Source organism: Artibeus jamaicensis, unplaced genomic scaffold, assembly GCF_021234435.1.
Source record: "Artibeus jamaicensis isolate MK-2021 breed Jamaican fruit bat unplaced genomic scaffold, CSHL_Jam_final contig_233, whole genome shotgun sequence".
Taxonomy (NCBI): Eukaryota; Metazoa; Chordata; class Mammalia; order Chiroptera; family Phyllostomidae; genus Artibeus; species Artibeus jamaicensis.
In genome coordinates this window covers 52,216,481-52,353,149 of record NW_026521486.1, presented here as the reverse complement: position 1 = coordinate 52,353,149, position 136,669 = coordinate 52,216,481, and the positions used below count along the sequence as shown (strand labels likewise).

At 52.2% G+C, this 136,669-nt stretch overlaps 10 protein-coding genes across 16 annotated transcripts; 1 reads left to right on the top strand and 9 right to left on the bottom strand.

Annotated features, from left to right (window-relative positions):
* Positions 1-15,763: 15,763 nt before the first annotated feature.
* Positions 15,764-53,391, bottom strand: HOXC4 (homeobox C4). Of its 3 annotated transcripts, none has more exons than XM_053661952.1 (5): positions 53,332-53,391; positions 18,744-18,873; positions 18,471-18,586; positions 17,400-18,325; positions 15,764-16,906 (listed from the first exon to the last, which is right to left on the bottom strand). In XM_053661952.1, the coding sequence occupies exons 4-5, from the start codon at positions 17,836-17,838 to the stop codon at positions 16,551-16,553; spliced, it is 795 nt and encodes a 264-aa protein (XP_053517927.1). In that variant the 5' UTR covers positions 17,839-18,325; positions 18,471-18,586; positions 18,744-18,873; positions 53,332-53,391; the 3' UTR covers positions 15,764-16,550. The 3 variants fall into 3 exon arrangements, with proteins under 3 accessions (XP_053517927.1, XP_053517928.1, XP_053517926.1); XM_053661953.1 differs by having other exon boundaries at positions 17,400-17,844; XM_053661951.1 differs by having other exon boundaries at positions 17,400-18,586.
* On the bottom strand, positions 35,639-37,830 carry HOXC5 (homeobox C5). Its single transcript, XM_037137596.2, has 2 exons — positions 37,377-37,830; positions 35,639-36,682 (listed from the first exon to the last, which is right to left on the bottom strand). The coding sequence occupies exons 1-2, from the start codon at positions 37,828-37,830 to the stop codon at positions 36,468-36,470; spliced, it is 669 nt and encodes a 222-aa protein (XP_036993491.1). The 3' UTR covers positions 35,639-36,467.
* HOXC6 (homeobox C6) lies at positions 40,181-53,417 on the bottom strand. 3 transcript variants are annotated; one of them, XM_037137594.2, is made up of 3 exons: positions 53,332-53,417; positions 42,078-42,303; positions 40,181-41,357 (listed from the first exon to the last, which is right to left on the bottom strand). In XM_037137594.2, the coding sequence occupies exons 2-3, from the start codon at positions 42,229-42,231 to the stop codon at positions 41,050-41,052; spliced, it is 462 nt and encodes a 153-aa protein (XP_036993489.1). In that variant the 5' UTR covers positions 42,232-42,303; positions 53,332-53,417; the 3' UTR covers positions 40,181-41,049. The 3 variants fall into 3 exon arrangements, with proteins under 3 accessions (XP_036993489.1, XP_036993490.1, XP_036993488.1); XM_037137595.2 differs by lacking the exon at positions 53,332-53,417 and adding an exon at positions 51,257-51,508; XM_037137593.2 differs by lacking the exon at positions 53,332-53,417 and having other exon boundaries at positions 42,078-43,029.
* A 4,496-nt stretch (positions 53,418-57,913) lies between these two features.
* Positions 57,914-61,324, bottom strand: HOXC8 (homeobox C8). The gene is made up of 2 exons (XM_037137592.2): positions 60,886-61,324; positions 57,914-59,530 (listed from the first exon to the last, which is right to left on the bottom strand). The coding sequence occupies exons 1-2, from the start codon at positions 61,319-61,321 to the stop codon at positions 59,238-59,240; spliced, it is 729 nt and encodes a 242-aa protein (XP_036993487.1). The 5' UTR covers positions 61,322-61,324; the 3' UTR covers positions 57,914-59,237.
* Positions 61,325-67,300: 5,976 nt separating this feature from the next.
* On the bottom strand, positions 67,301-70,629 carry HOXC9 (homeobox C9). The gene is made up of 2 exons (XM_037137590.2): positions 69,914-70,629; positions 67,301-68,188 (listed from the first exon to the last, which is right to left on the bottom strand). Exons 1-2 carry the CDS (start codon positions 70,449-70,451, stop codon positions 67,944-67,946), a joined length of 783 nt encoding a protein of 260 aa, XP_036993485.1. The 5' UTR covers positions 70,452-70,629; the 3' UTR covers positions 67,301-67,943.
* A 4,077-nt stretch (positions 70,630-74,706) lies between these two features.
* LOC119043536 (basic proline-rich protein-like) lies at positions 74,707-76,838 on the top strand. Its single transcript, XM_053661949.1, has 3 exons — positions 74,707-74,819; positions 75,455-75,561; positions 75,654-76,838. Exons 2-3 carry the CDS (start codon positions 75,556-75,558, stop codon positions 76,518-76,520), a joined length of 873 nt encoding a protein of 290 aa, XP_053517924.1. The 5' UTR covers positions 74,707-74,819; positions 75,455-75,555; the 3' UTR covers positions 76,521-76,838.
* Positions 76,839-80,475: 3,637 nt separating this feature from the next.
* HOXC10 (homeobox C10) lies at positions 80,476-85,561 on the bottom strand. Its single transcript, XM_037137586.2, has 2 exons — positions 84,658-85,561; positions 80,476-81,580 (listed from the first exon to the last, which is right to left on the bottom strand). Exons 1-2 carry the CDS (start codon positions 85,406-85,408, stop codon positions 81,303-81,305), a joined length of 1,029 nt encoding a protein of 342 aa, XP_036993481.1. The 5' UTR covers positions 85,409-85,561; the 3' UTR covers positions 80,476-81,302.
* Positions 85,562-94,384: 8,823 nt separating this feature from the next.
* On the bottom strand, positions 94,385-97,537 carry HOXC11 (homeobox C11). Of its 3 annotated transcripts, none has more exons than XM_037135334.2 (3): positions 96,856-97,537; positions 95,378-95,606; positions 94,385-95,258 (listed from the first exon to the last, which is right to left on the bottom strand). In XM_037135334.2, exons 1-3 carry the CDS (start codon positions 97,535-97,537, stop codon positions 94,967-94,969), a joined length of 1,203 nt encoding a protein of 400 aa, XP_036991229.2. In that variant the 3' UTR covers positions 94,385-94,966. The 3 variants fall into 3 exon arrangements, with proteins under 3 accessions (XP_036991229.2, XP_036991245.2, XP_036991238.2); XM_037135350.2 differs by lacking the exon at positions 96,856-97,537 and adding an exon at positions 95,997-96,358; XM_037135343.2 differs by having other exon boundaries at positions 95,173-95,606.
* A 16,106-nt stretch (positions 97,538-113,643) lies between these two features.
* Positions 113,644-115,218, bottom strand: HOXC12 (homeobox C12). Its single transcript, XM_037135362.2, has 2 exons — positions 114,609-115,218; positions 113,644-113,882 (listed from the first exon to the last, which is right to left on the bottom strand). Exons 1-2 carry the CDS (start codon positions 115,216-115,218, stop codon positions 113,644-113,646), a joined length of 849 nt encoding a protein of 282 aa, XP_036991257.2.
* Positions 115,219-124,544: 9,326 nt separating this feature from the next.
* HOXC13 (homeobox C13) lies at positions 124,545-131,283 on the bottom strand. The gene is made up of 2 exons (XM_037135322.2): positions 130,554-131,283; positions 124,545-124,801 (listed from the first exon to the last, which is right to left on the bottom strand). Exons 1-2 carry the CDS (start codon positions 131,281-131,283, stop codon positions 124,545-124,547), a joined length of 987 nt encoding a protein of 328 aa, XP_036991217.2.
* Positions 131,284-136,669: the final 5,386 nt, after the last annotated feature.

Below are 136,669 nucleotides of genomic sequence, written 5' to 3'. Positions count from 1 at the left end.
AAGCAAGTCTGGGCTAGAGGGTACAAGGGCCAGGTAGAGTCAACATCAAGATGAACTGGAAAAGTTAGAACTGAATTTACTTCTTAGCTCTCTAAAACCATTGGTGGCACAGTTGACATTCTCAGTGGGTCCCATAGCCCATTGGGTGTCTTTTCCTCTTTCCATAGTCCTCCTGTTCTTCTGCTACCCATGCTTTCCACTGTATGCCTTTGGCACTTACACATCCCCAAGGCTATCCAAATTTACCTGTCTTGAGTCCCAGACCAATCTCTACTGGGCCAGATTGCCAAATTAGGAAACCATCAGTGTGTTGAAATGTACTTTCTTCCAGGAAACTGTGTGCTTTTGGTAGGGGTCTTCAGAAGCCATTGTCCAGATGGGAAGAAATACCTATAATGATGACATTTCATACCCATGGAAGGTTGCATGATATTAATCTTTGTGGGAGTGGTTTATGGTTTTTCTTCAACCTCATCATGGAGGCATCCACCCAGCCTGTTTGTGAGTAAGGCCGACTGTGTTGCAAACCTTAAGTTTCCAGGCTGCTTGGAGGGATCCAGAACTCTTTCTGCTTCTTTTATCACTACATCTTGAGAGATAAAATTAAACTTGAAAAAGACCTGATTTTATCCAGGCAAGAAGACTATGCAAGAATTATCAGGGTCTAGCATCTGATTTGAGAACATGTGGTCATTTGAATGACATGTGGTCATTCATTCCATGACTTGACCCCATTTCATGGGTAGTGTCCTGAAGCCCCATAGCTTCCATTTGAAGAGGATTGCTGTATGATAGGTGCATTACGTGAGATCTCCTAGGTCTCACAGCCAGATTTGAAACCTGGCTGTGTGTCTCCCCATTTGCTAGATTTTAACACCCCCAAATCATGCCTCCTGGATTAAGTAAACAACAGATAATCACAGAAATGAAAATTTTTTTCCCGTAATAGTTTTATACCCTCTGGACATACAGAGGGGGGTTCCACAAGGCACAACACTGGCTTCCACAGTGGCCAATCCCAGCGCATGTGCCCTGTCATAGTTTTCATCTCCCTGAAATTCAGTTTTACTGGCAGTGCTTGTGATTTTTCAGCATAACTACCCATCTCTATGAATAGAAATATACCCATAGTTCAGGCATCTGCTTTCTAGGGACGTCTTTGGAGTTCCCACTTCCCCAGAAGAGTCCAGCTTTCTTACAAGAGCCAGTCTGTGTGCACTGAGAAGTATCTAGAGATTAATCTTCAGAGTCCCTCCTCTCCCTGAGCTTCCCCGCTAAGCACTACTTTTCTGGTTCTATCCTTGTTTGATAAAGTATCCCCATGGTGCTTTTGTATTTTAAAATATGTGATCTGGTAGGAATGCACTTGACACCATGTGCTCTAGTGGTGGAACTTAAGCCATTCCAGTAGCCAGGTAATTGGGGAAGGGGAAGCGGAGCCCTCCCAGGGACTTGAAACTGCATCACTGCATAAGGCTGATCCTGCATTTCATCCATTAACTTCAGATGAGAGCTATAAAACTGGATCCCTTTATTCTAGTATTTGGAACTAAGCAGATATCAGGCTGATTTCTGTTTTCACCTGGTGACTGGCATCATACGAACACTCTCCCCATCATCCTGCCCCATCTTGTTTTTCCCTCTCTCCCCTCAGGGGCAGGGTCCTTAAGGGAAACAGCCCTTATGGTTTGTCTGCGGGGGCCCTGTGGAAAAGGTTGAGTTGTCAAATGAGGAGACACCATAGCTAACACCCCCACTTCCCCACCCCCCACCAACTGTGGAATGAAGATGGAGAGTTTTCTGTGCCTGGTTTGGTTCACGGAGACACATAGTCCATCATTTGATTTGCTACAAAGAGTATTCCTTCCCTGCCCCCAGCATCCTCTAGATTTTGCTTCGAGTCTCAGAGCTGGAAGGATCTTAGTGATAACTTAATCAAACTCCTTCATCGTAGAGGATGGGAAACTGAGGCTCAGACAGACACCAGAACCCAGGTGTTCTGATCCTCAAATCAGTATTCTTCCTACCGCCACACTGCACCAGGCTCTCTTTGCATTTCAGCTGGATATTATTGCAATTGCTTCCTCCAAACCCTCGATTCCAAGCTTACTTTTCATGGTAGAGAATACAGGCACCAACCATCATTATAATGCAGGCCCTGCAGCTTGGGGGTGGCTACTTTTCGGCATATGCCTCAACATACCCGCACCATACTCCATACTCCCACTGCAGCCCATCTGTGATTTCTGTGAAATTAGAAGGCCTCTCTCTTTCCTTGTTTCTGGACCACATTACATGTCAGCTCACCTCAGTCCACGCCCTAGAGTTGACCAAGGCCAGAGGTCACAGGACAAAGAGTAAAAGGGTAAGAGCACCTCTGACTTCCTACCCTCAGCCTCGGATGAAGAAAGAGGAGCTTGTCTTGAATAGGTTTTCTTTAATATGTTGCCATGCCTTCCTCATGCTTCAAAGGAAAAAAACCCCACCTCTCTTGTTGTCCCATTTTGAGAACTGAATGCAAAGGAAGGGGGTTGAGTTTAGCACAAGGAATGCTGATTATACGTAAGAAAGATCATGCAGCCAGGAGAGTTGTCGGACACCTGTATTTTCTGAATACACCTGGTGAGTTCTCCACCCCCCTCAGCACAAGATGGTCAGGTTAACCTCACAGCTTTCATTCTGGTCCAGAGATTCTGGTTATAAATGTCCTTTTCCAAGTGTTTGGTGGTCTGTCTAACCCTAGGTTCCTCAGGCAGTGTTCGCTCAGTTTCCCCTTGGGCCTTGACTCTGGAAAACATTTAAAAATTCCATGTTGGTCCTAAACATGAAATTATTCCTTAGGGGTAAGGAAGTTGGTCCTAAACAACTTCCTTACCCCTAAGAAACATACAAAATCAAACCAATTCAGAAAAAATATCCATCAGATCACCTATCACTTTGATATGGCTTCAGTAACATTAGACTCCAGAGTCCAGAGTCTGGTATAGGCTGAAGTGCATCCCCTAAAAAGTCATGTGTTGCAGTTCTAGCCCCAGTACTGCAGAATGTGACAGGACCTTTAAAGAGGGTAATTAAGGTTAAATGAGGTCACATGGGTAGATCCTAATTCCATATGACTGGTGTTCTTATCAGAAGAGGACATTAGGACACAGACAGACTCAGTGGAAAGACCATGTGAAGAAAACTATCTGCTGGCCAAGAAGAGAGGACTTAGAAGAAATTGACCCTACAAACACCTTGATCTTGAACTCTTAGCCTCCAGAACTGTGAAAAAATAAATTTTAAGTACCTAGCCTGCGGCAGCCCTAGAAAACTAACATGGTATCTAAATATGTCTTGGCCATTCACTTGCTGGGTGACCTTGGACAAGTCATTTAAAACTCTCCAAGCTTCGGTCTCCACATGAGTTCTAAGGTCCCTTCAGTACCTAACATTCTGTGATTCTATATGAAAGGAAAGCCCTGCTTACATTGCACAACTTTTACTTTATTTCCAATGATGTTGGCTGTAAGTGGACACAGTCCTAGATACACATGTTCATGCACCCACCTACTCGGCCTTGGCCCACCCCACTGTCCCTCTAAGTGTGTAGTCACTTACATAAGCCTCTCCCCACTCGAAATGACAGTGTAGATCCAGCATGCAATGCAAACACATTCGAGTCCCCTGACTCTTAGATGCTGTTGCTTCACTGCATCTCACAAAAATTGGTTGAAATGAGAACATTTTAGTCAATTGACTGATTTGGTGAACACAGTGCCAAATAGCCCCACTGGTTTATCTCTACTTAATTGATGGATCTTGTTTTTAAACTGTCAGATTCTGTCCATATATTTCTGACTCAGAATTACTCTGTGACCATGAAAGTCCCAGTCAATTCCATCACTGTTATTCTTTGAATTGATTGGTAAGTTCACTCAAAAGAATCAACCCAGACAATTGACACAGTTTTACTCAGGCCCAGGGAATGCACTCTCAAGTCATGTCTATAAGATGCCAAAACACCCAATTGGATCAATCAATTCAATAAAAAATCAGTCTAATCTATAGCCATACTACTGTGTAGGTGAAGCAATGTTCCTTTGTCAGCCCGAGGTAACTCAAAATCTGTACAGGGCCAGCGTCTTTCCCCCTCCTCACTGAACTCACTTGTTAAGACAAGGAAATGTGTGTTTATATGAACACATACACACATACATACCATGCTACACTACTCTTAGTCTTGTCTTTTGGAGAGAGAGAAGACTCGGGGATAGAAAACTTGTGCTGGCAGGGTCAGTGAGAAGACCTTGAGATGGCTTACCTCAGGTGTACATTTGCACAAACATGGCTCGAATTGAAGCTTTGGCCAACAATTGCCCATTCGATTGGATGACAGAGGAGTAAACTGGAATGGGGCTTGGTCATATTAACCATTCATTAGTAAAAATGGCCCAATGTGTATTCATATGCCTCTGGACTTTTTGTGTTTTTGTCCCAGGACCTGCATGTTTGTGTCCCTGTCTGGGGGTCACATTGTGTCACATATGTCTGGGGGTTTGGGTTTGTCCCTGTTTTCCCTCATGCCTGAATTTGCTGATAGGTACTTGCACATTTGCATCTGTCTCTGAGTGTTTGCATGTGTTTGTACAATACATGACCTTTGTATGAGCAGGTAGATTTTCCTGTGCCTCTATGCATCTCTCCTTTGGGTTTCTGTAGGAGATTGCTATTATGTGTATTTGCGTGCACTTAGAGATCAGTAACTCCAATGAGACTTCAGATATCTCTCAGATGCCTGGCAAGCCAAGGGTGAAATCCGATGCTGGAGCATGGTTGGGCAGTCTCTCTGCTTAGATCTCCTCTGGCTCAAAAACTATTTTCTCCCAATGTGAGGTCTGCAGTGTCTCCCAAGGACCCCTTCATCTGCCTCCACTGCATCTAGTCCTCCAGGGTCCCCTCTCAGCCCATTTTTAATGTACCTAATGTGTAGAGGGGAGTCTCTGGAACTGGACTGGAAAGTAAAAAGAGGAAACTTCATCTTTTCCTTTCCATTCTCCTCATTTTCCCTATTGACATTCATCATTCCTAAGCCTGAGGCACAGGGGAGTTATCTACTTCACAGTTTTTGAAATTTTTTACACTTTAAAAGCTAAAAAAATTGCTAATTTTTAGGTAGATATGATGATTATGTTGTGGTTATGTTTTAAAAATGTTTTTATCTTATAGCGCTATTCATTGAACTATTCACAGAAGAAATTATATGATGTCTGAGATTTGCTTTAGAATATTTGAAGTAGGGTCAGGTTCAATTTAAATGAAATTAGATTGGCTGTGAGTAGATCATTGTTAAAATGGGTGTGATGGGTATATGAGTGTTTGATTATATTATACTCTCTACTATTTTGTTTGACTTTTTCCTAGTAGAAAAGGATTGTGTTCACTCAGGCATATCCTGCTATTTCCCCACTACACTCCGCATCTAGAGATATAGCTGAGATTGTAACAATTTCCCCCCATTATGTGGATGAGGAAGTATTGGTTCTATGGCAGTGATTTAAGGCAACTGGGAGTGGTAAGCTCTGACTAGAACTCAGGCAGCCTGACTTCCCACAGAGGGTTCTTCTCATTGCATTGTTCATAAACATGAGCTTCATACAGCCATAAAATATAGAATTTGTGAGTAAATACCTATCTGATTAATGAAAGAACTGAGACTCCAGTTGCTCATACATTTGCTTGGGGCCTATCCAAGTATATGGATACCCAAGGGTTCCATATTTGCATCTACAGAGACACATACACACCTCAGTTCAACAGCTATGCATTCTTTGGTTGTACCCTTGTAGATCATTTATTTTGAAAAAGTATGTTAGACATGACATACAGAAAAAAGGGGGATCGGATTGTTGCTTTTAAGTGCGCCTATTCCGTGTGCTCACATGATGAGCTGTTGGTGAAAATGTACCAAGAGAGAACCTGGAAGGAACAGATGTCCCCTGACAATAGACAGATCAAGCCCTTGATCACAGACACTTGGAGAGTTTGGTAAGGAAGGAAAAACATTGGCAGGCTAGTACCTTGTATCTTTCCTTAATACCGTAACTTTGCACATAGGGATGCAAGGTATTTTTTCCACTCATACGTAAGTATGTTCAGATAAAAAACAATCTGTGTGCTTCCATAAATAGTTTGTGGATGGCACTCATCCACCTCCCATACGCATGTTATGCGGCCACGTCTGTAGAGAGAGGGTTTTTGAGCAGGTAAGCATAGGGCTAGGATTCAGAGGACAAGAGGTCTATTCTACTATCTACCACTTGCTGAGGACGTCATCTTCAGCAAGTCACATCATCCCTCTTTGGTTCAGTTTTTCCTTCTGAAAAACCAGATAGATATAAATAGCTAAGCAGTCCATATCAAATAATGCTAAGTATATAAAAGCTATTTTATCTATAAATCTCTATTTTATTCTACACATTCAAACTAACAACATGAACCTAAACACACATAGTCTATCTATGTATTTAGTTATCTAACTATCTGTAGCTATCTGATCTATCTATGGGGTAGAAAAATCGAGTAACTTGCCTAAGATAATACAATTTGAATATAGCATAGACTAGTGAAACGATGATGAGTTTTTAGACTTAAAAGCACCACTAAAGGGCTAAAAAGGTGCTGGTTATCTCAGTTGGTTAGATTAGTGGTTCTTAAAGTGTGCCCCAAGGACCCCTGGGGGGTCCCAGAGACCCTCTCAAAAGTTCTATGAGGTCATTCCTCTCCCAACTACATATCTCCATGGGGCTTTATACTTCAACCAGCACAACATATGGCAACAAACTGAATGCAGAAACAGATATGAGAATCCAATCATCGTCTTTAAGCTGGCCATTAAAGAGATTTACCTACATGTAAAACAATGACATTTTTTAAATGAACTTGTTTTGGAAAATATAGTTATTTTTCACAAAAAGTTATGTTAACATGTACTAGAGTTATTATTAAATAATACCTAAATAATAATAGATTTGTTATTATTATTTAGAATATTTTTAAAGGTTTCAGTTTTAATTTCTAAGAAGGTAAACGTTGACAGGAATAAGCCATATAAAAAAAGCTCTTTGAGATTCTAGTAATTTTTAAGAGGGTAAAGGGGTCCTGAGACAAAAAAGTTTGAGAACCACTGCATTAGAGCCTGTTGTTAATGAAGACAACAACTCTCGGAGGCAAAACAAGCCAGGCAGCAAAACCTAGGTTGCTCTAGGCTTTTTGCCCTCAAGCTGGCACAACCCTACACTCTCACTAGGGCTCCCTGCCTATCTCAGTCTCATCCTAACAAGCCAGTGCCCAGGGCCATCATGAGCAAAGAACTGGAGGGTTCAGAGCACCCAGTCTGCTGTCAGGCTGTGCCAGTGGGGTGTATCACTAGTCTTCTGGGCCTCACATAGCTTCCCCTTTTATAAAATGGGGATATAACAGCTTCCTTACAGTGTTATTGTGAGGCTTAAAAGAGATAATGAATTTAGCACAGTGTCTGGTACATAATAAGCACTTAAGAAAATGTCTATTATTGTTAATAATAATAATAGATAACACTTACCAAAAGTTTACTGTATGCCAAATAGTCATATAAGTGCTTTTCATACATTAAGCCACTTAATTCCTACGGTACCACTTTAAGGCTGTTAATCCCTGGACATAACTCCCAGTAGTTGCTGCTGCTATTGTGATGATGTTAGTTGCTTCCTAGGTCCTGGTCTGTGAGCAGAATAGTGTAGATTGGAGGGTCAGGTAAATGTTTGTAGTTTTGATTTAACTTTAACATAGAAACAAAAATATGAAGTGAGAAATCTGATCTTCTACAACCTCTGACTCTCACCTGCTTTTTCTATAGCCACTCCGGGATTAAGGAGACAAGTTGCAGGATCAAGAATGAGTCCTTAGGCCGCACTGTCTTCAGCAAAGGTCAGGCCTTCGAGAGCAGTGTATGGAAAAGAGGGAATAGCAAAAGCCTCTATCACTAGTGACATCAGTGATAAATCAATGAACTTACTTCATAGGTGCTCTAGTTGGAATGTCATTCTCTGTCGCTCATCACCTACACACACACACACACACACACACACACACACACACACCTTTAGCAAAGTCACCTACTCATGCATATATGAACAAAAGAAATGAATATGTTGAGCTCTTTGCATGTATGTGCCATTTGTGTTTTGAGGATTTGCCACTAGGTAAACATGTGTGCAGAGAGAAAATACTTTGTAATTTAGAGAAATTATAGGCTGGAGGGAGTGACTCTTCCCAGTCTTCGCCTCCACCCTGATTAATTACCAAAGATGCTACAACACATATAAGCTCCCATCTCTTGTATCTTTCTTAGATCAGGTTCCCCCAAAGAACACCATGGTTGGTCTAGGTCTACTCCACCAGTGGGATGGGGAAAGGGAGGGGGTAGTTCATTTTCTCATTACCATAAAAACTGAGTGGCAGAGTCACAGGAAACACAAATCTGGGGGTCTTGTTCGATCATCAGTCTTCAAGTAGAGATGGGGGGGGAGCAGGATCTCAGCAGAGTTGGAAGGAAGGGAGGGAGGAGGACTTAATCTTTCCAGCAGTTTTTAACTGTGAGCACTAGGACAAAGACCTTGGGATATTCCAGTCTGGTGCTCTGGAAACGTTCTGGCTAGAGAAAGGTCTACCAACCAGAGTTCAAGAGCCTTGGGTCACCCTGGCTGGTGTAGCTCAGTGGATTGAGTGCGGGCCTGCGAACCACACCATCACGGTTCGATTCCCAGTCAGGGCACATGCCTGGGTTGCAGGCCAGTTCCCAGCAGGGGACCCATGAGAGGCAACCATACATTGATATTCTCTCCCTCTCTCCTTCCCTTCCTCTCTAAAGATAAATAAATAATATCTTTAAGGAAAAGAAAAGAGTCTTGGGTCTAAACTATCTGGACCCAGATACAACTGGATTGACTAAGAGAGGATAAAACAGGCTATTATCTGCTCCGATCAGGTTTACAGCCCTCTTCTTCAGGCTTCAGAGACCACATATTCCTGGATATGAGTGGAGAATGAAGGATGCGAGGAAGTAATTTTTTGTTTCTTTTTTATTTTTTGGAATCCAGAGAAGAGAGGTCCTCCAAAGTGCACTGCCTTGCTCTCCTTAGTTTACGTTATGGAATTCTGGGAGGGACTGAGGGGTATTCTCATTATTTAGAAAATGATGGAGAAGATGATAATGAACGACCATGTAAAGAAGTTAAAAAGGCCATCTACCTTTTATGGTCAGAATTGAAGATATGTTCGAAATATGGAGCCCAAAAGAGTCCAGCAGAGAACTGGGGCATTATCTAAATAATTCAGCACTAAGCCCTCTGACCTCAGGTTTCTTGCTTTTACCTGAATTTAATAAATAATTGTCCCCAAGAGAGAAGATACTGGTCCCTGGCAGGCCAAGACTCAAATCGTGCAGTTCTAGGACCCTCTCTAGCTGGGAGAATGAAATGAAAGTGACTGGAGGTTGGGAAGGGGTCTCAAGGTTTGGACTCAAAGGTCTCTAGGCCCTGGGGTAACAGAACAGACTACAGGACACCGGCCCTCCATTTGGGGACTTCTCTGACTGCTAGAGGTGAAGGGAGGGGAGAAAGGAGTGAAGGAGGGTGTTGGGGGGAGGGTAACACAGGAACAGATGCTTCCAGATCTAAAGAAATAATTTAAGGGGGAAAGCAGGAAGGATCAAACGAAGGAAGAGGAGGGGGGGAGGGGGGGAGAAAGAGAACAAAGGTATAGTGGGGACTGGAGCCTCTTTGGTGGAGAAGACATAAAGGGGAATCCGGGTGAGATGGCTAAACCAACATCTGCCTCAGGCTATAAAACCTGTTCTATTAGATGCTGGCCCAGAGGCCACACTGGAGCTGTCAGCTCAGCCTCCGAGGTGGCCTGGACTGGAAGCTCAGCAAAGAACCTTTGAACCTCAGTCATCCCTCCCAGATTGCCCCCCACCCCACCTTTTGGTTCCTCTTCCTCTGCTTTCTCAGTTGGAAGGGAGTTCCAGAGTAGCACTGGACCTGGAGATTGTCCCAGAGGATTGCTGCAGGATGAGAGGGACTGAGGGGCAAGGAGGTGAGGACGTAGGGAACACAGAAAGCAGTAGGAATGTTGGGCAGAGAACTTCAAACAGCTGAGCAAGGACAGACAGACAGAGCTGGAGGCAGTCACATTCTAAAACAGCTCATAATCATCAGAGAGACTTGAGTCCAAGAAGAAATGTTTCTTGGCTGGGAGGCCCACATCTTCCCTCCTCACCTTGAGTCAGACCGTCAGATTGGGGTGAGGGGAGGGGCTGCAGGAAGACAGCTAAAGGCATGAGCAAATATGCAAGAGGAATATTCCATACTTCCCCCATTTTCTCCTCTCCCAAAGTGGTCTGCCTTTTCTTCCTCCAGCTAGAACTCAATCCCTATTCTGTAACCTTATTTTCTAAAGTCAGTTCCAGCTGAATGGGAAGATTCACATGTACAAAGTTACAAACACGGCGCGATCGCCCAAAGGAAGAGAGCCTTGGGTGAGTCGAGAGCTCCCCAGCAAGAACAAACTAATCGGGAGAAATTTTCCAAGTCACTCATCCAACCCTCTCCAACCTCCCATGGACAGCCCGGCCCCACCCCTGGCCCTCAGATTGGGGAACGGTCCCCTTTTGTAAGAGCCCTGACCCTGACCTGGCTTCCAGAAACAAAGGCCTGGAGAAAAGAGAGGCAGTTCTTCCTGTGGTTTGGATTGGAGGTTGGGAGAGGACCCCTTCTTGGCTTGGAATTCCTCCCAAGGAAGAGACTGTTGGTTTGGTGGCCTGGGATTCTTCAGCCCAGCCAAGTCCCTGTCAGGGGATGCTTTCGCAGCTAACTAGATTGCCCATCTCCACCCCTGCCTCCAAACTCTCCAAAGAGTCCCATTTCCTGCTCCTGTAACTAGGAAAACTATCCTTTCATTTCTAAAGAAAATGAAGTCTTATTTGGTGATGGTAACATTGGGGTATTGGTGAGTCAAAGAGCAATTAGTAGCGAGTCTGCTAAATTTTTTATGAAAAAAATGGAAGGTGGAATAGAAGAAAGAAAAGGGAGACCCCGGGGGTGTAAAGCGGAGTTCACCGGGCAGTGAACCCGCTGGGCGACCACGCAACCTCCGACCCCCTCCCCGCCCCCCGCCCTATTGTCCTGGATCCAAGCCGGGGTCGTGACCCAGCTGAAGGCGACACCGAGCTGAGGCGGACACGGCTTGGAACCCGGAGGAGGAGCTGGGCTGCCGCTGGCCTCTTGCATTTCATCTTTGCCAGGGCTGGTCCCCTTTCCCGATCCTGAAGATCCCCGTGGTTGGGACCCCCCCTCAATTCCCCCCTCCCCAGTGAAGGCAAGCTGCTTTGTGCCACATCCTCTTGAACCCGGTTTCCGGGAAGCCAGAGGCCAGAGAGGAAACTTACGGTTGAACTATTTGGCAGTGCCGCCCTACACACTTCATTTTAGGGTTTCTCCGTTCAGAAGTTCAAATACACTTTGCTCTCACAACCTCTGATGCTGGGAAGGGAGGGTCAAAAAGGAGGAATGAGTAGAGGTGACACTTCTTTGGGTTTGATCCATACCCCACCAAAGCTAGCAAAGCAGACCCCAGAGGACCCTACTCTTCTGGAACCTAGCAATTGCTGATGGGGACTGAAAATTTAAAATCATCCCTTCCCATGATTAAGCTCTGCAACCCTATTCACCCTCAAACACACTCCAAGACCCTACCCACCCATCCTTGTTATCCGGCCTCCTGATTTATCGGCTAGCTGGGCCTGCAGGCATGGGCAGCAGGAGGGTGGAGCTGCAGAGGCCCTCACCCTGCTCGCGTGCATGTGGGCTCCGCTTGGGGATGCACCCCGTGTTCAAAGAAGCTACAGAGCTGACACCAGAGAGAAGAGCAGAAAAATCCCAAGGAATGGAGGAAAAGAGCCAGTTCTGGAAAGGGGCCCCTGGATCTGTAGGGCAGAGAGCAAACCTTTGTTTCTTTTCTGCTCCCCAAATTCAAAAGAGATCTGAGCTCCTCAGGTTGCACAGGTTTTAAGGTGGCTGAGGGACCCCTTCAGGTCTCTGATTCAAACAATGCACCCCACCATTTTTTATTCTCAAGAGGCAGTTAAAACTCAGTACCCGCTGCAGGAGAAAAATTAAAATGAGGCCAGTGATCTGGGGTGCAAGCAAAAGCAGGCCGAGGGGGGTGATCAGTTCTAGTAGAAATATTGGTGCAAGGCAAAGACTTCCTTTTCTACCAAATGCCCCAAATGTTTATTTTGGGCTCCTGCCCATCCAGATAAATCAAGCTAACAGATTAGGAAGTTCATAAAATTGTATTGTTAGGTAATGATATCCAGAGAGGTAATAAATATTCTCTCTGCTCTGATGGCCACTGGAGTTAGGGGATCCTCTATCTCTTTTTCCAAGCTTCAGAACAGTTTCTTAAAAGGGGAACATTTCGATTAGAATTCGCTCTCCAGAGGTGGGGTGCCAGATAGAAGCTGTGGAAACCAAGAGAAGTGGTTTTGCAAGGCATGCTCTCCCAGGATTGGGCAAAAGGCAGAGAAAAGGATGGTGAGATGCCCCAGCCCGCTGCTCCTCCTGGTTACAGTGCCCTCAGCCTCAGGGACTTCCTTGCTGGTCACTATCCTGTAATCTTAGAAAAGCAGACGAACCGTGCCTAGGAGGGGCCACCCTGGCCCCAAGCTCTGGAGAACCACTTAATCGTTTTATGTTCCTCGCCATCTCCCCAAATACACACACACTGTGGACTGTAATCCACAAAGTCCACGCCTGAGAAAAGCAGATGCACAGAGTGCGGGGAAAACTTTGTAGGAAACTTCATACAACCAGCGGTGAGAGGCTCTCAGAAACAAAGTTCCCCGGTCCTTTCTCCCAGGCTCACTTTCCCCGCCGTCTCCCCTTTTTGAGCCAAGTTTCTCCACTCCTCAAATACACCGCGTAGGAGCTCCATTTTCTCCAAGCAGAAACCCTCCGTTCAGGATTGGATTTCCCACCTTCCCTCCCCAAGACTGGAGTTGTGATAAAAATTGAATGGCAAATAGAGATAGAGTTGAAACTGCGGGGCTTCTCACCCCCAGAGCAGATCGAGTGCTAACTACTTACATGTCAAGGGAATTTTTGACTTGTGGGGATCTCCTGGCGCTTGGAGAGAAAGACCTTGGAAGATTGGTGCCGACGTGGTTTCACCCGTCTTCTTTTTACTTGGCGGTTAGAGAGAAAGATACAACGCGCTAGCAGGCATTCATGCGCCTCTCTTCTCCCATTACTCTGGGCAAGAAATCGCCAGCCCCACGAAAGCAGTGGCATCCTATCTGAGACCAGGGGTTGAGCCAGGGCTGGCTTGGGAGGGTCCGAGATGGGGGTGGGGAGAGGTCAGAGGCGCTGCTGCCGAATATAAAGGCATTGGGAGAGAAAAAGCTGTGTCCTCCCCGTGAACCTGGGCTGCGTCCTCCCCGCGCAACGCCCCCCCCCCCAGCCTTTTCCCCACTGCTCAACCCAACTTCAATAAAAGCCCCAGCCCTGGGCTTCCCAGTGAGGCTGTAGCAGTACTGGTGGAGCAGCAGCAGCAGGGGACCAAGTCTGCCAGAACTAAGGGCCCTGGTCCAGGTTGGCCCCCCACACCCTTCTCCCCAGCCCTCCCCAACAGCCTGATCCCATTCCGGGTGGTAAGGTCCAAGGCAAAGGAGAACTTTGAGGAAAAGGAGAGAATGAAGCCCACTGGAGGGAAGGCCAGAGGTGGAAATCTTCAACTCAAGTGTAAAGGGGTTTAGTTTTATTTTATTGGTCAAGAATTATGGATTTCTGATGTTTCACACCAACAGGGATAGAGATACAGGGAGGAGACACATGATTATGTGTACACGTGTGAGAGGAGGAAAGAGAAACCAGAGCCCCAAAAGAGAGGAAATAGAAGAACCGTCCCAATCCTTTAAAGCTGCTTTCCCTTCGGCATGGTCAGGGAGAAGCTTAAGAAATAAAACAGTGATTTTTCGCCTCTTTGCTTTCATCTCTTCCACTTTCAGGAGGATATGGAATAAATTCCCATGAAACCAAAGGAGCAAAGTTAGGAATGGACTATGGATCTTAATTTTATTTTTTCATCCATCTCTTTCCATATTAGCTTCCTTACGGGCTTGGAAAGACACCCAAGTCCACCCCTTAGACCTTCCTTCCCTTTTCCCGAACACAGCTAGACCCTCTCTTCCTGCCCCAAAGTCAACTGCCTCAAAATGACAGCAGCTACAGTCAGATTTGCCCCCTAATTCACTTGATTACATAAAATAACTCTAGATAATTGTTGGCCCTGCTTCCTCACACTGTAGGCAGCATGTCTTGCTGTCTCCAGGGTACCATTGGGGGAGGAGAAAGTAGACCTACAGGACCAAGTGATTCTCCTCAACACACACACACACACACACACACACACACACACACACTCTCTCTCTCTCTCTACCAAGAACCAACCAGCAAGTGGTACAAGAGGAAATAAATCTAGATCATACCAAACTGACTTGCACAACTTGGTCCCCTTGTTGCCTTTCACTCCAGAATTTGGGGAGACAGGAAAGGAGTATCCTTGGCTCCCCTATATACCCCAGATCTCTTCTCCTTCTGTCTTCTACTTTCAATAGATCTCCATCCTAAATTTTGGATAAATTGCCTGAGAAGCTCACCAACTGCCTCTCCCACCTTCTCCCAACAAACAAGCAAAAATTTGAGCAAGTCTTGCTTAGAGCTTACTTAGAGCTTGGTCCTCAGAATCAGAATTATTTGGGAACCTTTGGCTTAAATGAATTGCTCAGGTAATCCAGAACAGTTTTGTTTTTTTCTTTCTTTCTTTTTTTGCTCCAAGGAAATAATTTTAAAACAAAAAGTTTACAGCCAGAGAGCCTTATTTCAGCCTTCCCACAGCCTTGCCGGGACCTAGGAGGTTGCAGGAAAAGGGGTGGTCCCTGCCTCTCCCTGTATCTTTTCTCAACACCTGGCAGGTCCATGTAAAAGTTAGGGGGGGAAATAGAAGTTCTTTATTATCTCCAGCCATCAGGCTTTGAGGCCTATCAATGCAAGGGGGCCTCCCAGGCCTCTGGCCTCTACTTCACCCTTCTTTCCAAGTCTAAACAAACAGAAAAGCCATCCTGACAGGTCACTCTGCTGCTTCAGAATCGCAAGCTCAAATCTTTCTTCTTTTAAGGAGAACATGTATTGAGGGGGCATCTTTCTTAATTCCTCATCCCCAAAGAGCCCTAAAAGATGAAAACTCTTCTCTCTCCTACTATCTAAACTTGCCTTCTTGTCTGCAAATTAAGCAGGCCTACTCTATAGAGAGAAGGGAGAAAGTAGGAGAGGGGAATAGAAAGAAGAAAGAACTGTGCCTAACTATAGAAAAGTAAGACCCCCCCACCAGCTCCACGGTAAGTACCCCCAGGAGAATCTGGCCTCTTTGCAGACTCAGAGAGAAGGGCCAGAAGAAATCAGCCCTAATCTTCCACGTTCCCTCTTGTGAGCAACCCCTGTCCCAACCCCTTTACTGGTTCTTCTAGGGATATTGGAAAGCTATAGTTGAGAGTTAAGATTTGTGTGTTTGCTTAGAGTAAACTTAGGCAACTATAGAGAAGGTGGGATGTTACCAGGCCAGTAAGAGGATGGGGATAAAAAAGAAACCATCAGACATTGACGTAAAACTAATTCACATCCACTGGTTTATTATTGATCACGGGGCATTTCACATCGACACTAAAATTCTTTATTGCAAGTTTTACAATAATCAAGTAAATTCAGTCCAAAAACACAATAACCATGGTGGAGGGTGGGGGGAGGGATTCTACCTATAGACTGCCTCTCTGAACTGAAAGTTCATTTTTATTTTCTTTTGGCTCCTCAAACTGAACAGCTCTGAGAGGCTCTCCAGATGCGTTTAGCCTTGTCTGCTGTCTTCCCCCATCTCCTCCCAGCCTCCCCCACAACAATAATACAAAAGAACTTCATAGCTTTGTTCTCCTTAAAATGACTTCCCTCTCACTAACCTCCCCTGGTGCATTTTCAATGCAAAAGGCCTAAGGAAAGAGGAGGGGATAGGGGGAGGAGGAGAAGGAGGAGAATTGGCTTAAAAATCTCTTTCTTTTTTTCTTTTTCTCATTCCCCCTGAAATCCACCAAACCAGACCATCACACCTTGCAATATATAATTTTTGCAGTTTTTTTCTTAAAAAATAAATAACCCCCCAAAATGGCCTTTAAAAAAAACCCCAGCAGGTACCATGCTAAGACAACATCACATGCTTACAAGGGTCCTTAGTAGCAAGAGGAAGAGAAGGGCAGGGGGCTCGTTTGTTTATCTGTTTTGTCTGTTTGGAATTGACAAGGGATAACGTGGGAAGAAGAGAGAAAAGAACCAAAATATATATATATTAAATTCTATAAATAAGAGTCAATTTGTATGTGAGGGGAGGATGGGGGCACGGGATGGGGGCAGGGTGCGAGTTATGTTTTATAACCTGGTAATGTCCTCTGCCCGCTGCTGCTCCTGCGGCGTGGCGCTCTGGGAGTGGTCTTCAGAAGTGCCCGGGGTGGCTGCCGAGAGGGTGCTGGGCGCAGCGCCGGCCGGGGGCGCTGACCTGACTTTGGTGTTGGGGAGTCGGTGGTCCTTCTTCCATTTCATGCGGCGGTTCTGGAACCAGATTTTGATCTGCCTCTCAGAGAGGCACAGCGAGTGGGCGATCTCGATCCTTCTCCTTCGGGTCAGGTAGCGATTGTAATGAAACTCTTTCTCTAATTCCAGGACTTGCTGCCGGGTGTAGGCTGTCCTCGAGCGCTTGGGTTCCCCTCCGTTATAATTGGGGTTCACTGGGGGGGTTGGGAGGGGAAAAGCAAATAGTGGGGTTCAGAGGCAGCAGGCTCCCCTCCCCCCACCCTCACCCCAACCTCAGCTCTGTGAAACAGGAGGAGGGGGTGGTGGAAATAAAGTCATCAAGCTAAATGGGTTATAAAGAAGTTGAAGGAAGCTGGAGACTTTGTAGTGTAATAAGAGGGGAATCCTCATTGTAACGACACTGAATTATTTATGCGCCCTTAGAAAGCGAGCATAGTTTTCACACATACATAACAGATCGTAGCACATGGCTCGGACTGCCCAGAGTAGCTAAGCCATAAAATTTATGGGGGATGTAATTACCCATTCTCGCTCGTAAATCCAGTTCAATTGTGCTAACCCAGAGTCGCTCCTGGAGAGAGAGGGGGAAGGAGAGAAAGGAGGACGGGGGCCAGAGGGGGCCAGGGAGGGTGGGGAACGCTGGGGAAGAGGGGAGGGAGGGGGAGAGCAAAAAGCAAAGTTGCCTACCCGTGCTAACGTGGATTTTTTTCATCCATGGGTACACTATGGGTTGCTTGCTGGCGGCGCTGGAGGGATGGTCAGGGGCTGGCTGGCTGCAGGCTGGCGGGGCTGGGGACGGGGAGGCGGAGGCGCCTGAGAGAGGCGCCGGCTCGCAGAGCGGCTGTGATTTCTCAGGGTGGTGGTGGCCCGCCTGGGCCGGCCCGTGGGCTCGAGAATTGCCTGGCCCCTGGAGACTGGTGCAGCTATACTGGCGCTCAGGGTAGCTAGGACGCGGAGGCGGTGGTGGGTACAGCTCCTGGTGGTGATGCTGGAATCCCGATTCCCTGGTCCGGCCGTAATATTCCGGACTGTGTTCAGGGATGTAGCTATTTTGCGAATATTCTTCGCATGGAGGAAATTTCGGATCGATGTAGTTAGAGTCCATCAAATACGAGCTCATGATCATTAATTTCTGGAGTGGAAAATAATTTTTCTCGCTTTGTCGTTTTTCTGCTCCATAAAGCCCTCCTACTAGCTAGCGACCCTGTAAAGTTACTTTCACCATGTGACTCTGCCGGCCAATCACACGGAGCAACCCAGTCCCCGGATAAGGAACCGAATCGCTTTATTCAAAATGTATCCAATTTTTTTTGTGTGTGTGTGGTGGTGGTGGTGGTGGTGGTGATGTGGGGTTAGCTGTCAGGGGCTAGGGTGCCCCAGTGCACACCCCACAGACTGACAGCCTTGCCCTGTAAAAGAAGATGGTAAGCCCCCAAATCCCCTCGAAAGCCTGGGCATGGAGGGGCTATCGAGAGGCTGTGATTCAGCCTTCTTGCAGAGTCTCCCCTTGGGCCTCCAATGGGCCCCTTGGGCCTCAGCTCCTTAGCTTCTCCGAAGGTCTCCATTCATGGCGATCCTGTCTCAGTCTGGGTAGGTCACCGGGCAGCGCCCCTCTTTCTCAGGAAGAGGAAGTTGAATGAGGACTGGAGTGGAGGTTGGATGGGGAGGGGCCCAGGCGAAGCCCAGGAGGCTGAAGAGCCTGGAGTGCCCCCCATTCAACGATGCCAGAGTCCGGCCCCCTTCCCCATACACACTCACCCAACCCTCTGGCCATGGGGCCGCCAGGCAGGGTCCCAGCTGGACCAGGCAGGTAGAGGCAGCGGGATGCAAATGATTCTGACGTCATTTCTGGAGGTCTAGGGGTTGAGCCCCCGCTGAAGAGAGACAGGAAGTGGTTGGCAAAAGCAGAGTTCAGAAGCCTCGCCCTCCCCTGAACCCTCCCTGCCCCATTCCAGGAACAGAAGATCTCTTCTATTGCTGGTTGCTTTTTCCACTCTCGTTCTGTCTGGCCTGCTGCTTTCTGACAACTACCTCCAAGGCTGCTTCCTGAGGAGCTGGGGCAAGGAGGGGAGCGATCTGCCAGGAGTCAGTGCCCTGCCATGGTGTCCAGCCGAGGCCTTGGGAGCTCTTCCTTCTCCATTCCCACAGAGGGCAGACCTAGCTAAGAGGGAGGCCTGTGTTGGTAGAGCCTGCTTCAGGCCAGGAATTGTATCCATGTAACACATGTATTTACATGTAAACACATATTCCCAAGGGCCAGCTCCAGGCTGCCTTCCAAAAGCTGAGGGGTGAGCTCACCAAGCTGAGGAGGCTGGGCACACCTCAGAGGGGGGGTGTCTCTGGTCCATTCCTGCCCCCTTCCCTCTCTCTGCCACCCACCCACAAGAATATCTTGGTGGTAGGGTGTCAAGACCATGGAGGGGGGAGAGGGCAAGAAGGACTGTTTTTCACCCCCCCTCAGATAGGGGTGGCCTCGTCATGCCACCATTTCCAAGTAACTGATCCCGTAACTCCGAGCTGGGGGGTGCGGGTTGCAGAAGGGAGAGCCCAGGGAGGGAGCCCGGTCCCCTTGTTGTACTTGATAACAATTATAGTTTAAAATCATAGCTTGCCGGGGCTCGGCTATATTTTACTTGATAACAATAAAAGTGACACATAAAGTTAACTGTTTATGTTTTATTTATTAGACTAAATCTGCCAGCGGTGGTAGGAGCGCTTGCCTCGTCGCTCCAGCTTTTATAGGGCTGTAAAACGTCATAAATCAGTCTCGCGGAATCGCCCGCGCTCTTTGTGTCGGCGGCGGCGCAGGGCTGGCGGCCGCTGGCTGCCTGCTCCCTCCTTTCCACGAAAAGTCGTAATGTGATTTTTTTCCCCTCTGATTTTATTATTATGATCGCCGCCGTGATTAGTCAATCTACCTTTAATTCGCCGCCCTACACTGCCTCCTCCCAGCCCAGCCTGGTTGACACTTGAATAAGTACCTTTTAAAACGGCATAACAACTATTTGAGGGTTTAATTAGAACATCTGCAATTAAGGGAATGAGGAGGGGAAAGAGAAAAAATAAAGCCCTTGTGAGAGGGAGACTGAAGGCAGGAGATTCTCAACCAGTCTCTCACCACCTTTGGGTTTCAAGAGAGAGGGTCCCCACCTCCAATTAAGAGCTCACCCTGAGGGCAGGAATGGGAGAGATGCTGGGTCACAGCTGATGCCCCAAGGGGCTGATTCTCTGCCTGGGCCACTGCCTGCCTTCTCTCTTCCCATGCTCAGGTCCCCCCGCCCTTACCCCTGGTACCGGGGAGTGGTCCATGGATGCTGTCTCCCCAAGAGGACAGTGCCTTGCCCCCTGCCATCGGGCAGGTGAGGGCACAGGAACTCCCAGAAGGTGTCCTGTCTCTTGGAGGAGATTCCCAAATTCCCACAGTTAGTTGAGAACCCCTGCTCACTCCTGTCCTGGACCCTCTTCCTGTGAGGATGGCTGATTTGGCTGGACAAGGAACTTGAGACATTGAGGAGGGAGAGGCTGCTGCTTGGTTGATAGTGGTTTGGAGTGTGAGGGTTTCATTTTTTGTCATTATTGGTGGTGGGGTGAGGGCAGGAAGAGGGTATAAAGGGAAACCAGCACTGAATACTGACCTACATAAAAAGTCTGAACCGCTGCCCCAGACTGCCCCAAGAGCGAGAGCCAGAGCTCTGGGAATCTCAGGTCGGGCAGGGGTGGGGTAGGCTGGCTGAAGGAAGAGAAAACTTTCCAGCCCCACCCCCACCCTCCCTTCCAGACCAGCGGCTGGATCAGGCTGCCCTACCCCATCAGGCTTCCTGTCTATCGGGCTGGCCCAGATAGTCTTTTCCCCACCTGAGGAGGTGAGATCTTGGCCTGGGTACCCTCCTCCCAGCCCTCACACTCACCTTCCACCTGCCCTGCCTCCAGCTCAATGCCCATTTCTTCAATCTCTTCACACCCTTGGACTTGTTAAGGAGTTCTTCCCAGGGCATCGCCCATCCTACACGCTTGCTGCCCAGGATTCTGAGCTCCTGCAGGTGGCTCGAGGAAACTTACTTCAGGCCAGTATGTGGAAGTAGATACAGAGAGTTCAGGTCCCTCCAACTAAATGACAAGTCTGTCTTTGGTTATTACAGCTAACAAATATATATGCATACATACTGTTAATATTTATTAATATATTAAATGCCTCCTTTTGCAGCCACAAATATGTAGGGTTCTCCGTCCATTTTTGTACAGCTAATTCAACATGCACATCCATACAGTGAAATCTAGGAGATTCCCCCAAATATGTCCATGCTCATCTACATCATTTACTAAACAAACAAACAAACAAACAAACAAACCTCTCTTTGGGCTCCTATAGCTTAACAGCAAGGAAGTCACCTATCACATGGGGAAAATAACAAGCCAGACTGCACCACATGCATATACACAAACATTTTCACTTACTACCAAAACAGAAATCAAACCCTTCCTGAAGGCTCCTGTGCTTAGCATTGGCTTCACAGGGAGGGGGGCACTAACGCGGCTCTGTGATGAAGCCTCCTGTCTGGTCCTGCCTCCTTTTGTGCTTTGCCCTCCTGCCTTGCCAACCCAGGGATCTCTCCATACCATCTCTGCCCTCCATCCCTCTCTGTCCCGATTTTATTTTTTTATTTTTTTTCTGACCGCTTTTTGCCAGCAACCAAACACTCTCCAAATGCCCCTGACCCCAGACCCCATCTCCTTTCTAAATCTCGAATCGGTTTCTCTTTCGGAAACATGTTTCAGTACAAAGCGCTTCCCTTCTGACACCGCTGAAGAAAAATATGTGTCCATTGTGTTCGAGGCCTTATTGTGCCGGGATTACCATACTGACCGTTGGATAACCCATATTCCTCCCCTCCCCAGTAACAAGCTGCCGGCTGAGAGACCTTAGCGGCTCCTCAGATTCTGTGCTGCATTAAAATCCATCTCTCAGACTCTGAATTTTCCTAGGGAGAAAAATCAGTGGGAGAACCGACACAGGATTTGGAAGGCAAAGAGAAGGAAAATGAGAGTCATTCCTTTCCCTGTTCTCAGAAGTGCAGTTTTTTTTGTTTTTTGGTGGTTTTTTTTAAATTTTTGGTGTATGTATGTGGTTTTTGTTATTTTAGAGATTAAAAATTACAACATGTCTCCTTCCTCTTCCTGAAATGAATTGACTTTTGGATGGTATGCAATCAAATAATTCATTTCAGTTTTTCTCCAAGCAACTTGAAAACTCCAAACTAAAGCAAGACCCTTATCCCATTTTTCCTCTGTGTGTGTGTGTGTGTGTGTGTGTGTGTGTGTTGTTCCTTTCTAATGCCAGCAGGCCGGGTTAATGTATGCAAAAGAATATGCAAATGCTTAATTGATTTTTTCTTAAATCTCTTGTCAGTAAAAGTAATGAATTGGTCTAAAATGATTTTAATAATCGGGACGTGTCACCAGAAAACACTCAACCTTTTTTTTCCCTCCTGGAATCGCTTATAGTCTCAAGAAAAAAAGCAATCATGGAATGTTAATTTGCCCCCCTTTAAAATATTAAAGATAAATTTCCCTTGTTTGTTCGAAGGCCATAGGCAGGGTCTTCTCCTGGATCCCCCCCGCCTCGCCTTGCTTTCCTTGGAATTCAATTTTCCTCAAATCTCGTTTAAAGTGGCTTTTTAAAAAGTGGCCGCATTTTAATATTGGTTAGACAGAGTGACCTGCATTTCACCTCGGGTGTTTGACTTGTTCCAATAGGTCACTGCCATGGGGTTATTGATGGGGAAACTCCATTGAAATTTGTCTCTTCGCAAATGGCCTTTAGATCTTCCAGCGAGTTCAATAACTAGTTATAATGTGGAAGGGGAAAAATGAAGGCCCTGGGCTAACGAATTTGATGTTTCATTTTTATGCTGGAGAGATTGTTAGTTAGAGGTTGGGTTCCCCACCCCCTTCCTTGCTCATCCTGGCCTCACTGACCCCACTCCTGTCCAAGGCTCCTGTCCAAGTTTCACCCCTATAAAACCTGGGCTGGAGTGTCCCTTCCTCCCTTTGATGCAAGACTTAATTCTTATTATGAATATGGTTGTTGTTCAAAATTCTGACTTAAGGGTGCAGGAAGCTTGCGCTACTGGAGATGGTACCTGAACTTTCCTGTTGAGGGAATAAGAATTTTTACTTTTAAAGGAGCCTAAATGAAGTTTTGAAAGATTCAAGAGTTAGGCTGCTGGCTTTAGGGTGGTTTATGGAGGGCTCCCCAGCCTGGTGCTCTCAGAATTAAGGTGCCGAAAAGAAGCTGCAATCCCCTTGGGGAGGGTGTTGATGAGGGCATCTGCCCTCATCTGCTCTTGGCCTCTGAGCTGCCAGAGACCCAGGGGATCAGGCACCCAGTACCAAAGTAGGCAGAGACCAAGGAAAGTTTAGGATGGAGGGAGAATTCCATGGAGCAGGCAAGGGAATCCTGGGTTCTCCTCCAGGGTCAAAGACAGGATTCATGGGGACTTGGTCTGGTAACTGCCTGCTGAACTTCATAAGAAGAGTGCCCTGCAAAAGCCCCATGCCCAAAGACAGTACGTTTTAATGAATTGGAGAAAGCAGAGGAAATTGTTGGGTGTGGGGCCATAGAGATTTTATAAAGTTCTCTTTTTGCTGGAGTTCTCAAGGAGTGGGAGAGGAAAGGGCAGAGGAAGAGAAGACTGTCTTTATTTTATTCTCCCCAATCACAGCCAAATTGGGGAAATCTTTGACTTCTCCATTGAAGCCTCTGTGAGAAAAGATTGGGTAGAGATGGTCTCTCAAGGCTGACCCAGTCATTCCAGATCATTACCATTATTAACCTCAGTAATGATAAGAATATCGTTACCTCACAAAACAGCTGCCTATGTGCCTTATTTTCTTCTTCCAGGAACTGTTCCTTTTCTTTCCCTGCCCAAAGGGGTCCAGTTTGCTCAGCCCCAAGTTTTCCTTTTAATATAAAGCCCACCCACCTCCTTTCCCCCTTCCAAGCCTGGGACCATAGGTAGGAGTCTTTCTAAAGGAGAACCTGGGTTTCTGGGCTGGAAGAATCAAGGCCGAGGCCAACATGTAAGTGTCCCAAACCAGGGTGCCACCTCAGACCCAGAGGCAGTGTCTCGGTGCCACCTGCGCTCTCTCACAAAACTTTCCTAGGCAGATCCGTGGCACACTGGGGTAGGGGAGCGGCCCTTCAACCACACGCCACAATCCCATAAAAATAGAAGAGTCTGAGAAGGGGCCATCTGCGACTTTAGGAACCGGCCTGGAAGAGGATACCCAGCCTGCTCTCCCCAGCCAAGCCGGAGTCCATGGCGATCTGTTCTAGACTTGCCCGCAGCCCCTCCACGCTGGTCCCGGGCAGGCGAGTCCCTTCCCCGGATACTCGCCCGCCTCGGCCCGCACCGCGGCCACCTCCTCCGGACCCCGGGCCCCCAGCCTCGGAACTTCGCCCTCTCCCCGTTTTAATTACGTGATTGATTTTCGCTTCGGCCGTACCGGGACGCCTCTGCCTTCGACCGGTTTAAAGCTTTAGGTTCCCCTTTTGTCCTTCCGAGTCCTCCCGGCCCGCTGCGATTCGGAGACTGCCCCTCGGGCTGCCTCGGTCCGGGCCGCGGCTGCCTCGCCCTACACGCCAACGAAATGGCCTCCCGGGCGGGCGGCGCGGCCGGGTCCGAGAGCGTCGTCCCGTTCGCCTTTCCGAGTTATTTTGTGCTCCTCCATCCTCCGATGGAGCAACGCTCAGGATCCGAGTTTCCACTGCGCGCCGGGCCGGGGCGGGCCGCGCGCGGCACCGCGTCCCCTCCGCGCCCGCGGGGGTGCGTTGCGCGGGCTGCGCGGGGTGCGAGGGGGCGCAGCGCCCGGCCCCGGGCTCCGCGAGGAGCTCCCGCCGCAGCCCACGGGACCCGGCCCGGCGCCCGCGGCCCAGGAGCGCCCAGAAGCAAATATGGCCACAACTTTCCACCACTACACGCGAGCGGGACCTCGGGGCTGGCCTCGGAGAGCCCGGACCCGCACCGGGCTGCGCGGTCTGCCGTCGCCGCTCAACCCCAGACCGAGTCCCACGGGCACCAGAGGCGGCCGCCCGCGGCCCGTCCAGGATCTCGCCAGGCAGCCCCCGCACCGGAGGGGCTGACTGAAGGTGAGGCAAAGGGAGGGAGTCAGGGGAGGGATTTTAATTCACGAGTGGTAGGGATTTGAGGTGGGGAGTGGAAGGGGAAGGCTTGAAATAAAGAAAAGGAGCCCCCCCTCCCACTGTGGCTGACTTGCCCTTTCTCGTCTCCGGAAGAAAAAAAACTGTATTTTTTTCCTCCCCAAACCTCTGGTGTTCCTCGTAATCTCACATCTATTTACAACTAATAAACACCTCTCTGGCTATCTTGCACGGCCTGTCCATTCTTTGATCCTTTCCAAGGAGGTAAGCAATGTGTTACTAGGAGCAGTATTTTATATTTTTCCCCTGGGGAGAGGAGGGAGTTGGGCACGTCTTTCTCACTGGGAAAGAAGTTCAGTGAAACTTGAGTTGGTCTCAACCTTCTCCTTGGCCCCGGACCTACAACACCCCAACCTCTGCTCCCCGGGCCTCTGCTCCGCCAGCCCCCTTCCCCCGCAGCAATGTTGCTGGGTAAATAAGAGTCCGCCTGCTTGGCTATTAGGATTCTGGAGACGTTGGCATCTGTAGCAATCATTAGTCAAAGCCGCAGAAGCCAAAGGAGCCAAGGAGTTGGACAGAAAAAATCTTGGAAATGATATACAGGAGCAGCGGAGGCATCAATCCCGCCGATAAGAGCGCGGGGCTGCCGGCAGTGAGGCGGCCACTTAATTGGGCCCTGGGCACCAAGAACAATTGGGGATAGGACACCTATGGGTCGGGCAGTGACTCTGGCACCATTTGGGCACGCTACAAAAATAGTCCAGGACTTGAATGCCCCTTTCCCCAAATGTCAAAGGCCCAGCTGAGGTGGGTGGCACGGTGGGGACCTCTCAGGACTCCGGCAGCTTCTCCACCCTGGGAGTCAAAAGGAGCTGGGCTGAAGGACTCTTCCCTTTCTCCAGTCTCCTTCTCCTTAGCGGCTCTCTTAGGAGGTACTGCAGTTTGGGGAACCTGGGCTGGGATCTCAGACCACAAGGTTAGCCTGATGAGACTAGATTGGGTTTTCAGGGGAGCAGATAACCAAGTTGTACTAGATTTGAAGATAGCCTTAGAGACAGCAACAGAGTCCCTTGCTTTAATAAGCAGAATATGCAAAAGATATTTTTTCCCTATCCCCACTCACCCAATGCCTTTATTCATCTCAGAGGTAGACAGAGAGATGCAGTAAGTTTAAATCCTTTCAGAGGGAGAGCCATGGCCCTACACATGGATATATGCATTATGGAACCATCTCTAAACGTGCTCAAATATTTAAGTTTCCAGCAAAACTGCAAAGACTATAAAGATTTCCAAATATTCTGTCTCAGTATGTAGGGTTTTTTATGAGTTGGGCCCTCGCATAAATCTAGATAAAATTTCCAAACTAGAGATTGAGCAACACCCCCACGGTTCTTTCCAAGTGAGAAAAAAAACCCTCCAAATATTCATCTAGGTGTTTAGAGAGAGAGTGCTTTACCAATACGTCCTAGCATATACATCCAACAGTATAGAAAGATTGGTACTGTGCATGCAGGAACTCGACAGAGGACTGTTGTGTTCACTGTGGATCTATAAATCTAGAGATCTATAAATCTGCATTTAAATGTGGAATAGAGAGAGATGTAAAACATACATCCTGTTATAGAGATATAGAACAATCTATAAATACGTTTTCACGTGTACAGCTAAGGATTGCTCAGCTCCCTATAAAGACACGTGTATTTGTGTGGAGTCCTAGCAATGACAGTGTTTCTCTATTGCTTGTGGGTTTGGGATGTCCCAGCCCAGACTTCTCTGGGAAATAAACAAAGGTACACTAGAGCCTGCGCAAAGGTTAAGAGGACCCAGGAACTCATATAATCTATGGCCTCATTTCCAACATGTGGGGGCCTTTCTCTGGTGGTGGATAGGAGCCCTGATGCCTGGGCCTGAAAACATCCTGATGTCCGGAGCCCGGATTGAGATGGAGGTAGAGGGCTCTTTATTTCTTTTCCGTTCAGCTCTTTTAGCCCCAGGCTCAGGGGACACCCATGGTAAATTGGGGTGTTTTTAGGAGGGGAAGGCTCATTAGCATTACAAAATGGAATCATTTAGGTAGATTATGATTTTGTTTGAAGAGGGCCTGGTTGGAGAGATGCGAGAAGGCCTTGAGCTTCCACACACACCCCTGTACCTGTCTTAATCACATAAAGCCAGTCTCTGGACTACAGAGTTTCTTCTCTTCACCTGGTGCTCGATGGGGTCTTCTCTATGCTTCACTCCCACCCTCTCTATTCAGGACCTCTCTCTTATGCACCTTGTTCCGCCTTGTCAGGAAGGGGTTGGGGGCTCAGGAAAGGGGTCACAGGGAGACAGCAACCCAGAAGAGAGCAGAGCCCCCCAGGAGTTAAGGTATCTGCCATCAGGCTCAGAAGCTGATTGTCTTGAATGTTGCTTCTTCCTTTTTAATTGAGGGTTTGGAGGGACCAAGGTCTGCGTGGATAAAAGAAAATGAAAGGTTGCTCAATTGATTTTTAAATCTGGAACTTTGATGGGGGGAAAATCTCCAATGGGCTCTTTTCTTATTGGAGGTAGAAGATTTTGGGAACCCTGGATTTTCTTTATTTTTCTTCTCCGGTTTACTGGGGAAAGGGAGATTTAGAGGGGCCCCAGGTGGGCTTGGGGAAGTGCAATCCAATCTAGCTGGCCAGATTGGGGGAGAGTGATTTACAAAGCAAAACCTCAGATGCTACTTCCTGAGAAGTCACCAGATCAAAACAGCCTCCTCTAGGCTTTTATGACCCAGCCTCTACTCCCAACAGGAAAAGCACCCTCAATAAAACGTTGGCCCCCACCCCACCCCCATCCTCTATCCAGAGGAGGAGGAGAGGCACAATTTAAAATGAGGGACCTAACCAATTCCTCACTTCTCCCACAAACACACACAGTTTTCTAGCCAGACAGTACTTACTAGACAAGATTTTTCTCCACTGAGCAAATAATCAGCTGTGAGATATTTGGAATTTGAGCGCGGAACAGAGAGTAAAGGGGAATTTAATCAGGTGAGGATCTGGCCTCATAGTCCCTTATTGCCTTCCAACTCCCCAACAACCCAATAGGCCAGCAGGACACTAAAGGTCACTAAGAGCTTGGCTGTCGCCATCTGTGGAGGCTGCTCCAGGTTTTGGTTTTCCAGAGAGGAGGAAGGGAGGAAACAGAACAGTTGCCCAGGGCCTGAGGGAAGGGGTGGGGAAGGCAGGACAAATGGTCTCCAGGCTGGGTGGATGGGAAAAATGGTGCAGAACAAGGACTGGGAAGTTGATTCAAGACTGGTTTACTGTGTGCAGCCTGGGCTTCAGCCGTGTTTCACACTGGGCACATACATACACTTCTGTGTATTTAGCGTTTGGGTGCAGTGTTTGGGGCCAGGGGTTGGAAGGAGTAGGGAGTCTTTCTAGAGCAGAACCCAGCCTACTCTCCCTCTCCAAGAGCTATGGCATGTGCAGCACTGATGGATCCCAGGAAACTGAGCTGACACATTCCACCCAGCTCATATAGGGGTACAGATCATAGCAGAACTTTCTCTGCACTTGTGTCAGGTATGAAGAAGCAGCCTCCTCCCTCAGCTGGCTCCCCGGCATGCCGAGAGCCTTCTGTTCAACCTCTCATTGTAGCTTCTAAGGCCTGTCCATCAGAGGCTGTACAAAGGTGTTGGACTACCTAGTGCAACTTTCCCAAGTCCAAAATTTTATCCCCGCCTCCCATACACAGGGATTTCTCCTGGGTGTCTCTGTTCTCTTTGGCCCTTCAGTGAGCCTTAGGAATGGGAGAGGGAGATGGATTCCAGGGTTCCTCCATAGGACTCGCGGACCAAGAAAAAGATCTCTATCACCCCTGTTCCTCAGTCCAAACTCCTTTAGCTCCTGGGGCCCCACCAAATCCTGTGAAGGAGATAGTATCAGAACAGACACACCATTCTGGATTACAGGGACCCATTAAAAGAGGATGTAATTTTCTTGGCCCTGTAGCAGCCTAGTTTCTTTCTTAAATTGAACCTTTAACCAAAAGAGTCTTAGCTTAGGGTCCCGACTCTCTCCTTTTTGCACCTAAAAGGGTTCCAAGCTCTCCAGGCCCACCAAGGGAGGAGGAGGCTCAGAGTGGTCTCCTCAGCACAAGAAAATCCTGAACTGAAGCCCAGGATGATGATGCTTCAGATCAGAAATGCAGCCCAAAGCAACCACACACAGAGAAGGAGAGTCAAGGAGACAGATAAAGGTTACATGGATACTAGAAGGATTGAAGAGATGAAAATCTCTCTTCCCAGTACCTGTTTAGACAACCAGTTGCCCCTATATTTCTTTAACCAGCTTCATGGAATATGGAAACTACAGTGTGAAAAACCCACACTGGCCCTGGCTGGTGTGGCTCAATAGATTGAGTGCTGGCCTGCAGCACACCAAAGGGTTACTGGTTCGATTCCCAGTCAGGGCACATACGTGGGCTGCAGGCCAGGTCCTCTGTGGGGAGTGTGTGAGAGGCAACCACACATTGATGTTTCTCTCCCTCTCCTTCTCCCCCCCCTTCTCCTCTGTCTAAAAATAACAAATAAATAATCTTTAAAAAGAAAAAGAAAAGAAAAATCCACACTGGAGGTGAAGGTTGGTCTCAGACAAGGCTACCACACCATCTACCAGGGAAAAAGAAGTGTCTGTGCTTTCATTCTAACTTGTGCAAGAGTCAGCAGAGCAGGGTGGCTGAAGGTGATGTGGGACGTGGGGGCTCGGTGGTTTTTGAGAAGAGCAGCGCTCCCTCTGGCTTCTCATTCTGATCCTTCCCACCTGTGGCAAAGTCTCCGGATCAGCCCTACCCAGAAGACAAACAAGCAGGAGGGTGCTGACAAAGCCTAGCTCACACTGGGCCACTCCTGGAGGCTTGATGTTCCCAGTGGAGGGCTTAGAGGTCCTGGCAGCACAGCCCATCAGAACTTCAGCCCCTCGGATGAAGGAGGACAGGAGATCAGAGGGGAGAGGGAGGGGAGGAGAGCTCAACCAGAAAATTAACCCTGGAACAAAGCCCTGGACAGGGGGGCAGTGAAGAGAGAGATACCTGTCTGGACCCATGAGTAGGTCGGCTCAGGGCTCAGCCCAAAACTTTCAGGAACCACAAACACTTCTGTCAACATGCCACTCTCTGTGCCATCAGATGCTTTTGTCAGAAATAGTTTCTCCATCTATGGCTTGTTCTGATCTGACCCTTGTAAACACAAACACTGACATCCACACCATCAGTGGGCTGTGCCCTTTGATAGCTATTGGCCAGGACACAGACTCATCCTGTAGATAAAGCTAATGGCTCCTGGGACATTTCCAGAAACAGAAATCAAAAGAGATCTCTTCTTGCCATCTCACCTGTCCTCAAGAATATCAGAAGAGAATGAAAACTTGTGCAAGGTGAGTGTATAGTGAATAATCACAGCCAGAATTGGAATTCAGGGCTTGAGTTCATATCCACACCCTCTGCCCAGAGAACTGGGCCAAAATGGGAGCAATCCAGAGGACACCCTCACAACTTCAGATCCCTGTACAACTTTGACCGACCTCGAGGTACAACTTTGTTATAACTAGAAGACACAAGCCAAAGACTCTCCACAGCTAGTTCAGAGACAGGGGGAGGGGGCTAGAATATTTTCAGCATCTCTCATCTCTGGGGCATCTGAGATAGGGCTGACCCAGGAGCTATAGGGAGTGGTAGGGAGGGAGCAGAGACAGAGACCCAAGTACTTTGGGGCTGATTGGTTGGGGGGGAACCATGTGATCTTGCTTAGAGCATTTCTGATTGGTTGCTTGACCCTTGTAGGGCTAAAGAACTAGGAACAAAATTTAAAGCTTTCCGGGTTGGCTGAAGCACTTTGGCACCTGATTGACTGCTCATCCCCCTCCCCTCCAGAGGCGCCCCCCCCTCCAGTGTGAGCCGGGGAAAGAGGGTGGGAAAACCAAGAATCTCAGGCCCCGTTTGTTTTCGTCCTACTTCCATTTGTATTTGTCCTACAAAACAGAAAAAAAAATGGCTGAGATAAATATTTGAGAGGAGGGACGATCCATACTGGGTCAGGAAGAGGGGGCGCTATTTTTGAGTCTAAGAAACAGAAAAGGAGACACGGAAGTATAGGCCCCCAAGGATGCTGCGTAAATCTGTAAAACAGAAACACACGCACACGTCGCTCTGCACCCCAGCGGAAGGGAATGGGACTGAGAATTGCCCAGGCGTCGGGGGAGGCTGGAGTTTTGCCTTGGTGTGGGTCTTCGCCCCGACTAAATTCCTGGTTAAAGACAGTTAGACTAGCTCCCTAAAAGCCCTGGGGAGGCCAGAAAGAGGGAAGAGTTGTAGAACAATGGCAATTCCCATCTCCCTACTGCTTGGATGGAAAGTTTTCAGAAATCTTCAAAAGCACATACTGGTGGAGAGGGGAGAGTCCAGAAGGGCTGGTAATGAGGAAAGGAAAACTTGAGAGCTAACTTTCCAAACAGCCTGCTAAGGAGAATCCTCTGGTATCCTAACACTTCCCTGGGAATAAAGGAGTGAAGAGGAGGATGGGGAGACGGATTCTTTCCAAGTTTCTGAGGCAGAGAGGAAGGGCGCAGGAAGGGTTCTCTAGCCAGGCGCTCGCGCTCCTCATGCAGGCGACAGGCTGCTGGGTCCAAGGCTGGGGCTCCAGCTCAGACGCCGGTGTCTTTAGGTCTCTGTCTCCTTCCGCCCTCCCAGAGTCTGCCTGGGCTCTCTGTGCTTGATTCCTACTTCTTCCTCGGTCTCTTGGGCGGCAGGGGCACCGGCTAACAGCATCCTTTCCCTGGTCCCTAAATGCATCTCGCCACAAAGCTGGTGCCCAGATTCCCTGGCGCTTCAAGACGGTTCCCCCTACTCTGAGAAGGCACAGACCTGGCTGGCCCCCTCTGCCCCACTCCTCCTCCCTGAGTTGCCCTCCATGGGACCAGCTTCCACCCTGCTTCGAAATCCATAGCAATTCCAGTGGGCCCCTTCAAGGAGCCTGGGTTCACACCTTGTTGCTTTCCTGACTTAGCTACAGTTGAGGCACCAGGAGGGGTACCGCACTCCCGGGTGTGGAGGACACGTGCCTTCCAGGCCTGCACCTATGCTGCTCCTTCCTAGAAACCTGAAGGGAACTCAAGGCTGAGACTGGCCCCTGGGTGCCATGCCTCTGTGGCCCCCCACCACTGGTCCACTCCCCAGAACCCAGGGCTGGGGGGCTCTCTCCTCAGGGCTGGAGGGCTTTCCTGGCCAGCCTAATAAAGACAGTCACCTCCCTCTCCTGCTTATCCTCTACTCACAGCATTAATTTCTAGGCCTCCTGGGCCTAGATTTACCTTAGGCAGGGACTAGGGATGCCAGGAAAGACCTCAAGAGGTAGTGGGAGGAGGAGGCAGGAAACCACACTGGCTCCAGACAGACAAGAACCCCAGACCACTAAGGCTGAGACGGCTGCCCACCCAGGTCTGCTGGTGAGGAAGGAGAGGATGCGTTGGGCCCCCTGGGGTTCAACGGGCCACCTTTAAGATGCTTCTGCTATTTCAGCTTGCAGGCTTTGGGCTCGGAAGTCCCAAATCCCTCCTTCCCCTGTCTCCTTTCCCAGCTGCCCACACTGTTTGGACTCTGGGTCACTGGCCAAAGGTGGAACTGGCCCTTGCCCGGACCAGGGAACCCCAGAGGCATCTTGCATTTGTGCCTAGAGTTACACACTCCTACAAACACCAAACACCCATGTGTCTGCCGCAGTCTTTCTTCCCATCTGAGGAGGGAGAGGGAGTCAGGGAGACCTGGCAAAGCTATAGAGAACCTAGGCCTCTCTTAGCCCCAGCTCACTCACAGCTGGAGGGAATGAGGGGCGGGGAGGAAAGCTCTGGTCTGGGGAAACAAGCTCCCCCATCCTCCTACCTTCCAGCGGCTTCTCCTCTTCTCCCACCCCAAGCTGATGATGCCGGGGGAGGCCTTCTCCTCTAAATGAGGGGGAACTGCCTTCTCTCATGAAGGGGAAAGATTAGGTAAATGGGAGAAAGGGTCAGAGAGAGAAAATTAACTTACAGCGATCGCCTGGGATTCATTTCGAAGATGTAACCTCTCTCACCATCATCCCCAGCGCCGTAATCCCCTCTAACTGCCAGGCCCTCTGTCCTAGCATTAAACCTCACCAGCAGCTGCGTGGCTGGACAGTTAAGATTATATATGATGTAAATATATTGTGGGTTTGTCAGCTCTCCCTACACCATAAAACTTGGTTTAATGACATCACGTGGTCCCCCAAGAGCCACTCACGGGCTTGCCTTCGGGCCATTCACATAAATAACCTCCAAAAGTTTCAAACTCCTAAATTCACATAGAAGCCATGGGTATTTCTCTAATGCTCAGTTACACTAAGAAGCCCTTGTGCTGCTCCTGTGCCCCACCCCCACACCCCCCTGCAGGGTGGGGAGCGGGGGTGAGGGTGGATCCTTATTTATTTACTTACTTATTTCCATAAGGACCTGTCGCCTTCGAGGTCATGTTGATATTTTTTTCCTCCTATTTTTTCTCCTCTCTCCTCTAATTGTTCAGAGTGGGCCGTGTCCCCCTCTTCCCACTCCCCCGGGAAGGTAAGTCACGCTTCTTCCCCTTCTTTCTTGCTGCCTGAGGGGTTGGTTTCAGGGCAAAGTGAAGAGGTAGGCTTCACGGTCTCTGTTTGGGACCCAGAAGCCCCTCCACTGACTCCCCCAGAGTAATGCTAAACCCTGGTACTTTGTGATGGTTACAGGGTTTGGCATTGTTGTGGCTGGTGGGGAAACCCCTCAGACTCCACAGCAGAAGCCTCCGCTCAGGGAGAAAGCAAGGGTCTCGGCTGTACCCACTCCCAGTGCAGGGTTGTGATAACTCATGCTGCTGAATCAGATGCTGGGGCCTGGGCACAGACCTGCAGACTGTGACAGGAGGGGAAAACAGGCAGGCGTGGCTGCGTCTGCCCAAACCTGCCCAACTTCAGCCAGTCCTCCAGTTTCTCCAGAGAAAGAGCGGCTCACACCCTGCGGGAAGGAGGCAGTCGGTGCACCGTGGGGCTGGTGCACCCTGCACAGCAGGGCTGAGCAACATCTCCCCCACCCCTGGCAAAGCCCTCAGTTCCCCCCAGGGGCAGTGCATCCCCTGGGGAGGAAGTGCGGGGCCTAGGCAGCCAGAGAGGCTGAGGCAGGTGATGGTGGGTGCCAGGGCCTCTTTCTTAGTTAACCGTTACCCACTGGAGACGCCAGTGCTTCTCCACGCTTCACCGCTCGCCCAATAGTTTTACTCAGCATGAAGAAAAAATTAAAATAACTCCCTAAAGAAAATTACACATTTTATTTGAGGGAGGGAGAGAGAGAGGAGGTGAGTTGGTGCTGCGCTGTCTGCCGAGTGCTAGTGGAGGAGACATTTTGGGAGCCCCTCTCTGCTCCGAGTGAGTGCAGTGTGGAGAAGTGTGTAGCAATGGGTGCAGCTCAACAAACATTTAGCGAGACCTCCTATGTGCTAGCATGGGGTGAGGAAAGGCTCTCGGGTCTTTTAAAAAATGACAGGTGGCTTAGGCAATAGGATGCAGAGAAGTCAGTCCTTATAATAAATCCAAGGAGCATCAGCATTAATAATCATAAATATTCCCCTTACCCTCCCCAGAGCTTCTCTGCCCCCTTTCTCTCTTGGCTGCTGGAGCAGCCTTCTAGCCCAGCTTCTGAACCTCCCCCTCCTGCACCCTCCCCAGTGTGGAGGGCCTAGGCTTGGCTCCAGGAAATCACCCTGTCGTGGGAGGCAAGAGAGGAAATGCAGTAAAGTTTTATGGACCCTTCCCACATTTGTTTCTCCCATAAAGTACTTCCTCCCCCATCCCATTCCAGGATCCGGGAGCAGAGCAGAACAGAACATGGGCCTACGCCAGCCTCAGGCACCACCTGAATGATCTGTTCCCCCCTTCCCTGTCACCCACCCTCCCCCTACACAAAATCCCAGAGACTGAGATAAATGATGGCGAAAGATGCAACCCAGGAATTGGTCTATGTAGTTCCTTTCCCAGCTAGTTGTCCTGCAGAGCCCTAGGCCCTTAGAAGGTGGGGGGGCAGTCTCAAGATTCCTGCCAGGCAGGTACACCCTGAAGATGGCCCTCCCTACTCACCCTCTGCCAGTACTGGAGAAAGCTGAGACACACCTCCTCCACTTCCCTAGCACCATTTACCAAGCAGCACCAACTCTTTCTGAGGATTCTTCTGAGACCAAATGGGACCCTAGACTGAGGGTTCAGCCCTCTCTCTATTGACCATCAAGACCCCTCAGGGACCACTTAGTCCCGAGAGAGATCTTCAGAGGCTCAGAGGGTCTGAGTCTGAGTATCACAGAGCCACCGGTCCCTGCAGATTCCTTCTGGCATTCATTGAGGGCCGCTGTCGGTCTAGAGGCCTCAGATTCAAGCAGCCAAAGTGCGAATGGAGAGCCTTGGACGACCAGAGCATGGGACAGGAACCTGGGTGTCCTCCCCTCCTCCAGAGGCTCTTCTCAGAGCCAGGGATCAGGGCAGGGGCTCAGTTTCACCTCCCTTGGCCCGAAACCCCAAGAAGCTCCTAAAAATTCCTTTAAAAGATTGGCTCAAAAGTTCTACGGGCCTCTCCTACACCTCACAATCCACTTAGACACTTTTGCCCAAAACATGCCCCAAACAGAGGAGCCGCTGCACCTTTAGTGCTGTTCTCTCTTTGTCTTTATTTGATATGACAAAATATAGTTTCAGGAAAGACCTGGAGTCAATAAATAGTTGTACAATAGCGATGGGACAGGAGGGCACAGAAAGTCATGGCAAGGGACTGCTGGCAGCCCGGAGCATCTAGGACGGCCCGCTGGGGTCTTGTGGCAGGAGATGGCAACAGTTGAGCTAGCTAGTGGTCTGAGGCCATGGGCCGGAGAGGGCATGCAGAGGGCGCAGGCTGGAGAGGTTTCCCAGCTTGGGGGTTGGGGGGAGAAGGTTTGGAGAGCATAGGGCAACCAGAGGGGCCCCAGGTGGGCTTCAATCATCTCCCCTTTTTATTATGCAAATCATTAAAAATGAACTTGAGATTAGTCACTACAAGAAAGCACCCCGAGTCTGGCGAGTCTGGCGCCAGACTCCCCCAGGCATAACCACTCTCTCTCGCCAGCCCGCAGCCGTCTGGCTAGCCTAAACCGGGAACAAAGGAGAGGGCGAAGCTGGAGGGTTGGGGCGCCTGGCCTGCAGCAACCGCAGGGCCCACCTTAACTCCGGCGGGTCGGGCTGGGGCTGGAAGCCTGAGAGGCGGCCCAGGCCGGGTATAGTCAGCGCCAGCCCTTAAGCCACAGCCCTGGGAACCCATGTTCGTCCTGGGGCTCCAGGGCTGAGCAGAACTGAGAGGAGTCAGGACAGCCGGGCAGCCCGGTGGGAGCCTGGGGTCGGCGGGGATGTGGAATGCCCAGGGAAAGAGCTTTTGTCTATGAATCCCGGGGAGCCGGTGCTCCAGCCACCGCCCCTGCCCCAAATTATGGAGAGAGGAAAACCGAAAAAGAAAGGAGAAGGGAGCGAAACGAGCTCGGGGAACTTTTGGCGGGCCCCTGTCCGGCTGCCTCTAAAGAGCCTCTTTGCTTTTCATTTTGGAATCTTTCTTCCACTTCATCCTGCGGTTCTGGAACCAGATCTTGATCTGTCTCTCGTTGAGACACAAGTTGTTGGCGATCTCTATGCGCCTGCGGCGAGTGAGGTAGCGGTTAAAGTGGAATTCTTTTTCTAGTTCCAGAGTCTGGTAGCGCGTGTAACTGGTTCGGGACCGCTTGCCGTCTGTCTCTGGAATATAAACACCCCCCAAGCCAGGAAGGGGTGAATAGCTTGCATGGCCTTCGCGTCCCCACCCGAGCCCCAGGCCCGGTCCCTCGGCCGGAGGGACCGGAGACGAGTCGGGGGAGACAGGCCCAGCGGGCCGCAGGCTGGCCGGGCCCAGCCTAGCCCCGGGAGAGGCGCCTGCGCCCAGGCAGGAAACTTTCCGTCGCAGCCTTCACTCTGCAACCGGAGGGGCTGTGGGATGGGGCGAGAGGGAGACCCAGGCTCGGACCGAACAATGAGCACTCTCGAGATCCGAGCACCGGGGACCCCCCTCCCGCCCCTCCCGAGTCGCTGGAATCCTCCGGAGCGGCGAGCGCAGGCCGAGCCGGCTCCATATGGGGAGGGAGGGAGCCGCGGGGGGATCCCCGCTCTGGAGCCCCGCGCTCCTCACCCTTCAGATCCCTCTATTTTTTTAACTCCCTCCCTCTCCCCCAAAAATTGAATATTGCCTTTTATACACGTTTTGTTCCTATGATCCAATTATGTCGTCGTAAATTTGGGCGCACACAGCCTCTAAGCCTTTTAGTGGACAGTTTTACGAGCCATTGATGCCTGGATCGTAAAATTTATGGCCGCAGGTTTTTTTTCTTTATTTGCCCCGCATGGCCTATAAAACCCAGGCGGACCCGAGCGCGCAAAATGAAGTCCTAAAGTTTACCGTGGCTCATGTGCAGTTTGGTCATCCACGGGTAAATCTGTGGCGGGGCCGGTGGCTGGCTCAGTCCGGCAGACTGCCCTGTCTGCGCCTGCTCCTCTTTGATCTCCCCACTGCTCTTAGCTCGCTCCTCCAGCGCTGGGCGAGCCGCCTTCTGACTGTACATCCCGGGGTTGAGAGGAGCCGCTTCGTCTCTGCCCAGAGCGTGTCCCGGAGCGGCCGCGGCGCTGCAGGCGGGGCGGTCGGGGTGAGCCCGGGGGTTGGCAGCCATGTCTACCCCGTGGAGAGAGTTGGAAGGCGCAGGCGGTGGGAAAGTGATGCTTAAGTCCAATCCGCCGTAGCAGTACCTGGATGCCTGCACCTCTGAGGCCGATCCATAGTTCCCACAAGTTTGCATGTTATAGGCAGGGATATTGGGGCTCTGCTTATAGAATGAATTGGCTACGTAGGAGCTCATGGCGGGGAGGGCCCAAAAAAAATTTCTGCACCCTTTTTGATTAAGGGTGATTTGTGACTCTTTGAAGTTGAGGGGTTTTTTTGTTCTCCAAAGTGCACAATTTATAGGTGGAGATATCTCTTTCTTTATCCTATGCGCTCTTCCCAAATAAGGGAGCCTTAAATAGAGTCACGTGACTCCAGCGGCCACTCATAAATTTGGCTTGATGACCTCCGGGAGGTTAGTGATGGAAGCCGGCGAAACGCATCTTGATATGTTGGCAAAGCCTAACCAAGGGGGAGAGGGAGTGAGAGGGAGAAAGAGAGAGAAGGGGGAGGAAAAAAAATGGTTCTTGGAATTGGGGGTAGCCGGGACAACGAGCCCACAGCGACACCTGGTGCCTACTTGGAGAAATTGCATCCTGGCGCGCTGACTCTCCTTCCAGACCGCTGGATTTTCTACCCTGTAGAGGAGAAGCTGGCCGTTGCTGCAACAAACCCCTGAAATAGCCTTTTAAATTGTATTTAATTTTAAGGAAAGATGAAGCCGCGTTTATGATACACTGAGGGTTTTTTTTTGGTAATGGATAGACCCATCTTCTTTACTCCCAGAGCCTTCCAATCTTCAAAAAAATGGCTGAGAGAAGGGGACCTAGGTTGGGGGCAGGAGACGGGGGCAGGCACTGCCCAGGCCGGACTTCACAGAAGCTTATTTCAGGTTGGAGTTACCTCTCCTTGGATGTCCCAAGGCGCTGCTATTGCTGAGAAGGTGCCTGTCAGCAGGGGAAAGTGAACAAGTCTCTGGAGAGGTAGATAGGATGCCTAGGAGAAGGGATCCTGGGTGGGCCGAACTGGATGGGATTTGGGAGGTCATGAGGCTGAGAGTACTGGGGACTCTGGGATGACCCTGCAGGTGAGGAGCCAGGGTAGCTCAGTAAACCTCCTCACCATGCCAGAGACCCCAGAGTGGCAACAAGGATATTTTCTATCTGGTGTGTGTGTGTGTGTGTGTGTCTGTCTGTCTGTCTGTGTAGAACCAGATACAATGGCCTGGAAGACTACTCTGCATTCCTATATATGACCCTCATGTGGTAGCACCTGTGTCAGACATTTTGGATAGAAAATAGGTGTTAATCGAGGGCATGGAGAAGCCAGATTCAAACCTTCACGAATTTTATATAAGCAGGGCAGAGGACAAGGCCTATTTTGTGCCCTATGGGGGAGCGGCCTCTGGACCAAGACCTCCAGGATCCTGGATCCACAAGGTCCACAGGAGAGCAATTTCTGAGCTGAAAGAATATGACTGGGGGTGGGGTGAAAGGGGTGGGTAGAGCAGAGGCCTGGGCAACCTTAACAGCCTGTGGCCAGGGGCTCTGCAGCCATTCCGCCCCTTCCCTACCCCCCTCCACAAGCCCCAAGTCTTATTCTTTCCTGCCTGCCTCTCCCCAGGAAATCTCCGCCCCTGCCAGGAGAAGGCCCCCTCCCACCCCCCCGCCAGCGGAGGCGCTGGAGAGGGCGCTGGCGGAGATCAGGAAGGTCTGGAAAACTCTGGCAGATTTTTTTTTTTTCCTCTCCAGGAGACCCCCTCACTACCTCACCCCCGAGGTCCACTCAGGTTTCTCTGGCTGGGCTTAGGGAGAGAAGGCCCGAGCTGGGGAAAGGTTAAGGCCTGGCTGCGCTCCTCGCCCGCGGAGTGTGAGCGGAGAAGAGTGAGGAATCAGACTGGGGCTGGGGCTGTAAGGAAGAAGGAATTTTGTCCCAGCCGCGTCAGTCGTCCCAGAGCAGGCCAGAGCTCAGTTTCCAGCTTTTCTTTTTTGCGATGTCCTTGAATCGCTCAATCCGTGGCGGAGGGCTCAAATCCCAAGTCTTCTTTTTCCCCTCCGCTCTCCGCCTCCGCCACGTTTAGCAACTGTAGCCTGGCGCGGGCAGGGAGGTGCTCACGGGGCGCCCCCTCCTCACTCGGAGAGTGGGCGGGGTGCCCTGGTGCCCTGGATAGTGCTGCTTTTCTGGCAGTTGGGGGCTCGGGGTTCAGAAGACGGACCCCAGACTGCCCCAGGCAGGAAGAAAGGCCTGTGTGGGGCTGGAGACCAATTCGACTCACCCCGGCTCCCCGCCCCCCTTCCCCCATCGAAATCCCATTCGGCGTTTTTTTGCGGGGTGAGTGTATTGCTCTGAGTAAGGAGCCCAGAGGGGACTCCCAGCGCCCCCAGGGCGATCACCACAGGGGGAGGCCGAGGCTGGCGCCCGGCTCCGGGAAAGGCGAGTGAAGAGGCTGGGGGCTTGCAGGCGGCGGGTGGACGCGGAGCTCTGGGAGCCTGTTCCAACTTTCACCCTGAGGCCGGCGGGAGACCGAATTAACAGAAATCCCGATATAAACTTTTAAAAATAATATCAGTTTTATTAAATATTCGAGAACGGATCCAGAGGTCGGATTTGTACAGGAGGGTAACACGAGGGGATTTTTTTTTTCAATTTATTTATTTTCTCCTACTGGCTAAACAAACGTCATTCACTTTTTTCTCTCTTTTTGTAATTTTCCCTCTCTTTTTTTTTTCCTTTTAAGATGGGATTGGAACACGGACAGTGCTAAACATAAATATAAATACAGAGACCACAAATACAGCTAAAAATATTCACACAGAAACGGTCACAGTTTGTAATATGCCATAATGACCCCCAGGGTTCTTTAAACACAATTCGCCTGGGCTGGGCATTTGCTGGGGCAGAGGGGCCGGGCAGAGGCCGCGGGGAGGCCCTGGGGGTGGCTGTGGGGCCACAACTCGCCCTCCCTGGGCCTCCTGCCCTCCCCCGCGGCAGGCCGGGCCCTAAGGCCCGGAGCAGAGGCCCCGGGCCCCGGGAGCCGGCTCTCTGCGCGGAGGCGGGCAGGGGGGGGGGCACCTAGGGGGTGGGAGGCCAAGTCCTCATTTGGAGGGACAACAGTGGAGTCTGATGCGAGGTTCAGGGACAGAGCCCCCAAGGCCTGGGCGGGGGAAGGGGCCTGCAGACGAGCCGAGAAGGAGCTAGCAGGGAGCAAGAAGGAGGAGGAGGCGCGTGATGAGAGAGTTTGTGCAGCGAGGGAGGGGGTCCAGAGTTGACTTTTAGGTCCATATCTGACTCCCGAATTTTGTCTTAGAGAGTCAACATACAGCAATTGTGCCAGTGATAAATACAGACTGTGTGGTTAGGAGGGGCTGGGAGAGCGAGGGAGAAGGAGAGAGAAGGGTGGCAGGGGCAGTTCGAGTCACTCTTTCTGCTTCTCCTCTTCTGCCTCTTCCCGCTTCTCCTCTTTTCCGCCCAGGCTGTCGGCCGCGGCCCCTCCGCCGCCCCCCGAGAGCGTGGACGTAAGATTAGATTCCTTTTTCCACTTCATCCGGCGGTTCTGGAACCAGATTTTGATCTGTCGCTCGGTCAGGCAGAGCGCGTTGGCGATCTCGATGCGCCGGCGCCGCGTTAGGTAGCGGTTGAAGTGAAATTCCTTCTCCAGTTCCAGGGTCTGATACCGCGAGTAGATCTGGCGACCGCGCCTCCGGTCCGCTCCATAGCCGACCCCTAGAGATCCGGGCACAAAACACACTAAAATCAGCCAGCAAGGCTTCCTCCGCAGACGACTTAGCCTAGCCAAGTCCTGACCCTCCCAACTTGACCAGCAGCTCAGGCCCCCTTTGGGCTCCAGCCTTCCCCTGTTTGCCTTGCCCCACCCCCACTAGGGGTACAGCCAGGATCTCAACTTCATTCAGCTTCCCCCAGAGGTTGGTAGGTGGTGTGAGTCCCAAAGAATGGAGGGGTGCAAGAACCAGGCAGAAAGCTGTAAATCTAAAAACTGGTTTTTGAAAAATCCCAAACACTGGGGATGAGGGCCCTAGTTCCCAGGGATTCGACTCCCCCACCTCCCCAAGCACCCTAGCTCTCTGGAAACTTCTCCCCCACTTTTCTGCCCTCTCCTCTCCTCCCTTCTCCTCAGACTGACTGGACTTTGGGGGTCCCCCCACCCCCTGCCTCCTCCCCTCGTCCCCTGCCCTGCTCCTGCCCCCTCGGCTCGCCTTGGAGCCCTCCACTGCGTCAGGGGCCAAGGGGGCCAGGCCCCCTTCAAGCAAGCGGGAGGCGAGCAGAGGGGGCAGAAGAGGGGGCCCTGTCTCGGCGTCAGCGAGGAGACGAGCGTGATTGTTTTTATGGGGCCATAAAAAACTCTCTCCGCCCGTTCTTCTAGGGAAGCCGGTCATAAAGCCAGTTCAGTTTATTTAATTTATATCTCGGAGCTGTAAAACTCACCACTGTGCGAATTCATTCGCTGCATCCAGGGGTAAATCTGGATACTGGCTTTCTGGTCCTGGGGCGCAGTCCTGCCCTGCTCAGAACTAAAATCCTGAGCGATTGAGGTCTGTGTGTTATGTCCTAAGGTGTTTTGTCTGCAGTTTGAGAGCATGTCTTTCTCCTGGTAAAAGGAATTAGATCCATAGTCATACGGCCCCCGGCTGGAACTGAACACGACATTCTCCTGTGGCGAATAAAAGGGAGTCGAGTAGATCCGGTTCTGGGCAACAGCCGCTCCATAGGTCGAGAAATGCCTCACTGGATCATAGGCGGTGGAATTGAGGGCGACGTTGGGGAGGACGTCCTGGCCCCCGGCGAGGTGGCAGGATAAGGAAGGGTTAGTGAAGTAGGAATTCATCCCTTTGCCTTTACCTGGTCGGGCTATGATTTCTTTAATATTTATTTCTGTCTCCAGTTTGTACTCGGAACTAGATGGTTATAGGGACGGCTCCAATCCAGGACAGACAAAATGACAAAGTCAGCTGACCCCCTTCCAGCCAATCGCAAGCCAGATGTCAAGAAGGGGGAAAAAAATCGCTTCTGCTTCTGTTGATTCCCTAGTTGAGACTAAGTGTGTGCTTTGAAAGTAAGACTTGGATTTCTTTAAAATATATATACGTAAGGGAACTGATCTGGAGGTGAAGGAAGGGTGAATGTCCGCAAGCAGAGCCTTGGGGCCCAGGGAAGGAGAGCTGCACTCCCAGGAAATCCCTCAGCCCCAGCTAACTTTGCTGTACAGTGGCCAGAGCCAGGGCTGGAGAATCCCTGTATTTTCAATCCGATTTCATCGTTTATATCTGCCCCTTCTAAAATTACATCCTGATTTCTCCATGGGAGAAGCCCCCTCACAGCTCGGGGAGGGGGGAATCCCCAGAAATCCTATAGGAAATCCTGATTTGATACTCCATGAAGTGAGTCCTCACCACCAAACCAGTATATTTTCCCCCCATAATTTATTTAAAAAACCAAGAGCAGGAAGAAATTGCATAAAATATGGTGCTCAGAGTAGGAAGGGTGTGGCTGAGAGTCCTGGATGTAGGGGGCATGAGGGGAGCAAGCAGGTCTCAAGGAGTGAGGGTGAGACCTCAGAGTGGAGTGGCAGAGTTGAGGTGGGCAAAGGGACCAGGCATCCGCCTTCCTCTTCCTTTTGGCTCCCTCCTGCCTCTCCCTTAGGACTCTCTTTTTGGGCAAACTCTGGCAGCATTTTTGCCTAAAAGGGAGAATGTATAAAAATACAATAGAAAAGGGAGAGAAAGAAGTAAAAGGTGAAAGAGTGAAAAGGGAAGGAAGAAAAAAAGAACTCTGAGAGTCTTTCTAGACACATCAACTCCTGTTTATGTTGGTGAGAATTTATGATTTGGAGCCAGCGAGGGCCAGTGGGGTAATTCACATAAAATCCAGGCAGAAAGAGAAGGCTGGTGGAGCTCTGATGGACGCTTAGCGTCTTGCAGGCTCAAGCCCTTGCATATGTCAGAAGGCCCCTGCCCCCTCTGGACTCTCTGCCCTGCTAAGGGAGACGCCCCTGGACCTGAGCTCTGGAGCTCAGAGGTTCCAGCAAAGTGCTCGTGGGGAGCTCTCACCCGAGAGCCAGCCACACCTGGTGGGGCCCAGCCTCCAGCCACCCCTACCCCTATTTCTTTCCACCTCGAGACTGAGAAAAAGGAAGAGAAGGTTAGGAAAAGGCAGCTCTGTCCGAGGCTTCTGAGGGAGCGGCAGTGGGCAAACTGAAGCAGCGGAAGGTGTGCAGATGGGGTTTTACTCCTGATTAATCCAAACTTAATTTGCTATTGTGACACAGACTGAACATTCTTTGAGTTGACGGAAAAGGGGCGGTGGGGCAAGAGAAGGGAGCAGTAGAAGCTCATATTTTCCCCTCATCATTTTTTTGGGGGGGGGAGGACTGGCTATAACAAGGACCCGGATGTCGCCGGATTTTATGATCTTTTCCTTCTGTGTAACAAAGCGGAGTAATCAATGGGTAGCAATAAAGCCATAAACGGGACTACGCTGGGAAAAAACTCGTTTATTCATCTTCTGTAACGTTAAGGTTTCCCTGGAGTGTCGCTAGGGGGGAAAAAATAAAGTTTGGAACCCAAAAGCAGACAGTGTGTAGGAACTGGCGGCGACAACATGTTAGTTAATACACGAAGCTCCTTATCCGGTTAAAGAGTTTTCCTGCCAAACAATTTGTGTTGGCTTTTAAAAAATAAAGGTTCAGTCCTTCAGAGAGGAAAATTGGTTGGTGTTTAGCAGGGTAGGGGAAGGACCCCTGTAATTACAAAGGTTCCTCCTGTTGGACCGTACTTCCCTCTCCTCAAGGAGGAGAAGGTGAAAGGGCAGAGGAGGGTTCTTAAATTAAGAAAGAAATTCCGAGATGAGCTGTCTCATTTTGGGGTGACATGGCAGGTACTCGAACACAGACACCAGCCTGAATTGCTTTCCGCTCTAGAATCCAGCTGTCCTCCAATTCTCAGCATGCCTGGACAGAGGTTTCCAACAGCTGGCTGGGGCTCCAGGCCCCCTGGAGGGCAAAAGGGAGAGGGAGAGAGAACTAGGGGCGGGGAGACCCAGGGGGCTGAGCTAAGGAACATGTCAGTGCACCCCTGGACACAAGTAACTGCTCTCAGAGTTCCCAGCCTCATTTCTGCCCTAAGGGTAGTGGTGTAACATGTAGAACAGGCCGAAGGAGTAAACCCCCCCTCCCCATTTCAGAGAGAGATTGCTAGAGAGATAAATCATGTCAGTGATATTTCCTTCAAGATATTAAATTGTTGCAATGTACAACAAATTGAATGATGGAAGATAGGATGTCTTAATGAGGTTTTGCTTTCAATGAGTGTCGATTTTCTGTGTATTTTTAAATCTCTTTTATGGGTGGGTGGGGGAAGGAGGACCTTGGAAGAAAGAAGGGGCTTCTGGGGAAACACGTGCTGCAGCTCCCCAGCAAAGATGCCTAGATTTCCTCGAGCCCCTCCTAAACCACGTCTGGAGGGGAAAGGGGCCCCAAAGTTGGGGAGAGCTCCTTTGGGGCCTAAAGGTTGTGGGCGCGGGGGTGGGCGACCTGAGGAGCAGAATGTAAGTCTCAGCCCCGGAAAGTTAAGTGTTTTATTACGTCCCTAAACAGAGGGCAGAGACTGAGAGATCTTGCCGATTTATAATGAACAGAAACCAGCTGCTGGGGGGAAAAGGCAGAAATGCTGGAAGGGGGAGAGAAGGGGAAGCAGAAACACAAATAATTCCCCCCAAAGCTTAAAAACTTTCAGCAAAATTAATTTCCAACACACTCTCCCCCATCACCTTCCATTCCCGAGGAAAGCAGCTTCCTTCTCTCAGTTAGATGTTTAATTATGCAGCTGAAATTTGCTGGAAGGACTCTTCGCTCCAAGGGGGAAGAGCAGGTCAGATGAGCCCGATCTTCCCCCCATTGAATTAAATTTCCCTTTTCTCATTTCATGTTAATTTCTTGCCTTTTTTTTTTTTTTTGCAAAAAAATGACTGTCTGTGGGGAGAAAGCTGGGACTTGGGTTTTTCTAATATATTTATATTTTCCTGTTAAATTTGTCTGAAAACAATTATGGAAACTCATCAACAGAAGCAAGAACAGATGTTTTATTAAAACTGCAGTTGAGCTCTGTAAATATGCACAAGTCTTGGGGAGGGGGGAGAACTTGTTCTTTGTTTCTATAAAACAAGCCTAGAGAATCAGAGAGCACCCCCATCAGGCCCCTAGGTCCCAAGTTGCTCTGCCCTTTCGGCCTCCGGAGTCAGGCATTCCAAGGGGGTTTGGCTGCGAGAGCAGATTTTTGCTTTGGGAACTGTAATTAGTGGATTCAAAAACAGAATTCAAAAGACACAGAACAGAAATAAAGGGGGAAAGTTGCCGCTTGCTGCTCCAGTCTCCCCCCACCCCAATCCAAAACACATGCTTCTCATGAGGACTAATTACAGGAGAGGAACTTACTGCAGGCATGCCAAGGGCCTGAGTGGGGGGCAGTCACTGGCCTGGAGTCCCCAAGGCTAAGGGTTGTACTGGAGGCTGAGCACTTGAGGGTTTTCCAGGGTGAGTCAAGCACTCCTATTCTGTCCTTACCCCGCTTCAGGCTATAGGGCTGGGGCCTTGTGTACCTCTGAATGGGGGAGCAGGTGGGTGGGGCTGGGTCCTGGCCCAGAAGGGGTTCCTAGGCAGGCTCACCTTGCTTGCTTTTGCTTTCCATTCTACTCAGGGAAATATATTAATTTCTTAGGGAAGGGTATCTGAAGTGAGAGGGATAAGATCTGGAATTTTTATTTGGGGGCAATCTTTTCCAAAAGTCCTGCTTAGTTTGTGTTCTGCCAGTCTTCTCTCTCTCTCTCTCTCTCCCCCTAGGTCCCTCAACTCTGCGTGGATGTCTGTGACCCACCCCGCCTCACGTGCAGATACCCACCCTCCATTCCTGGCTCCCGGCGCCACCAACTACAGCCCCGCGCCTCTTCCGAAGGCTGCTCAGGGACCCGGACCGGACACTGGAGCCGCAGGACTCAGCGCTTGGCCTGGGAGCTTGGCTGCCTGGAAGCAACTGCAGCTGCCTGACCCACCCGGCCAATCCTGATTTCCAGAGCCAGGGAGGAGCGGTTGCCCCACCGGCCTCTTTTGTGCCACTGGGCAAGGACTGAAATCCCTCTTGCAGAGAAAGCTGAGTTTCAATAGTTGTTCAGCTCACTTCACAATCGCACTGTTTGGTTAAGGCTTTGCTGTTCTGCAGTGACTGTTCAGTTAGCCCGACTGGCTTATGATTAGAATTTTTATTTAAAAATGAAAAGAATAAATCCTACTTCAAATGCCTAGTGTTTTTGTGCATGAGCTCCTTTGATCTCCATGGAATCTAGAGTCAAAGGATTTCAGAGTCTCTCAGTCCACCGGAGAACCTGAACGTAGATAACTGGGTCTGCTTGCGAACATCAAAGAATATCTCACTGTAGGAGCCCCCAGTTTCTCATAGATGTGGTGAGAGAAGTTGTCTGAGTGCATACCTCCCCATATACATGTTACACCCCCCAAAATGCTCCTTCTCTTGACAGAGTTCAGGCATGGAGACACTTGGAGAAACGTGAAATTCGACACACCTAACCTGGAAACGGATTCCATTTGGGGGTGCCGATATTATGAGCACAGGGCCCAAGCTGGCCAGCTGAATAAAGTTGGGGGTCCATAGGGAGGGGGAAGGAGGATGAGGCCAGATGGGGCATGTCAAGTGCCTGAGAACTGCCTCAAACACCTCGGAGGCCTGGGCTGGCGACTCCTCTTTTGAGCCGAGAGGTTTAGAGGCTACACAAGCTGCTTTTGCTTTATTTGCCATTAAACAGGAAAAAAAAAAAAAACCTCATCATGGAGGGGCTCTGCTACTCACATCATATTTTCTCTCCTCCCTCTCTTTTTCCAGATTTCTGCCTGACCTTTCCACTTCATGCTGCCACCGTCAGCAGACACCAACTCCCACATCGGTGTTTGGCTTCTCAATTCACATCCCTGGCTGAAGGTTAAAAGTAAAATAGGTCCCAAGCATCTCTGTCCTATCTTACTCAGTCCTGAGCCCCTGTTGGTTCCCTCTGGAAGAAACCATTTCTGGCTTTTGGGGCCTGGCCCCAAGCCTCCCAGCTCTATTCCAAGCTGATTATCAGCTGAGGAGGGGCATGCAGAGTCTTCAGGGATGGGGATGGAACTCACGCTGCAGTGACATTTCAGGGAGGCAAAGCAGCTTGGTCCATGAGGAAAAATGAGAATCCAGAATATTCAGCATATTTTAGGCCCCCAGAATGAGGCCAAAGGATCCCCAACCTCCTGACTTCTTCCACGTCCCTCCATACTGAGCCAGCACAGCTTAAACAAATTTTGGAGGCTTATGAGAATTATAAAATTCAAGAACATGGCATTTATGACATCATAGTGAGTTGTCATGAGGAACTGTAAATGTCACAAAAGTTATATGCAGCAGGAGTTTTGCGTGGGGGCCCCTGACTACCCTCACTTGTTTTTCCTTTCCACCTTCTTCCTCTGGTCTAAGTTCTCCCACTTAAAAATGAAATGTTATTATGTTCTGGAACAATAAGCCAACAATGAAACATAGTCCTCATTTCCCTATAAATAATTTTATCCTTTATTGTTTGCAGAACTGAAAGAACCACTTAATCTGTGCTGGTAAAAAGAGATAGAGGTGGGAAAGGGGGCATTTCAGAAACGAGAATATTACTGACCTCGATGATACTCTTTTAGATTTGATAGCCAGGAGCAAAATTAGAGGCCAACAGTGGCCTCTCTGACTCTACACCTGGCGGGATTGGAAATTTATAGGACTTCAGCGAAGGGGCAATTTAATTTTGTAGGATTTACTTAAATTCACAGCTATTTTTGGGGGGCCGAGGAGAAGGGAGAGTGAACGACATGCTTTATTCAGCTTTGCCAATTTGCCAACATTATTCTGATTTAAAACCCAACAACCTGTGTCTTGGGGAAAACTCCTGCAGAAAGGAGTGGGGGAGAGGGATGGGGGGGCTCAACTTTCTCGGTGACTGCAGCCCCCTTAACCAGTTGCCACGGGGAAGAAAAGCTGGAGGCAAGGGAAGGGCTGCTGGAAGTCTCTCCACCACTAGGATACTGGAAGAGGTTTATGGTGTCCCCATAATTCCCCCAACCCTATAAACAGCTGTCCTATCTTAGGACAATTTCTGCTTTCTCCCCTCAGAAAGGGAGAGTGAGGGAGGAGGTAAGGGCTGGAGCTGGAGCAGGGTGCTGGAAAGGGGAGGGAGTTCAGGATAGCGCTGCACTTTGTTCTCCTGGGTGAGTTTGCTGGTTTGGCGGGTTTCAGACACAGGGTGGCAGCAGACAAAACAAGTAAACAACTCCTTACAGACACAATAAATAGGGGCGGCTGTGGTGGGGAGCCGTGGCAGAGGCCGTGGGCCAGGGGAGGGGCACGATTTGGGAATAATGTCACCCCAGCACTCAGGGGTGCCTGAGGCCTGAAAGCTCAAAGTCCCTTATGGTGGCAGGGGAGAGAAGGTGGAAGAAAGCTGCATGCTTCGGCACCCACAGCATGCCCGGACAGGAGAGTTCTGGGAGGAACCTGACTGCCCAGGAATGGAGAAAAATGCTGCCAGCCCCTCTCCTGTCCTTACTTTATTTTATGGGTTTTTTCACGGACACTTAATTGTCCTTCTTGTTCTGTCTTTTTGTGGCCCCAGAAGGGAGAAAGGCTAGGAAAGGAGGCTGGTTAATTGCCTGCCTGGGCCCACACTCAGTGGGCCAGGCCCAAGGCAGCCAGACCCAGATTCTCTGGCACTGCCCCATCGGCCTTCTCCCTGGCTTAAGCAGCAGATGGAATTAAAACAAAGTCCCATTAGTAACCAGGTCTGGGTATTTGGGGAACTTAGAGAGCCCCTTATCTGCCCCACAGAAAATGCAGGCAAATCTTGGGTCTGGTAAAGGGACAGTGAGGAGGGCTGGAAGATAGATGGTCACTGAACCACTACCCATTCTGGCACCTCATCCACAGGCCTCTCCAAGTACCCTAGCCCCAGCTGCCCCAGACTACTACCCAGAGACCACCATATCAACCTCACCAACCCAGGAAGTCTCTAAGCACCAGGGTGCAGCACACTGCTCCAAGGCCCACATTACCCACAAAAGAATTTCCCACAGAACTCACTTTCAACACAGCTGGGTTCCCCTGGTAAAACAGTTTCTGAGTTTGGGAAGTTTTGGGGGCGGTGGGGAGAGAAAGTGGAAGAGATCAGTATTTCCCTATCCCAGCTGCTTGGACAGCGAAGGTATTAAGGTCTGAGAAAGCCTTTGTAGCATCCGTTGGTTACTGGAACCCGCATACTCCGATTCCAGCACGCACACATTTCAGCAGAGTACAAAGAGAGAGCCTCCTTGGTGCACCCAATGCCTCCCTGAGCCCACACCCATCTAGCAAGAGTTAACAAAATTTTGCATGCACATAAAATGGTGTTTGAGTGACTATAGGCATGGTAATATACAATTAACCAACGATGAAATATGAGTCTGTATATATTCAAGCAAAAGTCTGAGTCTGTACATTTGAGCCTGTATATAATGTGTGTAAAGCTACCAAGTCTGGTTTTGGAACACAACAGACAACCCAACAAGGCCGCCTTCTCCAAACAAGGTCGCATTCTTCATGGGGATCACAACTGTCAAACCAGGGAGAGAAAAGGTTTGCTCTGCCCATTTCTTCCAACCAAGAACTGGCGCATGAAATACAACCTACGGCAGCAGGGCTGACAAAGCCCCTCAGGGGCAGGCCTGAAGGGTCCAAAGAGTAGGCTCAGAGCTGAACACCAGCGGTCAGGGCTCCAGGGAGTCTTGCCAGATGCAGACCCACAGATTCAGCGCCTCTGCCCAGCCCTAGCCCTGGGTGTGCTGAGTCCTTGAGCCAGATTCTGTCCTCAGCCGCCCTGGCTATTATTAGATAATCACTGCAGTGCTCTCCTGCACTAAGGACCATGTCTACAGGGAATCTGGCCTGCAAGGCGGCTGAGAGTTGCCACTGGTAGCTCCTCTTGTGTTACTGTTTGAGCGCCAGAAAGGGAGAGAAGGAAGGGAAAGAAAATCGAAAGTAAGGAGGGAAGGAGGTGGCTAGCGTTTTGGGCCGGGTTTATCCCCCGGCCAGGCTAGAAAACTGGAAAACCAGGGCCGCTCAGTGCTGCTACACTTTCTCTGAATCCTTCTGTCTCCTGAGGAGTCTAGGGGTGAAGGGCTTGGGGGCCTACAGAACCCTACCCAGGAAGAGACAGAAAATCAATTGATAAAAATATTATACAAGGACATCTTATGATGGTGCTGTTAACTGTCAGCCACGAACCCTAACACACTGAAGTCTCACCAACAGCACATTTGGTTAGATCCCCCTGTATTCCTAGAGAAATACCCCCGCCCCTGCCTTGCACCTTCAAAGGGAGGGGGCCCTCTAATATCCCAAGTGAATCCCCACTGGCCCGAGTGGTCCTCTCCAGAAACTGTTTCCCCGTGGGCGAACAAAGGAGACTTGTGCCCCCCACCCACACACACATACAATACAGCCATCTGCAGGGGCGGGGGCAGACAAAATATAGGCGAAAGAGAGAAATAGAGGCCTCACCAGTCGGCGGTTCCCACATTACGCCAGGAGAAAGGCTCCCATTTTCAGGCCTCTGGGGCCCATCCACTGGCCCACAGTCCTCCCCTTGCCCTTTTCAGGTCCCACAAATTCGAGATCTCGGTGGCCGCTGCCTGGCTCCCAGGCTAGGAGCGCCCGGGCCGCGCTGGAGCGGCAGGAGAGCGCGCGGCAGCCGGAGCAGGCGGCGGGCTGGGCCCATTTGGGGAGAGCCAAGCGCTTTTCTCGATCGTAAACAAGGAACGCGAAATTAGCCCCTCGGCAGACGCCTCTGCCGACACACAAGTCCTATGGGGGGGAGGGGGAGAGAAAATGCCATTTCTTCCCCCAGGAGAATACCTCAGAGGCCTTTCTGTCGTCTATGAAAGGGGAATTTTGGGGGCGCAGGAGAGGAAGGGAAAGGGATTGTGGGGGAGGGGAATGAAGATTCACCGTCAACTCGAGCCGAAGGGGGTTGATTACAATGCAGCCCAACTATGTTTTTAAGATTTTGATAAAAACAGGTTCCCTCTCTTCCCCGTCCCCCCTCCACCCCCAGGCGACGGGTCAGGGTTTAAACAGGAAATCGAGGAGCGATCCCCTCCCCCACTCGGGCTTGCCAGAGAAGCTCAGCCGCGCCTCTGGGAGAGGATGGTGGGGGCGGGGGTCGGCTCTTAGCTCGGACTGAAGGTGAGTCTGGCCCCCAGACTCACAGCCCTCTCGAGGAATATGCGCCCCCTCTCCCAGCTGTGGGGTGTGTCTGCCTGGGTATGTAAGCCGTTGCGTGTACCTCGCCCTTTATCAAACAGAAGCTCACGCGCGTAGGGGCCGCCTCGGACCCAGGCCAGGGAGCAGGGCGGGGGTCATATATTAAATTGCAACACATTCAGGGCCACGTACATTTGGAAGAAATTAAGCCACTGTGTTATCAAACCATATGTGTCGGGTTAAGCCTATACAATACGCCATTAGCACCAATCATTAGGAAGAGCCCGGGCGCCCCAAACCCTCTGGGCCGCCCAGTTCCGACTTTCTACTCCCCCGAACCAGCCACGCCTTGAATCCTCACGGCCTCCACTCGCCCTGGAGGCCCGGCCAGCCAGCGAGGCCTGGGCCTGTCCCCTGCCTGGGGCCTTCCCAGTTCCCACCCCCGCCTCAGACCGGGCTGATCCTAGCTCAGAGCAGCCCGGTCTGGGGGGTGAAGCAGTCCGGTGGGTACCCTGGGTGAGGTGGTCGCTGCTGGGGTAGGGGACGCTGCGCCGGATGGGGCGGAGGAGGCGGAGGAGAGAAGGCAGGCCCCTTTCCTACAGGCACAAGACGAGTACCACGTCGCCCCCCGCTTCCACCCTCAGCGTAGGGCACCTCCCATCTTTCCATCCGCTCGAGTGAGGGCGGGAGCAGGGGGTGGGCAGACGCTCTCCCCTCTGCTGACGCGCACCAGCCACCAGCCTCCCCCTTAATTGCCAATTAACGGGCCCGCCGCCCGCCAAGCCGCGCTCTCTTCCTGCTCAGCGGCCCGGCCCTGGGCCCGCACTGCGCATGTGTGAGCTCCAGTACTCGCGTTCTCCGGGAGGGAGGGGGCTGCGGAGCAGGGAGGGGGCACTGGAAAGTTTGTTTGGGGGTCCGGGGTCCGACTTTGCTCAGGGGGCAAGGGTTACAGCCTAGAGGTTCTTTCTTTTGCCCTGGAGTTTGAGCTTCTGGGCTACCTCCGCCCCAGTTGCGTTAGCCAAGAGGCCGCAAATCTATATAACAGGTAAGGACACTGTGGGCACCGGGGAGCTGGTCGGAGCAGTAGAGCCCGGCCTTGATCCCCACAGACGCAGTCCTCTTGCTCCCCCCGCCTCACCCCCAACTTCGGCGCACAGCGACATCAGGACAACACACTTCTCCCACTACCATATTCCAGTTTAAACCAATTTCTCCCCCGTCCACATTTTCCCCCCATTATTGCCCACGCGCCCACCTTCTCGCCAGCCCCCTCTCCTCTCTAACCAAGACCAGCCGCTGCTGTCCTTATCTTGAAACCGCCACCCAGCTACGGACCATTAGTTACATATTTGAACCAATAAGGAAACACTTACCGGGTGCTGCTGTCACTCTCCCTCTCCCTCTCTCTCTCTCTGCCTCTCTTTCTCCCACTCTCTCTCTTTCTTGTCTTCCCTCATTCTGTGCCGTTGCAGAGCCTGTCTCAGCTCCACACACATATACTTTATAGAAATTTAAAAATAAAAAAGAATAGTCCCAATAATCAAAAAGCCAAATAAAATTAAGGAGAGTTACAAGAAGAGGGCAGGAGGGAGAGCCTGGGAGAGGGGAGGGGGAGGCATCTGCAGCTCCCTGTCTCAACTCCCGCTCCCGCATTCCTCCTGCCCCTTGGGGGGCCAGAGGGTCGGGAAGGGAGAGAGAGGTGCCCTCAATTCCTGCCTCTCCTCCTCCCTCCTCCCCAGATGCCCCCAGCTTCCGGCAACTCCACCTTGGAGGAAAAAAATTAAAGGGGGGGGGAGAAAGTAATTATTAATCAGATTAATAAAAAAATACTAGTAATGAAGGGAGCGCCCAGCACAGGTTTCCCTGGCAATGGTTAGGCTCTTACAGGGAGGACTGTTCTGCGGAGCGCTCGGAACGGACAAACCACAATAAAAAGTTCACGTTCATGGATGGAATCCACATGACTTCTTGTGGCCAATCCAACTTGTGAGTCGATCGTAAACTTTTATTACTCAGCTGTAAATTTTCTGCAAACAACCGGGAATGCAATGCATTTGTGTAGCGTGTGCAAATGGGCGCCACGGTCGCCATGTTTACCCAATTCTCTCGGAGAGGGAGCATCCCCCGACTCCCACCGCACCCCCACCCACCGCCCACTCCCCAAGGGCCGGGCTGCTGCAGGCTAGCGCGAAAAGGGCAAAGGGAGACGCGAGAGGAGGGAGGGAAGAATTCTGGCGCTGAGTGGTCTGCCTCCGTTTGCCATGCCGAATTTTAAATATTTTCCTTAATAAATGGGGTATTAAGGTTGGGTCTGGTGGAGTGGAAGCTTTGCAAAGATTTGTGACATTGAGGCAGTGAGGGCTGACAGGATGAAGGGACTGAGATGGGATGCGCTCTTTACCCCTGCCTTTTTTTTTTTTCTTGGTACCTGAACAACATCCTTCCCAATGGGGTGTCCCAGCAGCCCCCCACTCCACCCCAGACAGGAATGGGAGGAGCAGGCCACTGGAAGCCGCATAAGCAATCCTAACCGACCGTGGTCTGCAGAACAGAGAGGGCTCAGACCGGCCCTGCGCAGTCCTGCAGAGACAGCAGAAGGGTGAGGATTGGGGGCAGCCTCCAGAACCCCCAAAGCTCCCCTCATCTTCATGTTTCTTTTTCAGAGAAAATGACATTTGCTTCCCAAGACCACCTCTATTGTCCATTCTCCTCAATGTTAAGGTGGAGACGGCAACTTACTCCCAATCTTTTTAGAATTGAAAAGAAAATTAAGGCCCAAGATCTGGGTTCCACCTTCCTTTTCCTTAGGTGCCAGGCAATTTGAAGCCTTTTCTGTCTTGTCAGGTGGCCCATACCAGCCTGCCTTTTTCAGAAATATTTCAGTGTCTGGATGGGCAGCTGAGACCCAGCTTGGGGGCATTGAATAAAAGAACCTTATTCCTCCCCAATTTCCACCTTCTGTGCGAAATTCTGAGCACCCAAGGCACCTCCACCCTTCTCCAGACCCACAGATTTTTGTGATGTGCCCAGTGTGGGGAAGCACAGAATAAAGTTCCCACAGAGATTATTTGCCAACCAGTCACAGCCTAGTCACTCTTCCCACCAGCTGGGGATTAGAAGGCCCAAAAACTCCCCTCTTGGTTCCAAAGGGAGCTGCCAGGGGGACGTCCACAGGTGGGTACCCTACCCCAACCAACAGGGGTCCACTACCCCCCTCCCCAAACTTCCTCCACATAAGTGAAGCAGTTCCCTCAGCCGGATGCAGGGACCTCGTTTCTTTTACAAACCCACTCATAAATTTTATAACAGGTAGTTAAAAATTACGACAAGAAAGCACCGGCCCAGCGTTTCACAATGGGCCTCAGGGAGAATGGGACAGCACTGCGGGCAGCTTGCCGGAAATTTTACTTCTTGTCTGTGGCACAACCTGTCCAGAGTTCGCTCTAATTGGGGTAGGGGAGCTTTCTCCAGCGGGCTCCCAGCGGCTGGGGCATCTCATCTGGAGAAGATGAGACTAAGGGGGCCAATGCACTCTCCCGCCCTAGGGTCTGCTAAGGAGCCTTTTAGGACACTCACTACCTCCTTCACAACCCCGCCCTCCCCCTGCCCCAGGTTCCTCTGCAGGCCCTAGCCTCCCCTGGCTTCTGCAGTGAAGTGGGGAGAAAGAAAAAATGCCGAGGTTGGGTGTTTTGTTTTTTTTTTAATGCAGAGAAACGAATTTTCCCTCCAACTTAATAGCCGCACTATCCCGTCTCTACAGTTGAGATTAGAATAATAAATTCAAGGCGAAATGAGGGAGACGCTTCAACTCAGCATTTTGAAAGATACTATTTTTCACAAATCACAAATAGCTTTCGGAAGCCACTTTGATTGGCTAATAAAAAAGTAAAGAATGGGAGAGAGTCCTATCTGCTGCAGCCGAATGGTCCCCATTCCGGTAATGGGACGGCAGGAGCGTTTGGAAGGACGCGTTTCTAAAGAGAGCGCATCCCGCTCGCAATTAAGTTCTCCCATAAAACGGGTTTTACCTCCTTTTCTCTCCAAACGAGAAAATGGAGGTGGTGGGCAGAAGGAGTGGGGGAATGGGTGCTTCAGGAGGGGGCGGCTGGAGCTCTGTTGGTCTGGCTCGCACCTCAAGCAATGCTGGGTACCAGATGCACCCTGCCCTCCGACGCCGGCTTGGGGCCACGGGCACTGCTGAGCAGGGCCAAGGATGAATGGGGCATTTGGTGCGGGGAAAATTCGGGGAGGTCCTTCGAAGCCGCTTAGTATAGGCTTTAACCCACTCGGCTACTGGGCCAGCGATTTTTATTAGTAGCATTCATAATTCCACATTTACAAATGAAATGGCCCTCCACCGGCCCGTGGAGTCTGGAGGGGACGCTCGTGGGAAGGCCTGAGGTCGGAGTGAAATGCTCTCTTTTAGATCCTTCCCAGCGGGTAGCCATCACCGTCTCCCTCAGCAAACGGGGTTACCTGGCTGGTTTCGGGCCTTCGGTAGGAACCCAAGGTTCGGAAAGATTTCCCCCAGTGCTGTTCACAGCTGTGCCCGGCTGCCCCCAGCCTGAGCTTCCAATCGGCACCCTCTCTCTAGCTGCAGGAGTCCCCTATCCACAATGTCCGACCCGATCCTGTTTTTAGAACCACTGTGCATGGGACCCAGGACGCAGGCAGGGCGAAGTTACATAAAACAAGAGTCATCTTGGGCCTAAGTCTGGGAAAATCATTGTCGGAGAAGGAGAGGCAGAAAGAGGAAAGGAGAGAGAGACAGACAGACAGACAGACAGAGAAAGACTGAGACCTGGCCTCAAAAATATTTCAGTCTTTGGGGATCTGGTTTTTAAGACCAGAAGATCTCATCCCCTCCCCTTTCCCCTCTCCTGACTGAGCCAGATGACTTGTATCTCTGGAATTTGGTATTATTTGACCAGAATCTTCCTGGCATAAACAGATTTCTCTGTCTCGGACCCTCCAGGGAGGAATGAGAGACCACTTTGCCCCCTGAGTCCTTTAGCCTTTGACCCTTTATTTTGGGGAATAAGGAGTCCAGTGGAGACTTTCCTTGCTCTGCTGTGGCTGGGATGGGGGACCGATCACTCAGCAGGCCTGTCCTTTCTCCCCAGGTCAGTGTCCTGCACTGTGAGGGCAGGGCAGGCTGCCCAACTGCCAAGGTGAAAACAGGAATGGGCTGGAAACAACTAGAACAGAGGCTGGAGTAGATGCAAGTGGCCTAGGTGACAGTGATGGCTCTGTGCTGGCTGGATTTGAATTTCAGAATGTGGAACCACACTGCTTGGTGCACCAGCTCATTCCCCTTCCCCTTCTCCTCTCTTTCCCCCCAGGCTTCTGCTTCCTTACTCCCCACCCTTGGGCATCTTCTAGCCAAGTCTTCCAGGCTTCCTTGAGCCTCATATTTTCCCCATCCCGTTCACTGTTCTAGTGCTGAGTGCTGGCTGCCCAGGGTTGGCATGTAGAGATCAGAAAGAACTCGAAAGCCTCATCCTCAGCCCCTGGAAGAAAAAGGCCTAGCTGTGGGAAGCGGGGGCAGATTCTTTGTCTTGGCCCAGCCCAGGGCTGAGGAGGAGGAAGAAGGTGGATAACTGGGGAAGTGCTTTCTCCACATTGGGACCCTGATATCCAGAAACCCACTTTGTTTGGAGCTGAGGTTCTCCCAGGAGAGCACTGGTCTTCCTCCTCCTGTCCTCTTTTACCTGCCCGCCAGCCCAGCCTGCCCTCTCAACTCCATCAGCTGCCCCCCAACCCCAAAGTCAGGTCAGCGGGAGAGACCTTCCCCAGAGTGTTAGGGAAGGAGGATAAGGTGGGGGAGAGGATGGAGGGGGCTGTTGGAGGAAAAAACAAGTCATTCCAGCTTCACATATTTTTGTCCTTTTTTTTTTTTATTATGACTCACGTATACAATACAAAGTACTTGGACCAGGAACAGGGCTGCCGGGACACAAAATCTACATTCATAGCTGGACGTAAAGACAAATGACCAAAAAAATTATTATTATAGATATATTTTAACGTTTTTTCTTTCGAGCACATTGCATAAACAGAGAATTCAAGACAAAGTTAACTATACATTCAGTGCATTTTAGTTCTACTCTACTGGGGTTAGAAGCACAATCAAAGCGCACAGGACCGGCGAGCTAGGCAGTCTCAGTTGTTGGGTTTTCTTAGTGAAATAAGCAGCAACAAACGACAACAAAACTGCATTACGAATACTCTCAAAGCAGAATTCCTTTCTATAGGTAGTGATAAAATACGCTGGAGGCTTTTTTTTTTTCATTTTAATTTTTTTGCTCTTTTTTTCTCCTGTATTAGGATTTCTAAAAATTTATTTTTTTTTATTTTTCAAGATTATTGCAGGTTCCCTTTAGGTAGTATGTTAAAGATTTATCAGTATTGTTATTACCAGTATTATTATCATTATTATTATTTTCATGGTTATGGTGATTTCTGAGTGCTAACACTAATGCAGCTCAGAAAAAGCTGGGCCCAACAACAGAAATCAGACAGCGAAGGGGAGGGAGGCGTGGGCCCAAGTGACCATGGGATGGCTAGGTAGGGTTTTAGCAGGGACTGCAGGTCCCTGGCCACCCCCTGGAGACGGGGTGGGGATGGCAGAGACCTGTATCTCCTTCAGGTTTCCATCAGGTTTCTAGAGAAAGTCAAGGGGTCTTTCTAATGGGGAGCCCCAGAAAAGGAGATGGGATGTTCTTTGCTATCATTTTTTAAATTGCTTTAAACATTTTCCCTTCCCTTTCCTTCACTTTTCTTTCCTTTGAAGAGAAGTAAATCTAATGCACTAACCCTAGCATAAAAACAAAGCCCCAAATCTTCTTCATTTTGCGGAGGGCTCCCCTCTAAAATAAATATCAAAGAGGCAAGGAGGTGGGAATGTGGCAAGAAGGGGCCGAGAGAGGGGGCCGAGAGGGGGCCGAGAGGCCAGGTCTCAGACCTTAAAACCCAGGCTGGTCTCCGAAGGGTGGGGGTAGGGACAAGTGTGTGTGTCGGGGGCAAGGACTGAGGCAGAGACTCCGAACTTTTCGCCGTGTCTCAGTCTCCCCCCTCTAGCCCCCGAACAAATAAAGATCGGGGGAAGTCCAAAGGTAATAAAACCAGAACTGCAAGTATCTGACAGGTAGTTAGAGTTGTGAGTGTCATTCTATTCTCTATAAAAGCAAATGACAGTCGTAAACTTCTCAATTTATCCGCTACCATAAAACGAAACTTCAAGGGAGTTGCTAAAGGGGTGGGGGGATCTCTTTTTTGCTTAGTCCTTGTTTTCTTCCTTTTCCTCCTCTTCTTTCTCCTCTTCCTCATTCCCTTCTTCCTCCACCTTCTCCTCATCTCGGGCTCCGGGCAGTTTATCCTTGTTGTTCTCCTTTTTCCATTTCATTCTTCGGTTTTGGAACCAGATCTTCACTTGTCTCTCAGTCAGTCCCAGGGCGTGAGAGACTTCAATCCGGCGCTTTCGTGTCAAATATGGATTAAAGAGAAACTCCTTTTCTAGTTCCAAGGTCTGATACCGGCTGTAAGTTTGCCTTCCGCTGCGCCGCCCCGGAGCTGGATAGAACAGAACCCCAGTCTCATTATGTTTGGGTGGGGGCTCAGCTTTCCCCCAACCACTCTTTCTCCCCAAAAGTCCTCCCTCTGATCTCCCAGTTCCCCTCCCTCCTGCAGAAAAGGCGAGAGCCAGGAAGCAGGCAAGGGCAGGAAAGTTTGGGGGCTTGTTTTGGTTTGGCTTCACCTTGGAGGGCAGGGAGGGGTAGGGGCAGGAATGGGGGTCTGTCTGGAAGCTGGGGCATGGCAGGGGTCAGGGAAGCACCGCAGAGCACGGGCGGGCCTGCAGCCCAAGGAAACTGGCCGTTGCAGCTTTGTTTACAAGTGCAGAGTGGCATTTGGTGAGCAGGGCTGGGGACAGTCTGTTTCTAAAAGAAAGGAAAAAGGTCTGGGGGTAAAGAAGAGGGGCTTTGCTACTGCCCCTCATCAAATCTCTTCACCTAATGCTTTGCCAGGAAGAAAAATAATTGATCTCCTGGAATATATCACTGGTTGGCTTGATTGCTAACTGGAGACCAGCAAATAAATCACGGGGCCATCCCCGCTGGAACTTGTCGCTTTCTCGCTTCCCCTTTTACTTCGAAATTGGGCCATGAGGGGCCACCCTTTGAGGGGCTCATGACCTGACCTACTCTTAGTATCCTGAGGAGACTCCACTCCTCTTTGATTGGAGGTAGCTTGGTTAGGACCCCCAGGACCTCAGAGCCCTCTGGTCTGCCTGGCCTCTCTCTTTCAGAACACTCCTTTTTCCTCCTCTCTGGCTTCCTCTCTTCTCTTCCACTGAGGGAAGTACAGCAAAGTTGGGGTAGTGGCCCTAAAGCTAGTTCTGAGAAGGCAGTGGGTGCCCCAAGAGAGCCAGAGCACCTGTTCTTGGGGTCTCACCACCCTCTGACCCAGATGGGGGAGGGAAACAGGGGTCTCCCTTTACCCCAAGACAGCCTGGCCACTATGTTAGACTAAGGCTCTGTGCCTTATGGAGACACTGGTTTGTTCCAAAGGCTGATAACCTCGGGGTTCTCAGGCCCCTTCCCAGCCACCTCCCCAACTTTGATTTTACGGGTGGTAAGAGGCAGAGACAGACAGACAGGCGGAGGTGGAGAAAACGATTTTTAACCCTTTGCACCCAGACACCATCTTTCCCCCCACCTGAACCCCAGTCCCCAAAACATCCCAGGCAAATCCCGTGCCTCACCCCCAGCTGAACCTCCCAACCTGCAGAAACCCACTCAGGCACGTAGGTGGGGCCGGGGAGACCCCAAAGCCAGAAGGGAAAGCCAGGGCAGACAAAAAGGAGGCAGGGGGGGCGGGGAGACCCCGGAGCGCGGGAGACCAAGGGGGAAAGAGAAAAGGCTTCTCACCGTGGGGTCTCATCCATGGAAACATGAGGCTGGGAGACGAGTTTTGATTTAAGTGGCCTTGTCCTTCGCTACTGTTAGTGTTGGCGGAGGATTTACAGTCGGGATATTGCACCACGCTCGCCTCTTGCTGAGCCCCATAAAGGGACTGTCTGGGGAGCGCCTCGTAGCCATAGAATTTGGAGGCGTCTCCGTGGCAGCTCAGCGAGCACGGGTTCTGCTGGTAGCCCGAGTTGGAGATGCCCGAGGTGCCGTGGTGGAAGAAGTCTTGGACGTGGTGCGAGGCATGCTGGAAGCCGGGCGCCGAGCCGCCGGGCCCGTACACCAGCGCATGGCTCCTGCCCACGCTCTGGGGGAACCGGCAGTCGTAATAGGCCGGTTCCAGGGACTCGCCGCCTTTGTATTTGGAGAACAGGGGGTTGACGAAGTAGGAGCTCATGCTGGGCACATGAAAACCGCCGCCCCCTCCCCTCTGGCTCGAGACTCCCCCGCCCCGTACCCCCTAAACTCCCCTCCCCCCGGGAGCGAACCCCCGGCCGGCTGGCTCCCCGGGGCTGGGCCGGGCTGGGCGGGTGGGGGGCGCCGGGTGCCGGCCGGCCGGCTCACGCAGCTCCGGGGCTGGGCGGGCGGCGGCGGCGGCAGCGGGCGCGGTGGCGGCTCTCTTCACTGTCGGTAGGTAGAGCTCGCGCTCCCTCACTTAGCTCTTTCCTTTAACAGCCCAGGCGAATTCCTCAGACTCCCGGCGGTGGCGGCGCTTACACGCGATTCGCGTTCATCAATCCACGACATGAAGACAGGCGAGAGAGAGAGAGAGAGAGAGAGAGAGAGAGAGAGAGAGAGAGAGAGAGAGAGAGAGAGGAAGGAAGGAGGAGATGGTGGGGGGGTTGAGGGGTTCAGGGCTGGGGGGACCTGGAGGGAGGGGAGGAAGGAGGAGGGTTGGGGGGTGTGGTATATGTGTGTGTGTGTGTGGGGGGGTGAGCCAGCCTCAGCTAATGGCTGGGGCCAGTTTTTCCAAGGTGCGCATTCAGATCTGAAGGTGCCTCTCCCCCCTTCTCTTTTCCTTCCTCTCAGAGAGATACCTGAGCCAGCAGGTCAACTCAGGTTACCTCAACAGGTATAAGACCCCAGGGGCTTGAATGCCAGCAAGGTATTCCTGAGCAGGTTCCCGAACCTAAGATAGGATCCCAGAGGGTCCTTAAGTCTGGAGACTTTGAAGAGGAACAGGCATATCACATACACAAATACTTCAGGCATCAGAACTCTCCATGCCTCCTGTCCCTCCCTAGGTGCAAAGCTGCCCTGCCTAGGTACTTAAGGCTCTCTTCGATGCCTGCCGTGGGCAGAGAAGAGGGCCAGAGGTGGGGACGCTGCTTATATCCAGTTGGGGCTGCACTGCCCCTTCAGACACTAGCTCCTGCCTGAGGCATGAAGCCCAGGCAGTGGCCAGGAGCCTGGCTGGGGCTCAGAGCAAAGCCGCTTGTGGGGACAGAGAAGGAAAGGACAAGCCGGTGGGTCCCTGGCTTCTGGCTGAGCTGATTCTTAGAAGATTATTTCTATCAGGGTTGGAGGAGACTGGAGCAGGCCTCTTACTTGTCCCTACATACCCTAACCCCATAGGAAATGCCAGTTCGCCCTGGACAGCCCCCTGGTTTCAACACACCCCCCACTTCCCCAGGCAGGCTGCCCAGGCCAGGATGTGGATGAGAACTGTCAACACACACTCTTTAAATATTTACCCACACGTTCTCCGTAAGGTTCTCTCCACCCGCAAGACAGGGTAAATTCCAGTTAATTCTAAAGAATAAAAGAACCTTAGTCCATCAGCACCCTTCTCTGGCCATATATGTGTACAGTTATGTGGGCTGAACAAAGATAGAGAGAAAAGGGGAAAAGTGAGGGAGCTGTAGATATGTATGCTGTATGCATACGAACGAAGAGAAATAAGAATGGTTTTTCCAGTCCTCCCCCTACACAGTGTGTGAGGTTGTTACACACAGGGCAACCCTGAGGCACACTGGGGATATACACACACTGCATGTGCTACCTTCCACCCTGAACAACATCAAATGCATGCTCACTAAACTATTGTGCGTGCCTGACACACCCCTGCCACTTCACAGATACAGTGCACACATGTGTACACCCAGGCACATAGGAAAATAATACGTGACAAACACACATGCATCTTTAGCTCTCTGCATCATGAACAATCATGAACAAATTTGCTACCTATTTTCCTTCCACATCCTGGGGTTTAAAGATTGGATGAGGAAGGAGGGCAGTTTGAAGACCAGATCTTTTTCTTCTCCATCCAGAGCCTGGCTCTGGGGATGGAGGAAGGAATGGCAGTGCAGGGGAGGGTGGTGTTTAGAGAATGAGCCCCCCCCTCCATGATTCTATTATCTAAATAATTGCTGGGGAAAGGGCCACCCTCAGCCAAATTCCCAAATGAGATTCACTGATGCCCCAGCAAGAGATGTTTCCACTATCCCCTGAATTTAGAGGAACCCAGCCCATTTGAGTTTAAGGACTGCCCAAACTGCAAAACCGGACCTTGGACCCTGGAGCAGCAGGAGGGGAGGGTCAGAGTAAGGCTGTGCCAGGACTGCAGGTCTCCCTAGGGTCCAGGACAGTGGAGGGCACGACAGGGCACACTCCACTACCAGAGCACACTCCAGCCTTGATTCCAGCCCTGCCTTCTCTTAGCCTGCTCTGCGGTACTGAGCTGAACGAGATGGACTCTAGGCTCCCAGCATCTGGGTCACTGGGGACTGTCATAAATACTTTCCCTTCCCTGCCTGGGAAGAGGAGGCTCTGCAGGCCAGATCCGCTCTACGGCCTGCGCCTTATCTTTTTTTTTTTTTTTTGGGGGGGGGTGTGTGTGTGGATATTTCGACAGTTTATGGTCCAGCGAAATCCCTGCCACACAGCTATTCTTCCGGGCCTTTGTGTCTTGGAATGCGACTGTCCCGAGTGTGCCGCCAGCACCGCCTGCCCGGAGAGCCCACCAGTCCTGAAACCCCCGGCTGGACTTGGTTTCCCCTTTCAGGGGATCCCTCACCTTTTCTTTCTTTCATTTGATTTTTTTCCCCCTTTTACACGTAACTGGTTGATTTTGCTTCTGGAGTCTGGAAATAAAGAGCCTCAAGCAGCCATCCTCGCTGGGGAGTTTCTGTCTTGTACCGCCCTCCTAGGTAACACGGATTTATGTTCGTTTTTCCGGGTCATTCTGCCTCTTTGTGTTAATTACGTGCTGCCTGCTACGTTCTTATCTCCTCCGTAAAGCGATTATTTTCGACCCTCGCCCAACTGAGCCTCCTGAACCTGCTGCCAGAGCCAGGGCCCATCTCCTGCCGCCACTCACGACTTATTTACACCTCGCAGGTGAGAGGATTGATTTGCTCAGAGCCAGTAGGGCCGGCGGGACCCGGGCACAGGGCCTTCTCGCTGCTGCTCCTCGGAGCCGGGCCTCAAATGTCAGTGAGTCCAAGCCGACCCCAGGCCCTGCTACCGCCTCTAACATTGAGCAACAGCGCCACCTCGCGTCCACTTGCTCCAATGCAGTCCAGCCGGGAGAAAAACCAATGGATTGAGCAGGCAGGTCTCAAGCTTGGCCCAAAGGTGGAAAGTGGGAGGAAGGCGTTTCCAAATGCGAGCGGGGAGGGTGGGAGGTAGGGGAGGGGAGGGTCCCTGGAAGGGAGTTTCCCGGGACCTCTGTTCGGTTTTTTTTTTTTTCCCAATAAGTTTTCAAAATGAACCTTGTCAAAGGCTTCACACTATCCATTTTTTCACGCTCTCTTCCCGCATTAAGAGACAGTGCAAAGGAACTGCTGCGATGTTCCTCCCTCCCCCTTCAGGAGCATTTCTGGGCTGGGAACAACTGCACGCACGCAGATGCACATTCCGAAGCTCCCCGAGACCTCATGCCGGAGGCGTGCACCCTAAATTCCTCGCTCCTCTTACCCAGCTGTTGGCTCCGCACCGCCTATTCCGCTGCTGCCCGCTGGACTTTGGGGTGGGACTCTGACTTTTCCCGGCTGTTTGCCCCTGGGTTTGTAGCCCTTCCCTCTCTCATGCGCGCTCTCTCCACCTCTCTCCCTTCCAGCCAGTGAGGTCCTGTTCTCCGTGGGCCATAGACAAAACATTCCTATAATCTGATTTCAAAGGAAAGAGTGTCCACCTTATTTAAACCATAAAACAATTAAGCCCAGACGTCTAGCCAGCTCCGCGCTGCTGTTTTGTTCGGCCCCATTCAGAATCCATCGCAGGGAGACAAACAGCGCCATAAAAGTGGCATTTCGGTGCTGCGGAAATGTACCTATCCTCTGCCTTCCCAAGTGGAACAACCTTTAGGGTTTTGTGATTCTGACAAAGGAGCAGAGGAGAGGTGGGAGGGGAAGAATGGAGCAGGAGGGCGTTTGCTAGCCCTTCTTTCCCCCCAAGCTTTCGTTTCTTTCCCCAGATGTTTGGTTGTGTTTTGGTGGTTTTAACTCACGAATTATAATAAATAAAAATCGAATCCAATCCTGACCTGCAGGCAGCTGAGTTGGTACTGAACAGTGGGCCGGGCGGTGTGGGCCTGCTCTGGATTCCACGCTCTCCTCAGGGCCCTCGAGCCCCGCGTCCCTCCTTCCTCCCCATATTAAGGCCGGCTCCAGCAGGCTGCAGGAAGCAGGCCTGGGCGGACGGAGGAGGGGAGGCGACAGGGTCTTGGAGCAGGCGCCGGGTGGAAGTCCGAAAGGCCGCCAAGCTCAGGGCCGGGAGAGAAGCCTGAGTCCCCGCAGTCAGCACAGAGTCAGATGGGTGCATTTTTCTCCAGTGGGAATGGAAGGAACTAAGGCCAGGGTCGCAGAACAGCAAAATGGCCAAGGGGAGGCATGAGGAAATGAGAGAAGGGAGAAAATTGCATGCAAAGCACCTTTCAAAAGGACCAAGAAAACAATTGTTTCTGGAATTGGGGAGGATGTTTCTTAACCGGGAAAGAAGAGAGGGTGCTTCGGCTTTTGGAAAAACCACAAGTTGTTTGTGACTATTGACTGCTCCCTTCAAAATATTATCACCACAAAACGTCACCCCTTCCCACCTTCCTTCAGCCCCCTAGATTGGAGAATTTAATGGAAGAAGGGGGTAGGACATTCAAATGATGGGAAGGGGCTGGTCCTTACAAGTGCCTCACCAGCTCCGTAAGGTGATGCAATGGCCTGGGGAGCTGCACATGGCCTGGGGTCCCCAATTATTTCTTTAGTGGTGGTATACCCCAAGTATTTAGAGCAACGTTCTACACCCTCTCTAGAATGGGCAGCCTGAGATATTAAAGGGCTATATTTCAGGCAGTCTGAGTTTAATAGTTTCCAGATTGGGGGATTTCCGAGAAAGGGGGCGCCCAGGCAGAGGCATACCCGGCAGCTTGTGTCTGCTTCTGATTAGCAGATGAAAACTGCCGGTTCTGGGGAAGGCACTCTGGGGTACAGTGCAGCTGACCAGCCCCACCAGGCTGTTACACACACATCTCTCCATCCTTACGCCTGGGGTCCCCCAATCACCAGAGAACACCCCACTCCTGGCTAACCCTGACCAGCTTCCTTGGGCCCTGGCCATGCCATCTTCCAGAAATGCAGCAGCCCAGCCGCGCAGCATAACCCCATCACCCCCAGACCAACATTCAAATAAACATTAGAGAAGCAGAGAGAGACTGAGAAGAAAAGAGAGCGCTAGGAGGTGAGAGAGGTAGAGAAGCTGAGAAGACACTGAGAAGTAGAAACTAAATCTACCTCTGACAGTATTGGCTTTGCCATCTTCCTCTGCCTTTTCCTTTCTTCCCTCCTTCCCTTCTCTGTCTCTCTCTCTTGTCTCCCCCCTTTTATTCTCAATGCAGTCCCCAGTGCCTGTCCTGCTCCCTGAGGCCTGCTGGCCTTCCTCCTCCTCACCGTACGCCCTCCCTACTCACCCCCCTCATCCATCCATCCCTCGAAGCACCAGCAAGCCGCTGCAGCCAGGCAAGAATCCAGCCCGGCCCTCACCCAGCACCCAATTTTCATCTTCACCTATCTCTCTCCTCTGATCTTGTGTACTCATAAATTATTACAATTAATTACAGCCAGGGAAAACTATTCACGCTGTGCCCCCACAACCCTCCACACACCATTGAGCTACCAGGAAATTCAGCTATTGGAGCAGGCACAAACTGCACCCAGGCCTAAGCAGCCTCCACCCCACCCCTGGAGCCCTCGCCCCGACCCCACCCTGCCTCGGAAGCAGCAGGCACTTGCCCTTCCGAGGTCGAGGGAGACCCTTGCTGGCTTCAGCCTCCCCTAAAGGACCTGAGTACTTGCCTCCTCCACGACAGCAGCCTGGGAGCCACAGGGAGGAGAAATAACGAGAACTGGATGCAGTTGGATTTCTGGTTTTTTAAGTGACTTCGATATATTAACACAGAGCTGTTCTACCATAACAAACAGAAGCACATTACAGGACGGACGCTGGGGATAAGAGGAAACACTGCTATGTACATGCCTGAGGCGCCGGCCTGCGCCGCTGGACCCAGCCTGCGGCACCATCCCAGCCCTCGCCCCTCAGCTCCTGGGTTGGGAATCGTTATTGTGTATGTGTGTGAATCTTTTTTTGTACAAAATCTGCACACAGAGCACCCCAGGTCTGGGGAGGGATGGCCTGGGCCAAATATGATACAAGGAAAAAAAATAGAAATATAGCGATTCAAGTACTGGCTTCTCTGAAGAAAGGAGGAAAAAAATCACATTTGTGTGTGTCATTTATTTCAGTTGCGCTGGAAGAAGAGAATGCGGTTTCTCTCCCCGCCTCCTGCTCTTCGCTGGGTAGAACTAATTCTAAAACACCAATTTCTCAACACTGAACCCTCCCAAATCGCAAGAGTTTTCCTTTTCCCTTTCCTTTTTTTTTTCTTTTAAAGCCGATTAGCTTTTCTCTATCTTGCTCTTTCCTTTTCCTTTTCGTGCTCTCTCCCGCCTGGGTTGGGTTTTTTTTTTTTGTGGGGTTTTTTGTTTTTCCCTTGGCTGTGCCGAGGCAGCAGGCCGGGGCAGGGTTTAGGATTGCTCCTTGTCGGTTTTCTCTTTATTCATCTTTTTCATCTTCATCCTCCGGTTTTGAAACCAGATTTTGACCTGCCGCTCGGTGAGGTTGAGAACCCGGGCCACCTCGTACCGACGGTCCCTGGTTAAATACATATTGAAGAGAAACTCCTTCTCCAGTTCCAGCGTCTGGTACTTGGTGTAGGGGCAGCGCTTCTTCCTCGTGGAGCGGGCGTGAATCCAGTTGGCCACGGGGTTGCCTGGAGGGCCAAACACAGGCAGGGGTCAGTGGAGACCCTTTCCAGCCCAGGATCTCTGCCACTCCACCCCCAGGCTTAGACAGGCTACCAAAACCCAATAATTGAACCTGAATTTGGACACGTTTTACGTTAGGAATTTGCCCCCACTCTTTATACATTCTGCCCCCTCCCATTTCCCCCCTTTCAGTTTCCAGCACCTAAAACTATAGGAAATCAAAGCTATCAAAGTCCTTACAGTCTGGTCTTCAGCTTCAAGAGTAGTAATTTGAGAATATCCTCATAAAAAGTCCAAATTCCCAACCGTTTCATAGGCCCATAAACGCTTCTCTCTCTTGTTTTTTATTTTTATAGCGAGGTCTCTCTCCTCCCCACTTCCCTCCTCCTTTGCCCCCTCCCATCCTCCCAGCCCACGACCAAGTCCTGAAATTTCAGCAGTTCTGCTTCCTGACCCTGAGAGTCCTTAAGGCCCTCACTATCCTCTCCAGCGCTTGTTGCCTGTCTCGTCTAGCTCTCTGAGTTCAACCCTGCTGAGGCGAATTCTCAGGGTGATGCTGGGCTGGGAAAAGCCTTCCTCCTCTCCCCCAGAGAGCTGCTGGCCTTGGAAACAGGCTCCCCTATATCTTAGCTTCTCTGTTTGGCTTCCAGTGCCCCCCTCCTGCCAGCCCCAGGACAGGCTCTGCAGGAGCCAAGCCTCCAATTTCAGGTTTATGGGAGTAGCTGAGGGCAAGCAGGGAAGGGTATAATTAGGCCCTGGACCCTTATGGGACTGGAGGAAAGGATTTCCTGGAGCCCCCTCCTGGGACTCCCCCAGACACTTCCTCACACCCAGAGGGCTGCACCCCTCCCCTGCTGTTTCCCTTCTTTCTCCTTTCCTCAGCCCTGCAGCTCCCACCTGCCCCTCCCCACATACCCTGTCCTTTTCAACTCTCAGAAGGCTCCTGTCTCCCTGACTGGAGTGTGTGCATGTGTGTGTGGGTATGTGTGTGTGTGTGTGTGTGTGTGTGTGTGTGTAATTCTCTAATCTGGGGAGTTATCTCTCCCCACTCCTCATCCCTGACACCCCCATTCTCTACCTTCTCTCCTGCAGTCGCCCAGAAGAGGGCTTTCAAGTTTGAGACTGGGATCCCACTTCTCTCCCCCAACTCTGGAAGTCCTGTCTCTCCAAGTTCCCAGGCTGTGAAATCCCTCAGACCCCTCACTCAGTGCTCCCAGGAGAGAAGTCCATGGACCTTCTGTCTTAGGCATCTCTAGTGGGGTGAGGACCCCCCCATGTAGGCTGGGCGTTCTAGGTGATTCCTCTCCTGGGGGTATTTCCTCTCTTCCCTCAGTGTCCTCCTCACCTCTGCCCCATCCCACCTCAAACCATGCAATGAACCTCGCCCCCACCCTATCCCCTGGACCTGTCTGCATTTCTTCGAAAGTAGCGCCTGAGCCAAACAGCCTGGGCTGGGGTTGTGGGGGCAGGGGTCTCTCATCAAAGCCAGCTCCTGGGAGAGGCGCCCCCCCTTAGCCCTCTCTCAACCTGGCTCCCCGGGCCCTCTTCTCAGACCTTCCTGCCCCTGAAAGCTCCCCAAGGTAATTCGCTTTTATTGAGTCCTCGCCCCCTCGCCCTCACCCCTCTCCCGCGCTCCCTGCGCCGCTCGTAGGGGTTGTAATCTGGCTCCCCCCGCCCGGCTTCCCCTCCCCTCCCGCGCCGGTTGTAAAGGAAAATTGCTCCCAACTTACTGGGGTCCAGGTCGGCCTTCTCCTCTTTGTGCTTGCTGCCGGCGAGGGCGTCCGCCTCGGGCGAGGGCAGGGTCTGCGGGGCGCGGTCGCGCAGCTCCCCGGGCGAGCCGTACATGTAGTCCGGGTAGCTGCGGCCGTCGCCCGGGCCGCAGTCGGCGCGGCGCCCGGGGTAGGCGTCCGGCTTGAGGGCGTAGTGACGGCCCCCGGCCGGGAAGCTGGGGAAGGAGACGGCGCCGGACAGCGGCTCGAGCCAAGTCCGCATGTAGCGCGTGTCGGCGCCGAGGTGGGGCTGGGGGCCGTACGGGTGGTACACCACGGACGACTGCGAGGGCACGGGCGCCCACGACGTGCTGAACACGGCCGGCTTGGGCGCGAAGCTACAGGACGGAAAATCGCTACAGTCCGGCACCAAGCCGCTGGGTCTGGCGGCGGCGGGGTGCGCCCCAGTGGCCGGGAACCTGGACGCTAGGAGGTCTTCATTGTCGTGCGAGATGAGCGAGTCCACGTAATAGTTACTGATGGGCCCCGTCGCCGACATCGTAACGGGGTTTTACATACATAAGATTATTGTATGAACTGTATATGTACTTTTTATCTGCTCACAGAACAATCAAGGCAGGTAATTATTTTTCCAGCCTTTTCCCCGCAGCTCATTGGCTCTCCGGCCCCCACGTGATCGTATTTACCCAAAAATACGGCGCGGATCAATGCGCAGGGGCTTTTTTTTTTTTTCCCTGCCTTTTTTTTTTTTTTTTTTTTTTTACCTTCTCCCACCCCCTTCTCTGCTGATCCCCGCGACCTGCGTTTTCCTGGGGGTCCGGGGCTCCGGGGCTCCGGACCCCAGGCGCCGCCGCCCGCCCGGGACAGCTCGTCTCAGCCGGGAAGCCCCTCGCCCGGTCCACTGCCCAGCGGGTGGCCTCCCGCCCCCGGCCCCAGGCGCGGTCCTCCGTGGGGTGGAAACGCCGCCCCGGGAGCCGGGGCTGCGGGACCCCCGGGGCCGAGCTGGGCGCGGAGCCCCGCGGGGCCGCAGAGGCTGCCGAGGTAGGTGGAGGAACTATTTCTTGACGTAATCTGTCTCTGTCGGCCCGACGCTCCCGCAGTGTCTGCGCGAGCCGAGATCTGCGATTGTCAGTTCGGAACGTGGCTTTTAAAAATGCGTTTTTAAATAGTGTGTATGTATGTATTTCTTTCTGGAGCCAGCAGCAGCGAGGGAGGGAGGGAAGGTGGGAGGGGACTAGGAAAGCTGGGGTGGAGGGAGGGAACGAGGGAAAGGGGAGAGTCCCTCTGCCAGTGGCCAGCTCAGCCCCCCAAATCTGGGCTGGGGAAAGGTTAAGGAAGGTGTTCCGCGGGTGGGAGGGGTAATGACTCCGGAACTCACACACCTTTATCATCAGAAGACTTCTCTTTGCTTTGGTACAGATATGCAATCTCCTTTATTTTAAATTTATTGTCTATATCTATTTATCTTTCTTTGCCAGCTTGAAGAAGTGGAGAAGAGATCTGCACAACTTAAGTGGGGCGAACTCATCCCATCCTCCTGCTCACTCTCCTTTGCCCCCAATTCCATCTCTGCAACACCCGCCCCCCAAAAAGAAGTCACTCCCTGGGTTCTGTCTGCTGAGTGCCAGGGTGAGAGCGGGCAAGGCGAGAAAGCGACCTCAGTTGTGGGCAAGTAGCTTGCTTTTACGTCCTTCAATAAAAATTTTATGAGGATCATTTGATTGTTCATAAATGTGTCTTTCATTAAATAAAATTGTAGGCTGTTTTGGACTGGGAAAAAAGCAACAGAGATGGGAGAAAGCAGTTTCTTTGGGTCGGACACAGGAATTCTGGAGGAGCAGTGTGATTGCAGGCAAGATCTGACAACTGGGATTCCTCCCCCCGCAAGTCGCTTGCTACCCTCCTGTCTGAATTTGGGGTTTGGTACCCAGCCCCCTGCTTTCCATCAGACTGTCCATGGTAGTTTTAGTAAAGGTGGGCTTTGGGCAAGCAGGAAATTCTCGGTGTGGGTGCACAAGAGGGGGCAGAAATGTTGGCTGGTGGGGGAGAAGAGCAGGTGATATCCCTAGAGGCAAGATGCAGCCTAAGTGTGGCAGAGCAGAGTGAGTTTGAAAGAGGGGTGCAATTTCAGGGTCAGAAGGGAAGAACCCCAGTTTGTGCGAGAAGAAATAGGCAGGAGCTGAGGTTGAGAGGAAGGCTCCGAGGCAGCAGGGAAGGACGAAGCTTCCCAGACCGGAGACGCCTGCCCTTCCTTCCCACTCCTGTCCCCAGGAGGGGGCCAGATGCCTGGGGTGGGGGCCCATGCTGGTTTTCTCCTGCCCCTGGGTGAATCAGGGTGTACCTAGGGCAGAAGAGGACTAGAGAGAGTGTCCCAGAGAGTGTAGTATGTGTGTTGGGGGGAGGAAAGTTGAGGGGGTGGAAGAAAATCTGAAGTCCAAAGCACTGACCCCAGTTTTCTAGGCCCCCACCCCAGTCCCTGTTCCTCACCCTGTGCAATTCTTTCCTTTTCGGTCAAGCGGGGCTGGGATCTCACCACGGGGGAGGGGGGAGCAGTGTGTAAGAAGTGTCTGGCTGGGGAGAACAGACACAGGGTCTCAGCCTCCTCAACCTCGGCTCTGATTATCTTCCCCTCCCCCAGACTGGACTGGTTTGGAAAATCCAAATTACCCAAGAAACAGAATATCTCTTTGGCCTTGATGGAGCTGGGTTAGCTGTCAATCAAAAATTCTCTCTCACTAGTTCAAGGAAAAGACTGGAGGTTCCCCCTGCCGAGGCTTTCTCAAAATCCCTAACGCCGGCAGCACCTCCCCCAGCCCTGGCGGCTGGGGACCCTTCCCAGCTCCTGGGAGGCTGCTGGCAGATATGTAGCGTCCCCGTTTAGCGGGCCCAGGCCAGACTGTGACCAAGAGGACTTCAGGGCACAGAGTCTGAAAGAGACTGAGCCCAAGACAGCCTGAGACAGAACAACTGAAACATAGGGCGCCAGGCCCACAGAGTGGAAGGAAGGAAGGAGACAAGGAAAGAAGAAAACGGAGGATTAGGATAAAAAGGAGAGGAGAATTCAAGAAAAGAGGGGAGGCAAGATGGAATGAGATAGGAGAACAGGGAAAGGAAGGCATCCAGAGAGTGAGACAGAGGGAGGGCAGTGACAGGCAGGCAGGATGGGGCAGAGAGAGAGCTGGCGGAGCAGCCGTGGCATTGTGCAGCCCGCTTGCTCGCCGGGCCTTTGCTGGGGACAGGCTCCAGGCGCAGCGGCCACTTCTGTCCAGACACAAAGGAGGAAGAGGCCTCCTCTCCTGCCCTTCCCAGCGACCTGTTCCTGTGGGTGCACTAGGCCCCTGGATACAGAACCCCATTTCAGCACAGGCAGCTGCCCGGGCAGCTGGGGCTGAGCCATGCTCTAGTCAAGGAGCACAGAAGACATGACGAAGGAGAAGAAGGTTTCACGCCCTGCCTCTCTTTGCGTCTTCACTAGGCAACAGGGCCCATCTGCCCCAACCTCAGGTTCCCTAGAAGAAAGACGCCCCTAAAGACCCTCTTCTATGAGCCTCTACTATTTGGGAGAGTTCCTCAGACAGAGTAGTTGCAAACAGATGCCCATTTCTCTCCTACTCTCTTTGGCCACTGCCTTCTTTTCAACTCTTGAGCAGCCTGCCCACCCTGCCTGCCCACCGGCAGAGGCAGCAGCAGCGGAACAGCCAGGATCACCGGCCCACACTCCCTGCTGCTGTCAAATTCCCTATGAAACCGAGGAGAGATTGTCACCTTCGTTTTAGAGCGTGAACCCATACCCTCCCCACTCAGGCATAGGCAGAGCTGTGGGTCAGGAAGCAGGCCTCGCCCACACACCCCTCCCCACCGATGCCCGATTTTGCCTAGGCCTTGCTGAGACAGGCATCGTCGGGGAGGGGGGCTGGAGAGGCTGGGAGCTCCTGAGTTCACCAGGCCCAGGTCCCTGTTGTTCCACAGCTGCATGTGGCTTATACCCCCCCATTCTCTGCATTTGGAGGTGGGATGGCAGGTCAGGGCTCTGAATCAGACCCTCAGGCTCCCCCCAGAGCCAAGCCTGTAGGTATAGGGACACAGGTTGTGGAGGCACCGAGAAGGAGGGGCTTGTCTTCCCAGGTTCGGTTACTCCTGCTGAATCACCTGCCAGATTCCAAGGCTCCCTTTCACCCCCACCACTCCCATTTTCCTCAGCGCAAATGGGGAAAACCCAAGAGATTGGAGGCTACTGGGAGTCTGTGTTGGGGAGGGGGTAACCCCAATTTCAGCTAGCTGCTCAGCATTTACCGCGGTTCTTAGAATTCCCCTCCAACCCCCAAGATTTCACTGGGTACAGGAGAGCCCCAAAAGGGGGAGGAGCAGCCTCGCTCCATTACTTCAAACCTGGGCAGCTGCGACCACAACCAAGCTAGCACTACAGTGGGAAGGACAGACAGAAAGGCAAGACAGGTTAGAGTCATCCCTCCCCTTGCCCTGCACCTCCTTTTTAGTGATTTAAATTCCCTCCGGTTCAATCCACACCGTCAAGTTCGGATTAAATTTAAAACAGGCTTTCCCCAGTGCCCCCAGTGGGCTACCCCAGCCGCCGCAGGCTGGGAGCCCGCTCCGGGTTCGTCAGCACCCGCCCGCCCGCGCGCGCGGAGGAGGCTGTGCTCCATTTGCTTTCATTTTCCTTCTCCACCCTGAAATGGGCTCATTTCACCTCTTCACTGCCCTCTCCCCCTCCCCGCCCCCTCCCCGGTTCCCCTCTACTTTCCCCCCTTCTCTCGCCTGATCCCTCTTTGTTGGGAAAAACACACCCACACACAACTCCTCCTTGCTAAGGCCTGCGCTGGAAGCAGAAACTGAATTCTCCTGGCCTGCCGCGCGCGCGGAGACCCGCGTCCTGCCCCCACCCCAGGTGGGTATCCGGGATCCCTACACGCCAGGAGTCAGGCCCTCGGCCCAACAGGAGTGAAATCCCTCGGGCCTGTGAACGTGGCCCTCTCAACGCCACGGCCTGCAATCCCGCCGACCCCCTGCCCGGCCGCCCCGCAGCAAACGGGGCTATTTCCGGCTCCCCCAACCGGTCTAGTTTCCAAGCTTGGGGAGTGGCTGCAGTGGGGGAGGGTCCCAGAGCCAGGGGTGCTTTTTGCCCGGAGCTCCCCGAGCCCTGGGAGCCCTGTTACCTGATCTGTATGTGATGTGTGTGTGTCGCAAGGAAATTTGCAGTGACTTTGGAGCCCAGACTGAGGAAGCGGAGGTGGCGAAAGGAGAGACAATACCGGTACAATTAAGGGGCCAGAGCGCTAGTCTCTCCCCCGCCCTCCCTGCGCGACTGGGAGCTGTCTGGCCTCCAACCTCTGGGCAACCCGCGAACCTGGAGCAGGATCTCAGCCCGTGGCGGAGGGAACCAGAGGATCTGGCTCCCAGGAGGCTGGAGTCAAGCTCCCTTCCAACTTGGGGGCGCAGCAGTCAGCCCCGCTGAGTTACAGAGAAGCCAATGAATGAAAGTGCACATTCCGACGAATTCCCCCCCCCCCCTTTTTTTTTCAGCCTTTGGAAGGAGACCCAAGGGTTTGGGACGTCTCAGACAGGGAGACAGACAGACAGACAGACAGGCAAACCGCATCTCCGGAGGCAGACTGACTCACAACATGAGTGTGAGCCTAAAATCAAATACAGGTTCAACGTTCCCCGAGGCCGCTCTGCCAGGCCGGCGGGCGCCGATCTCCCTACCTTCTCTCCCCTCCAGGGCGCTGGGCAGAAACCTAGAAGGCTCGGTCTCTCGGGCTTGGTCCAATCCCGCCTCGGGAAGCGCCTTCATTACCTGCTGCTCCGCTCCCCACGGCCACAGATGCAGGGCAGCCGCCTCCCGCCCGGGGAGGGAAGCCCCGGCCGCCGCCGCCGCTGCTGCCCGCCCTCCTTCCCTCCCTCCCTCCGTCTCGTCCTCCCTCCCTCTTTCCCTCCCTCGCGCGCTGCCGCTCACGGGGCCCTCCCGCGGGCAACCTGTTCTGGACCAGATCCAGGTATCTCCGAAAGAGTGAAAAAAGAAAAGGCCTCTTATGTGCAAAGGAAAGAAAGACCCTTAACTGCATTTATTTTTCATGCTCCGAGCCTGGGCCGGCCTCGGGTTCCCACGTCCCGGCCACGGCCCTGCCCCCGCAGAGGTGTGCGGGGCCTGCCGCCTCGCCCACTCGGACCGCCGCGCCCCACGCCCCGCGCGCTGCACACTCTCGGCCGCCGACCCGCGGCAGCCCAAACGCCACCCAGACCTCAGGGTCCTGCCCACATCCGGTTGTCCGCCTCGCGCGGGCCTCCGCCCAGGAGCCCGCTCCGCTCCGTCCGCGACCAAAGTCCACGCTCGATCCACCTTGTCTGTGCTTTCGCGCCGGGCCGGACAGCCCTGCCCGCCGAGGCGCCCACCGGGGCGCACTCGGGCTGCGGTCCTGCTCGAGACCCACACAAAGCCCCGTCCGCTGCCCCCAGTCCCAGCTGCCGCTGCCCTTCACCTGTTTCCGAAAAGGGCTGCATCCCCGCCTCGAGGCCAAGCCGTGGGCCTCAGCGGAGGGTGCTGAGGAGCCGAGGTCCCAGGGAAGTCACACAGCATCGGCTGGGCTGAGCCAGAGCCCCCGCAGCCGGCGAGATATCTCAGAGACCAGGGCTCTCCTTGGTGAGCTCTTGCCTTTTCCTCCTTCTCCCACAAGTCTGAAACACTTACATGCGGAGAGTTCAGCTCTATAAATCCTGCTCCTCTTTCTCATATCATAATTAAAAAAAACCAGTAGGGGAGGTTTTAACTTTTATTGCGATTTCTGGAGTTGGGCTGCAGAGCATATATTAAGTTTACGCTTATGCGCTCTCTGCGGGGAGGGTCCTTTAAGAAATAAAAATCCATCTTAATATCCGCAGACGAGAGAGATAATTTTTTCCCTCCTCTTCACGCTGTTTCTTCTGAAGACTCCCTTCCAGCGAAGCGAATAAATAATCACCATCGCCTTAGCCATGATCCATGGCCCCAGGGCCCCAGGGCCCCAGGGCTGACGCTGGCCACCAGACTGGCCCTCACCTTGGCCCTATGAGAACTCACTCAATTCACCGGGATTCTTTTTGAGGGGGGGGGAACACCCGGACCCGTGTCTCTATGACCAACCCCCCATGAGCTCTCCGGCTCTGAAACAGGAATGGAGGCAGAGAGACCCAAAGCCCAGAAGTCCTTCATTGGTGAATTTCGGCCCATCAGGGACCCCGTCTCCAAGACAGGCGCTCCTGAGCACCCCGCCCCTACTTGGGGCTCCCTCCATTCCCACTGGCCTTGTGCTTTTGACAGCCTGAAAATTCAGAGACTGCTTGGGGCTCCCAAACCAGGGGTGCCCCCTGCCTGCCTTGCACCAGCTGGCTTCCCTTTCTGAAACCTCCTTATTTCCTGAAGAGCCATAGAGAGATTTGAGCGCTTCTGTCCAAGGGAAGAGACCGCCCCCTCCCCCAAATGGCTAAGGGACAGACAGAAAGACAAACTGACAAATTCGGTTGGGAGAAGAGAAGTTCCATTCTCATTTTCTCCTCTAGCCTCCTCTGGGCAAAAAAGAAATCTCTTTGTGCAAGAGAGAGAAAAAAATAAATGAGCAAGCACATAAGAAATCTCTTTGTAAGGAGAGAGAAAAAAGTAAATGAGCATGCAAGTAAATATATACGGAGGATCTGAGAGAGCCTGGAGGAGACAGAGATGTGGAAACAGAGACTCACACTAATACAAGGTTACGGTATCCCCCAGCAGATAACTGCAAGAATATGGGACTCCACGTATATATTTTGTTACAGGGACATGGCTTTATTTCCCTGTCTGAAAGTTTAGAATGTTTTATTAATAATCATATTGATTCTAGAATAAGAGCACAGAGAACCTGTCCTCTTTTTGGCTTTCTGCTTCCAGTCTCTCTGAGAACAGGGATGTATCTCCCCACCTTCCTGATGCTTCCTGCCGCCACGTTCTCTGCAGGCAGAGGAAACCTCTTTTGAGAGCTTCTTTCTAGCAACAAGGTCCAGAATGGAGGAACCAAGGGCAGGGAGTGGGGGTGGGGGAAAGGAGGGGAAGAATCTTTGCAAAGTTTTGCATTGATCAGATTCCCTCTCACTCCCTTACCCTCCCCCTCCCCCTGGTATCAGCCAACAACCTTCCCAACAATATGGTAATGGTGGGCGCTGGCAGCCTGCGTACACTCAGACATTTCCACATAATGCGAAGACAAGCAGCTGCCAGGCAGCCACAGACACAGCAGACCAAGGCCTATGGGCCACAGACAGCCAAACAGAGACCAGAGCTAGGTTCTTGCCCTGATGTTTCCCATTTGAGTGTGTGTGTGTGTGTGTGTGTTTCTACTTGGACTTGATGCTTTCCTCTAACCTGCTAACACCCTAAATATGTCCTTCTCCTGGGGATGGAGCTATAGAGGGAGAGGGAAGGTGGCTGAGCTAGCGCTTAGAGGTCCCCAACTCTTGGGACCCTCAAGCACCCCACTTTTCCAAGGGGAAGCTTCAGCTCCAGCTGTCTGGAGGCATGTTTATTCCTGGGAGGTTGCAGGTAAGAGAAATAACCCTTCCAGAGACTCCCCTCTCTTTCTGTGCTCTTCTCTTTCCTAATGACCCTGCCCTACTCTGGCTGGCCCGCCAGGCCCCCTCTTACTCAAATTCCTTAATTTCCTTGGAATTGGCTAGACCTTCTTTGTCTGTCTCCATCAGCTGAGTCCAGGAAACAATAGCTGCAGGAGAAACTCCTCTCTCTGAGCCACAGAGACTGGGACAGGCTGAGGAGTGGACAGTAGAAAGTGAGGTTTTCAGGCTTGTCTTGCCCCACTCACAGCCATCCCTACTCAGTCTGAATCCAGTGTGTCCTACCTGGAAGGGGCCCTGGGGCAGTCCCGCTAGGGAGGGATGGAGCGGGATAGGTGGGTTGGGGCCCTCGACGAAAACCGACTGATGTAACTCAGGCAGTTTCTTGTTGCCGAGTTCAAAACTCAATCCCAACAACATGAAACTACCTAAGCCACAGATCAGCTGAACAAGCAGGGCGGGAGATTCAGCTTTTCATCTATGGAGAGGAGAAGGGAAGGGGGTTGGGGAAGGAAGAAATTCAGCCCCGTCCCCCTTTCCGCCCCTATAAGCTCCCTGAGGACTAGAGAGTAGACTTTGGGTGGCTGGATGGCCAGGGGATCTGACTGCCTCATGAGCTTCTGGTAGAAGCAGATTGTCCAGGGAAACTCTGGTGAGATGGGACCTCCGGCCGCCAAACCCCGGCCCCACCCCCGCCCCACCCCCAGCACCGCAGTGGACCTGTTTCCCTGCCTCCGGCCCTGGCCCCGGGGGAAGCCGGGGCGTCCTTCCACGCGAGCTGTGTCCCCTGTGCGATCCATCTGGCTCTTCTGCACTCTCCTCCTAGGTTCCCTCTGATCCTCTCCCTCTGAGCTCAACTCTGGCTTCCTTGCATTTATGTGCAGCCAAACCACAGAGCCTATGCTCCAGAGCCTCTTCCAATCAGGCCACTTGCTTGGCAAAGCCCCACAGTTACGGAGAATGAGACTGAGAGCCTGGATAAGGCTCACATCCAAACCAGCAGAAAGCAGAAAAACCTAAGCTTCAAGCCCCAACCCTTTCTAACCTACCTTCCCTATGCTCCCCCAACAGACAACCAGACTGAGCGACACCTAAACCCATGTGTCAACCTCGAAGCGACCCTCAGTGCCGGTGTAAAGAAAGAAGCCAAAACCTGCCAATTTACCCATTTAACCACCGAACCCCACAGCGACGGGCAGGGAAGGGGAGGAGAGGGAGCTCACGGCCACTGCCCTCCGCTGCCAGCGTCCACAAGCAAGCCCGAGCCCTCAGAGAGCTCGGGTGCCCACAACGCCCTCACCCCTGCTCTGCCCGCTGTGCACTGGGCACCTGGGGACGCCGCGAGTCCCCCTCTGCCGCCGAGAGAAGAACAAGAAACCGCTTCTCTTACCTTGTCGCTGCCTCCTCCTCCTCCTGCCGCTGCCTGGGCTTCAGCTGCTGCTGTCGAGGGGGGGGCGGTGTCTGAGCTTCTCGTGTCCCCCTCGGGCGGTTAAGTTTATTCCTCGCTTTGGATAGGTGGGGAGCTCTTGGGGTTCCCCCCAGCAGTGGCGGGGTGCGCCTGGCCCAGCACCCCAGGCAATCAGATCCGTCTGCTCCTCAAGATTGCAGTTTGCTCTCTGCCTCTTTCCCTCCTCCAGTCACCTTTAAATGCATCTTTTACTGCGGCACCACATTATATTTGCAGATCATAAAATCCACCTCTCGCGCGCACCCAGACCGTCCTGACATTACTGTTTTATGACCTTGACTTATTGTGGTCACCTGGATAATATTTAAATCAACGTTATGGTCTCTCACTTACATTAAACCCGCCAAGAGACATTCTAGAAAGACTCCAGGAGATGAGTCAAACACGAAACACACACACACACACACACATCCACACACTCAGTCTCTTCAGGGAGGGGGGTGTTGCTTAAAAAACGCTAAAAACAAAAACCACCCATTTGAAGATTATGATTCTGGAAATTTATTAGGATTTTTTTTTCTTCATCAAGGAAGCTACATGCAAAAGATACAACATACAGAATATCTTTAAATAACACAACTGCCAGACAGGGACAGGGTGAGACTGGGAGGGGCATTCTGTCTTTACTTCACTATGATCTATTTTTAATTTTTAATTTTTCTGTTCCTCTGGATGGAATTTTTCAGATATCAGTGAATGGGGGGTGCAGGGGTGCAAGGAGGATGGGGGAAATGCAGAAAGCAGTACAAATACGAGACTTCAAGCAGATTCTCAGAGCGACTGGGAGGTAAAGACACAGAGAAGGTTTGGTGGAGGCGCTGGGCGCTACAACAAACACACAAACACTAGCCGAACTTTCCAAAACGTCTATTATGCTAGGGAGGAAATGCAGAAAGGAAGGAGTGATTCTGACTGTGCTCTCTGCCAGATTACAGACCTACTCTGGTTGATTTTGTCCTTTTTTTCCCCCCTTCTAATCGGGTGGGTTAGACCTTAGCTTCGAACAGAGAACAGGATGCTGTGCTGAGTGCATGGGTGAGTGAGGAGCTGCCACACACACCAGCCACACTCCCGCCCTTGTCTATGCGGGCACACCACAGCCCGAGCCTCGGCACCCCATTTCTCATGCTTTGGTGGGCACATCTTCACAGCACGAACCATTGGTCCCTTGGAAGGAGAGTCTGAGGTCTTTGCCTTTTCTGAAGGCTCGTTGCATTTATACTCTGGGAGGAAAAAAAATATATACCACCAGGCACAAAGGGAGGAGGGGCGGGGGAAAAGAAGGAGTGGGGGAGAAGGGCGGAGGAGGGGAGGCCAGCCAAGCGCTCAGGTGAAATTAAAATTGGAGGTCAGTTCCCGGATCCGATTCTCTCGGTTCATTTTCTTGAGTTTCATTCTGCGATTTTGAAACCAGATTTTGACTTGTCTGTCTGTAAGGTTAATGGTCTTGCTAATCTCCAGGCGGCGCTCTCGCGTCAAATACATATTGAACAGAAATTCTTTCTCCAATTCCAGCGTCTGGTGTTTAGTATAGGGACACCTCTTCTTCCTTCCACTCTTTGCTGTCAGCCAATTTCCTGTGGTGTTTTCTGCCTTTATCTCCTCTGTTAAAAATAACATTATTTACATAAGTATCCCTGAAGAGGCAAACCCTCCAGAACGCTGCAGCCTCTGCCAGCCTGCTGCAGGGCAGCTGGGGGAGCACAGGGGAGCTGTTCTCACCCCCTGGGCCCAACTGGCAGGGTCCTCTTGGGCTCAGGGCTCTTAGAATAGCTTTGGGACCTAGATTTACCGGGGAGAGAGACAGAAGATTCTTGCCTCCAATGCATTTATTAAATTTAAATTACTCCAATCCACCTTGACCTAGCGGATTCTAAGTGCTCCCATTCCACCTCCCTCGGCTTGCTGACCCTGGTGGGCGCGTGAAACCTCACCAGGCCTTCCCTCCTCTCTGTTTATTTCCAGCTCTGGAAAAATCCAACCAGAAGGTAAAGCATGTGCCAGGCCCCAGACCAGGTGGCAGAGTCCACCCTGCTGGCTAGAGCAATTCCCAAAGAGCTTTGACCCCTTTCGACTCAGTGGAGGATGCTGCCCCATTCTCTGCAGCCAGAGGCCATTGCAGCTGTCCCTTCACCAGACCTCCAGTCCTTGCTTCCACCTGATGTGCCACAGAGTGACTCTGCCCTTCGATCTCCAATTGCCAGCTCTTCCTCTCCTGGCCATTTCCCCCAGGTGTGAATAGCTGAGGCAGGGGAACTTGTGCAGGCGGCAGAGGTCAGGGGCAACAGCTCTGAGGTATGCTGAGTGGTCCTCAGACAACTGCCCTGGCCATAGGATCTAAGGTCAAGGGAGAGAGATACACTGAGGAAATGCAGCCTCTTGGAAATCTTCTGTGTGATCTACGTAGATATGTATACCTGCATGCATGTATGTATGTATTCCTGCAAAGACGCACAGTCCTATAGATATGCACGCACGTATCTATTTATATAAGGAGATTCTATAAGTATAGCGTGTATTTTCCATTATCTTATTGATAGCTTCTCTCCCTGGACCGCATTCTTGCTGCAATGGACTGGCCTTGTTCTTCAAGCAGCGGGAAAGACCTAACCCACCTTTTCGGGGTGGGGGGATACAGCGTCCAGAGACCAGACAGGGACAGCCAGTAAAGAATTGGCTGATGGTTCTGCACTCTATCTCTCCCCATGCAAAGTGAAACTGCCAGGTTCCTGGATCTTATCTTGATGAGGCGTGGGGTGGGGGCCCCAGGGGAACCAGGAAGCACCAGAAAAATGCAAGCTGGAGGCTGTGGTTTAAAATATCCCCATGTCCTTGATTCTGCTCCCACCTCTGCACCTGCAGCCCCTGCCAAACTGTGTAAAGGCTCGCCACGTCTAATTCTGTCCTGTTTATTTTCTTATTGGGGTTGTTGGGTTTGGGAGGAGAGGAGAAATTACAAATGGGGAAGTGTGGCCTGGTGGAGACACCAAAGTGAGAGAGGGGCACAGCATACTGAGAGGGGTTAGTTGGGGTGGGACAGCTTACGTTTGGGGGAGAGGGTAGGAAAGGGGGGTCTACTGGAATGGAGTCACTCTGAGTTTAAAGGTAGACTTGTTAACCTTGACTTTGCTAGAACGCAATCTACACCCCAATCAAGCTCAGGGTCTCGAGAAAAGATGTAAAATTAAACTTTCATGTTGCACACGTGTCACCGTGAAGGGTTCGTGGATGTGTGTGCCTCACTCTCTTCCTCACGCTCATAAACACATCTCATCTTCTGTCCAGGGTATCCATGAGCTAATCTGCCAAGGCCACATTTGCAGAGGAGAACCAAGAGGGTGAGACTCTGCCCTTGCCCGCCAAAACAGTGCATATGCATGTATGAGCAAGCATGCATGAATGTGTGAGGAGCATGTAAGAGGGGTGTGTGTGTGTGTGTGTGACACAGGTCGCTGCCAGGCATGCGTGTGCGCCGCATCCATATACAAAGCACCACAAGGTCCAGGCCGCCCAAGTCTGCTCAGCTCTCACTAGTCCCTCTGCCCGTGCACCCACTGAGCCCCTCTTTTATGCAGCCTCCAACAGCCAGTGCCATGGGGAGTAGTAGCTTTATTACTCCCCTCCCAGTTAGGCCTTTTTGTGATGCTTTCGACTCCAACTTTTCAGGGCAAGTTGGTCCCCTTGCCCTCACCCTACCGCTCCCTTTTCCTCCACATTCTTTCTCCAGGAGTCAGAGAAAGGTCTTGAAGTCCTCCAGTTCCTGCAGCAGAAATGAATCCTGAACCCTGAGCTTGAACTCTGGCGAGGCTTTCTCTCTTAAACCAAAATCACAATAAAACATCTAAAGCCACACTTCCTTGCCATTCACACAGAAATTTCCCCACCTCTCATTTGTAAGCTGTTACTGGAAACCAACGAAAAAAATTTTATTTAACTAGGAAAAAAGGAAAAGAAAAATTTCAAAGAGAGACAAAAAACTTACAACAGTCCAAATGCCCCTTTCCAACGCCATACCCAAGCTAGGCTCTTCGGGGAGGGAGGGACATGGCGGTAGCCCTTCACCTCCACCTCTTCCGGCCCCAGTCCCTCTGCGCAAGGCCCCCAGCCGGGCCCAGAACCGCAGGATCCCAAACCACAGGCAAAAATGAGACCCACAAACAACAAATCGTGCTCTGCGGGAAACAGTTTTCAACTGGGAAAACGCAATAAAGCGAAATCTTCTTTCTCCCCAGCCTTCCCTAGTCCCTGACCCAAGATCGCCATTTTAAGATTTTTAGCCAAGCTTTTGACCTGAGCGTGGGACAGCAGTCCCCCGGCACCACCACGGCCACCGCGCCGGACAGCAGCGAAGAGCAAGCAAACCAAAGCCAACACAAGCCTGGGAGTGGTCACCCGACCCGGGCAGCTGACGGCGCCCACAGGCTGCCCGCGGTGCGCACCACCCTCGGGGTCTGGGCGCCCACGGCGGCTGCCTGCCCAGCACCTCCACTTCGCCGCTTACCTTCCCTAGCCAAGTGACGCGCCGCCAGCCTGGCGCTCAGCAGACAGGAGTCACAAGCTGGGGTCGCATTCCCAGGACTGTCCAGGGCCTCCTTGGCCAAAACCTCTCCCTTCCTCCGCCCCGGCCAGGGAGACCAAGTAACCGAGCGTCCCAGCCGGGCCACGGCCCAGGCAGCCTTACCTTTCGCTTCGTTATCTGAGGTGTCTGGGCTGGAGTCGGCGGTTTTGGCCCGCTCCTTTTCGCTCTCCAGGGGGCTGCCTTTTGGGCCCGCCAGGCTCTGCTCCGTCTTGATCTCACTGGGGCTGGGGGTATGGCTGTCGGACTTGGGGGTCTCAGGGAAACTCACTTTGCCCCCGAGCTGGGACGACTCCAGATGTTCGGCGCGCGGGTTGAGACTGGCCCGCTGCTCAAAGGGGGTTTGGAAGTCGTTGGCCCCGGCACAGTGGGGCGGCTTGTCCAGCGCGGAGTAACTCGGGCTGGCGCGGTAATAGCTGGGCACCGGCACGTCGTGCTCCCCGAGGCAGGACTCTTGCAGGGTGTGGGAGTAAAGGGCTGCCTCGGGGCCACTTTTCGCCCGCTTCTCTGCGCTGTACATGCAGCAGACATTCTCCTCCTTGACACTAGGTGGGTAGGAGCAGGAGGACAGCGGCCTGCCAACAGGTTGTTCCAGGCGGTACGCGGCTTTGGGGTCGCCCCAGGAGTCCAGCTGCGAGAGGTAGGACGGATAGGTGTTGAGGGCGAGGTTGGGAGTGCTGCCCTCGTCCCTCTTGGAGAGAGAGGGCGCGAGCCCGCAGCCCCTCATCACCCCGCAGTTGAAGTCACTCCCAGATTGCATATACATGCCTGGGCTCCGGCTATAGCGCTCTCCTCCGCCCGGCGCAGCCAAGGGCTCAGCGTACGAGTTCGGAGTTACATTGCGAGGGCATGTCATTTTCAGAGAGAGGGGTTTTTAAGGAGCAATACTACAGCGGAGGAGCTGACATCTTTTTTTTTCCCCCATCCGGGAGGGGGGGCGGTTGGAGGGGCGGGAGGGAAAAGAAGGGGAGGGGGGAAATATCAGCTCCATAATTATCCGCGCATTCAGTCCTCACCATGTGATGGCTAGACCAATGGGATTTGAAAATGGCCTTGATGATTCAGACGGCCGTGACGTCAGCGGGGTCAAGTTGTCGGCAGGGGGAGCGCGCAGCGTGGAGTAACAGCGCCACCTAGCAGCCACCTCGGGGTAGGGGCGCTGGAGCCCTTCCCCGCGAACAAAGGAAGCACCCCCGGGGCTGCTGGGGCAGGAGGGAGGTGGAGGGAGATTGTGTGGGGGTGGAGGGTTCTTGGGAGAATGGGGTTTGTTTACTCTGGAACCAGCCTGTAATTCCTGGGAAGGGGGTGCCCAAAAGGGGGGGGGGATGCCAGAAAGAGGGAGAGAGGGAAGCAACTAGGGGCTCAAAACAAATTCAAATTAAAAGGTCAAGACACCGTTCAGGTACTTCTTCCCCTCTCCTCACCTCCTCTTTCTTCTTCTTGGATCTCCGTCCTGCTTCTTCCCTTGGGGTGGGACTGGGGTGAACTTTGGCGGAGGAGGACTCCAGTGGGCAGACAAATGGAGAAAAAGTTAAGGAATCCCAAACAGAACTAAAGTTTCTTCTCTCCCGTGTGTCCTCGTCCGTCAGGATTGGTCTTTGGGGCTGAGAACTCGGGGAACGCCCGTCATGGAAACTGGTTGAGTTGCGAGTTCTCTGTGGGAGTTGACTGGGGATCTCCAGTGTACGGGGTGGGCCAGGGAGGGGCGGGCACACCACTCCAGGGCTGCTTGGGGAAAGGAGGTTTCGAGGGGATCCGTGAGTCTCAGGAAGAGGAAGCGACCCGAGGCACGGTCCCGGACCCGGGAGTGCGGCCTGGGCCTGGCTTCGTGGGCGGCTCCTGAGTTACCTTCTCAGAGGAAGGCTTTGGCCTTGGGGTGGGTTTGGCGGCTTTGCTCCAGGCCCCGGCGCCCCGCATTTGCCAATTGACCTTGCTCCCACTGACACAGGGAATATTACCGGAGAGAAAGAGGGAACCCACGGGCCTCAGCAGGTTTGGGGGAGTCACGTATCGCCCGGAAAACCAGGACACCAGATTGGACAAAACCCTATCCAAAGAACAGCCCTTTACAGAGTGGATGAGCTGGGGGCATTTTTGAAAGAAGACAAGGTATGAGTCTGTTATTGTGGTTGTTTTTCAATAAAGGGAAGCGAAAAATAAGGGGCAAGGTATGTCTCCAGCAGTTCTTTCCGTTTTTCCATAGCCTTTCTCCCAAAGCGAACTAAACTCTCCATGCCTGGCTTAGGAGACGGAATCTGGAGAATAACTTGTTTTTCCGGTCGCCCCACATTTTCCCGTGGACAAGCCTCGGTTTCGACTTTCTGAAGGGCTGGAGCCTGGCGCGGAAAGGACCGGAGCTCTGAGCGTCCTGGCTTGGAGGAGAGAGAAGCCTCGTTCGCTCTAGGGAGGCCCAAACCCCCGGCACCAAGGAGACTTCGGAAAGAAATCCACCGGATTCTATCCATACAGTGGGCACAGGAGTCCCTGAACCTTGGAAAAACTGGAAGAACATCCGTAATGTGTGACTTGCTTGCAGGGCTAGCCAGCGGAGCTTTGAAATGGTTTTGTTTTCATTTGCAGGGGTCGCCGTGGGCTCAGCACAAGGGTTGGCCCCGGCAAGGTTAGGCTGTTTAGGCCCCGAAGGAGGCTTGGGACAACCCGGACAGTAGTCAATCCAAGAAGCCATTTGTCCCATCGCCCACCCCGAGGGAAACGGCTGAGACTTTATGGCCACTCTGTTTGTATTATCTGCATAAGTCTTTTCCCACCAGTTTGATCGAAACTGCTCGCTTTTACGAGGACCCAACGAAAATTCCCCGTCATATTTATCAGCTGGGGATAAAAATTTAGTATGGGAACTGATATTTCCTCATTTATGGGGCGATGAAATTAAAGACCAAAGCAATCGAGAATTATATGGCTTAGGAGGGGCTCCCTGCCCTCTCTCTCTCACATTGCCCTCACTTTCCTGCCTGGTGTGCCTGTCCCTGGGCTTTGGCATCCCAGTTCCCTGTCCTTACCCTCTGTTTTGGGGTCTGCTGGGCGCTCTCCCTCATGCCCAGGTGCCCCTTGGCCACTTCAGCCTTTCCTGCTTTTTCTCTCAGTGTTCGTAGCTGGGGTCCAGCACAGCGCTACCGGAGCCTCTGCCAGCCAGGCTGGGGTCCGGCCGGGGCAGGGGGGAGGTTTGCACGAGGCTCACAGAGAAAGGATCTTATCCCAGCCTGGGAGGGGGTAAAGGAGGAGGAGGAGGGTGAAGAAGACAAACTCCAGATTACCTCTCAAAACCTGGGAGCCCCTAGGCTTAACCTGGGGAACCAGCAGGAGAGAAGTGGAGTCACTCGGCACTAGGACCCGTCTCCCTCTACCAGCTGGACCCCCATCCCAAACTCACTCCTTACCTCAGCGTGTGTGAGGATGGAGTCGCTTCAGAATCTTTGCCATTATTCGAGCAAGTAATCCCCAAGGAGAAGGAAACTCCCGCCTAGACTCCTACCTCCTCCCAAGAACGAATAGTGTTTAAAGTTGAAATAATTAGTATGATAAACACGGCTCATTAATGAAAAAAGAAATCAAATTCATCAGCCTAAGTGGGACCCCCGGTGGGACAAATGTTTGCCTTTAATTACGCAGGATAAACGCAGACCCGGAGCTGTTAAACAAGAGCCCGCGCTGACGCAGACTTGAATAACTTGCTGGGGTTTGCGGAGTCTGGAATTCTGCCCCACTGGGGGACATGGGAAGAAGGACACAAGGGTGAGAGGAGCGTTTGTGTGGTCCGGGGAAGTACAGTCGGCTGTGGGTCCCAGCCCTGCCCCCTTGGGCTCGGTCTTTCCGGAGGCCACGAGCAAAGGCCGTTTCAGTCCTATTGTCCGGGCCTGGCGTTCAAAGGCACTCGAGCTGCCACGGCCATCCTGCCTGCTGCCGCTGCCAGGGACCCTCAGGCCTTGCTCCACAGGGCCAAGACTCTCAGGTCTGCGCCCTGAGAAACTGAATTGGGGTCCAGAAGTCTGTGTTACCAGAATCATCCTGTTAAGCCATTTCCCCAACTTTCCAGGAATGCCAAGAGACCTGCACCTATGCCTGACTATTGGGCTCCCTCTATTTGCCTCAACTTGAGGATGGGAAAACTCAGGGCTGCAGGCCAGAGTAAGTGGCTGCAACAACATCTTGACAAATCCCACCTACCTCAAGAGTCCTGGCCCTATGTGGTACCCAGACCCAGGAAGGGAAGCAAGGATGGGGGCCGGGCCTCCTGCTGCCCGTGGAACTGTAAACAAGGGAGAGGAAGAAGGTGCTCCTTGCATACCCCGGGATGGCTGGTGGGTTCCAGAGGGCAGGCCCAAGGCTGGGGCGCTCGGGGCCTCTGTGTGAAAATAGGAGAAGGGAAATGGAGTGCTCGAGAAACAGAAAGGAACCTCGGCTGTTTTCTGAGCCCTGGCCCTCAAATCACCCCAGAATCACCGATTTCTCCAAGGAAAATTAGTGACGTTTCCCCAAAAGGCTAGGAAAATCATCTGGAAAATTCCAAAGGTAAAGAGAAAAAGGAAAAAATGTCTCTCCTTTTGGGGTAAAATTTTAAAAAATTAAAAAAGCGTTTGTATTGAAAACTTCTCAAGTGAAATAGAAAAGGAAATGATACCAATGGTAAAAATTGCAGGGGTTTTTTCCCTGCACTTTTGGAGTCCCAGATAAATTATTCTCCTTCCAAAACTTGAAGAAAAGATTTGCTTTTCTTTCTCACTAACACCAGGCTCTGCCCCACCCTGGCTTCATTGGGAGCAGAGAAAACCCCAGACAAAATGCAGAACATTCAGAAGCTCGGAAAAGAGCTTTTCAGGCAGGTACGGGGAGGGAGGTGGGAGGCCGAGGGCGCCTGGAGGGGCCTCTGGTCTCCTCCGTCTTCTCGGACCCCACAGCCACTCAACCCCAGCAGCCCAGCCTTCAGAGTCACTCTCACGTCTGGACCTTGTACACACATTTGCACCAGAAAATACGGAGTACACCGTTTACACACAGTTCTAAATTGTGCTTAATTTTTGTGTACAGAGGGACAGATATTCACTTTACCCAAATATGTGTTTCCTGCGATCTCGAGTCCTGAAGTCTGATAACCTGAGCCAGCACAACTGCTTTCTTGCCATTCGGAAGCCGGCCAGTTATTTAACTTGCCTCCTGAATCGAAACCAGACAGCAAACGTGTCCAAGAGGTGTCCAAGAGAAGCTTTGGCAGGAGGAGACAGATGGGAGGATATCTTGGGGGGAAGGCTTTGCTCCCCACTTTAATGGTTTGCTTCCAAGTTGCCCCAGCAGTTCGGGTTTGCAGCGAGAGCCAGGGCTGTGGTTGGGCCAGCTCACTCCGGTGAAAATCCCCACTCCTTCCTTACCCGCTAAATTCCTTCTCCAAGATCTGTTTTTCATTATTTACCTCTTTCTCCTTTCTTCCTTTCTTTCTTCGTTCTTTCTTTTCAGTCCTTCTTTCTTTGCAGTTTTTCTTTCTTTCCCTTTTCCTGCAGTTTATATTTCTTCCCTTTTCCCGATCTTTTCTCCTTCTTTCTTAATTTATCTTCCTCATTTCCCCTTTTCCTTCTTTCTTTTCTTATACGATTTATTCTTTGGTCTTTTCTTTCCTTCGTAGTGTTTTCCTTCCCCTTGACTTTCTCCCCTAACCTTTCCGGTTTTCTCTCTTGCGATGGGGTCCATGAGGGGAGAGCATCAGGCTCGGTCGCATCCCTTCCCAGCCGGCTGCTCAGGCTTGGTGTTGACCTTCTCCTGCCTTCAGTATTAACACGGCTCCTCACAAGGGAATGTGTAGGGCTGCCTGCAGCTGGGGGCCAGGCCACAACAGTCACTATTACAGAAGGAGAAGCTGGCGCTGGGATGTGGTCCTTAGTGACTCCGATGGCTCCCTGCAGCACTGGTTGCTGGGCTCAGGTCTCTTCATTTCCATCTCCCCAAAGGAACCTTGTCCATTGGGCCTGTCTCTGTAGAATTTGCTCCATCTTTGTGTTGACTTCCAGAACTGAACATTAAAATAACTTTAATTTGAGCCCAATTCATTTCCCCAAGGCTGGAGTCAGGGGAAAGCAAAGAGTGAGGTTCTGTCAGTTCCAGGTGGGGAGCAGATCAGAGGGGTAACTGGTGGGCTTAGCAGCCCAAGGCCATGTCCCACACGAGCACCTTTGTTCTCTGAGCTCTCAGACTGCAGCCCTGCTGGTGTCCCTCGCCTTCTGTCCCACAACCACTGCAACCTCTGGGCAGGAATTTCTGGGCGTTTTGAATTCTGTCTTTCTTCAAACCCATTGTGGACTTTGCAGGAGGCAGGGATGATGCAGGGCTGTGGGTGCAGTGACCCTCCCAAATCCCAAATCTGCAGTCTGAATCTAGGTTATGGGTCTCCACTTTATGCAGTGGGTTGAGGGTGCGGGTAGGGTTGTGTGTGTGTGAGTGTGTGTGTGTGTGTGTGTGTGTGTGAGAGAGAGAGAGAGAGAGAGAGAGAGAGAGAGAGAGAGAGAGAGAATAATGCCTTCGGGAGAGCAAGAGGGCATGATGAGGGAGGTCTAGCCTTGCTGACATAGTTTAAACTTTGGGGCTTTTTAAGTATACATCTCAAGAGCAGAGTGGAAGTGCACAGGATCCTCCTGGAGGCCTACAGACTCTGTGAGCTGGCAGCCCCCAATGTTGGCCGCCCCCAAACCTGGGTCCACCATGGGCCTCGGAAAGTATCGACCCCAGTATTTAAGACTTGTTTTGCCTTAGGCAGAGTACGGCAGCTCCAGACACCACGACCCACTGGGACCCCAGAGCCTCTGTCTCCCCAATATCCCCCAAATCTTGAAATTTCATTTCATGGCAAGGCCAACACTTTAAGCTTAAAAAAAATGGCAGGAGGAATCTTGTAAAAGTTTTATGCCAAACAAAGTTATAAAAACTTCCAGGGCGTTGCCTTTTCCAAAGGTTTATATGAATAATAAAGAGTGTAGTCGCGTGCACGGGGTTCTGGCGGCTGTGAGAAGGGAGGGTTCGGTAAACAGCACTGCCCAGCCCTGGGCCACCAGAAAGCCCTGCGGACTGCCCCCTTGAGGGAATATTGGCCCAGAAACGAATTGCCCTACAGATTCCTGAGAGAGGCGGGGAGAGGGAAGGGGTGGTGCCCTTGACTCCCTTGAAGTTCAAAGTTCTTCATTCCCTGGTGACAAAAAGCCCTCTCTCTGTCTTCAGCCCACTCGAGAAATTAGCCCCAGACAGTTTCTCCCCCTCTGGTTGAGAACCGGCTCCGGGCAGTCTCGAGTCTGCTCACCTTTCAGACATCCGGTCTGCAACTTTTGTACTCTCCCACAGCAGAGCCCCCGTCCGCTCCACTGGGGACACCCAGCACCCAGGGGTTTTTTCTCAGACGCTCTTGTTGGGGCTACGTGAGCTGTTTTCCAAGGGACCCCTGCATCGTCATTTCCCAACAACCTAGGGGTCTGAGTGAAAAAGAGACCCCAACCCAAAGTCTAGCCCCAGCCCATTTCTCCTTTCAAGGACTCCCAGGTTCTCGGTGCACCCACAAAACCCATCGTGGGGTGGGGAGGGGCCCAGAGTGCTCTCTCTCAGCCCACACCACTTAATACCCTTGTAAACTCCCACGTGCGCTATAAACTTGGATTTTTACAACCAACATTCCTCCTTAGCTCGGGGAAACTTTGAACTCGGCCTCGGGTTTATTTACTTGTGTGTGTGTGTGGGGGGGTGGCGGTGGCAGGGAAAGGGGGTTGGGGAAGTGGGAACTGAGAAAGGTTACAGAAGGGGAAAATTCGGGGCAAGGGGGTAATGGAGTGGGGGTGTGGGGAGTGTTGGGGGTGCCAAGACCGTCCACTACCAGTTTGTTTACTATTTAGGGCGGAAGCGTTTTGTAACACAGGCCAGACTGGGTCGTTAAGGGCGAAATGAAACTGGGTTTAGAGGCGCGGGCCGGGGCGGGAGGGGGGGTCGCTTTATGGCGGCGTCTAGACGAGGATCTTTTGTTCCAGGGCAGCGCCACGGCTGGAGGGGATTACCCAGAGAAGTTGAGCCTAGAGCACCCCTGATCAGCGAGGGGGGGCTGGACATCCCCGGGGTCCAAAGGTGAGTTTGTGTGGGGGACACAGACTGTTGTTTTTCTTATTTTTAGAGGATTACCAAGGACTGGCAGGTTCCCGGGCCTGGGTCGTAGGAGCTTTGTTTTTCTTCCACTATGACTGCCCCCACCCATTTCCCAGAAATCTTTCCTGAATCTTTTCTAGGCTGCACACTGCAGGGAAAGTGGTAGCTGTGAATTTAAAATGTTTTTCTCCAAAATCAGTGGCCATTGGAGATCAATATTTTGCTTTATAAAAGGTTCATTCTACAGAGTTATTTTCATTTTATTTTATTGGAAACATGCCCAGCAGACCAATATCCCTTGATATGACTAGGAGCTAAATACCACATACCTGGAGGAGCCTCCCACACACACGCGTGTGCACTCGCACAGAGGCCCCCCAGCTGCCTTCCCGCCGACACTAAACACTGTCAGGGGTCCACACCGCAGGGGACACAAGCCCTGGAAGCGCATAGGGTCAGGGTTACTCCACAGTACAGGAAGAGCATTCAAATACTATTCCTTCTCACGTGTGCCCATAGACGCACCAACTTAAAAACCATAGTTCCCCCATGCATGGGCGCATGGGGGAGCTAATGGGGGCAACTGTGGGGCTGTGTTGTATATATAGCTCAGTTTGCAAAATTTGTCTCAAAACCACACTTAACAAATTACAGATTCAGAACCTAAGCTGTAGAGACCCCTGTCATCAAAAACAACGACGGAGCCCAGAAGCAATAGTCCGTAGTCTTGGCACTTTTATCTTTCGTTCGACAGCCCTGTATTGACAAAAACATTTTCTCTGAATGACATAAGAACAGTTCAAAAGAGGGGGAAAGATGAGAGAATTGGTTTCAAATCTCAGATGTCAAATAACAAATTTGGACGAGAGACTGCCAGCGTGCCCTCGCTGAAAGTGCCGAGAAGACTGTGGAGAAGAAACAGGCAGCAAACGTAGATGGGTGTGGCGACTGTCCCCTCAGGCCATCTCCTGCCCAAGTCCCCCACCCCAAGCCAACCTCCTAGAAAAACAAACCTTGGGAGCTTTCTCCTCTGGGACACCCGGAGTGTAAACAGAAGGGTGGCCCCAGCCTAAGGTGTTGCTGTGTCTGGAGGAGCCTGGCCATTTGTGCTTGAGAGGAAGGCGCTTGCCCCGCCTTCCCACCCTCTGGGGCAGCCTAGGTGGGGAAAGGAAGGGGGCTGGTTTCTCCACTCTCCCCCCTCCTTCAAAATTTTATTTAAAAATTCCAATACAGTCTTCTCATCCAGGAAAAAAAAAACACACAACGAAAAACCTATCCTCAACCCTACACATTTAATGGCGACAGACGGAGACATCTGGCGGGAAGGCAGTGGAGCCAAGAAAATTCCTATAAATTTAAATTCGATGATGGTTACAATTAACTCCACAACAAACGTGTACTTAAACGGAAAGCATTGCTGGGCATTTGGACACAGCTAGGGCTGCACGTGAGAAAAGAGAGCTTTAAGAGGAGCCATGGGATATCCTCGGCCTGAGAGCGGGAGGAGCTCCCACCGCACTGTCGCCCGCCATTGGAGAGGGGGTGCGGCCGCCAGCTCCGGCCTACCTCACCTTCCCGAGCCTGGGCGCTGCCTGCCTGCCTCTTCCCCCGCCTTGGGAGCACTGAGGGTTTTAAGAGGAGAGGGGCTAATCAAGTGGTCAAATAAAATTATAATACTGAACAGAAAGAAATATTTTTATTTGCCACCAAAAAAAAAACAAAACCTTCACAACAGTCCCTCTGGGACAGGAGCAGGAGGGGGTCTGCACGCGTACACACACTCACGCACGTGGAGAGGGATGGGTGAGCTGAGTCTCATTCCAGTTGAGTCCTCCCCCCATGCCCTCGGGGTAGAAAGAAACGCTTGTGAAATTTATTTACAAAAATTCAGGCCCCAGCATGGGGGAGGCGCCCAATCCCATCTCCCTATTGCTTCGATCACCCAATCTTCTTTTTTCCTTAAAAAAAAAAAAAAAAGGAGGTAACAACTGCATAGACTATAGCTATACATCCATGGAGTGGGTCACGATTTGGAAAAAGGTTGGGAAACCTCAATGCACCAGTTAGGAGATTTCGAAGGAGGCTCTACACATTCACAGGGAGAACAGCTAGGCTTGGGCGGGGCCTGGGCGCAGACGGAGGTAGGACACGGACTTTGCACACCTAACACCAGGTCGAAGGTACAGAAATTTCACAGCAAAGCAGGATCACATTGAGCTGCCCCCTAGCAGCGGGGCAGGCTGGGTAGGGGCGTGTGGCCCGGGAAGCCTGCCCTCGAAGACGCGATGTTTCAGCAGATCTTCTCACCGGGGCAAGGGAAAGCTTTTAGTTCGAGGATTGTTCGGCTCAGGCGCCCACGGTTCTCGCCCCTCCCCCACTCAATCCAAGCAGCAAGACATTGTCGCGAGGTGTGTTTTCTTTTAAAAGTCTTGGCCTCGGCGCCACGCCGAGTCCACGCGCGCTGGGTCAGACGAGTCCCTTCACCACCCTTCCAGGCCCGGTGCCTGTCCCGCAGCGGGAGTCGAACCGCCGGTGGAGCAAGTCCCGGAAGGAAGTGCGGGCGCTGACGGTGGGGGCCAGCCCTGGCCGTGGTCCAGTTTTCCACCCGCGGAGAGAAGGCGAGTTAGAAAATGAAAAATAAAAATAAAATAAAATAATTTCCCCTACCCTCCTCCCCCAAAAGGGCCCCGTCTGTGGTTACAGCAGAGGATTTCCCGAGAAATACTGCAGCCGGTCTCTGCTTAGTTTTTTTTCTTTCATCCTTCTGTTCTGAAACCAAATTTTCACTTGTCGGTCCGTCAGGTTCAGCATCCGGGACAGCTGCAGCCGCTTCTCTTTGTTGATATACACGTTGAAGAAAAACTCTCGCTCCAGTTCCCGGATCTGGAATTTCGAATAAGGGCAGCGCTTCTTGCGGGTGCGGGGGGCGTCTGGAGGGGAGGGGGCAAGTTCGAGGGGAGGGGGGGAGAGAGACACGTGAGACCCGGGCGACCCCAGCCCGCTGGGCGCTCGGGGCCCCGCTCCCAGCCCCGCCGCCGGGCAGCCCTCCCGCCAGGCCGGCCCGCTTTCTCCGCGCCGGCCCCCAGCGCCGCACCAGCCTCGAACCCCCGCCAGGTCTGGCTCGTGCCCACCCCGGGGCCACCGCGGGTCCCCTCCCCTCCGGCGAGGGCCGAGCCTGGGGGCAGCGGGAAGCCGGCCCGGGCCCAGTGCGCGCCAGCCCCGCCCGCGCCCCGCACCGGCCTGCTCAGCTGCGGGCCGCGGCCCTTCCGCACGGCCTTCCCAGCAACTCTGGAAACCCACCGCCCGCATCCTCCAGCAACCTGTCCGGGGTGCGGGGTGGGGGCCCCGGAGACCGTGGGCGCCGGGGGAGAGCAGCGGGGAGGCGGCGAGGCAGCGAGCGAGCAGGCACCAAAGACGCCCGAGAGGCGCTTCCAGGGGCCCTGGCGCCCGGGACGCCCCGCGGGCCGCGCCTTCCTCGTCGCCGGGCCCGGCCCGCGCGGAGGCCGCGCCGCGCGGAGAAACGCCGAGACCCGGGCCTGGAGCCGGGAGGCGCGCGGAGGCGCCTCTCCCCGGCCCTCCGTGGCCGCTGACCCTGGGTGGCTCCGGGTTCTGCTCAGGGACCCGCGAACACATAATTTGAACATTTCAAAAGTAGTTTTCAGAGGACGCAGAGCCGCTCCGGCCGGCCCCTCCGGCCTCGAGTTCTGCTCGGGCGCCTCTCCCCCCCCACTCCCCCTCCCGGCGTTTCCCCCGGTCTCTCCCTCGCCCTCCCCTCTCCCCCTCCACCCCTCCCCTCCCTCCCACCCCCGGCCGCCCGGCTCCCCATCCTTCTTCCTTAAAAGCTCCTCTAAGTTCACGATCAAAGTTAGTATAGCCTGCGATGGTGGCGCTTTTAAAAATTTCACAAACAGAGGGAGATAACGGGGAGGGGGTTCACCCGGCTTTTCCAAAGAGCCCTTTTCCCGCCCTCCCCACCCCTTCTCCATCGTAAAAAGTCGAGTTGGAAGAGAGGGCTTTGTAGGTTATAATAAAATCCTTTGAATGCTTATAAAACTCCACATAAAATCAGACTGACCCAAAACGCGAGGCCGCCCCCGCGCCCCTCGCCTCCCCCCTACCCTCGCCCTCCTCTCGCTCCCACCCCCGCCGCCCGCCGCTTGCCCGGCCGCTGCTACCTACTGGGGGCGGCTCCCTTGGCCGGCTCCTTGGCCGCCGAGTGGGCTGAACCGGACGAGCTGGGATTCGTGTTTTCCTCCTCGGCCTCGGCCTCGGCCCGCGCCTCAGCCCGGGACGCTAGTCCCGAGGCCGGGGGCGCCTCGGGCTCCCCCTTGGCCTCGCCCTTGCCCGGGCAGGGGGGCTCGGCGGGCGCGTCGCCGCCGCCGCAGTAGGCGTTGTCGAAGAAGCGGTCGAAGGCTTGCGGCAGGACGCTGTTCTTGTTGACCGAGGAGTAGAAGCCGCCGGGGGCCGCGTGCGGGGCGCTGGGGTGGTGGTGGCCGCCGTAGGAGCCTTCGTTTTTCATGAGGATCTCGGTGACGGTGGAAGGAGGCAGGCACTCCCGGTGCATGAGCTCGTCGGCGGCCGCATAGCAGGAGGAGTAGCTGTTCCGGTGGTGCCACTTGCCGGAGGGCTCCAGGCCGTAGGAGACCTCCCGGACCGGGGGCACTTGGGCGGAGTAGGGGTAGGAGATCTGGCGAGAAGGGGCCTGGGGCAGGAAGGAGGAGACCGTGGAGAACTCGGGCACGTAGTAAGTGCAACTGGGCAGGTAGAGGTTGGAGGCGCAGCTCCCTCGCTCGCCGAAATCAGCGCCCCGCTCCTTGCGCGACGGCGAGCAGAAGTTGCCCAGGTTGACCGAGTTAAACATCGTTCTCTTCTTCTGCCGGCTCCGGATGGAGGTTTTGGACCCGGTCTAGCGAGGGGGGAAAATTTGGGAAGGCGAGATGACGCGTTATCCGTCTTAGTCTCTCTCCCCGAGCACGTGATCCAAAGTAGATATTGTCATATATCAGTTCGGAGCACTTCGCGGACGTAGGAGGGGTTCTCTCTTAGGTAAGATGGGGACGTTCAGGCGATTGGTTTGCAAACACCGCAGAAACATTATGAAAATCAATTGCAGATCTGTATTCGTTTTTCTCTCGTCACTTCCCTCCTCTCCATTCCACAGAGGGAGCAAAGGAGGAGAGAGAGGGTTGGGGTGGGGTCGGCGGTGGGATGGGCGGTGGCGGCGACTAGGAGGGGGTAATCCTATTTTTTTTCCTAGCTGCTGCTCTCTTTTCCCCCAGGATTGAAGGGAGGAGGAGGGTTCTCACGCGTGGGGGTTCTTGACTCCTCTCTGGTGATCAGCTAGAGACCAGGGTGGAGAAGAGGACCTTTCTCCCCACTGCTTGAACCAGCCAGAGACACAAATCCTTTGCCCCAAGTCTTAGGGACCCTTACCCTGCCAACCCACAGAGGGACCAGCACCTATTTACAAGAGTTTGAAGAAGTCGATTTTTCCTCCCCGCCAGGGCTGGGTGTCCAGACTACTTTCCCCTTTGGAAAGATTCCTCAGAGGTGTATCCGAAGTTTCTCAAAGGTGAGGCAGCTCAGCAGCGAGCCAATGTCCCAACTTTGTCTGGCTCGCTGTGCTGCCGGCGGCTCAGGGACTCAGATTAGTCATAAACTAGTGGAAAGCAGTGCGCCAGCCGCCCAGCCGGTGCCTGGCGAAGTCTGGGAAAAACCTTCTCTAATGTTGTGTTAAATATTTAGTATGAGAGAGTGGCCCTGGGTGAATATTTCATGCCTGCCTTTATTGCCAATCAATGCACAGAAAGCTACATCCACTGTGGATTTTTAAATTTCAAACCCCAAAGTAAAAGGTTGGAATGAGTGCCATGTATCTTCTCTCTAGGCTGGGGACTCAGCCTCAGTTTGGTGGCTGAAAAGAAAACCAATGTCAGTGTTCGGGAAGGATATGGTGGCAGGACTGGGTCTGAGGTTTCTATCCGTGGATTATCTGGAGCTGTGGGGTAGGTGGTAGGGCCAGATGTGGGTCTCCAGGCAGACCAGCAGGGCAGTGGAAGGGGGCTGAGGAACCTTGCCCAGGAGGGGGGGGCACTCCCTAGTGAAAGCCTCAGCCCTGGTGCCAGTGCCTGCAACCAGACCTTGGTGCTGCCTTCCTGTTTCTCAGACCTGCCCTGTCTTCTTCCTCATCCACCAGCCTTCTGGATGGTGTGGCCCAAGGGGTGGACTCGGTGATTCTGCCTTCCTTTGCCTCCCATCCCTCTGGGCACCACAGGACACATTTGGTCAGCTGAAAATCACTTTATTGAAAGGTTCTGGACTGGGTCCAAGAGGCTGGAGCAACTGCCACAAGCAGAAAACAGTATTGGATCCAAGAAGGAGCTGCCAGGGCACGATTTGTTGGGTAGAAGAGGAGGAACCAACCCCCCCCCCCAAAAAAAATCACTGTTTCTGAAGTCCTTCTTTAGTCCTGACCAAATCTTATGGAGGGCAAAGAGGAACTCAACTGGGGCTTTGCTAACGTCCTGGACCACTTCATTAATAAGGGGCTAAGAAAAGAAAAGTCTGTTGCTTTTCCTCCTTTCTCTACCTCTTTTTATAGGGTGAACTGGGGCCAGCATTTTTAATTGTAATTATGGGGAACTATGAACTATGGCTTTTATGGGGTTTGTATAACATCATTAAACTTGAGTTTATAGGAGGCAAAATGCTCCCCAAACAGTGATAGGAACCAGTGAGAGGTTGGTGAGAGGTACCACTATTACTTGGAGAAATGTGGATGAGGGCTGAGTCTCAGCTTCGGCTTTCCCCACTTTCCCCCAGGACCCTACTTTCTTCCCAACCCTGGCCTCCAGGGCAACCTGGGGCCCAAGCCCCCAAAGCAAATTCTGCACCATCAGGGCTGACAGTGGGGAGGGGGCGTGCTTCCTGTGAGAAGACAGCTGTGGGCCTGAGCACTTGAATTTGACCACCAAAGTTTATTCCAGGGCCACCATAAAAGTGAGCCAGGCAGCTGCAAGTTGCTGCTGGCGGCTCTATTTCCTTGAAACAAAAAAGAAAGACAAAAAAGAATATACAAGGAGGTGATGTCCAAGAAAACTCCAGGGTCTCCTAACGGGAGCATCTGGTAATTAATATTCTTCCTCCTAAAAGTGAGGCACCAAGTCCCCCTTTTTTTTTTTTTCCAGTTTTGGCCTGACTTAATTTTTCAACAACTTAAAATAAAATCCCAGCAACTAGAGGTTGCTGCTGAGGTCAAGTAGAGAAGGCCCTGGCCACTGAGGTCAGCAAGACGTTGACTGGAAAAAATGTCCATGGTGTGGGCTACCAACCACCCTGCCTGGCCCTAGGTCCACACCACTCCTAAGCTCAGCCTGAGTTTCCCCAGGCTGTACCCCAGGGCATCTACCCAAATAAGAGATCCATCTGTGGCCCCAAATCTGTTCCCAAGAGCCTGGCAAGCCCAATTCCCCGGAGCGGAGGTGGCTTTTTCCTCTTCATCTCATGCGTGTTTGTAGCCCCTCCACTGTCCTGGAGTTCCAGCTTTCCCATGAAGTCCTCCTCTTCCACAGGGTCATCTGGCCTGCCCCACAGCTTGGCTTGGCTCTTGGTGGCCTCAGTAAACAGTGCTTGCCTGCCTGGCCACTAGCAGGCAGTTGCAAACTGTCTGGGCAGCTGCCGTGGTTGGTACTCTGGCCAGGGCTACAAACAGACTCCAGCATGCTTCTCTTCCACACGTGGATGCAGAAGCAGCTTCAGAAGGGGGCAGTATCTCCCAAATTCCAGCCTCGGAGACCCCAGCGCAGCAGCATCCTCCATACAGCCCTGGCTGCCTTGCACCTTGATTACCTCCTCCTGCTGCTTTGGACTCTAGAGTAGATTGTGGAAGAGAAAGGGGCCCACCCTACAGACCGTGAACTGGGAGGAAAACCAGGGAGGCGAAAAGGCTGTTAGAGTTCTAGTGAGCTTAAACAGTCCTGGGTGGAATCAATACAAAGATAAACAATAAGCACATGGACACCCTCAGTGATTCAGAAGCTGGGCCGGCAAGGATGCACCCTCATTAGAAATTGGCCTGCATCTTTTTGCACACATTGCTCTGTTTAATAATTCCCTTTAGTGTGCTTGGGGATTTTCAGGCCAGAGGTTTATTCTGCACTGGAGACACCTCCGACCCCCAGCTGGGGAGCTAGAAGGGAATGGGACTGCTGGTTCTCAGCCCTCGCCGATCCTTGTCCCTGGTCATTACTACAAGCCCAAAGCCCCAAGTCAGGCTCATCTAAGTAGATGCATGCTGCTCCGAGGTTCCTCTGGTCCCTGGACTGAATAGGAGGAGGGAGAAGGGCACCTCCTCTATCTGCCACCCCAAGCTCCATCCACCTTTCTTAGCAGAGGATTGCCCCAGGAGGTTAGCGATGAGAACGCACTTCTCCCCATAAAAGTCCCATTTTACGAGTCAGTTTCACTGGCCTCTTCACCAAATGCTCTAAAATGAAGGAAATGTCTTAAAAGCAGTCTGGAATTGGAGCTGCTACCTTTAGACCCTGGTTTTCCAAACCCAGTTGCAGCAGCACAGAAAATGTTATTTTTCTGGGCAGGATTGCCCTGCTGGGCAACCTGGATCTCTGGGCTCCCAGTGGAGTGGAGGCCGGAGGCTGGGTTAGCCCAGACACCATTCCCGGACTTTAGTGCCTACTTAGGCGCAGACCCAGTCCTTGCAGATCAAAGTGAGCTCTAGGCATTTTTATGAGATCAACTTCAGTGGCTCTTTACTTGTAATCAGATGCCTGAGTAGAAAATGCAAAAGGGAACAGCCCATCAATCCAAAAAGGAAAAGGGGGGGGAGGGAGAAAAAATTCAGGTGACACATAGCAAGAAGATTCCAGTCACCAGCCAGAAAGACCATTAGCCTGGAGCAAGAATGGTTTGTGAGTCTGTCCCAGCCTCCAGGCCCTCCCATCTGCCTGTACATTTCACCCCATTCCTGGGAGCTGGGAAGCCTGACTTGCCTGTTTTCTGAAGCTTGATTTGAAAGCTTCCACAGTGCGGACATGTCATGTGGGGCCAGTGTGGTTGCCTGCACTTTCTGGCCATAGTGGGGAAGTCACCTTCTGCTCGTGAGTTAAAAGTCTCTCCCCATTTTGCTGCTTTCCTCTCTACTGTCTCTGTGGTTCACTCGTCACTGTAGCCAGAAGTTGAGTTACAGGAAGATTCACCAGAGATTTATCGCTGGCCCCAAACTCAGAAAGCCTCCTTGTCATAAACAGCCATCTATTGTCTGGACTTTTATCTCTGGGTATGGATTGTGCATTATTGAGACTCAGGAGACATAGGCCTGGCTCTGTGGGTGCTTATGCAGCTGAGTGCTTGCTTCCCCCCCCCCACCAAGGGTTTCTGAGGGTTGGCTTAGGAGAGTGTACAAATTTGTGTGAGGCAGGTACACTTGAGCGTCCACTGAGACGGGGAAGGTCTCTTTGTGCCTGGGAACATTCTGGTGCATGTGCGTGTGTGTTGGGTGGGAATTTGTCACGGTGTGTTTTGTTTCTGGGGCATTTAAAGTGTTCCTGCCTGGGCTTTTGCGGGTTTTATTAACCTGCATCCGCTAGGCCTGTTTATGTCCTTTAGAAGCAGATCATCTGGTGTTTTTCAATATGGGGGCCCATTGTGCGTGTGTTTGCCTCTCTGAGGAAATGGGCTCCGGTGATACCTTTCCAGTCCTGCTCCCTCAGATTCCTCCACCCACCCTCAGTCACACCTCAGCCTTTGCCTTCACCAGAGGTCTGACCCTGTCCCGCTCCCTTCAAGTCTCTAAATCTTCCAAGTGGCTTCTAATTTTCTGTCACAGACAAAGCGCATTTTGCAGCCTGAGCTCCGGCTATCTCTGTCTTCCCCACACTTTGGGGGAAATGCCCCAGTTCCCAAAAATGCCCTTATTTCCTGGAGCTTCCATCGCCTGAGTGGAGGGGATCTCAGAAAGGGCCTTACGCAGTCTATTTTGACCTTTTAAAAATAATCTCCATAGAACCCTAGATAAAGCCAAAGAGGGCCTGCTGCTTTCTTCCAGGGGCTCCGGGGCAGCAAAATCCCTCACCCTGGCCGCCTGCTCAGTCCCTTGAGCCCAGACAGCAGGACGTTGGTCCAGATCAAATGTTTGCTGCAGCGACAATTACCACCTTAGATCTCAGGGCCAGCTGCTGTTTTTGAAAGTTAGGATCCTTTAACACCAGCAGAAAACATCACATCCTCCCCCTTTGTTTTTCTTATCAGAACAGGGGCCAGGGAGCTCCACTCACCACCTCCGCTGCTCCGGGCTGTTCCCAGACGGGGCCCAGGCCCGCATCAGGTCCCTGACTGCACCCCCAACTAGACAGGTACAGTGGGAGGGGACAGAGCACAGAAGCTCATTTTCCAGCTGAAGGGTGGAGGTGACAACAGTTAGGGGTTGATGGAGCATCAGATATAACCAGAAGCCCCCACCCTTGCTTTCTGGGTATCCTTCCCTTCCCGTGCCCTTAAAATTCCCATTTAAAAGGCCAATGGTTAGGCCTAAAGGGGGCTCTATGGGCGCAGAGCAGGCGAAAATACGCTGTGAGGTCCTGGGGAAAAAGAGGTGAGCCCTTCGCAGACACCCCACGCCATGTTCACATTCTCCATCTTTCTAGCTCTCTCTCTGTCTCAACCCTAGTACTACTCTGGAAGCAAAGGGTCAAGGATTCCAGGTCAGGTTCCCTTCTCCGGTCGAGCCTGCCCGCGTCGGGCAGCCCAGGGGCCCAGACGCTCCGGAACTCACTGTCTTTCTGGCGGGCGGGTTGTAGCGTCTCCTTACTCTGTTGCTCCCTGTCTCCCAACCCAGCAAATGTCTAATATACTGGTTTCTCCGCACCCAAGGCCTAGGCTGAGTGGGTCGGTGCTCGGGACAGCCGTGTTCCGCCCCGTGCTCGGTCTTCGCGAGGGCGCGATTTGCTCCCAAGCCCACTGGCGGCAGCCTCCTTCTTTGCTCGTTGCTGGCTTAAAACGCTTTTCTCTCGCTTTCTTGCTTCCCCCTCTTTCTTTCCGCCTCTGGAGCTGAGAAATAAATAAATCCAAGGCTCCTACCTCATCATTCACCCCCCCAGCCCCCAGCCCCCGTGCTGCCTCGCTTCTCCTCCTTACCGAGTGTACCGCCTTGTTTTCAGAAGGAAATCTTAATAGTCAGACATTTAGGTTGTAAATGAACTTTTCCTGTGACGGCTAATTTTCTCTCCAGCTCTTACGTCCTGCTCCGCTTCGTGGTGGAACTGGACAGAGTTGGGAGTCTGCAGCAGGGGGAGAAGGGGGGGTGGGGAGAGACGCAGCCCGGAGTCTCGGACAGAGGCGAGGGATCGGGGCCCCGAGAGATGGAGGGAGAAAAGGGCGTCGGAGTGGGGAGATGAGGGTGGGAGGAAGGGAGAGCGGGAGGGAGGGAGGGAGGGGGAGGGGGCCCTAGCTGGCAGGAGTGGATCCGGACAGAGAAAAGGAGAGAAAAGTTTCCCCGTAGTCTTCATCGACTTCTTTGTGGGCTGCTTCCCCAGCCCGCGGAGCTCACCTCCAATAAAGGAAGGGGGGTGGGTGCCTGCCCTTTTTTTTTTTTTTTCCAACGTCCCAAAGTGTCCAGTGTTTACAAGATCAAAAATGCTTTGGCCACGTCCTGGTGGAAAGAAAGGATGAAATGGAGGACCGTCGCCTTCCTTATAAGGTACGATGCTAACTTGACCTTCACTTTGTCTCGGCGCCCCCCCCCCGCGCCCACCCAGACGGCTGCGGGCAGCCCGGCAGCTCTGGAGCCGCCGCAGACCCTGGCTTTCGCCTCTCTCCTTCCTCTTTTCCTCTTTCCTATCTCTCTCTTCCCTCCTTTTTTAGAAATTTCTCTCCATGTTCCTCCTGTATTCCTTTTTTCGTACCTTTTCCTTTTTCTCTCCTTCCTTCTCTCCCCCACCTCCTATCGCATCCCTTCCTACCCTCTTTCTTCCTTTATCCCTTTTACTCTCGCCTGCTGGGTTCCTGGTCTTTCTCGATTCTCTCTTGCCCGGCTCCCCACCACAGTCTCTCTCCTCTCCTCTCTCTCCCACCCTGCTTCCTTCTCTCCCACAGCCTTTTAGTCTTTTGAATCAAAGTAACAAGGAAAATATTTTTAATGCTTTTTCCATCTCCACCCTAACTGGTCTTCACAGCTATAGCCTGGAATCTACGCCCATCCACATGTCTGTGGGGAAGAGGGTACAGGAAAGAAGGCCAATTTGGGGTCAAAGGGGGCTTCACTCTGGGCCCAGTGCCGACTTGGGAGTGACAATGAACTTGTTTTTGATATGACCCTATTTTGCCCGTCACAGGTGTCACCTACAAAGTCTCTGTGACCCTAGTGGTCTTAAATCAATGCAAAGGCATTGATTGTGGGGATGTGGGGAAAGCAGAGACCACTGTTCCTGATACTGAAGGGGAGATTTAAATGCCAAGTTGTTGTTTGTCCCTCTCTGAGCTCTCAGCCCCTAAAGTCCTTGAAATTTCTCTTAAGACGTCTTGGGGAGGGAATTTAGAGAATTAGAGATTTCCAGAGATTCACACACACAAATAAAAATAGGAAAGAGAAAGACAGTGGGGGCTTCTCTTCTTCATCTCTTGCTGCCTTTTAGGTGACAAAAGAGCCTCTGACATTAATTTTAATCATATCATGTGAGGCTGTCAAATAAATGAGATTATTGACACCCCTATAATTGTCTGTTATTCATTCACTTACTTGTAATAATTACAATACTTGATGAGATAGTTCTATGTGAATAAAGTAAAGCCAAGCAAATATCCTGGAAAATAAAACTGGATGAGTGAGGCCTTCAAAATTTCTTAACCCTTTTTCAGTATGTTCCAGAATTTGTAAACCCCGGCTTAAGACCTTCTTGGTTCAGGAGCAGCCATCTTGGCGGGGACAGGGAGATATTAGAACACCCTCCACCTCCTGTCCCTCTGTGTCATGTACATCCCTCCTCTGCTGCAGAGGCACCAGAGAGGGTCACACAGTGAAAGAGAAATGCTTTCCCTCAGTCCCCCTATAATTATCCAGATAATGGCATGAATTCTTCCTTGAAAGCTGCTGTGTAGTCAGGGTTGGGATTTTAGCAGGAAGTGCAGGGGACAGGATCCCGAAAGGGGGAAGCCGGGAGAGTCCTGAGTTCTTACATTCCCAGACTTTATAGGTCTGTCTAGTGTTACATTGTTTCTTCGGGCGGAGATCTTTGTTCGCCTTCAGTCATATTTCTCCCTCCCCCTTCTTTTTCTTTTTCTGCCCCTTCCCCTTATTTTGGTCCCTTTAAAAGGAGACCCAGATCATCTTCTGCTTTTAATAGATGACTATAAAAGTAAAATTAATTCCCCTCTACCCTTTAATATCAATATCTCTCTGTTAAGTATGTGCATGGGTGAAAATAAACATAATTAAGTGCTGCAACCCAAATCAGCAATTACCTCCAAGATTCCCCCCACCCCCTGCACAGCGGGTATGGCTTATCTAGGGGTTTTCACTCTGCTGTGAGATAACCAGGGGGCATTTGTATTATTATTATTTTTTTTTACAAACTCTTTGGATCCGGAGTCAGCACCCACTTGGTAGAAAAAGCAACCATGAAGCCAGAGAGAGAGCCACAGGAGGGAAGAGAGCACCGAACCAGCTGGAGGCGAAAGGGAACCACATGGAGAAACGCAGATAAAGGAGGAGGCGGCAGGTCCCCGAACCAATGTGGCAAAGGGCAAGGCCACAGGCACTCACCACAGAGGTTTATGTATTTTCATTTAAATACATAGAACACATTATTTAAAAAAACAAACTTGGGGCTTGATGAAGAAAAAGGAAAATTCAAGGTTGGGGAGGGGAGAGGGAATTATCTGAGGAATGCCCTGGAAGGGCAGAACGCTGAATGAACCCACGCGGACTCCGAGAAGCGCCGGTCAACCACTGCCCTACAGAATGCCCTGTTTGTGGCCACCAGGGCTTCCTCGCTCTCCTTATCATCTTCATCTTTATGACGTGGCTTGTTAACAAGACCCACGAGCTGGCCGTGCACATCCATCTCAGCTGCTCACGCTCAGCCAAGCAGCATCCGGTTGAGGGGAGCGGTGTACTGGCGAGGCACTAATTAATTGATTCCTTTGGACAGTAATATATGACCACGTCTACACAGAACCTGTAGACTCATAAACAATATCTCTGGTGGGTGTGAGTGCATTGTCTCTCAAAGAATTTTTCCATAGGCATGTGTTATGTGGTCCTGCATTTTTAGCTGCTAAAGAAAGACCCAAGCGGGGCTAATTTTTAGGGGGCCCAAACAGAGTGAGCTCAGTACCAGAAAGTGCCTTAAGTCACTAGTGTTTCTTAAAAAGCATTAGGAGTGGGTTTTGTTTGGGGGGGGGAATCTGGGATTATGGTATATAATTTCCCTGCTGTTTGTGTAGACTCAGCCAAGGTTAAGGGTGGGAACCAGAGCTGAGCAGCTTAGATAGGCCAGAATGTTCTCCCAGGTTGGCTGGGAGGGAGTGGGGCTGCTCTGGGGATTTGAGAGAGGCATAGAATATGAGGCTCAACATTTGTTTCATGTTATTTCCTAAACTCAAGATTTAAAGATAAAAAAATTTAAATAAATCTTTGCTTTCTGGAGCGCTGGTGTGTCCAGCACACACCTTGAACCTGCCTTTTCAAGTGACCATACTTGCCTGGTCACTGCATTTCCCCCTTCTCTTGATTCCTAACCAGCAGCCCAGAGTAACTTTATAATATATTTATATTAGGTCTAGAAGAACACATCCTGAGACCCAGGGGGGTAACCTAATTTTATAATGCTAACTCCATACACGAGTAATTATGCAGTCAGATCCTGCTGCAAACAGGACTCAGCACTCTAACATAGACCCCGACTTCAGACAAGAGATGCAACAGAGAGAGAAAGATGGCAGACCGCTTATATAATAATCTATGAGGCTATGAAAGGGTTTAAAAAGACAGAAATAATAGAAATACAGGACAGATAAGTGGCTAGCCAGTGGCGATTGTCATTGCCAATGCCTGAGCTTCCTCCTGCTACTGTTTTTAAAGATTGCCCAAGAAATGTGTGTATTATAAACACAATAATATGTGAATCCGAAGAATGTTCTTAATTGCATTTGGTGCATATCATGTATGCAAACATAATTTGCAGAATATATTTTTCATACACTGGGTAGATATGCACTTTGTGTATATACAATAATGTGTATTTTAAATGAAGTTTTATGTGGATATAGTAATATCTGGATGTATTTTCCATGCACTGACTTTATATATCCTATGGAGTGTATACACCCGTGTAGCTAAGTGGATGCAGGACTGTGCATCCCCTGTGTAGGATATTTGGAAGTGTACTGTTTATATCTGTGAGTGAATTTCACAAGTAGTGGCTATACATGCTTTATGCAATCTTTTCCCAGAAGGTTGCTTTTCTGTACAATAGAAGTATCTCTGTACATATATTTTCCAGAGAAATATATTTTCCGTGCCCAGAATATGTGTGTACTAGATATCTGTGCAGTTTAGACGGTTTCAATACATAGGTTACAGCACGGCCAAGCGTGCATTTTATGGAACATCTTTGCTCCGCTCCAAATGTGGACTATACACCCACATTTCACAGACAGCTATCCTAGCAACAACCGCTGGTGGAGAGTTCCACTGTCACAGACCTGTCCTTGGAAGGCGTTCTCCACTCTGGGTCGGGAAACTGGTGAAGTGGAGGCTTGTCTCCAAGTCCCCGGGAAGTAGCTCCGACTCAGAGAGGGGAAGTCACTCACAAGCAACAGGCTGGTCACACCGGCCAAAGGTCCAGCTCGGCCTGATATCCTCCAAACCCAGTTCCTTGGCTCCCTTGCCGGTCTTCGTGGGGCGGCACCGGTTTGGGGATCCTCTGGGCAGAGCCACGGGCGGTGAGCGGCGCGGCCGGAGGGCGGGCCGCTGCGGTGGGGACACCCGGGCCCAGCGGAGCGGGGGCGCTTAGGGGAAACGCCCGGTTCCCGTCGCCCCGCAGCGCCTCGGACTCGGGCTGTTCTTCGAGGTCTCCCGCAAACTCACGGGGCGTCCTCCAGGCCGGAGGCGCTCAGAGACCGCGGCTGAGCGAGTAGAGGTCTCGGCAGGCTCCACGGCGCCCGCCAGCAGGGGTCGGGATGACCCTCCCCGGCCCGGCGGCCCTCGGGCGCCGACCGGAGCTGCCGGCGCCGTGCGGCGGAGAACCTCGCGGGTCAGCCGGGGTCTGGGAGGCGTTGTCCTCGCCCCCGGACACTGGAGTGGACCAGAGCGGGGACCAGGACCGGCGGGAAATTGGACCGGAACCCTCGCCTCAGCGCCCGGGTCCGGAGCGGACGGCCCGGGCGCCCGCGTCCGCCCCAGCGGCCGACGCGCCTTTGTCTCCCCGGCCTTTCTACAGCGACCAGCGCGGCGCCGGCTGCAGCCGTGCGGGGCGTCCGGGGACAGCGGGCGCCGGCCTCTTGCTTCGCGGCGGAAAACCGGCAACTCGGTCTCGACGGAGACAGACACGCAAGGGCGGCCACTCTGGCCTAAGTCTGGAGCTGGAGGCGGCAGCGGGCCCCGGGGCCTGCAACCACCTCGAGTCCAGTTACACTGGCATCTTCGGCGCCTCCCTGTGCCGCCGGCGCACAGAGAGTGTTGGGGGCTCCGGGGCGCGCTTCCCGCGTGGGTCCGGGACCTAGGAATCGCTCCTTCTTTCGCAGGAATGGCGGGAGGATGGGTGGGGGCTCCCATCTGTCCTGAACCCAAGGTCCCGGGGGTTTGCTTTGTTCGCAAAGCGAAGCCGGCTGTCCCAGCCCTGCTGCGGGTCTAAGTCATCTATCGCGCCGGGGTTCCGTCTCCATCAGCACCCACAGGGGCCAGATTGCCGGGTCCATCTCTCCTCTACCGGGCGGTGTCTTTAAATACCCTATCAGCCTTTATGCAGATCGCAGTGGAGTAGAACTAGGTGGATGGGTGACCACTGCCAAATACACGACTTGTTTGAGTGATATAAGCTTATAGACACACAACAGCGGAATTATTTTCTACTTGAATTCTGCAGATCATTCTTCCCTTTTCTTTCTCCTCCAGACCCAAAGACACGGGATGCTTTGTTTTAAGGTCAGTGGAGTAAATTGTAGTTTGAGGGCTTAAACCAGACCAATGGTTGCAAAATAGATGCATTTCTTGCCCGGATCAAGAGCTCAGGTGTGTTAGGCGGGGAGACCCAAGGACCTGTTTTTCAGCCATTGGGAGGGGGTTACAGTGTTTTTCCTTCTCTGATGGCTTCCCCAGTTATTGAGTCTCGGGCCTGCGTAGACACCACCCAACAAGATACATTATCAGATCTTCACTGTCTCTGGGAATAAACCAGGGACCAATTATTCCTGAACTCCCTAAATTCCTCCTTCTTTTTTAGCCAGAAACGCCTTCACTGTTAACTCTTCCTGTGTAGATGTCTCTTAAGAGAGGAGGGTAGTGTCCTGGGTTCACTGGGATTCAGATTCCCTCCCCCTTTATTCAGATCCAAGCACAGCCATTCAGTCCCTCCCCCAGCTCATGGCTGCCAGAAGCTATCTGGTTCCCAGACTTGCCACACTCTGTAAGGCCTTTGTATGAGTAAACTTACAGCTTGGGATCATCTTCTTCCTGCCTGAACCCCTCAGCTATATAAAACAGCTGAGGATTAGGGGCAAAGGGAAATGGGATTTGGTTAAAATTTACCAGATTTTCTGGTTGCAAGAGTAAGGAAAGGCAGGGAGACAAAGTTTCCACAACAGGAGGCATGGTTTGTAGGCTGGGCTCCGTGGGGGCCCCTGCTATTCCAGAGCAGACCCAGGAGGGAGGAGGGAGAATTTGGAAGAGATTCTATGATTGGAGCCAGGCTGTGATAAAGATAAACTCAGGGACAAGAGTTGAAAGGGTAGAGGCAGAAGGAGGGTGTCCCACCCAGAAGGAAGGGGTGAGGTGGAGGTGCAGAGGGTTCACACACTCAGCTGGAACCCAGACTCCGGTCTGGACCTGGGCCTCTCTCTGGCATGGCTCAGAGTGGGTCACTGGCTGAGAGGGATGGAGCCTATTTCACCAGCTTCAAGGGGTCTTTATTCCCTTGCCCAGTCTGCTTGCAGTGCACAAAATGTGCTCCCAGAACAAAGCCATGGGGTTGAAGTGTGGACCTACACACCCCTGCACCATGTCCCAGAGCACTACGGTCATCCCAGCTCCAACCTGCTTGCACCCCCACCCTGCCTTTGCTTCATGGAGGTCCTGCAGCTCAGGCTTCCTTTTTCAGGCGTTGAAGGTGGTTTCAGCCTCCTCCAAGCCGTGCACAGTATTTTTACAGCCCACAACTTCTTAGGTAGTCCTCTCCTCCCCCACAATCTACCATTCCTCCGATTTTCTCTTAGCTAGTAACTGCTTGGGGCTGGAGATGGCAGCTTATCAACAGATCTTGATTGCTCAGATATTTTTGTTACCCCTGACACTGCTCTTCCTTTATTATTATACATTATTATTTTCATTATTCAGCTGGGGTGGAGAAAATAAAGTGGGAAACAGCAAGGAAGCAGAGGATCACATTCTTTCTGATCAGAGGAGACAATTTGTGAAGACCCAGTTAAATTTTTCTTCTAAAAAAATCACATCATCATACAGTCATGTTTTAATTATTATTAATATTAATATGATGAAGCAACTTTGTACAAGGACCACATAAAGGGAAAACGTGCTAAGGACAGGCTTTTGAATAGGAGAGTGTGTTACAGAGATCAGGGGAGGGAGGGAGGGAGGACGACTGCACGCAGGGGTACACAAGGTACTAGCAACAACACAGAGAACAGGACACAGATTGACAGAGAAGCTCACAGAAATCAAGTTTAAAGCAACAAGAAGAAAATATTGCATATCTTTTCCCCCTCACCCTTTTGAAGTGTTCTGGCCTCTCTTCTCTATCACAATATGGGAGTCAGGCTGGACTGGCGGTGCTGGAACCCAGCAGGGGCTGCAGAAAGAGGTGTATGGGTGACCAGGCAAGGTGGGGAGTGCCTCATGCCCAGGACCAGGCCACAGGGCAGTACAGAGGCAGCTGGAATAGCAGTGATTTCTGCAAACTTGTACATAAGTGAAACAAGTTTATGTTGGGGGGTGGGGGTGTCAGGTGCCCAGTGGATGATGGGAACACGTGATTATATGGCCACTCCATAGGGCTGTATTTGGGAATAAGAGGCTGCCTGCTTGCAAGTATAGTCAGGAGAGTGGATGGGCTCGGTGCTGCGCTGGGCTCAGCTGTCCCTATGAGTTTGCCTGTGCCTCTGCCCAATCCCATACAGGGTCCTGAAGCTGCTGGTGGGAGAGTGGGATGGTGGGCCCTGTGGACTGCCTTTCAAGGGCGTATTAGAAGTGACTCTCCCCGGGCAGGAAGAACACCAAGCCAGCAGGCCAGTTTCACATTTCCCAAGCTGGGCTCTACTCCCACTAGTCCCTTGAGCCTGGCTAGGGTGGGTCAGCAGGTAGGAGTATGGGGGACTCTCACCCGGATGGAATAAAAACGTAGTATAGGAAGGCAGGCAAGCTCCTTCACTGCTTCTCTCTCCTAAGCCAGCCTAGGATCCACTGGGGTGGGGCTGGGGCCTGAAGGGGGCTGCCAATAAAAAGCCCTCCGCGGGAGAAGCCACTCTGGGGGCCTCCAACAGGTTCTGGAGTTGTGCTCCGCCCTCTGCTCTGGTCCTCGGACTCAGCGGACTTCACAGCTGAGCCGGGAGGCGGAGGCCTAAGACAAAGGGCCACGTTGAGGAGAGGGTGGAGTGGGAGACAGAAAGGTGTTGGGTGGGGAGCTGTAGCGCCCCTCCTTCATTGTCACCAGCCTGGGAAACCCAGGCTGAGTGGGGCCGCTATGGTAGCCCCTTTAGGGGTGGATTCTCCTCCCGCCTCGTAAATTATGCGGGTCCAGCCCCCGGCTGGCTGGCCATGACCATGAACGCCAGCGGGGAAGGGAGAATCAGCGACTGCAGCCTGTGGCTGCCAAAAACTCTCCCGCTAATCAATGCCATGGTTTGAAGTCCCCTTTCACAGCCTCTTGGGTTTCCCGAAGGGCCATATGGGGGTGCCTAGAGTGACTATTGAACCTGAGGCCGCATCGGCTTAGCTCTCAGTTTAGCTCTCCATCCCCCGCTTGCGCTTCCGGTTTGCAGGCGCCTAGGCGGCGGGAAGAGTACAGCAGCGCACCTGCGAGCGAAAGAGCTGGGAACCAGGAGACATTTGGGCAGCCTGCCCTAGAGGGGACATAAGGCTGTTATCATTTTGTCCGCAGCTGGGTTTGCCAAAAGTTCGTGCCCCCACCTGCTCTCCCATCCAGGCCTGGAGGACCCAGACCTCTGGGACTGGGCATTTCTGCTCATTCTGTTCTCCGAAACCACACTTCCTCCTGAGTCCCCCCACTTCCTCCTGCCCTCCTAGAGCTTCCAAGTCGGCCTCCACTCTCTCTGGTAATCTCCACTCTTGTTCCCTCCTCTCAGCCCCTCCTAACCCCCAAACGGAGTTTGGGGAGCTTGTCCCCACCCTTGCCTCCTCCTGCAGGCAGACTTAAGACCACAGAAGGCAAATGGTTGGAGGGGGTGCCCGGGCCCTCATCCGGAGGTCCAGTGTCCCAGTCTACCCCGCCCCAGTGCTCCAGGCTTCCCTGTCCCTACCCCTGCCCCACAGCAGTGGGCTTCTCTCCCTGGCTGGGTTCTTTCCTTCTCTCAGGGGGCTTGGCAAGGCCTGCTGGGGGTATATAGGAGGAAACTGCGAACAAAACAGACAAGAGGACGTCCAGAGAGGGCCTGCCGGAGATGCCTGGGGTTCTAAGCAGGGGACTATGTCCCAAGCAGCGCCCCCTCTTGCTCTCTGCCAGAGATAGGCTCAGTCTGGGGCTGGCTCCCCTGCCTTGCCCCCTAAAAGAAGGAGAGAGCTTGCTCCCTCAACAGAAGTCTTTTCTTTTTCATTCTTCGGTTCTGAAACCAGATCTTGACCTGCTGGTCACTAAGATTCAAGCGGTCTGAGAGTTCCCTCCGGCGCTGCCGTGTGATGAACTCGTTCACGAGAAACTCGCCCTCCAGCTCTGCCAACTGCAACTTCGAATAAGGCTTGCGCTTCTTCCGTGAGCGGCTGTGGATCGGGTACCAGGGCGTGCCTGGGTGGAGATGAACCAGCGTGTTGGCCGGAGGACCAAGAGGTGACAGACCCAGTGCCCTCGGTCTTTCCCTAGCCCCCTTCACCTTGGTCTAATGCCTGACCCCAAGCCCTTCCTCTCCCGACTCCTCTCTTCTACACAGACCCCCATGTCCCCCCAACTCCCATCCTTCATCATTCTCTCTTTCCTCTTTCACCTCTTTTCCTTGGCTCCCCAACTACCGACTGCTGCAGTACCCCTAACCTACCTATAATCCTATCCCCTCATTTATCCCCAGACCTCTTCGCCAGGATATCCTGGCCCCTCTCTCTCCCGTCTTTCCAGGACAAGGTCCCTGATCAGTTAGGACAGACATGAGCAAGTGGTGAGGGTAAACCGTGTCTACTGGAGCTTCTTAAAAGAAAAAATGTAGGTAATGGGGGCTGCAGGGAAGTGGAGATAGAAGCCCTGGGAGAGCAGGGACTAAGCTCTAGGTCTCCACCTTCCCACCACCTAGGGCCTGGGGAAATCTCTGCCTGAATCTGCTTCTCCAGAGCTCCAACTGCAGGCTGATGAAAAAAGGAACCTCTTCAGTTCTTTTACGGGGATATTTACAGTTTTTAGGATTCTCTCTACCCCCACTTCTTTTTAAAAGAAGTGCTTCCTCACTATACATTCTGTCCCCCCAGGAGGCCCTAGCCCACCCTGGCTAGATGTCCCGCCCTAAGTGAGCCCCACGGTTCTTACCGCTGGACGAGAGCCCGCCACCGGGGTTTAAAGGTGATACCAAGCTGCCAGGGTCGCCCGCACCGGCGCCCTTGTTGCCCTCGTTGAGCAGGGAAGAACTGGAGTCAGATTCCAGAGACTGGCACGAGGGCGGGTCGTGCGGAGGTCCCGCACCACCATCGCCTCCGCCGCCGCCTGCAGCGTAGTCGTACTTGAACCCGAGCACAGGCGGCCCTGACGGCTCCAGCGGCAGCAGCGCTGCCCCGGGCCCAACTCCTGAGCCCGGGTCGCGCCCGCGCTCCTCACGCTTCAGGCCCCCGCCGCCACCCTCGGCGCACGGCTCTCGGTAGTAACTCTTGCTGTCCTCAACGCGCGCCAACTCGCACGTGCGGCCGAAGGGAGGGTTGAGCGACACCGGGCTTCCGAGATAGGGCTGCGGGTAGCCATTGCACGGCTCCGCCGACGGCCAGGGCAGCGAGCACACGTTGTCGCGGCGCGGGTAGGACAGCGAAGGCAGCCCGGGCAGCTGCGCCCCAGACGCGCGGAAGTTGGGGAAGTAGAAGGTGTCTCCCGTGTGGATGTTCACCAGTGGCCCCACGAACCCGGGATTCAGGAGATTATGCTCGCCCATTTCCGCGGGGCCCGACCGGCAGCTTCTACTTTATTGCTATCTGACATTAAACATAGTTAAACCTGCGCCGGTCACTCATTGGCCGTGCGGCTCACGTGGGCAAGTCCGCCAGGGGGATGGGTGGGGACAGTGAATCCCCCCACCCCCTACCAACTCCAACTTTCCCCTTCCCGGATCGGAGTGTGTGTGTGTGTGTGTGTGTGTGTGTGTGTGTGTGTGTGTGTGTGTGTGTGTGTCTGGGGGGTGAATTCCTCACGGGCTTCTGTTTTTTAAAAACTAAAATCATATAAAACCTAATGCAGAGAGCGGGGAAATAGCCCTACCCGGGGCAAGAAGAACCGCACCAAAAATACCCGCACACACACTTCTGCACCCTGCCGCACCCAGATGTGTTTATCTTCTCACCAACAGCTGGCCGAGCAGAGCCCGTCCCTCTTTAATTGGCTCCTTTATTAACTAAAACCGTTGGAATTTACAATATCTCCCCAATAAATTACTATTAGATATTGTGTCATATAAAGTTTACTGGCTGTTTAAGGAGACAGATGAGCCCTTTGGCTCAGGGTTTATTTACAGTAGGGGCGAAGCAGGGGTAAGGACAGGTTTTCTTGCCGTGCTCTCTCCCAGCAGTTGGGCTGCCGCGCTCCTCTTCTTCAGCTCTTCCTTCTCGGGGAGTTTGGAGAGACACCTGGGGCCCTTTCCTCCAGGAAGGGCTCAGGGAGAATTATTAACGTGGGGTCTCGCCCCTGAGCTAGGAGCCACCCCTGCCTCGCACCTCCACTCAGCTGTCAGGGAAGAGATGCAGAAGGAGGTGGGAAAAGGAGGTGCTCGCTCGGCGTGGACCTGCCTGCCTGCTCCTGAAAATCTGGGGGCTTGGACTTCTCTTCGCTGTGACTCGGTGGGTCACAGGGGCTTCTGGGGGGTCTCTCCCAGATTCTTTGCAACAAAAGCCTCTGGGCCAAGGTGAGAGGGCTCTGTTGGCTTAGGACGTTCCTGACTCCCACGGTGGAGAAGACGCCAGCACCCCCTAACCAGCTCAGCCTGCCACCACGACCATCAGGTGCAGAGGCCGGCAGGTGTGCTGGGAGCGAGGGAAAGAGCTCCGGAGAATTATTTTGTTGGGGACTTAAACTTGTGTTTGTGGTACTAATCTCAGCAGCTCCTTCTGGAGAAGGCTGAGAACCCAGTGCTGACCATTGGTGAGACTATTTATTCCTGTCTGGAAACCACAATCTGTTTTCAGCTAAGTCCACAGAATACAGGTAAATTAAAATGAAAAAAGAAATACAAAAAAAACCCCCTTCAAAACTAGGTGAGTTCTGTCAGAGTGTAGTAGACAAAATGGTCAAATTTCTATGTGATTATTTCAGGCTTCTATCCAATGCCTGGCTTTGAGTAATTCAAGGTGAAATAACTAGTTCAGAAAACACATAAATAACAGATAACAGCAGAAGATTTAGAGAAAATTAGAGAGACTAAGAGAATGCAAGAGAATATTGGAGGGGAAAAAACCCATGCAGGTGAAAGTTAAATGTCTGAGCAGGAGCCGGAGCCCAACTGAGGCAAAAAAAATTCTCCCTCTTTTCTGTCTCCTCTGCAGAATGCTGCGGAGAGGGTTGCAGATTCTTAGAATTCCACAGCTCTTGCGATTTCGTATCCCAAACCGTAGCTGCACACTCTGACAGAAATGTTTCCCCGCGGGCACTGGCCAGCCCAGCAGCAGTTCGAGGCTGGGCGCCCGCCCCTCGCTCCGCTTTCCCTTCTCCTCCCTAACCCCGCAGGCTGCCTGGCTAGGTCTCTCCCTCCCTTCCGGGGGAGGGGGAGAGCGTTCAACCTGCTGGAACCGAGACCAAGCGGTGGGATGCCAGCCTCGCCCGGTCACCTCCAGCCAGAAACGCGAAACCGGAGGTGCAGCGGTGCCGAAGGTGGACAGGACACCGCCTGGATTAGCCTTTTTGCACCGAATTGATTAAGGGGGCTTTAGGCTGCAGAAAGGAGCACCCTTTAGCTGCAAATTCCAGGTCACAAGACCTCCGACATCTTATTTATGCTTCCTTTTCAAGATGCATTAATGAGCGACACTGAAATTTTAATTTTTAAATAATTTATTTTGGGGTTATTATGGTCATAAAGCTAAGCAGGGTGTGACTTTAATAGTGTTGGTGTTTTCAATCAGAACACTGCGCCAGCGGCGAGGTCTGCAGGCCGCCAGGCCTCGGAGCTCGGCGCTATTGTTGGTGCGAGAAATGCCGGGCTGAGCTTTGCCGAGTGGTCACTAGGTTTTGTGGGGTGGAGGCTTCTTCCCCTTCTCGTTTTCCCTCCAACGCGACCGCAATTTCCTAGAAGGGGACCCCAAGAGGAAGGTCTCAGTTTCTCCCCATCCCTCCCCAGCTTGAAAATCCCAGGCCCTGAGCTCTACTTGCTGCCTTCCCGCCCGGTCGCAGAGCGCACAGAGCAGCGGCCACGGGGCGGCGGCTGCAACGCCGGAGAAATGAGGATGGAGTGCAGGCTTCCTTCACGCGCAGTTTCTAACGGTCTGATGTGATCCCATCAAAAAGGCCATTTTCCCCGGTGTGGACACTGTGGGCACTGACACACGCCTAAACCCCTTTTTTCATTCGTGCTTCCGACTGTCGTCTCAGGGAGAGCCAAGGAGAACCATTGGCGAAATTCGCATCACCAGTGTCCTGTCCCTCCAGGACCAGTGTGAACCTGAGGGTTTCAGGATAAGCGCCCCGCCTGCCGTTGCACCACAGCGGTTCTGTTCGGCAGCCGCCGCACACAGAGCTCAGGTAGCCGCTTCCTTAACCGGGCGTGGACAAACAGTCCCAGAGCGCCGCTGGCTGCCTGGGTCCCCGGGGCCGGCGGGAGGCTCGGGTGTGAAGCTTCAAATCCAAATCCAGCCTCGGCAAGGGCTGCTCGCCCGGAGCCCACTGGGGGTGGGTGCGGAGACTGGGAAGGACTCACGGGCAAAAGCGCTGGACAGACGCGCTTGGATCCCTGTTTCAATCCGCCCGCACCTCGCAGACCTCATGCAGAACTGTAACTGGCCAAAGACTCGGGCTCTGGAACCGCTGAGCGACCTGTGTGCCCAATCCTGTACCTTCATCAAATCACAAAGTTAGAAGAGGTAGCCTGCTTGCTGGCGCCCGGGCCACCGGTTTCTGCTGCAGCTGGCCAGGCTCAACTACGCCCGGCTCATTCACTCGGGGGTTAATTAAAACTGAAGGCCAGGACGTTGTCCAAGGCTTTACTTGAAGACCCTTGGCAGCCCTCTTGCTCCCTCGCATCCACCAGCTGGATGCCCTGCCGTCTCCCATACCTTCTCCGTCTGAGCCTCCATCCCTGCAGCATCTTCACGGCCTCGGAGAGGGGTCTCGACTCACTGCCACCGCCAAGCCAGGCGAAAGGAGTTAATTATAAAATCTACGTCGGCTCTGGTGGCAGGGGCAAAGCAGCTGCGTTAGGCTTAGGCCGCAGCGGAGCAGTTATGAGTGGCTTCCCCGGCAACCCGAGGTTCGAATTATTCCACGCGGAGCTGCCTTCGCCGCTGTCAGTGGAGAGGCCTCAGTGGCCCAGTTCAAGGTCACTGTCTAGTTTGCAGAAAGAGGTTCTGCCGCATATGCAAATGAGGCAGGGCCTGGGCCCTGAAACGGCTGCAGGCAGAGGCCGGGCCAGCAGGCAGAGGGGAGATGAAAAGCGCTGAATGTGGAAGGCCTGGGCCCGCCGCCTCTCAGTCCTCCGTATTTCGTCCCTTGGGGCCACTCAGGCTTGTGACAGGACCTTCGCTGGACTCAGCTAAGACTGAGAGGTGGAGGTAGGGGGCTCAGCCTCCTCTGTCTTTGCTTCACTAGTTCCTCCAGAGGTCGGAGCCCACCTGGTTTCCAGGCCTCCCAACGGGAGGCTAGGACTTCAAAATAAACAAACAAACAAACAAATAAAGAAATAAATCAATGAAAAAAGAAAAGTGGGAGCCCTGTTCTCCAGGTGTTGCCTTCCAGGAGACCTCAGCCCGGAGGAGAGGGTTTAGAAAAAACCTGGGTGAGGGCTCAGTCAGGCTTTCAGGCCCACACAAGCAGCCTGGGGTCCGCGGCGCCCTCACCACCTCCAGCACTGCGGCTCTTCTGAGCCCCCTCCCCCCGCAAGAGCCCAACGGGACCGCCGCTCGGAAGTGGGGAAGGGGCGGAGCGTTCCGGGCAGGAACGTCTGGGAAGCCATCTGTGCACCTCTCACCTGCGCATCCCTAAACGGGCCATTTTCCCCCATTTTCTCCGTCCTATAGGCGCGCTAATGGTTAAATAGTTTCGCGGCTCTGACATTTTCCCCCTCCGCCAGCAGAGGATCTCCTCCGCCTAGTGAATTACTGAGTGTCAGGAAAGGTGCAGAGACCAAGTTTAAGGGGGGGAAAAAAAAAGCACTCTCATGAAACGCCACACCCACAGCCGCCTGCGAGTCTCCGGGAGCCCGGGGGCGGGACAAGTCTTTGCCAACCCCGAATTTCCGCGCGGGGTGAGGACTACCCCCAGTGGCCCGTTCCCCACAGCGGCGGCTTGTTGGGACCACGGCCTCCGGCCAGGCCTAGCTCTGGGGAGAGGCTGAAATCTGCTTGGGGTCTGCTCTGTCCCGCTCCCCAGATGCTTCCCGAAGTGAAGACCCCAGTGCGGGATGGGGAGCGAGGGCAGGCAGATCGGAGTGGGGACGACCGACTGGCAGGCTGGTGGTGGTGGGAGGACGCGCTGCTAACCCCGAGGCCGACTGGGCTGGAACAACGGGGTCCACTTACCTTTGGAGACGAAAGAGGTTCAGCAGGGTGCGGGGCAGGGGTTCTTAGCCTCGAGAAACCCTCTGGGGACCCCTTCCCCAAGGCTGCCCGCAGGCCCAGCCGACGTATCTGAGGAGGGCGGGGCGGAGAAGGCGAAGGGAGCGGCCAGCGGTAGGCGCGCGGGAGCTGAGTCGCAGAGCATCTCTGGAGAGGCCGCCTTTTATGGGCGTTATTAGCGCCCCTGTCTAGACTGGAGACGACACCTCCTCTGTGTGTAAACAGAGGCGGCGGGCTCTGGCGGGAAGGGGGATGGCGCGTCAAGGGGGCCGCAGCCCTCCCTTTCTCAGGCCACCGGAAGATCAAGGCCTTCTCCTCACCCCCCCTCCTCCCCTGTGCTCCTCAAGATGTCAAGGTCAGAAAGACCTAGTCACGGTCAAGGCTAAAAGAGGAAGAGCCTGGCTGGATGCGAAAAGGCTCAGGCCCCCTCCTCCTCCCAGAAGCCCCTGGTTCCCCCAGGGCCCCTCAATCCTCCGCACCAAGTCGGAGGGCCTGGCTCTCAACACCATCCAAGTCGGGCCCTGGTGGATCCCTGGGTGGAGAGTTCTCTTTTGAACAGAGGGGGCTGCCACAGTGTCCCCAGCTCCTGTCCTCTGAGTGGTGGAAAGTGTCCCAGGGCTGTCCTGCTTTACACCCTCACTGCTGACCCAGCCTTCTGCGGATCAGCCTCAGGAGCAGATGGTCGGGAGACAGTCGTAGAGGGGTCTCCCAAGAACTGCTGGTCTTGCTCCCTCAGGTGGGTTGTTGGCCGTGGAACTAAAGGCCCAGTCTGTCACCGTAGGTCTGGGCAGTGAGGGTGGGGAAGGGTTTTCCTCCCTAACTCAGGAAGGGATTCAACTGAGTCCCCCCGGCAGCCTGACAGAGTGACCTCCATATGGAGGGTCCCGAAGGCTCCATCCCACCCATGTTTCCTAGTCCTGACCTGGGGAGGCGTGAGGAGTGGCGGGCACCACGGGATTATTAGAAAGAGAGCAGGAGCCTCCGTCCCAGAGGCGGAGGGCTGTTTCCATGGGAAGCCTCTCTGCTCACAGCCCTTCAGTCTCTATCCCCCTGCACCCTTGTATCTATTGCAGCCTTGTTCTCACGGACACTAGAAGACTGGCCTCAGAAAGAAAGGCTCTTTATGGATTTGAATAAAGAAGAGAAAACGTACTCCACCCCGGGATGATTGCCGGCTGGCGACACACCTACTTACACACTTGCACACACAGGAAGTAAAGGTTGAGGAAACTCTCCACTGCCCAAAGACTCTACACACACACACACACACACACACACACACACACCCCTTCACAGGAATGTCTCACAGAGTCCCCAGTGAGAATATCACTTCTTGGGGGATAGAAAGGTGAAGGACCAACATGATCAGGAAAAGAATAATATATTTTCCCCAATTTTGCCTCTCCAGAACACACAGTCACACAATGCCTGTCTCACACCGGAATTTCCATCCTCAAACTTACTTACTTTTATGGGAGAGATATGTTTAAAACTGACCCAGGCATGGCTGTTCTCCAAAATTCACCCAGGCACAGGCACGAGAGGGTCCTAAACTCCCTGGCACATTGGGACTCACAGGGACTCAGAGGGACTTCGGTTTCTGCCTGGGTTACCGGGCTCCCAGTGCAACCCCCTGAGTTTGCACAGGCTTTTTTCTCCTCTTTTCCATTACCCCCTTTTGAGGTCTTTGAGCTGGTCTCTTCCTGTGCGGGAAGAATCACTTATTTGACTATGTGTGGTTTTGTGTGCTTGGAGGACTCTGGGCTTCTCTTTCCCCCCTGAGTCTCCAACTTCCCCTGTGTCTTCAGTGTCGTGGGACGATCCAATGCACCTTCAAGTTGAGAGTGGTGGGGGCCCATATCCAGGGAGTCCCGGACTTCCTGTCTATTCAGTTCCTTTTTCTGACCAAACATACATGTTATTTTCACCTAAAGGGAGACTACGTTTTTAGAGCACGGTTAGGGTGCTGGGTGAAAAGAGAAAGAGGAGATGGAATTAAAAATGAACCTTATTCCTGGGAGATAAATTTATTCCCTCTTAAATCTCTATTTCCCAGCATATGATTCTTTGAGAGTTAACCCAGAGTTGAAGTGGAGTTGAATAGAGTTGGCACCACACCAGTGGCAAAGCCTCCGCAGACGGTGAATTCTTCAAGCTCTTTGTCTCTCACAGTTCCTGTGTGTGCATGTGCATGTGTGTGTTTCACCCCCCCAAACATTTATTTAAATAAAATCCTTAACACTTCAGCCATCGGTTAAAGGGAAGTCAGAGGACTGCAATCCTCAACCCAATGCCTCCAGTCTTTCTGCATCTCAGGAGAGGAAAAATATTACACACAAATAAAAATTGCTGCAGTAAAGATTTAATCCAAGATAACATTGTTTTCAGCTGTATTGCTTTTTAAAGTCTCTTAACCTGACAATTTAACAATCTCATTAACTCTGTCAGAAAGGGAGATAGACAAGGGCTGACTCAACAGAAAAAAAAACCAAATTAGTGGCAGAGACTATAGGGTTCCAGATTGCTTGGAAGACAGGGATCCAGGAACCCTGGAAAATGAAGGCGGGGGTTGGCTTAGTAAACTGGGGGCACAAGGAATACTAGCAGCCTGACCTCTCTACGGTAGTTAATGAGGGACAAACAAATGCAGCCTGGGGCCACTGAGCAGGGATGGCTGTGCAGGCCTCTCCCTAAGCCCCAGGTCTGAACTGCTTGGAGAAATTTGGGACCCTCTGGGGAGAGGGGGGCCTCAGGAGACTAAGATTAGCTTTCCGATGCTACCACCATCGCCACTGCTACAGCATTCAGTGCCAGGACCCAGATCCGGATCTGAGCCCAGACTACTAACTGAAGTGAACAGCCATGTACTCTTCTCACTCACCTGCTCCTGGGCTCTTTCAGTCGCTGACTACATCCTTCTCTCCCCAACATATACACATCTATTTTGGGTATCAGGGTGGGAAGGAGTCTTCTTCTCCTGACTACATAGTTTCAACCACCTGAAGTTTTAACAAACTTAAAGTGAGGCAAAATATGAGTCAGGGATCCTCCCTGCCAGAGGTAATAGCTATATTCCATAGCTGTATTCTTCCATTCTGGCTAAGTCAGTGTATCAGAAACCTCTATGAAGAGCCAGTGGACAGAAAGAGCTTCAGAAAGAATCCAAGCAATAAAATCAAGGCAAAAAAAAAAAGATTTTATTTTAAAAACGGGTTTGTGGGTTTTTCTTTTTGCATTCAATTCAATACATTGTCATTCAGACATCACAGTACTATATACAGATACACATTTTTTGAAAAGCCTATTTCTGCCGAACATTTCAAAAGGACACTGTTTTGTAATGCACCAGCGGGAGAAGGTGAGGGCTCCCTAGCACCAAGATGGATTTGAGGAGGGAAATGTCAGGCAGCATATGCATTAGCTGGCTGTGTGGAGGCTGTTATTTTGGCTTCTGAAAGAAAACTGCTTTCCCCTGACAATCAGTAAAAGTGAAAGTGAGAGGCCTCTGTCCTCAGCCATTGCCTTCATGGAGAAGTGATGGGCAAGGGACCCTCCCGGGGAGCCTACTCTCTATTCCCTGCCCCCCCTTTTTTTTAAAGAAAAAATTCTGCTGCTTCGTCTGGCCTGATGGGGTGGGGAGAGGAAAAGAAAGAGAAAAGAAGAAGACGAGGAGGGGGAGTGGAGGGGGAGAAGGAGAGAGAAGAAGAACATTCGGAAGCATGGTTGAGTGTCTGTCCTTGGGTTCCTGTGGTTTGACTGGGAAGGAACAGAAGAGGCAGTGGGACGAAGGCGGCTCCCGGAAACTGAGTTGCTTGGTTGAGATGAGGGGAAGTAGGTGGCTCCTAGGCCAATTCCAGCTTTTGTGGAAGTAGATAGGAAAGAAACAAAACCTGCTCGCTGCCTGTACTCCAATCATGATGCCAGATCTCTAAAAATTATCATTCATGTTAATGTGACTTTTAAAATATGCACAGAAAATCTTAGCTGGGAATTCTTGCCTAACTAAAGAGTGCAGGAAGGATAGGGAGCAGGGGGAGGAACTGGAAGGGAATGATAAGCTCGCCAGGTCCTACACCGAGGCTGCACCCTCAGGAGGGTCCTCTACCTGCCTGGCAAAGAGGAGGCAAGAATGGGGTCGTTGGGTGTCCTCCAACCCTGCTTTGGTTGGAATGATCTGGCTCCTTGCTGCCCCTCGGCTTTCCGGCATGGACAGGGGTAAGGATGAAAGGGAGTGGGCCCGCAGCCTTTCCTCCGCAGCCCACGGGGACCCACCTCCGAAGTTGTTGAGGCCCAATAGGTCCCATCTGGGCGGGGTGGGGGGTTGAAGATGTGTGGAGAGTAGGGGGCGGCAGTGCGCCCCTCAGATACGCGCTGCCTCCTGGCCATACGGCTCCTCTTTCTGGTTAACATTAAATACTCCTCTGCACCAGCGAAGGGTCCTTCGGTGGATTCGGTTATGGTATAAAGCGGCGACATAAATAGAGGGGGGAGGTGGCCTGGTAAGCGTTCAGGTGGAGTGGAGATGAGGCGCTTTCGATTTGCTGACCACCTTCTTCTCTTTGACTCGCCGGTTCTGAAACCAGATGGTGACCTGGCGCTCGGAGAGGTTTGTGGTGGCGGAGATGCGCCGGCGCTTCTCTTTGGTGATGAACTTGCTGGCCGCGTACTCCTTTTCTAGCTCCTTCAGCTGCACCTTGGTGTAGGGCACGCGTTTCTTGCGCCCGCGCCGGTAGCTGCTCACCTCAGGCTGTAGGGGAACCACGTCTAGGGGGAGAGAGAAGGCAGGTGGGCAGCAAGTGAGTCTCGGCCAGGGGCCCGGAGGCTGCACCGCTGCTGCGGAGGCACAAGGTTCTGGCGGGGACTCAAAGGGGCCCTGACAATTGCCCCCAAATCCTCTGCACCTCTGTTATTAGCAAGGCCATGACTAAGGTGAGGCCGCTGGGGTATTTCCTCTGGCTCAAACTTTAAAGGAGGGGGCACCAAAAACTCAGTAATCAAGATAAATAATGCTTTAATATAATGTTGTTAAAAATCAAAACGAATGCAAAAATACACGATGAACAAAACATCAAATTTTTAAATAAACACGGTGCCCATATTACTGATTTTTCCTTTTTGCCTCAGGCTTCAGTATAGCTCAGCACAGCGCTGGTCACTGGAATCTTTGTGCCCTTAGAGGGGTCCCTTCAAGTTTTGCTCTGGTGCCCTGAGACTGGTGTGGTTCAGTGGGTTGAGCGTCATCCTGCAAATGGAAAGGTGGCCTGTTTGATTCTGATCAGGGCACACGCCTGGGTGGGGTAGTGGCGGGGGGGGGGGGTCCCCCCAGTTGGGGGCGATCGAGAGGCAACCCTTTCACATTTCTCTCACATCGACGATGTTTTTCTCCCCCTCTTTTCCCATCCCTTCCCCTCTCTCTAAAATAAATACATGAAATCTTTTTTGTTTTTCTAATTCACTCTGGTCTGCAGGTCTTCCCACAGTTAAATCATTTGGGCAGCCATCAGCTTATTATACTCAGCTCCAGTGTGTGAGAAAGGCATTCGTCGTAGGGCTGAGGGAGGACCTGGCGCGGAGGGAAACGGCTTCAGCGGGCACAGACTGCCAGCCGCTGCGCACACCTTTGCTCACTGGCTCTGCCCTAGGAACCTGAGGCCTGCGCCGATACACAGAGAGAAGAGTGTCCAGGTGAAGCCAGTCTGTTCGGGAGCCCATCGCTCTAGGAATTCAATGCTGTGAGCCACTGAACAACATCCGAGATGGGAGGCACTGGCCCTGAGATGTAGAGAATAGGGCCCTGGGAACATAGGGTCCCCACCCCTTTACTTGGATCTGTCCACCAGTGGAGGTAACAGGAGAGTACTTTTGGGGGGCAAAACCAGCTATTCACGTAAGTCCAGAAAAAAGAACTCAGTGCTCCTCTGTCCTCACAAATGTCTACTCATCCAAACAGAGCAAACTCTGCTCTGCGCCAGCCGCCTCTCCTCTCTGTTCTTCCAAGGCTGAAGGACACTATCTCCATCCCATGCAGGACCCTAACCCTAAATCCGAAATACTTCATCATCCTAACCATTAGTAGTTCAAATTCTTCATACTCTGAAAACTTCACAGGTACTAAAAACAACGAATGTCACTTACGTGGCCCTTCTACTCCACCCTCACCTGTCGGTAAAAAGTCATAGCCACACTTTCAAGGGGAAGGGGGAAACTAGAAATATTTTCTAAATAACTGACCCCTTGATTTTTAAAATGTAATTATGAGGCTTTTTCAGGCAGAAGGTAATGAAGGAGACTGAATATTTGAGATTTCCCCTCCTTCACACTGCCCTTTGAAAGTGCAGACACAGTCTGGAATGATGATGGGAAGCTTTTCCCGAAATGCTGTTCTCACCCTATCCTGAGAAACGACGTTCCTACACCCACTCCTACAGGGTGTGCTCTTTCCCAGGGGCCTCATCTACACCGAATGGGAAAGAAGAGGTCACAGTCAAATGCAGGAAGGAAGCAAAGTGCTCAGGGAGAATATGGGAGAGAGGGTTTCCGAAGCCTGGCTTGGCTGTCTTCATGATGACAATTTCTCAGGCATATTGTTGGACTTGTCACTTTTCTCTGCCTACGTATGGATAGGCGAAGGTTTTTATAAAACTCTGAAAAACAAAACAACTTCACTTTAACATAGCAGGTCCTTTAGGTTAAAAATGATATTTTTTGCACAAGATAATTAAAAAAAACTTCTCAGTGTTCACATTTGCTTTGCTCTTACAGATGTAACTATGATTCAAGAGATTGATTATTCTGGGACAAGAGTAAGACAGAGAAGGTAAGTGATGATACTATGAGGACACTGTGAGGTTTTCTTTTTGTTTTAATCCTCGGAGCATTTTTCAGGCTCATTTTACTGAAACTATTTACAAGATGAGAATTTTGAGGCTCTGAATAAGTAAAATAATGTAAGTGGTGGAACCAGATTTTAAACTCAATTTTTCAGACTCAATATAAATGACACAGTAGGTTCTAAAATGAAAATAGGCCACCTGGTACAATTCAGCTTTTGAGTCGCTCTTTTTCCCTTGAGAACAAACTGCAGTAAAAGTGGGATTTGATTCTTGAATTAACCAGCTAATTGTCCCTGTTTTTGTTTTTGTGTTTTTATGAGGGTTTTTCCCCCTCACTGTCGGTAAATGCTCACAATTACCTACCCAATTTTGGATCCCCTAAACCCCAAGTCTAATTTTCCAATGAGATTTCATCAACACAACCCTTAAAAATTAGTTTAAAAAATAATTGATCTAAACTAGCTATTTTTCTCTGCAGAATGCCAAGGATTGATTTGGCCAAAATTTTCATTGGTCAGACCAAACTGCTGTGGTTTTGGGTTTTGGGGTTTTTTAAGGCCTCCTGGGAAAATAACTTCAGTCTTGCCTTCTCACAGAAGCCCCCCTTCACTGTCAGTTGTCTTGTCTGAAAAGGAAGTGGGATTAAAGGTATGGAAACATCTGGAGGCTTAGACCTGGAACAGTGTCTACATTACCTAAAGTAAGTGGGGAGTTGGCTATTAATCTTACAGTCAAGCTTTCCCTAATCTCTCTCCAGAACATACATGCACCCAAAACACTCCACACCTGGCACCCTCACAGACACCTTTGAGGAGCAAATATCAATATTTAGCCACAGCTTTCTCTCGGGGCTCTTTGTACAGGCCCCCTTTGCCCACTCACTCTTGCCCACCACTACCGCGACAGGGCTCTGAAGGGGCGCCTGCCCAGCTAGAAGTCCCAGCTGCTTTTCTCAACCCAAATCCAAAGGCTTGTCAGTAGGTACTTCCAGTATGGCCCGAAGAACCCACTAGTTCTCTCTCTCTCCCCTAATTCTATCTGTCTCTGTCTGTCTGTCTGTCACTGTCTCTGTTTCTCCTGCTCCCTTTCTTTGCTGATTCTGTCTTGAAATTTCCACCTCTCTCTGTCCAAAAAAAAAAAAAAGTGTCTAAACTCACCATTGGAAGAAAGAAAGAAAGAAAGAAAGAAAGAAAGAAAGAAAGAAAGAAAGAAAGAAAGAAAGAAATGAAATGAAACAAGAGTCTATATAATTGGGGGAAGGAAGAAGCCACAACACACCTTGGCCCTAATTATTTGGATCTTTCTGAACAATTGCTCCGTCTCCCACACCAGCCCAGACTTCCATAGATGAGGTTTCTCAGAGCCAGAGGCACTGAAGAGAGACAGTAGTGTTTATGCCTAGATGCTGCTGAACTAACCACAATTGCATAGACAGAGTTATCTGGAAATCTCACTACTTCTGAAAGTTCTCTGTGTGGGTGGAAAGAAGAGTGTCTGACGATCATTTCTTTTTCATCTGCATTTTGCCTGGACCTCTGCACTCACTATGTTACACCAACCTGATTTTATCTCCACACAGGGAGTGTGTGAGCACATAGCTGCTGAGACACACTGGGTTTTGTATCCATTTCCCTGCTGTAATTCTAATGCCTAATGCCGTAATTTGCAAGTGTATTAAATTTCAGTTGAGCTATATAACTTTTTATTTCAAAGATATTTTTTCTCTAGGAGGTTGTGATCACAGTGTTTATTTTGAGTGGTTTTTTTTCTGGGAATTTTAAAAATGTGTATTTTGTTCAAAGATATTTCTGAGTTTCTCTTCGATCCTTCACCCCTACTCCACTCCGCATGCGCACACAGGGATGCGAGAGCAGCTTGCTGTCTTCACTTCTTCACATTCAATCCATTGCCCATTGTTCAGATCTATACCTCTGCCCACAGAGGGCCTGGTGGGCACCGGCTCCCCTGCTTTTTGGCCCTTCGGGATGGCCTATGGGCTCCCTCTGCTTCAGGAATTCCTGCCAGATCCCCGTCTCCCAAGGAGCTTTTAGGCCATTTAGGTGAAATGGGGAATTAAATGGCCATCTCTCTACATGTGAATCGCTTATATTCTAGAAATGTATTATCATATGTGTCATATTAAAGTGGTTAATACAGAAATCATATCATATAAAAATATAGCCAATGCCAAATAGGTAATGCATGATACCATGTACTAAAATTCTATCATCTTTAAATCTTCTCACAGACAGATGGGGGTACCTAGGGTAGGTCCATCCTGGTATTCAGCTGTATTATATTGAGTAATCTCAAAATATTTACAAGAATATTGTTTGCTACATGTTCTAATATCATTCAGTGATATTTCCACCATCTGCCTTTGCCCTAATCTCGATACAGAGGAATTTCGGGCCCACCCTTAGGAGATCTTTGGGTCTATACTTCCCACTGAATATATCCCTGGACCCAAATGCAGAGCTGGGGGACCCTCTGAGTAGTATAGAGAGACATTTGTGGCTGCTCCTGGCCCCCATAGGACCCCTGTGGACAACAGAAAGGAGCCAGTCAGCCCTCTCCTACTGAGCTCCACTTACAGCCAGAGCACACTGAAGCTCTGGATTTGTTAGACCTCAAATCCTGATTTGTCAGGGCAGGTCTGAATTCAAAGTTCCTGATGAGAATTTTAGAAGTCTGGGACTGGTCTTTCCCCCCTGGGGTGGGTTGCAAGATCCTCTTCTGTTCAGAGATAGCCCCAGTTGGAGAAGGAACGGGACACCAGTGAATTCCACCCCCCACCCCACGCATAGCCAGACAGAAACCAGTGGACCCCAGGCTGGGCCTGGACCCTAGATCCCTCCAGAATAGGTCTTCCTTTCCCACACCTCTCATCCTTAACCTCCTCCTTCTGTGTTTGAGGCATAGACAACTCTTTCTCCCCACATTTCAGGGAGTTAAAAGGAGTTAGCTCCTTTTAGAGGAGCTAAAATCTCCTCCCTTTTTCCTCAGAGAGGAAAAGAAAATTTATACCCTAAGAGAGGTACACAAACGGAGGAGATTTTAGCTCTCTGATCCTTTAACCACCGAGAAATTCATGGCCAATTTTTTTAACTACATAAAAAAAAGAAAAGAAAAAAGAAAGCCTCCTATATTTCTGTAGACCCTGGCAAATTGGACCCCTATTTTTTTTTAAATGTATAGTGCCAGAACGATCTTGGAAATTCTGGCAAAGGAAATGTTTGGGGGTTCTTATTCCCCACCCCCAATTATTTGGTGGCGTGAGAGTTTTAAGCTGGTAGCTGTGGGCATCCAAAGCACTCGATGCCCACTCCGCCCCCATTCCTAGCCAGGAGCCGGCTTCGCAAGCGGAAAGCCGCTCGTGAGACTGCAGTCGGCTGGGGGCGGAGGAGGAGAGCTACCGACTGGAGCCCAGCCGGCGGCCCGGCGCTCGGGCGCCTGTGATTGCTTCACTCTCAGCCGGGCAGCTTCGGGGAACGTGTCGGAGCAGATTTCTTCCCCGGCGCATTCCTCAGCGCAGCTCGCCCGGCCAGCTTCATCGGCAGCCCAGAAAGCCGGCGCGCCGGGGCCAGACGGCGGGGGTGGCTGGGGTGCGGAGCCCCGGGGCAGGAGGGGCGGGGAGGGGTCCCTGGCGGCGGTTGGGGAGCTCTGGCCCCCCCCTTCCTTACCTGGAAAGGGAGACTTCCAGAGGTGGGCGGACTGCGACTGCTCCTTGGAGCAGTACACCTGACTGTCCCAGCCGTTGGAGAGAGCCCAGTGCTGGTAGCCTTCCACGGGGATGAGCGCATCGTGACGCGGCTCCGGGTGCCCGCTGATCCCAGGCACCACCGATACGTCCAGGTAGCTGGGCATCGCCTGGTAGGAGCTGGCGAAGCTGGGATAGAAAGCGAACTCTTTGGCCCTGGAGGACAGGTCGTCACCGGGCAGGGTGCCCGACGGCTCCGGGTACTTATCGCCCGGGTGGTAGGCGCAAGGCTTTTGCTGCAGGTTCACGTTGTGTGACAGGCGGCAGCCGTAGTAGCTGCCACCAAACGGGTAGCCGTAGCCCAGGGTGGCGCTGGACGAGGTGGGGGGCGCTGGCGGCGGGGCGCACTGGCGCGCCGCCTCCGGGGCCGGGATGTCCGTGTAGACAGCACCCTGAGGGGCGCCCAGGGGAGCCGGCGGGCGGCCCAGCACCGGGTGTGGAAGCAGGTCGCGGCAGTGGCTGGCCGGGCAACTGCTGCCCAGCCCGTCCATACTCGGGGCTTTGCCGGGGCTCGCTCCGCTGCAGCCTCCCCCCGGTCCGCCCGCGCTGCCGCCTCCCCCGCCGCCGCCGCTGCCGCTCTCCGCCGCGCTGTCCTCATAGACGTACATAAGGCTCTCCGGCCAGCGCGGGTGCAGGAGCAGCGAAGTCGTCATGACATGATCTGCTCCAGCTTTTTAAAAACTCCACTTGCCAAAAGGCAGAGAGCTAGGGAGACACCTCGCTCTCTTTTCCCCTCCCCCCTCCCTCCTCCTCTCCCTCTCCACTCCTCCCCTGCCCTCCCCTCCCTCCCTCTCCTCCTCCTCCTCTCTTCCTAGCGATGCTTCCACCGCCCTCCCCACACATTCCTTCTACGCATGCGGGACACTTCATTAAGAAATCCGCGGCTCCTGCTCGCCTCCCCTCCGCACCCCTTCCGCGGTCACGTGACTCGGCAAGCGCTAGTGAAGCCAACGCCGGGTCTCCTGGGGTTCCCACCCCTGCAGGTAGGGCGGGGCAAAGTGGGAAAGGTCTCTGCTGATTGGCTCTCAGAAGATGAGGGCGCTGGGAGATTTAAAGAGACAGGGCAACGCCCCCTGGCAGGCTTGGAGAAGGAGAAATTGGGGGGGAGCACTCAGCCTCTCAATTTAGCTGACGCAAAGGGGTCTGGAATTTCCCAGGCGCCTCCCCCTAGGCTTAGGATGTGTATGGGGGAGACAGATTCCTACTCCCCCCCCAAAAAAGAAAAACCCGATCGCTGTGCTTGGATCTAGGGCTTGGAGCTAATGGTGAGGGAGAAGCCGCATTTTTTCCCTTAATAATGAAGAAACTAGAAAGCAGTCTGGAGCACGCGGGCAGGTCATGGGGACCCTGGCCGTGGCCCACGCCGACTCCCCTGAAGCTCACGGCTGGCAAGGCCCCCGAAGCCATGTAAGGAGAGACACTTTGATGTCGGGATAGTGTTTCTATTTCCTACTTTCGGCCACTTAACCCTAAAGCCCCAGTTTTCTGAAAGGACTCTTTCAACATTTCGCCCGCAAGTCTTTCTTGAGCGGAGCCAAGAAGGTCGAGAAGATGCATAGTCCCCAAGCACACACATCACCGCACCGAGGAGGGATGCTCTCAGTGATAAATGGAGACGGAATAAAAGGAGAGAAATGGGAAATGCAGAGGTGGGGGTGGGAAAGATAGGCTGATATTTCAATACACAATAGAAATTAAAAGCCTCGGAGTGAAATTTTTTCAAAGAAAAAGTGGTGGGGAGTGACGAGGGGAAGGATTCTGTTTTGGAAAGCTAAAAAGCCTTGGATGTGAACAAGAGCATGCACACGCACTCTCGTAGCGGTGGTACTAAAGGAAACGTAAAATGAGGGAGAGTCGGCAGCACTGGCCCTTTGGAGGAACCTTTCCTTAAGCACGTCTGGGAAGCCCCAAAAGGCCAGGCGTCAGCCCCACACGGGCCCTGAGCCTTTCGGTAGATGAGGGCCAAGGGGCCGGGCAGAGCTGGGATCATCGCAGTTTCCAGCTGGACAGCCCTAGTTTTAGCTCCCAGGGCTTTCCTGGGAGTCAGTCCCTTTTAGTGTGGATTGTTTTTGTGTTTTAAAATTGCCCTGTATTTCAAAGAACACATTAATACCAACTTAATGATAAAGAACCCCTTTTCTTCCTACTCAATCTCTCGACTTGTGGGGCTTCCTATGCCAATTTAGTGCCTTAATAGGGTCAACCATTTCCATGGCACATCTCTGTGGAATTGAGCCAAATTCCCTTTCAGCACGGGGCCTCCCTGAGGAGAAGAAGTAATAAAGAGAGAGAGAAAAAAAGGGGCTGCAGCAACTCCTTTTCTGCCACTGTTACATGGTTTACATGCTGTGTGCTCCTGTCTGGACAACACACAGGCAGAGGCTAAACGGGACCCACTGGGCCCACTTCTCCAGCCCTGAGAACAACTGGCCGGGTCTATACTGAGATCCAGTCCACCGCAGTCTCTCTTCTTCCTGTGGGGGTGGGGGGTGGTGTTTGACAAAGGAGAGCTCCTCAAAAGGGTGAGTTAGGATAAGAAATCAATCCTTGTCAGTGTGATCATCATCTTGATCATTATCGAGCAAGGTCACCTTAGAGTTTAGGTCTGAAAACAGGCTTCAGGCTGGGCTGGCAGTAGGAAGAAAAATACAACAGAAAAGTTTGAACCAGAAGCAGGCTAGCACGAGTGTGCATTGAGGGTGATGATGGTGGAAAGAGAAGAGATGAGTAGAGGAAAAGGTGAGTCTTGCTGGGAGCCAGCTCTGGGCTGGAAACTGCCTGCTCTGGTTCTGGAATCCAAGGTCAAGGTGAAACAAGGAGACCAAACACAGCCTGGTCGGTCTAGGCTGGGCCCTGTGACCTTGGCCCCCTTGTCTGCCTGAGGGTTGCTTGGTGGGGATAGGTGGGTGTGAAGGTCTTGGGGGTTTCCAGCCTGGAGAGGAGAAGTGGTGTGGAGTCCTGGCTTTTTCTCGGGTCATGTGCCAGTTGGGGACCGCACACAGTGAGAACCCAAGGCAAAATGTGCTGGGCTGTATGGGGCCACCAGGAGAAACAAAGGGCCTGAAATACTCACTCCATTCCTGGGGCTCCCTCCTGGTTACAGGAATACTCTAGGCCAAAGCTAGATGCAAATTTCTCGGGCCAGAGCCCAAAGACACATCCCTCAGTTTCGGAAAGTAGGGGGCAAAACAGCAGGAAGGATCTGGGTGCAGCACTGCCCAGCAATAAATAAAATTAATAGTACGTTCCTTTCTAGGTTTATATAAGGACATTCTTATTGGAATGAGATATAGATTTAATTAACCTGGCAATTTTACAATTCTATTTATTAGGGGCACTCTGCAGCCAAAATTTAGCGACAAGAGTAGAGAACTGGAAACAAAGTCCCCTGCATCCCGAAGACCATTCTGAGAAGATATAGCCCCCTCCCCGCCAGTAGGCTTGGGGGCGTGAGAAGGCTGGGAGGGAAAGTTCAGAGCTAACAGCGTTAAAAGTGGCCGGTGAAGTGTCCGCACGCTCTGAACCATCCTTCCCCAGCAGTCTTTCGTTTGGTTCCCCAAGACCGTCCGCGTCTGAAACTTCCAGCTCCACGCTGGGGCGAGCCCGGAGCCGGGAGGAAGGCGGCGGTGCCAAAGCCCGCGGGCGGGCGGCGGAAAGTAAAGCCTTGTTGGTTAATTAACTTTAAGCCTGGGGTCGCTTCTCCCTCCTCCCCCGAAAAAAATGTGGATCTCGCTGAGACACAAATAAAACCAAATTAAACACTCCAAGAGAATATGCACCACTGGAAACGTAGTAATTACATCTCCGAGGCGATCCCGCCCTAGAAAGGCGAGCGCAGAAACCCTGGGCTTCCCGCTCAACCCCCACCACTTGGCCACACCTCTCCCCTCGGGGCTGCGCCCAGGGGCCAGGGCGCCTGACTACGGACCAAATTTACAAAAATCAAGACAAATGAAAAGGCTCCACGGTCTCTAGAGATGCTGCTCATATGGAGGAAAGACAGAGCATTTCATTATACTAAAGGAAAATGGAAAATGGCACCCCAGCCCGGTCGGAAAGCCTGGCTCTGCTCTGGGCTCTTTTTACAACGGAACGTAGGCAAGGACTAGGCGTCTGGAGCCACACTGCCATCAACCTCCTTTACAGACTGAGGTCTCAGCTCGGTTCAGCTCTGGAATTCCTCTTCTCGAAGGCTTCCACATATGAAGGAGATATTCATCGTGCCCTCGCACTGGACATGTGACAAACGCGTGCACACCTGGCCTGTGGGTTTGGGACTGAGTGCAGGGTGCGTGCGCTGTTCCCGCACATGCCCTGTGGACACGGCCCAAATGTGTTTATGAACATACCCAGCCCTCTGCTGAACTCCTCTACTGCAAATAAAGATCTCTACTGGTCTATTTATTTCTCTGTATACGCGCTTAACTTACATGCTCATCTTCTACGTAGACATCCGAAAGGAAAATACTAGGAAAACGAACAGGCAAATGCCTGTGTTGAGGGGTAGAATTCCTAGTTCACTGTATTAGAGACAGAACCAGAGGCACATACTTGGGGGCTGGGTGTAGCTGAAATTACCGGGCTATGGAGAACAATGAGAGAAATGAGGTTGGCGTGTCCCTTACTCAATACCTAGAGTCCTTCTCTGGAAACTAAGCATTAGTTGTTGTTTTCCCTCCTTCCTCTGCTTCCCCCGTATTCCGCCCCCTCCCCAGCGGGGTGGGGGAGAGCTTAAAGCTCTGAAGCTCCTGTACCCCCCCCCCACTTTTATGGGAGAAAGTCTAGTTTAAAAAGGGGGGGATGGGTTGAGGCTACAGGAAAACAAAGAGCTTCACCACCATGGGGTCTGGATTCTGGCCCAGACTTGGAGATTTTGTGGGTGGGCAAGAATTTTAGGGGTCCCTTTCCTCTCCAGGGTTCAGGCTGCATAATAGAAGAGGAGATTTGTGGAGGAGAGGGGACATGGGGTTTTCTATCCAGGAAAGAAAGGAATGTTTGAGATGGAGAGAGCACTTACAGAAGGGGGTGGGAGTGCAGGGAGGGCACCCCTGATATTGTGTCTTAGTGGGAAGGGCCTTCAAAACATTCAGAGGAAATTCCTGGTGTGTTGCACACAGTGGTATTCTTGGCGAAGAAAAAAGAAAAGTGTCCAATCCTGGCTGGGGGTCCCTGGCCCTGCCCAATCCCCTCCTGGCCTCCTTTCTTTCAGATCTCTGGACTCTGGAAGGTCTGGGAAGCCCAAGGAGCATGCAGACCCAGACACCATCCCCCAGGTTCCTGGATCCCTCCAGAACCTGCTTTACTTTAATCTCTCCACCCCCACAGCCTAGTCTGAGAGAAAAGCCACACCGGCCACCTCCCAGTCTGAGAACTCACCTTCTGAACAATGGCTGCCATCTTGGCATCTTCCACTTTTATTGTTTTCACTCCCTGGGCCCCCCAGCTTGAGGGATGATGGGATCAGGATGGCAGAAACATCACTTTTCTCCTAGTTTTGGTGTTTTTCGCTCTCAAACCCAAACTTACTTTTCTCTAGGCCCTACTTCCCTCTTTCAGACATCAAAGAAATTTACTACCTTCTGCTGCCCACCCAGGGCTTGCAGTTTGGGGAGCCACACTAAACTGTCCTTTCTGATTCTTCAGGAACCCACATAGAGATTCTGATTTAAGCTGTTAACACCGCTATTATCCTGGATTCCCCCCCCCACCCCAACTTGCCCTCAATCACAGATCCCGCCTTGTGGTGCACTGGGTTTGGAGGAGGTGATCAGATGGCCCCTCCCATGAGGAACTCCCAGGAAGCCTGCGGTGGCCTCCGGAGTCCCTGCCTCAGCTCTCTTCCTTCCATTGCTTCCCAGCCCCAACCAAAGGCATCACAGAGTCCCTTCCCGACCCTCCTCATTCTCTTCTTCCCCAGCCCACCTCTTTTTAAATCCTAATCCTTGCTACTCCCTTTTCTTTTTCAGCAGCATCTGACCCAGTCTGTTGCCCTCCCCTCAGTCCCCATTGACAAGAGAAGTCAGGGAATAAACACAGAGT

What these genes read in the sequence shown, in the direction of transcription:
- HOXC4 (XM_053661951.1), bottom strand. Translation starts at nt 17,838, where the DNA reads ATGATCATGAGCTCGTATTTGATGGACTCTAACTACATCGATCCGAAA. An exon ending in AAAAATCCACGTTAGCACGG is followed by an intron (nt 16,907 to 17,399) that starts GTAGGCAACTTT and finishes CAACCCCCCCAG; the next exon opens with TGAACCCCAATTATAACGGA.
- HOXC5 (XM_037137596.2), bottom strand. Translation starts at nt 37,830, where the DNA reads ATGAGCTCCTACGTAGCCAATTCATTCTATAAGCAGAGCCCCAATATC. An exon ending in CAAACTGCACATGAGCCACG is followed by an intron (nt 36,683 to 37,376) that starts GTAAACTTTAGG and finishes TTTATATTCCAG; the next exon opens with AGACAGACGGCAAGCGGTCC.
- HOXC6 (XM_037137593.2), bottom strand. Translation starts at nt 42,477, where the DNA reads ATGAATTCCTACTTCACTAACCCTTCCTTATCCTGCCACCTCGCCGGG. An exon ending in GCGAATGAATTCGCACAGTG is followed by an intron (nt 41,358 to 42,077) that starts GTGAGTTTTACA and finishes CCGGATCTCTAG; the next exon opens with GGGTCGGCTATGGAGCGGAC.
- HOXC8 (XM_037137592.2), bottom strand. Translation starts at nt 61,321, where the DNA reads ATGAGCTCCTACTTCGTCAACCCCCTGTTCTCCAAATACAAAGGCGGC. An exon ending in TCCATGGATGAGACCCCACG is followed by an intron (nt 59,531 to 60,885) that starts GTGAGAAGCCTT and finishes TGTTCTATCCAG; the next exon opens with CTCCGGGGCGGCGCAGCGGA.
- HOXC9 (XM_037137590.2), bottom strand. Translation starts at nt 70,451, where the DNA reads ATGTCGGCGACGGGGCCCATCAGTAACTATTACGTGGACTCGCTCATC. An exon ending in GAAGGCCGACCTGGACCCCA is followed by an intron (nt 68,189 to 69,913) that starts GTAAGTTGGGAG and finishes TTGGCCCTCCAG; the next exon opens with GCAACCCCGTGGCCAACTGG.
- HOXC10 (XM_037137586.2), bottom strand. Translation starts at nt 85,408, where the DNA reads ATGACATGCCCTCGCAATGTAACTCCGAACTCGTACGCTGAGCCCTTG. An exon ending in CTCAGATAACGAAGCGAAAG is followed by an intron (nt 81,581 to 84,657) that starts GTAAGGCTGCCT and finishes TATTTTTAACAG; the next exon opens with AGGAGATAAAGGCAGAAAAC.
- HOXC11 (XM_037135334.2), bottom strand. Translation starts at nt 97,537, where the DNA reads ATGTTTAACTCGGTCAACCTGGGCAACTTCTGCTCGCCGTCGCGCAAG. An exon ending in GGCCAAGGGAGCCGCCCCCA is followed by an intron (nt 95,607 to 96,855) that starts GTAGGTAGCAGC and finishes CCTCCCCTCCAG; the next exon opens with ACGCCCCCCGCACCCGCAAG. An exon ending in TTCTCGGGAAATCCTCTGCT is followed by an intron (nt 95,259 to 95,377) that starts GTAACCACAGAC and finishes GACCACGGCCAG; the next exon opens with GGCTGGCCCCCACCGTCAGC.
- HOXC12 (XM_037135362.2), bottom strand. Translation starts at nt 115,218, where the DNA reads ATGGGCGAGCATAATCTCCTGAATCCCGGGTTCGTGGGGCCACTGGTG. An exon ending in TGGCGGGCTCTCGTCCAGCG is followed by an intron (nt 113,883 to 114,608) that starts GTAAGAACCGTG and finishes ATCTCCACCCAG; the next exon opens with GCACGCCCTGGTACCCGATC.
- HOXC13 (XM_037135322.2), bottom strand. Translation starts at nt 131,283, where the DNA reads ATGACGACTTCGCTGCTCCTGCACCCGCGCTGGCCGGAGAGCCTTATG. An exon ending in CTGGAAGTCTCCCTTTCCAG is followed by an intron (nt 124,802 to 130,553) that starts GTAAGGAAGGGG and finishes CTCTCCCCCTAG; the next exon opens with ACGTGGTTCCCCTACAGCCT.